Genomic DNA, 144179 nt, shown 5'->3' on the forward strand with positions numbered 1-144179 from the left:
CTCGCGCAGTGTCTAGTTTTCTGCTAAACAACCTGTAAGTTGAGTTATGCTTACCATGCTTTAAGTATAACTTATATTTATATTTATCATCGTTATTATGAACTTATAAATAAGATTTATCAATAATACCGGTCGTTTTACTGATCGATCTACTTACGGAAATGATAACAAGATAAAATCAATGAGGTGTTTAATGTGGATTTTCGAAATAGTATATCTTTATATGTCAAACGGATCCTACATCCGATACGATATTACCTGGTTGTTTTTTATTAGTATAAGTCGGTATTTCATCTAGGATTATTGACAAATATAAGAAACTATAATTATAATTGCGAATAATATAAATAATGACTTAACGTAGTAATATTTATAACTAGGATCTTTTAAATGAAAAAGTTGAAACACATTTGGAACCACCCATAATTAACTAAGAGTCTTCACGTTTAACCCGATTAGTGCGTGGTTATTTTCAAATGCATAAATATAATAAAAACATTTAACGCTCGAATGCTAATTCTATATTAATCGTTTATTATGCGTGTTTTTGTTTTGATCTTATGTAATAAAGTATAATAGTAACGTATAATTAGAAAACTTTACTCGAAGTAAATTTCTTTTATTATAGTCTCGTATAATTATAAATTAGGACTTATAAAGGATGTGTTAGTTTGAAGTAAATTGAATATCTGAGTACTCTCATAGTTGGGTAATGTGTGTGATTTAAAGCGGAGTGTAGTAGTCCTCCTTTTTTTGGATAGTCAGTATTGACAGGTCTAGATTAGACAACCGGAGGGTATGTTTCGATCATCTTCTAGAGTAATATGACAACACTTAATTATTCAAATACTTTGAACCTTGGTTGCCTTTAAATGACTTACACTTGCCAAAGACTCTCCTAGCTGTTTAGTCAAATAAGTACTCAAACGATCCATCAGGTTAGACGATTCTTCCCAATAGTTTTTGGATTAGGATTTGTCAGATCCGGTTGGACTAGGTAGGACTGTGTAGAATATCTTATAGATATTTACGTTAGATTTTATATCTATATTATTTGTAATTGTTTATTTTTGTAGGATTATTAATATGATATATTATCATTGAAATATTATGGGATTGGAAACCCTATGTATCTCATCAGGTTTTTCCAAACCTGAGCCACTTAGTTTCTATGCATCATAGGTAGCAGTATTAAGGTTGCTGGAATCTAAGTTAGGATGTCAAGTGAATAAGAGAGAAACTTGTAATAGTATTCAATACCTTATGTCTTTATGCTGTAACCTATGTTGGATATTTAATTTTGACATCCTTAATGTTTTGTAATTTTTAAATAATATTTGATATCTCAAAATAATTTATTTAACCAGGATATTCTGTAACAAAGACAAATGATATTTTAAAGTGTAAAGAAAAAGTTTAAAGTATTTCTGAAAAATGGGGAATGTCACAGTTGATATCATAGCATCAGTTTAAGCAAACTATGAATTTTTGATAAATTCTGGACTTAAACTTTGAAGCTAAGTATAAATGGCGAGGTGTGTGATATCATACTTTAGAATAGATACCTAAGTTGCTATAAAATAGAGACAACCACTAGCATATTATAGGAAGATGCATCAATTAATATTATTTGCTGAATATATATATATATATATATATATATATATATATATATATATATATATATATATATATATATATATATATATAGCAAATTACTACTATTCTAAAACTACTTATATCTATGAGCATATAACAAAAATGATGATCACAAGGAATGGTAGAGTTGTGAATAACGATGGAGGTCCATCACCGGAGAACACTAGAGCTACCACTGTTTCATTCTCTATGGAAGTGTTGGGTCATTTAATGTGTTGTGTTAAATTTACTATTTATGTATTTAGTCATCATTTACGGATTGGGTCTGTCCATCCATCATTATGATGCTAGGGTTAGACTATATATAGTGCATGCATGTATCATTCTAGGGTTAATCGTTTTGTATTTCCCTACATTGCTTTTACAGAAAAGTTCTTGTCGAATTCTTCTAAGGCATTGATTATAAAGTATTCGAAACTCATTCGATCATTGTGCATACTGTTTGATTCAGTGTTCTGTTTGGAATCTATCAATATTTAAGTTATTATTTCATCAGTTGGTATCAGAGCAGGAGATTGTGTAACACATACGCAAATCTTCTGTCGACTATTATTAGGGTTTTTGAGTTTTTGGTGGATCTGTTCTTGTTGTCTTCGTCGTTTTCATCAATTTTAGAAGTTAGATCTAGGTCCTTGTTTTGCCTTAAACTCGATTATTGTTTTACACATCTGACTCTATACAGACTTTTGTGAATCAGCATAATTCAACATGAAGACCCCCATACTCTTTCTTTCAATTTGTCCATGCAACAACATCGAATCTACTACCAGGATCCTAATCCTCTTCCCACAATATTATGAGGTTTGGGCCTTACACTTTGAAGACTATGTTCTAGGTCTTGAAGAACATGGCTAAACCATATGGGAGGCTATGATGCAACATAATTTCTCTCACACTACTATGTGGAAGATCGTCAAGACTCAAGCCGACTACAACGTAATTCTATTTGATCATAAAGATAATCCTCAAGATTAAAAAGAGTAGCTTTTAAGCAATGTCAAGGCAAAGAGAATAATCAGATTCGCTCTTCCTCTAGACACGTTTCATTTGGTGAGTGCATATGATACGACCAAGGAAATATGGAATAGGTTAAAGGAACTCTATGTAAGCAACACAGATCTGGAGCATTCTGTATAAAATTTTATTTTATCAGAGTTTGGTACCTTTGTTCAAAAGCTAGAAGAGAAACTTGATCAAACATTTAATCATTTTAATCAGCTTTTCAACAGGATGTTAAAACAGAAGATCAAGCGTGAAACGATAGAGCAAAAAGTCACCTTTATGAATGGTTTGAGAGCTAAATGGAAATCAGTTGTATCCACAGTAAAAGCTCATGAACAGTTCAAGAGCTACACTTTGGTAAAGCCTATGGGAATTTTAAGATCCCAAGAAGATGAAGTGACAAAGGATGTAAAGCTTGTATCTAGCATGGGATCGTTAGCGCTTGTTGCGAAGGGTAAAAAGGTTGCTGAAGAAGACTCCGAGTCCGACCTCTCAGATTGTGATTTTACGAAAGAGGAATATGCTCTGTTGGCATCTAATCCAAAGAAGTTTGCTAAAAAGAACTTTGGACGTTACCAGAATAGGAGCATACTGGGAAATTACTACTCAAACAGGCAAAAGGATGAGAGCTTTAAAAACTCTCAAAAGGATGAAGAAAAACAAGAGAATAAGTTGTTGGGAGATTCTGGCTATGATTGCAACTACTGCCATGGAAAGAATCATTTTTCGAAAGAATGTATGATGAGAAGATTAAGTGAAAAGAAGGAAGTAGAGAAGGATGAAGCTTCCTATCTCCAAAAGATAGAAGAGCTTAGGAACAAAAAGAGTACCGATAATGCAAAGCCTGCTTTGATTTTCCAGGAAGGTGGTGATGAATTTGGTAGTGTGAAGTTTTGTCCACTGATTTCGAAGATGATGTGGTTCGGAAGCCAACACATTCTGGATGTTTTCTAGTAAAGTCTAGAGTGCCTATGTACAAAGGTAGATGTTTGATCGTTCAAAGCAGAGTATCAGAACAAAGGGGATGTGCAACTGATGGCAGTTGTCCTACTGAAATTTGTTTCTCAGCAAGGCTTGTTTTAGAACAGGTGAGTGAATGTGAGAAGGTCATCAATAAGGTACACTCCATACTCCAATATCACAATATTCCTGTTACTCGTTATGAATCTGAATTAGATGATTTAAATTATACTTTCACTAATTTTAGCGATAGTTTAAAGAGAACACGTCTAAGTAATTCTAACCTAAGTGATCAAATCAACAGGGTAAAGAATAAAGTGAAGAGAGAAGGATGTGGATAGAGAAGTTGGAGTTAGAGTTAACTAGGTCAAAAGATGATGTCATTTACCTTAAGAAAGACAGTTTAGCACTTTTGAAACAAAGAAACATTTTCTATTTAATTGCAAAACGTTTATATTTCAACATCACTCAACTGCATCTAGATTGTGAAATAGGAAAAAATATACACAAAATGATTTTACCCTTTCTTGAATTGAAAAAGGATGAAATCGATGCAGAGTGATATAAGTATGAATCCATTGTGTCCTCTGATGATGTTTTCGAATCTTACAAAATTGGACTTGACAAAATTGAAGCATATATTCAGTCCAAAGAACATAAAAGCATGTTAAAACAAATGTTGGATGAAAATGATAAAGAACATATTAAATCTGATACTGTACAAAAATTTGACTCGATATGCACAAAAATGAGTTCGGAAAACACTTTCGACGCTGAAAATGTTTCTGAATTTGAAGAAAGTGAAATGAGTGAGATTTCTATAGAGGATGAGATCGCTTGTTCAACATTTGTACATAATGAATCTGAACCAAAGAAAAAGTTGATTTCCGAAAATTCAATTGAATATATTCATGTTGTTGAAAATAAGGGTTTAGATGTTTTAAAAGAAAAAGTTACTGTATTTCCGAAAGTTCAAAAAATCCCTAATCAAGTTTTCGTAAAAATCAGACTGAACAAAAACGAAACATCAGGACTAACGTCCATTGTTAATGATGATAATGTTGATGGTTGTGACGAATTTTCATGGTCTGGACCAATAGATAATTCGGAAGAAACAAAAGGTCTTTCGAAATGACCTCATGGAAAACGAAAAGAAAATACGTTTCGGAACCTCTGAATCGTGTTGACTTTGTTATGATCAGGCAAGACCAAGTGGCACGAAAGATGTCCCGAGTGAAACGTCCTTTGAACAAACATATAAGCCAATCCTAAAATAGAAATCTAGAGCTAACATTCATAAGTCAGCTGAGGAACTAATTGCTAAGAAACGATAATTGAATGCTAGATATCAGAAAAACTTAAAAGAAAGAAAGCCTTTCTGTAAATCTAAACATTCCAATCCTATTAACTCAGAATGATTTGCAAATCAAAATTTGAAATCCTCTCCAAATCCAAAACCTAAATCGTTTTCAAAGCCTACATGTTTCAAAACTAAAAGTTTTTCCGAAACCATCATTTTCAAACAAACAAAACCTTTGGAAAAGTCAAAACCCAATTTTCTCCAAAAACAAATGTTTCAAAATCTATCAACACATCAAAAGATGTTAAGGGCAAAAAGAAAGTAGTTTTGGAACCAAAGATTTCCCTTGAGGAATTCGAAGCAAACTTGAAAAAGGAGTAAATGGATTTTGAAAAGAAAATGGCTGAAAAACACAAGGATTTTATTCAAAGTAAAACAATTCTTGTTGAGGTTAATCTTTGAGATTATAAAATGAAGGTTTTTAAAGTATTTAGATGAGAGAATAGTGTTTTTCTCAAAAGAACCTTTTGGGTAAATACAAATATAACTTTTCCTGTTTATAAGTAAACCTCACAAGGACCCAATAAAGTTTGGGTTCTTAAATCTCTTTGAACTTTGTAGGTAATCAGTGATGAACAATACGACTCTAAATGGTACATCGACAGTGGTTGTTCGCATCATATGATAGGAAGGAGAGGAGAGCTGAGGAAATACCGATCACTGAAGGATGGTGGCAAAGTGAAATTCGGAAATAATGCCACAGGAGAAATAAAAGGCTAAATGATGATTATGAATGGTGAATTCTCCATACGGAAGACAGCTTATGTACATAACCTAATAAGCGTTTCTCAATTGGTTGTAGGTATAGGGCTGAAAGTGTCATTCGACGGCGAGGGATCAGAAATCATTGAGAAGAAAACAAAGGTAGTGCTGCTGAAATCCAAAATAAAGGGAGAGATGTTTCATTTGAACATAAAACCGATCACCGGAAAGCCTTCAATTTGCCTAATTACGAAAGCATCTTCGGATGACAGTTGGTTATTGTACCGAAGGCTCTCGCATCTGAATTTCAAGGACATCAACAAACTTGTACTTGGCGATCTAGTACGAGGACTTCCTCTTCTAAAGTTTGAGAATTAACATAAGTGTGAAACATGTGAACTAGGAAAGTAACGTCGTAAATTCACTCGACTATTATAAACACCAAAGTAATCGAGCTGCTAGAATTGTTACACATTGATCTCTGTGGTCCACCTGCCATCAAGAGCATTGGTGGTAATAAGTATATTCTAGTGATAGTTGATGATTTTTGTAGATTTACTTAGGTTTATTTTCTTAGACAAAAATCATATGCTACTTTGAAACTAAAGGACTTCATCAAGCAGATAGAGCTAAAATTGTGAAACTCAGTTTGGAACGTACGTAGTGATAACGATTCAGAATTCAAAAACCAAGTGTTTGAAGAATTCTTGACTAAAAGAGGAGTCTCTCACAACTTCTCTGATCCTTACACTCCTTAGCAGAATGGTGTCGTTGAAAGATGAATCTGATCTCTTTGTGAAGTTGCAAGGACTATGCTATCTTTTGTGAATCTTTCACTATATTTTTGGGCTGATGCCATTAGAACTGTCTGTTTCACTCAGAATCGCTCTCTAATTAATAAGAGATTTCTTATCACTCCTTATGAGATTCCAAATAAACAAAAACCTAACATTAAGTTGTTTCATGTATTTGGTTCCAGGTGTTTCATATTTAATTCAAAAGAACAACGAAACAAATTTGATGTAAAGGATAACGAAGGAATCTTTCTGGGGTACTCTCTTACTTCTAAGGCATATAGGGTTTTGAAAAAGAGATCCAAAAGGATTGAAGAAACTTATTATGTCACGTTTAACGATAACTATCTCAAGATGTAACAGAAGGCTGATTGTCAACCCGAGGAAATCTTTCCTTCAACAAATTTGATGACGATTCCTCTTTCAAATCTTTATGAGGAATTCATGAACTTTTTTGATGAGCCTGAAAAAGCCATTTCTTCATATGTGCAAGGAAGTGATTTCAGGTTAACGATTCTTTGGTCATTTGGCAAAAGAAAAGTTTCTTACAGCCATTAACCGTCTTGTTCATCCATCCATCAAGATCTTTACTCCATCCATGACAGACATCCTTTATGCGTTCTACCAGATAGGATATCAGAAGAAAATCAAAGGCATTGGGGAATTCAAGAAAAACCAACTTCCCACGGTCTAGAAATTCGTTTGTCATTTTGTTATTCGTAGTGTATCCAGCAGAACCGGAGGCACGAACAACATGGGACTCAAGCTCCTAGAACTCGTATGGAGCATCTTCACATGCCATGACGTCAACTACGGTCAAATACTATGGGATGATTTTCTGCAATACATCCCAAAAGAAAGCCCAAGAGAGAACCCTATCGAACTCACATTTGCAAGGTTCTGGTCACTATGCATCTCAGACCTCCATGCGGATGGATGAATTAGCATGGGCAACGGCATCAACCTTTTTGTCACCAAGGATCTCAAAAGGTACAATCCCTCATCTAATCGGTCTGTTTTTGGACCAATTAGAAGACTACCAACCCACATTCTTTCTACTCTCGGTCTTGAGACTGCTGATGTCTCGGATCATATTGAGGCTACAGAAGGTATTGCCCCATACCTTCCTACCCCACCTCTTCAAACTACATCCGCAATCATTGCCCCCAGGTAGTACCGCAGTCCCATATTCCACAACTCTTTCCAACCTATCATTATCCCAAAGACGCAAACAGCTAGTCTCTACTCGTCAAGGCCCCCGCAACACCAGGAAACAAGGAACTCTAAAAAAGGATGCTTCGAAACAAACCAATCCCTCCAATAAAAGTAAAATCCCCCCACGTGTGATAACACACATTGAACCAAGCAAGCATATTTCTCCCTCTAGTAGTGATTCTGATGAGGATGATCAACCCATAACAATCCTGAAGAAAAGAAAAACTGATCACACAAGCCAAATGCATGACCAGACTGATACCTCAGCCTCTCAAAAGGCTCCGGTAGTCCTTGGGATGGCCGCACATCCATTCGAAACAACTATCCTATACCACTCAGGAGCAAGTGGTGCGTCTGATTCACCACAACGTGGAGAGTGCCTCCTAGGTCAATCCTAGAGGCGTTGCGCTCCATTCTTTTGTCTGTTACCCAAACACTTCAAACACCATCCCAACCGCAAGGCGACTCTTCAGCCTTTTCAAGAACTGAGCCGAGGCCAGACTTGACTTTAGGTCAAGGAGACCAAGGAAGCTCAGGAAATCCTACTCTGCTTATATCAGTAACAAGTGGTTTAGGCACGGTGAGCACAAATGTGCAAGGATTCGTGAACCCGAGGGACACCTTGGTGCGATACCAAGGAATTGACGTTATAGATCTAATTGACTCATGGAGTAAGTATCAACCATCCAATGAAGCCAAAGCCAAGAAATATGCCGCTTTCCGTAGGGCATTCCAAGTAAGAAAGGCAAGGCAAACAAAGCAGCTTCAGCAGAAACAACAAGAGATCCAATCTGTAGCTAAGTATTGGGCAGACACAATTAACAATGCCAATACCGTAGCCACTTTCTGCAAGGTCCATGCTCTAATGGACAACATGGCTGATAGCATCCACAAGGCTCAAGAAGTGATTGCTGATCAGACTCCTTCACAACCCCCTCCATCTCTAACTGCCAAAGACTCTCAAGATGCAGGCACCGAAATCGAAGTCAGCTCTGCTCCCACCTTCGGTTTTGATGATGTTGATCTACAGGAGGTCAATCAGCCCAGTACTTCAGATGATGACCTCATGATGTTCGTTGAAGAAGAGGAATCGAGTGGTTCTCAACACTTAACCTCTAAGCCTAAGGAGAAAAAGAAGAAGAAAACAATGGCCGTTTCAAGAAAAGAATTCCTCAGTCTTCAATCTAATGTTGACCAAATACTGGCCATAGTCAAGTTAACTCAACCACAATCCAAAGACCATCCTGTACCGTAGTCCTTGATCAAAAGGATTGAAAGGTTAGAAACAAGGGAACGCCTGGCTGCTAAGAGAATTTCTCTCAAGGTAGAAATGGGAAGTAGGTCCCTTGATAACAATCGTCAAGCGGATCACAAGGAATTTATGGTTGCTGCGGAGCACCTCATATCCGACGTATCCACAATCGAAGACAACCTGCAAACAACCATTACGGACCAATCTTCTCTACCTCAGAAACTGATAGCTGTGACTCACACTGCTTATGAGTCCATTATTTCAGTCCTCCAAGCAACCATCAATAGACTCCAACGTTCCTTATCCTCAAGCTTCCATGGTCCTGAAATCCTCCAACTAACAAAGGAGATTCATTGGCTACTCTTTAACACCACCATTCCTGACAATCAGCGACTGGCTGATGTTCTCAAAGCCCATTTCCAGTAGGTGTGTGCCAAAGTCGATGGTCTCAAACAATGGCTTGAGGAGGCTCCGAGTCTGAACTCCTCAATAAGGGGAAGTGAAGAAGAAGACCATCGAGAAAAAGAACACTATGAAGAAGATCATCAATCCAACAGTGCTTCTCAAAAAATCCCTTCACCGCAACCCTCACTGCAACATCAATCTCCTCCACTGCAACAAAAAATCGTTCCTTCCCCTGAACGACCTGAGACACCCCCTCACTTCAAGAATCTGGTGGATCACATGTCTTCTCCAAGCTCAAATGAGTCCCCTGTCACTAAACAGAAGAAATCTGACTGGAAAGCAGCTAAACTTGCAGAGCTCATATGGAGAGAATGCGGTTTCGACAATGTGATGGATTCCTAGATCAATCCCCACCGCAGACTGCTGGATGACGATTACAAACCATACCTCACGTATGCTGAACCCCCTTCAGATGGCTACTCGGATGTTCCTATCTCTCCAAATGCTAAATACTTCACAGTATTTGAGTAGTTTGATCGTAGCCTTCCTGATCACAAAAGACTGCCAATGGAATTCAGGAGACTTAATCGATTCTATGCAAAGCATGCCTCTCCCATTGAGAGGATATGGTCTAACGATAAACCATCAGCAGTTAAAAACTTCAAGCCCCACAAATCTATGAAGGATGACTTCGTTCAATATACACTCACTAGAAGGAATCAGGACTATGTCCGCACCCAAGTTGACTTCCCCTGTATGAACCCAGAAGAAGTTTTCCTTATAGCAAAGACGTTCCAGAACAAGTGTGAAAAGCATCTGAAGATGACGATAACACTTGAAAGGGAAAGTACTTATCTAAAGGAAATTGTCTGTGACTTCGCAAAGATCGATACGAATATCCACCCAACCATTGCCAAGAAGTTTGATCTACCTCCTCTATATCCTGCACCGATGCCAACCAAAGGCTATCAAGAATGATCCATTGGTGCAACAAACTTCCCTGAACTTGGAGTCATCTTCAAAAGAAAGACCGATCAAGTCACGTACTTCATTTCCATGGCCTCCATGAACTGAATCACAAAGAAACAACATGAAATCTGTCGAACTGTAGTAGAAAAATCGAAAGATACAACTGCTGAAGTCAAGTTCAAGATTTTAAGGAGGATCACTTGGTTGGAAAATATCCGGAAGTTTTGGTGGATCCTGATCAAGTTCCTTAAACTTGATAAGTGAAGATAAATTAGAGGTCACTTAGGGGGAAATTGTTGATACATGAATTGTCCCTCATAATTTAGCCTACCGCAGCCTACAAGCATTCGCAGTTAAGCTCCATCAGCAGTTTCATCCGAAGTCATCTAGGCAACCGAAGTCTTCTTACTTTGTTTATTTTATCTATGTTTCTGTAATACTCTCTATTGTCCAGTATGCCTTGCATGACTACTCTTACAGAGTAAATCAATTATATTTCTTGAGTCTCTATAAATAGAGCTCACTCTTTCTCATTCAATATAGATAGATCTCTCTACACTCATCTATCTATCTGAATTAACTTCAATTTGATAGGATGGGCTTTTGAATAATCTTATTATTCTGGATGTCAAAACATGAAAAAGTGAAACAATAGTAAATAATTGACACAAGACAGTAACTTTACTTATAAATAAAACCCCTTTTTCTTAATCATCAAATGTTAGTTACAGTTTAGCTATTACAAGTTTCAAATATTTATCTAATCACTAAAACTAATCTCGTCCGTTAGCCCAATGCCCCTTACGTGTGGCAAGTTCCTAACCCTACTCAGTCCCTTTGTGAGGAGATCTACTGAGTTGTCCTTTGATGATATCCTCTTCAAAACAAGGTGTCCTTCTTCTACTTGATGTTTTATGAAGTGGTAATTTCTGTCGATATTCCTGGATCTACCATGATCTCTCGGTTCCTTGGTTAAGGGAACTGCCCATTCCTTGTTGTAGAAAATCTCCATAGGTTCCTTTATGGATGGCACAACTCCAAGGTCTCCGATGAAATTCTTCAACCATATCGCCTCCTTCGTTGCTTTGCTCACTACAATTTACTTTGATTGACACGTTGGATCATTTACAGTCTCATGCTTGGAACTTTAACATGTTACTGCTCCTCTATTTAGGGTAAACACCCAGCCTGATTGAGATCACAAATTATCTCTGTCGGTCTGAAAACCGGCGTCACAATACACTATCACTCTTAAGTCATCACTCCCACCGAGGGTAAGAACCTAGTCCTTAGTCCTCCACAGGTACTTAAGAATGTTCTTAACTATAGTCCAGTGAGCTCTACCAGGATTCCCTCGATATCTACTAACCATGCTCAAAGTAAAGGCCACGTTAGGGCGAGTACAAGTCATAACATACATGATTGAGCCAACTGCAAAAGTATATGGAACTTGACTCATCTCCTCTATCTCAGACTCTGTACTTGGACTATGAGTCTTAATCATTTTGCCATTGCTTTGGATAGGTAAGTCACCTTTCTTGGAGTTCTCCATGCTGAAACATTTCAACACCTTGTCCAAGTAGGTACTTTGACTAAGTCCTATTAGTCTTTTACTCCTGTTTCTCAATATCCTGATCCCTAGAATAGAGGGAGCTTCTCCAAGGTCCGTCATAGCGGAACACTTCCCAAGCCAGGACTTAATTTCCTGCAAGGTTGGAACGTCGTTTCCTATGGAAAGTATGTCATCTACACACATCACCAGAAAGCTAATTATACTCTCACTGGCTTTGACATATATGCATGACTAATCCTCGTTTCTCGAAAATCCAAACTCTGTGACTTTCTCATCGAAATGAAGATTCCATCTTCGAGATGCTTGTTTCAATCCATAAATGGATTTCTCAAGCTTACACACTCTATTAGGGTACTTTGCATTGACAAAACCCTCTGGCCGACTCATGTAAACATCTTCAGCCAACTTTCTATTAAGGAAAGCTGTTTTGACATCCATATGCCATATTTCATAGTCATGAAATGAAAATATGGCAAGCATAACCCTTATAGATTTAATCTTCGCTACTGGCGAGAAGGTCTCATCATAGTCAACTCCTTGAGTTTGAGTAAAGCCTTTCGCAACCACTTACGCCTTACATGTGTGTACTTTCCCATTCATATTGGTCTTCTTCTTGAAGATCCATTTGCACCCGACTGTCTTACAACTCAGTATATTGTCAACCAAGTTCCAAACTTGATTTTCATACATGGACTGAATCTCGCTGTCCATTTCATCTTTCCGTTTAGCATACTCAGGGCTTAACATGGTTTCCTTGTAGTTGTTAGGTTCATCCAAATTTATCAATGTACTATCACTGATAAATATATCACCTTCAGCTGTTCTATGAAAACCATATAACACAGGTGGAACACTAACTCTACCGGAACGTCTCAGAGGTACGGAATGGTCAATCGGTTCAATAGGTGTTTCCTCCTCGGGTTGAGCACCAGTGTTTGAAGTTCCTTCATCACTTAATTCTTGAATCTCTTCAAGGTCAATTTGCCTCCCGCTGTCCTCTTGACATATGGCCTCTCTATCTCAAAAGACTCCTCTCCTCGTAAGGAAGACAACATTGTCACTCGGTTTATAGAATAGATATCCAAAGGATTTCTGTAGGTAGCCGATGAAAATACATCGCTCACTACGAGGTTCGAGCTTGTCGTGAGTGTGTTTTCTCACAAAAGCCTTGCAACCCCAAACTTTGATGTGATCCTATGACGGAACCTTCCCTGTCCACATCTCGTGAGGTGTTTTAGCAACGTTCTTAGTAGGGATTAGATTAAGGATATGGGCGGCATTCTCTAAGGCATACCCCCAGAAAGAGATAGGTAATGAAGCTCGACTCATCATGGAACGGACCATGTCCAAAAAGGTTCGTTTGCACCTCTCACCCACACCATTCAACTACGGTGTCCTAGGTGGTGTCAGCTGTGAAACAATTCCACATTCCTTAAGATAGTCTAAGAACAAGATACTAAGATACTCTCCTCCTCGATCGGATCACAACATCTTTATCTTCCTGCCCAATTGATTCTCCATTTCTTGCTTAAACTCTTTGAGCTTTTTAAAGGTTTCTGACTTATGCTTGATTAAGTAGATATAACCATAGCTGTTGTAGCATCAGTAGAAGTCACATAGAAGCAGTTAGCATCCCTTGTGGTGGTTCTAAAGGGTCCACACACATCAGTGTGTATGAGATCCAACATACCTTCACCCCTTTCACATGTACCAGTGAAGGGTGACTTGGTCATCTTTCCAAGCAAACAAGATTCACAAGTGTCATCTGACTTCAAGTTGAATGACTCCATGACTCCAGCCTTTTGGAGTTGGCCTATGCTCTTCTTGTTGACAGGTCCAGGTCGAGAATGCCATAAGCATGCCTTGCCCAAAACATTGGACAAATCAATATTCAACACATTATTTCCTAGGTTATCTACAACCATCACAGTTTCATATATACCATTACATGTTAACGCTTCAAAATAAAATGGACCATTATAATAAGAATTAATACTAACAATTTCATTATTGAAAGAAAAGGTAAAACCTTGTTTATACAAACTGTTAAAGGAAATAATATTTCTCGCCATTTCCAAAGAGTAACAACAATTATTCATTTCTAATTCTAACCCACTACTAAGAAATAAAGAATAAACTCCAATCTTTGTGATAGGATGCATTTTTCTATTTCCCATGATTAAGTTTATATTCCCATGCTCCACATCCCTACTTCCTTTAGCCCTATCAAATCAGAAAAAATGTGAAATCCACAACCTGTATCAAGGACCCAAGAATTAGCATGTGATGAGTTATTAGAAAGAATATTGTAAATACCTACAAAGGTGGGCTTTATCTTCCCAATCCCTAATGTCCTGCAAGTATTTGGGACAAATTTGTTTCCAATTCCCTTTTTCATGACAATGGAAGCAGTCTACATCCTTTGGATTGGTAAAGGGATTAGCAGAACCAACTTTGGTCCCACTGGAAGAGGATCCATCAAGAGACTTTCCCTTATGTCTCTTAGAAGGAGCCATCCTCTTCTTCCCTTTCCCATGTCCGATTGCCAAAACATGGGCAGTAGCAGTAGTAGGAGTAGGTACAATCGACTTGCCTTTCAAGTTGCTTTCTGCAGTTCTTAGAATGCCTTGAAGCTTGCTAAGAGTGACATCCTCATTGTTCATATGATAGGTCATATAGAACTAATCATAACAAGAAGGTATTGAATGTAGGATGATGTCAATGACCAACTCTTCATCGAACTTCACATTTAACTTTAGCAAGCGGTCCACATATCTCTGCATCTTTTGCGAGTGGGCCGTGATGGACTATCCATCCTTCATTTTGGTTGTGATCATGGAGGCAATGATCTTATAGCTCTCCCGTCAAGCACTTTGATGGTACCTTTTCATCAAATCTTGGTGCATTTCGAAGGGCCTGAAGTTCTCATAGGATGTTTGAAGCTCAGCAGTCATGGTAGCAATCATAATACACAACACCTTTGTTCTTCTTTATCTAGGACATATTCTTTTTCCTCATAGCGAAGGGCCATACGAATGTTTTATTATCCAATCGTTAATGTTTGAACCATCGAAGATAGTTCTCCTAACCAAATTCATGAGGGAGAATGAGCTAGAAGGTTTTGAGCCTGTAGTATGGTTTTGGATAGACATCTGAAAAGAAAGAAGAACAAAGTTTATATTAGATGAGAATCCTTAATATTACACCCAAATGAAATATTAAGGCTAGGACCCAACACAATATTTTATGATTTGGAAGAGGGATGTCGTAATCCAGTCGCAAAATATTTGAAGGTAGTTAAATGAGGATTTACCAATTTCCAACATGAAAAACGAAATTGAATAATAATTTTTAATTGGATTAAAATTCCTAATTCTTTTGAGATTCATTGAACTTTTCAATGGCATGTTTAAATCTCGATTGTGCCCTTCAAGTTTGTGACTGGGATGCCAAGGATCACAAAGAAGGTGTGAATAACCATGCAAATGTTCTTGGTACTCATGATGTTACAAATCACCTAATCAATGTGCCGGTTAGCCATACACACTCCATTGATCTATGATTAACATCAAACTACCCTTTTCCACACTTGTTAGTCCCATATCAGTGTGCTGGTTAACCACACATGCTCCATTAACGACTTAGCAAGGTGCAAAGTGTAATTTCATGGAATAGCACCATTTCACATTTTTCCTAAAGTAACTAAGATTGGGAATTTAATAAAATTTTAGTTACTTTATAATTATCATTATAATTTTAATGAGAATTAATGTCCTATCCTACCAGTTCGACTAAAGACCCTCCACCAATCAAGGAAGCGGTGGGTGAGTGTGGACACGGATTAAACCACCATTTTATAGACAATAATCTTATACCACCTTATAGGCTAACTTCGTGAATGAGGCTTACTAACGGTAAGACTGACTTGTCTTATACATACATACATACATACATACATACACACATACATATATATATATATATATATATACATATATATATATATATATATATATATATATATATATATATATATATAAGTATTAACTTTTAATATTATAATAGTATAAGGGTTGAATTATAAACTTTTAAAATTCTAAGGTTTAGAATTAAATGTTTCATTAGTGAGACTTTACAAATTCCAAAACTTGAGGGCAAGTTTTGTAACTCTTCAGAACATTGGTTTCCATAACTTATGAAATCTTATGAGTTTTAATGTTCATGAACATGACTCTTCACATAACTTGAGGACAAGTTACAAAACTCATTTCATGAACAACTTAGATCAATTTTAACCAACATTATCATATAATTTCACTATTGATCTAATCTAACTCATAGCAAGGCAATTCATATCAAATAATACAAATAATATTTTATTATATTAAAATTTGACAATTGTCCTTTAATTGGATGAGGATCGTCATTACCAAATTAGAAAATACATTTTTTATGATACAATAGTAATGATCCTAAACCAATTCTGGCCAAAAACTCAAAATTCTGCAACCAGAAGCAACTACTCGACGAGTGGATGAACTGGACTCGTCGAGTTTCCCTTTTACTGAGTGGACTTGTCGAGTCAGCCATTGGACTCGGCGAGTTCATCATTCAGAGGCCAGAAAATCAATTTTTTCATCTTTGAAAAATAGCAAGCATCAAATATAATAGAAAACAATCCTACGCTCTGATACCACTGTTGGGTTTTAAGCACTATAACACTCCTATGGTGCACATGCAACCCTAAATGCTTTGAATCTATGTTTTCTCTAATTATACATGCATTTTCAATTTTACAAAGCATACATCCTAACTAGCATACAATAGAGGATATATAATATAAAACTAATAGTTTGATGAATACCTCTTAGGGGTGTTAATTTATGACACGACACGACAAAAATACATGACACAAAACGAAATCGGGACGAAATGAACATTCGAATTCGTTTTCATTTCGTGTTCGTGTCAAGTATAAAAAACACGATGTCGTGTCGTGTCATTTTCGTGTTTACAAATCCACACAGAATTGACACGATTAAGCATGTGTTTGTCGTGTTTTTCATGTTTGTCGTTTTTATGTTGTTATATATATGACTAAATATGAAGTAAATAAAATAATAGTTATATAATATTATCTTTGTTGTGTCGTGTCGTGTTGTCGGTTTTTAATTGGTTCGTTTTCGTGTTAGTTAAAAAAACACGACATCATGTCGTGTCGTTTTCGTGTTACAAAACACCTTGTCGTGTCGTGTCGTGTCAGACAAAAACATGAAAAAACAACCGGACTTGACATGCCTAATACCTCTTATGTAGTTTGAAGTTGTTGGTCTTTGAAAACTTTAGCACCTCAATTGTGATGCTTCTAATGTGTCACAAACACCAAATGCAAGAGGAGGCTTGAGAGAATAGGCTAGTTAGCTCAAAATCGATTATCACTCTATTAGAATGATGGGGCAACCAATTTTGGCTCTAGGGGTATGCTTTTATAGTGTTACAAATGCTAGGCTTACATCCATGCAAACCCTAATGCACCATGAATTTTCATATTACTTAGGCTCCATGGGTTAAACCTCTAAGGGTTATCCATGTTGGTTTAGCCCATCCTAATTAACCATGGATCTTTGGCCTACACTATAAGAATCATTGATTTACTTAATCAGTCCCCATATATTTAATCAGTCTCTTTTGATTAATTAATTAATTCCAAATTAATTCATGATCAATACTAATTAAATAATATGATTTCTCAATTAATATATTATACTTATAGTATATTAATAAATCACAAATAGCCTTATTTTCAAAAGTCCATCCTATCAAATTTCACTGGTGAAGGCAACCCAAAAGGACCATGCTACTATCGGGTCAAGTACATCCCAATTATAGTTATGGGCTTAGACACCTAATCCAACTATTCCAATCCAGGGGGAGAATCTAATTCCAAACATTGAGTTACATGCAAAGTTCCATGGGGAGAATGTGAATGAAAATACTGATTCAGACATTCAATCGGAATTTGAAGACGTGAATGCATAATTAGATCCAACCTATGATCCGAACTACCCTCCATTGGCGAAATGGACCAAGGATCATCCTAAATCTCAAGTAACCGGAGCAGCAACTTCAGGAGTTCTCACAAGAGGTCAATAAAAAGCAAATCAAACTACATTATTTTTAAAAATTGAATTTTTCATGTTAAATTCGTTCATCTCCAAAATTGAGCCAAAAACTGTAAAGATTGCTCTTGATCATTCCGATTGGTTGCAAGGAATACATGAAGAACTTAATGAGTTTGAGTGTAACAAGGTATGGAGATTGATTCCAACTCCGAAGGATTCATCTTTGGTCGGATTAAAATGGGTATTTTGGAATAAGCTTTACAAGGAAGGCAACGTAATTCGGAACAAAGCTCGGTTGGTTGTGAAAGGATATTGCCAATAGGAAGGTATAGACTATGAAGAAACATTCGCACTAGTTGCAAGGCTGGAATCTGTTCGGATTTTACTTGCCTATGCAGCGCACAAAAATTTTGAAGTCTATCAAATGGACATCAAATGTGCGTTTTTGAATGGTGAATTAGAAGAGACAGTGTACGTGGAACAACCACCAGGTTTCATGAATGATAAATATCCAAATCATTGCTACATTTTGGATAAAGCTGTGTATGGTTTAAAACAAGCACCTTGTGCATGGTATGAAACCCTAACTCTCTTCTTTAAACAATCCAAGTTTAAACATGGTTCGATCGACCCAACCTTCTTTCTCAAGAAATATGGTGACCATCTGATGATCGTCCAAATTTATGTTGATGATATCGTTTTCGGATCCACTAATCCTAGATTAACAGTTGAATTCCAAAAACTGATGGAAACTAAATTTGAGACGAGCTCAATGGGTCCTGTTAACTTTTTGCTTGGTTTAAATATTAGAGAGACTTCGTAGGGTATTTTCATCAACCAGGAAGCCTACATGAAGTCCTTGCTTGCGAAATTTGGAATGGTGGGAGATTCAAAGGTCAAAGTTCTCATGGGATTCGGAATGAAGCTTACGCCATCTTTAGACAAACCAGCATCAGATATTAATCTTATCAACAAATGATCGGGTCTTTAATGTACCTAACAGCTAGTCATCTAGATATCATGTTTTCTATTTTCTATTGTGCCAGGTTTCAGACGAATCCATGAGAACCACATATGGCTGTTGTAAAGAACATTTTCCGATACCTAAAACGGACATCCTCTCTCAGATTATGGTATCCTTCCAACTACTGATTCTTTGTTCAGGTGTTCTCTGATGCTGATCTTGGTGCTTTGGGTTTCGATCGTAAAAGCACTTCTAGGGGATGTTAGTTTCTAGAAGGAAAACTTGTCAGTTGGTAATCAAAGAAGCAGACCTGTGTATCCCAATCTACTGCAAAACCTGAATACATGGCAGCTGCATCATGCATTTCTGAACTTGTATTGATTCAGAATCAACTTCAAGATTATGGGATAAATATGAAGAGGATTCCTCTCTACTATTATTCTGAAAGTGCAATTCGGATTTGTCATAACCTAGTGCAACACTAAAAACGAAACATATTGTGCTATGATATCATTTCATTAAGGATCACGTAGAATATGGAAATGTTGAAGTACACTTTGTATGATCCTTTTATCAGCTGGCATATATCTTTACAAAAGCCTTACCTAAACCAACCTTTAATCGAATTCTACAAGGCTTAGGAATGATAGAAGCAGACTCTGTACCGAAAACAACATAGTAAAGAAAAACAAAGATCTTATTACGAACTACTTCGAGCCTTCAAAATGCCTTGTAATTTATTGTTCATGTTTCGAACTGCTCTGAACCCTCGGAACGCCTTGGAATCCATTGTTCATCTGGCGATTGAACAGTGGATTCCAAGGCGTTTCGAGGGTTCGGAGCAGTTCGAAACATGAACCAAAATCACAAAAATATTTTATTTATTTATTTTTTTTTGGAAAAACCAAAATCACAAAAGTATTTTCGTTATTTCTGTTTTATCTCTTTCAAAAAAATCCAAAATTACAAAAATATTTTTCTTTATTTTAGTATTACTCTGAGAATACGTGTTGGAACCTGAAAGTGAACCTCTAGCAATCCTAAGTATGTATTCCGAAGGCTGTTGATTCAGAAGTTAGATGTGATCCGAAACATGTCCGGAGCTGGAGAAAAGGAGTGAAGTAACTTGAAGAGGAACACATTCCAGAACTGATCTTGAAGTCCGGAATGCGTAACGACCCGGAACCAAACCTTCATCCCCGGAACATCACTTGTCTGGAATGAAGTTATTTTGTCTCTTATGCATTTATTACGTTTGTCTTGTATTTTGATGTAATGTTTCATAGGACTTAGTCTAATGTTGATTTAGGACAATCAAAATGTCAGAATTGTATCTTTTATCCGGTCCTATGTAAACACCTGGGTTAATTCGCTATAATATTCTCTCCTTTAAATAGGAGCATTCAATACAAGTCAACCACAAATTTTTCTCACACTTTTGGCATTTATCTTTATCACATCAAAAACATTCTTCTTGTTCATTTATTGATTTTTCCTTGATCATTATCTACTTATTATTACTTAATGTCTTGATCATTTGTTGAACTAATTATCTAAGACTTGAATGGTCTTTCCAGCCTTGACTTGAACATCTATTTGCAAGCAGAAATTGATCTCAAGCATTCACTCCAGGTTTGAGTTCTCAAACCTTGTCCCTGCGCAAAGATCTTGTTCTCAAAATTGGTGTCAGAGCTTGAGTGGTCGTCCTTTGAATCCATAAGATCAGATTATAGTTGGTTTGAACTTACCTTGGTATTTCAACCATTTATGTGTTAAGGATAAGTGTTCTTCTGTATACCACTTAAGCTTGAAGATATCTTGACTTCAATGGCTGCTTCAAATCCTCAACAAATGATTTCAATGCAAATCGCAAATAGCATGGGTAACCCTACACGTGCCCCATTGCTAGTTGTGGAAGAATATGATCATTGGAAAGTTAGAATGGAAAGATTCCTTTTGGCCAAAGATAAAGGTGAAGAGATCTGGAGATCTATGAAAGAAGGTCCACATGTTCCTGTTAGAACCGTTGTAAGAGATGCTACTGCTCAGCTTATAGGTCAAGATGAAGCTCGTCCAGCGCTTCTAACTGTAGATGATGTTGAAAAGCTACATGTTGATCAAGTTGCCTTCTCGGAAATGGTGTTTGGTGTTCCTCCATCACTCTTTGAGCACATCAAGCTATGCAAATCAGCCAAATAAATTTGGGACACTCTTCAGGATCTGATTGAAGGTTCAGAAAATATGAAGGACAAACGTCTCACCTCCATTGTAAATGACTTTGACACCTTCATTACCACTCCAGGTGAATCTGTAGCCTCAGCCTCCAACCGATATCGAATCGTTGTCAACAACATGACTGCACATGGGATTATTCGAACTCCTCTCGAGTATAATCTCTAGTTTATTAATAGTCTTGGTAAAGGATGGGGAAATGTAAAGTCTTGTCTTCAAAGCAATGGTTCCTTAGAAAAATTGAAACTCCATCAACTTTTTGATGAGCTTCAGGGACATGAATCCAACGTTGCTGAAACCATAAGAGAACTCTCCAGAGGACCACTTGCTCTAGTTAGTTCTTTTGAATCAACCATTCCGAACCCACCTGCTCCGAAACCTTACAAACCCGCTGTTCCTTTGACTCAGTCATCCTTAACTTCCTTATCCACGCATATCTATCCTGACGATGATTCCAAAACTTCGGATTCTGAACTCTCTTTTCCAACAAGAGTTTGCCTTACTTTCAAAGAAATACAAACGCCCTTTCAATTCCTCTTACAAACCATACAAAAAGAGGTTCAGTGCTCCTCACCAAAACCATCCTCAACCATATTCTGCTCAGGAACCAAAACATACCTCCGAAAACCGTCCTGCATACAAGCCTAACCTCACTAAACCAAACTCAGCCCCGAATCTTCTCAAAATTCAAACTCAAAAAAACCAAAGATTCTGTGTCACAAATGTGTTCATGCAAACCGTTTTGCCAAAGATTTTCTAGCTGATGCTACACAAAAACCAAAAGTCAAGGACTCAGCTTATTATGTCCGAAAAGCACAAGAAATGGCAGAAAGTGAGAAGGCATTTCTCACTACAATTTCAAGAGATATTGAAGGATACTGGTCATCCGGAGATGATGAAGATTTGGTGTCTGGAAGGAATGTATGTTTGATGGCAAGACAAACCGTTGAATGTGATGAAGGCTGTTGGTCTTTTGGGTCCAAAGATGAAGATGATGTTGTTGAACCTCACTACTGCCACATGGCCACTAATGATCCACCTTGTCGAAGCATTGTTCAGCAGGTAAAACCCATGATCTCCGATAATAATTTTGATTTGACTTTCTATGAACCTTATCTAACTCTGATCCAAACATATATGAACACTATCTATAAAGCCTATGAGTCTGCCATAGAAGCCAGTGAGAGGAAAGATTGTTAACTAAGTCGTCTTAGATTACGTTTTGAGGATAAGAAATTGAAAATTGAGTCTCTAGAACATGAACTTGTAATGTCAAAAGATGAATGTATCATTTTGAAGGATAAATGTGAAATCACTTATTCTGAACGAAACATTTTGATTTCTGATAACAAACATCTCAATGCCAAAATAGATGCTTTGCATAACTCTGTAGATTTGCTTGAAGGTGACATTTGAATGACTCAAAATTTTCGTCATCCATGGTCAAAAGCTCCTGGTCTCGGAAGCGAGTTTCCAAAACCAATTAATAGTCCCCCGAAGGAATTGCAAAATTTGTCACGTGGGAGAGGTTCCGAACATCAAAAATTCGGACACTCCTGTTTCTCCATTATCACCCCTTCAGGAGGATAAAAGATCTTTTGAGTCCCTAATTCCTGAGTTCCAACCAATAGTTGTGAAGTGTCCTGATTCCACGCCTCTTTCGCTTCTGCTAAACCTGGACCTGAATCGGACCACAGAATATCATTATAGTCTTCCAAATTGTATAGACTATGTTCCTAAAAGCAATCACGTAAACAACTGTGTGATTGAGGAAATTATTCCGGAAACAACTGAAGTCAATGCCTCGGAATTTGTATGGGCATCTTTAGATGATAAAGTTAAAGTCTCAAGCAATGTTTCCTCTGATTCTTGTGAATCGGACTCCATAGTTCCTTTAAAGACTAAATTGGTTCCCATTACTCCTTAATATACAAATCCATCCAAAGGACAAACTTCTGGATCCTCTCCTCATCTTAAGGGAAAACCAAATTCATTCCAAAATCCTCATGTCTTCACTCATAGTCAAAACTCCTTTGTTCCTACAAGAATCCTGAAAAGACCTTCAGAACCTTTTGCTCATTCGGAATCTAAGGATGTCCTTAGCCCAATCCCACCTCAAGCTCATGTCAATGTCAATGTCGATGTCAATGTCAAAACCATCCAAAATAATTCACCACCACCTCAAAATGTTTCATCTCTCTTTATTGCAAAATCAGATGGCACAATTTTTAAACCAAGAACTTTAAAGAACAATGTGTTATCAAAGTAATTCACAAGTACAAAAATCACTGTTTCAAAATCTTCAAACAAAAATCTTGTGTGGAAAATCAAAACATCCGTTAACAAAGCAACTGTCTCGGAGATAACAAAAAGTGTGCATCCTTCGGATACCAAAGTTCAGAAGAAGTTAGTTCCTAACCCACAAATAGTAGAATATGACTACTAGATAGATGAAAAAACTTTAGCATTCTGTCTTTTTCCAAAACACTCAAGAAATCTCACCAAAAAACAAGTAGTTGTTCCAAAGTCACAGTTAAAGTCCAAAGTCCATGCCTATGTCCCAAAATTTAACTCGGAGCCTAAAAGCTCCATTTTTCAATAAATTTGTAGGCACTTTGTGCTTCGGAGCAAGAAACAATATGGTATATTGATAGTGCTTGCTCCATGCACATGACGGGGCAGAAGGACTTTCTGCGTGATTTAAAGCTTTCTCCAAATGCTGGCTATGTGACATATGGCAACAACTCCAATTCTCAAATTCATGGTTATGGAACACTCACTAATGGAAACTTCTGTATTTCACATGTTTCTTATGTAGCTAACTTGAAACATAACTTGATAAGTGTTGCTCGGCTCACTGACTCAAGCCGACGTGTGGAATTTTGCAAAAAATACAGCTATCTGATGACTGAAGACCGAAAAGAATGTTTGATAAAGTCTCTTCGCAACAAAACATGTAACCACTTGACATCAATATGATCATTGGCAAACCGCAACTATGGCTTCTCTCTAAAGCTGATCCTGACGTTAGTTGGTTATGGCACCGAAGGCTTGCACATCTAAACTTTCGGTACATGAATGATCTTGTCTCAGGTGAAATGATAAGAGGTTTACCTCTTCTCAATTTGAAAATGATCATTTATGTGCTGAATGCGAGTGTCGTAAGCAATCAAAGAAGGGTCATCCTATTATCATCGAAAAATCCATCTTCGATCCCTTAGAACTCCTACACATTGATCTTTGTGGACCATCCACTGTAGAAAGTCTTCATCATAAGAAATACATTCTTGTGGTTGTTGACGACTTTACAAGGTTCCTGTGGGTCTTCTTCCTAAGGCTGAAATCCGAAAGAGCCTCTGAGCTCATCAATTTTATCAAAGGAATAGAAGTTCTCATCAAGCTCCCAGTTAGAAGAATCCGAAGTGATAATGGTTCAGAATTTGTTAACTCCACCATTGAGAAGTTTCCCACAGAAAAAGGAATCAATCACAACCTCTCAACTCCCTATACTCCACAACAAAATGATGTAGTTGAAAGACGCAATATAACACGAAGCTACTCGATCAATGCTAAACTATGCAAACCTGCCACTCTATCTTTGGGTTGAAGCTGTATCCACTGCCTGTTTCACTCAAAATAGACACATCATCAATCGATGTCTCAACATGACACCATATGAAGCAATGAATGGGCGAAAGCCAACAATCTCGTTCCTACATGTGTTCGGATGTAGATGCTTCATCAAAAACAACCGTGATCAGCTTACAAAGTTCCAACCCAAAGCTGATGAAGCTATCTTTCTTGGGTACTCTTCTAAATCCAAGGCTTACAGAGTTCTCAACCGAAGAACTCGTGTTCTGGAAGAAAGCTTCGATATTACCTTTGATGACAACTTTGTTCGGAATTCTGGTCCCACTCACATCACAACTCATATTATGGAGTCTGATGCTCCTCCGCCAGGATGTCCGAACCCTCAAACCATTCTCGAGGTTGAATTTGAAACCCTCTTTGGTCCTTCCGAAACAGCGCTTGATTCTGAGTCTCGATCTCGACCATCTTTGATTCCAATTCCTCCTTCGGAAGCCCCAGTTTCCCACAACCTCTCCGGTCCTATTCTGAGCCTACCTCCATTTGATTCCGAACCATTTCAACCTTCACAGGTTGAGGGGGAGAATAATATAAATCCCTCTCTTGAATCAAATGTGGATGGATTCCAAGACACAGCTGCTGATTTCGATGACTCAAATCCTCTCAGCATTGATGAAAACGAAAATTTCTTTGAGTTTCCTTCTGATGATGATGTAAACCTCTCTTGTTCAGAAGTTCAGGGAGAGAATCATCCCAATATTTAAATCATTCAGGGGGAGCAAATCAATTCTACTATTGATGTAGGATCCTCCGCTGCACAAGAACTCCCTCGATTGCATGTTTGGACGAAAGATCATCCTCCAAACCAAGTGATTGACAACCCGAATGTTGGTGTTCAAACTCGCTCAGCTACCAACATTCAAAATGAATCCCAAATCCATCAAGGAAGCATTAGAGCATGCTGATTGGATTACCGACATGCAAGATGAACTGGCAGAATTTGATCGAAATGAAGTCTGGACTCTCATACCTCCCCCTCAACATCACCCTATTGTTGGTACAAGATGCGTATTTCGCAACAAGCTAGATGGTGCAGGAGTTATCATCCGAAATAAGGCAAGATTGGTAGCTAAAGGTTTCACTCAAATTGAAGGTCTTGACTACGACGAAACATTTTCTCCTATTGCACGACTTGAAGCTATTAAAATCTTTCTTGCATATGCATCCCACCAAGGTTTCAAAGTTTATCAAATAGATATTAAGAGTGCTTTTCTTAATGATGAGCTTGACAGCGAAGTATACCTTCAACAGCCCCCAGATTTATTAATCTTTCCTTTCCAAACTACTGTTACAAACTCCGAAAGGCTGTCTATGGACTGAAGCAAGTCCCTCGGGCTTGGTACGAGACTCTCACTAATTTTCTCAAGCGCTCAGGTTTTCAAAGAGGTATACTTGATCCTAGTTTATTTCGAAGATCAAATTGAAAACATCTCATGCTGGTACAAATTTATGTGGACGATATCATTTTTGGATCTACAGATTCATCCATGGTTGCTGATTTTGCCAAACTGATGGTTAGTCGTTTTCAAATGAGCATGAATCGAGAATTAAGCTTCTTTCTTGGTCTTCAAGTCAAACAGACTAACAAAGGTATTTTTATTCACCAAGAGAAGTACATTTCGGAGCTTCTTAAGAAATACTCTATGGACACCTGTGCCTCAGCAAAGGTACCTATGGGCTTCGGTCACAAAATCTTTACCGACCCTTCGGGTTTTTCTGTAGATGATAAGAAGTATCGTGGAATGATTGGATCCTTACTTTATCTCACTCCAAGTCGACTGGACATAATGTTCTCAACATGCTTATGAGCCAGATTTCAAGTCAATCCGAAGATGTCTCATCTTTTGGCTGTGAAGCAAATTTTCCGGTACCTCAAAGGTACAAAGAACCTTTAAATATGGTATCCAGCAAATGAAAGTTTCCTTCTGCAAGCTTACTCTGATTCGAACTATGGTGGTCTTCAACTCGATTGGAAAAGTACGCCAGGAGAATGTCAATTCATAGGTGGTGGTTTAGTCAGCTGTTCATCCAAGAAACATAACTGCATTGCTCTCTCTACAGCCGAAGCTGAATACATTGCTGCTGCTAGCTGTACCTCTCAAGTTCTTTGGATGAAATCTCAACTCTTGGATTATGGTTACCGATTTCAATGCATTCCCATCTACTGTGATTCTCAAAGTGCCATTGCCATCTCTTACAATCCAGTCCAACACTCCATGACGAAGCACATTGACATTCGGTACCACTTTATTAAAGATCATGTTCTAAATGGTAACATCAAACTTATTTTTGTTCCATCTGACGATGAAATTGCTGATGTCTTTACTAAGGCATTTGACAAAACCAATTTTAATGGTTTTCTGAACAAAATGGGTATGATGATGCCTGATCCTCAATTCTTTCAGGAGACATGTTCTCTTTGATAGAAGTATTCAGAAGAAAAATATGCTCCGAACTCATTTATTTTGCTTTAGAACTATTTTTCCACTAAATACATAGGATCCTTTTACTTGTCTCTTTTACTAATTATCCCTTGAGTTTCTTAAGCCGAACAGTTTATTCTCTTCTTCATGACGATCTGGATCGACCATCATCAGAATCACCTTTCCGGAATTTTCAAATTTAGTCCGGAATTTTAAACTTGCTCCGGAATTTTCAAAACTTGCTCTAGAATCTTAACTTGCTCTGGAATTTTCAAATCTGCTTCGGAATTTCAAAAATGCTCTGGAATTTTCAAATTTAGTCCGAAATTTTAAACTTGCTCCGGAATCTTAATATGCTCCGGAATTTCGTTGTGCTTCGGAATTTTCATAATTACTTAGGAACATTTCTCTTGTCTTCCGGATCGTGCACTGGCTGGAACAATTCATCCGGAATTCCGAGAGGCAATAAGGCGAAACGGTTTTTCTCAAACGGCTACTTTTTAGGAAGATCCTTATCCAAGCTTCCTCGATTTGTGCGACACGATTGCATGCCCTCTTAAGTGTAAAACAAATTGACAGTTACATTCCCCTCTTTTAGACCAATTGCTGTGCCCTTTCACTTCGCTTGTCTAATCTCATTTTCCCCACATTAAATGCAACCCGATGGGTCTCGGATCCTCAACATTACCTTTTCGACCCGACCCAAATTTTCCTACCTATAAATACCTTTTCACAATTACCTTTACCACTTTACAATCTCTCAATTCTCAAACCTCTCTAAAACCCTCATAGTTCTTCGTGTTCTTCAAGCTATCATCATCTTCAACAATGGAGTCCTCCAAGAATCAAGCCTCTATTGCTCAAACCTCAATGAAATCCATTGCTAGGAAGAAATCATCGAAAGGATCAAAGGGTTCATCGTCGTCGGCTGATCAAGAACCTTTTCTTCGTGACACCACCCAACTATTTTCACTAAATCCCCTTGACTACGATGAATCAATCATGATTAACATTTAGTTCCTTGCTCATCATCCTCTCTACATTCCACTTACCGAAATCCCAGATCCTCCACTCCCTCTTTCTCATCTTCATCGTGTTTTCACAAGCATCAAACTTTAAGATGATGTTCTAATGGCTTCCATCATCGATGGTCACACCAGTCCTGTTTACAAAGCGACCTTCCTCATGGCCATTGGAATTTCTCCCAACCCTGTTGGTTTCAAAGTTATGGAACCAACTGCCGAAGAGTTTCAGACATTTCTTAATTTCATTGGGTATAATCAAGACTATCGAGCAAAAGATTTTAAGAAGACTGTAGTTTCAGGGCTCTGGACTGTTCTCATGCACTTAATCATCCGTGGACTATCAGGCAAGCATGGCAGCACTGATACGCTTAGCGAGGACTGGCTGAACGTTGTATTCAACATCTATTCGGGACGCAACAATGCAGTCGATCTTCTGGAAGTGTTATGGCAAGACTTTTGCAAATTTGCCATCAAGAGGAAGCCGAATGAAATTTTTGTTGGATTAGTGTCTAAGGCTATAACTATATTTGGTAAGTACTTGACCCGGTTGAGCATGGTCCTTTTGGGTTGCCTTCACCATAGCAACATGACAGGATGATTTATAATGAGAGAAGAAATATTATTAATATATTATGAGAATAATATAAGGAATAATAATATTGTTATCAGTCATAAATTAATTAGGAATTAATTTGGTGACATAAAGAGATTAATTAAATAAAGGGGGATAAACTGTCAATTGTATGCTAGTTGTATATTGGGTTGTGATTCCTTATGAATAAGAGGGTGGACGATTTTAGGGTTTGGAAGAGCCTAGAAATCATCCAAGGGCTTATCAATAAGGATATTGGATTGCTTAGGGCCTAAGTTATCCAATTAGGGTTTTAAGGGTGAAACCCTAGGAGGCTCACTAGTATATATAGACCCCTGGGGTCAAGGAAATCGACACCCTTGTTATTGGAGTAACCCTGGCCGATTTCTTACCCTCCTCTCTCTCTCTCTCTATTATCATCCTCTTGCTAGTTGGTGTTTGTAAGCCATTAGAGGAGTGACAATTGTGACTCTAAGCTCCAAAGACAAGAGGATTCAAGCAAGCAACTCAAGGTATTTCTTTAGATCTGATTTCTTATGTTATGATTTGAATGTTTATACTAGATCTATCAATAGAAGTCTTGGATACATTGCATGTTCAATTAGAGAAGCCTAGATCCAAGCATTAGGGTTTGTATGTGCACATAGGAAAGTTCTTATGGCTCAAACCCATCAGTGGTATCAGAGCCTTGATTGGTTTCTATTGAATTGATGCATTGGTTGATTGCTTGTTAATTGCAAAATTCGATTTTTGTCCTTCTGCCTGATGAACTCGGCGAGTTCCATAGTGGAATCGGCGAGTAGGCCTAAACTTGGTGAGTCCATTGTGGTACTCGGCGAGTTCGAGCGTCAGAAGGAGCTAGTTTTGGGATTTCTTAATGTTTTTCTTATGGAAACTTGCCTTAATCTATACGGGTCAATAAAATTCGGATTTTAACGTATATGTGAGTATATTCTTGACCTAACAAAAGATATTTACCAATTAGTTGAATAATAATTTCCTTATATGATATAAATTGATTATGTTAATTAAATTGGTAAATTGTTTTGCAAGAAACATTTAAATAAATCAAATATGGATAATTATGAGATTAAATGGTTAATTTAAATTATTTGTTATTTGATTCTTCATGTTTTGAAAAGTTTAAAACTTGTCCTCAAGTTTTGAAATTTATGTTTTGTGATTAAAAGTTTAATTTAGACAATTTAAATTTCAAACCCTAGAATTTTACAAGTTTAAAATTCAACCCTATACTACTATATGATTACAAGCTTAGTATATATATATATATATATATATATATATATATATATATATATATATATATATATATATATATATATATATATATATATATATATATATATATATATATGTATGTATAATTAAAATGCTAGTCTTACCGTTAGTAGGCCTCATTCACGAAGCCGGTCTATATGGTGGGTATAAGGTTGTTGCCTATAAAATGGCGCTTAATGGGTGTACACTCACACCCACCGCTTGCTTGATCGGTGGAGGGTCATTAGCCGAACGGGTAGGATAGGGCAACCATATCTCCTCATTAAAGGTATAATATTGAAATACAAAGTAACTACATATTTTTCAAATTCCCAATCCTAGTTACTTTAGGAAATGTGAATTGATGCAAACCCATGAAATTACACTTTGCACCCTTGCTAAGAAGTTAGTGGAGCGTGTGTGGTTTACCGGCACACTAATTGGTTCTAAGCAAAGGTGGCAAAGGGTGATTCATTGTTTATCATAGTTCGGTGGAGTGTGTGTGGTTTACCGGCACATCGAATAGGTGATTGTAACAATTAAGGCACCGTGTAGATTTGCATGGTTATTCACACCTACTTTGTGATCCTCGGCATCCCAGTCAAAAACAAGAGGGGCATATCGAGATTTAAACATGCCATTGAAAAGATCAATGAATCTCATCGAAATCTAGGAATTCTAAATGCATTTAAAACTTAAGGCTATGTTTTGTGATGGAGAATTAGTGAATCGTCATTCACTTACCTTCAAATTGTTTGCATGTTGGATTACGACATCCCTTTTCTAATATGTGATAATGTTGTTGGATCCTAGCCCTAATTTTTCATTTTGTGTGATAATTAGGGACTCAATTCTAATCAAACTTTGTCTTTTCTATTTGTAGATGTCGAACGCAAACAACGCTGCTGGTAGCTCGTTCACATTGATGAGCCTTTGCCAAAAGGTGACTTTCGATGGAACGAACTTTAGCGAATGGATAAGATACATTCGCACGATTGCTCGCTACGAGGACAAGGAGTATGTCCTTGACGAGAAGCTTGAAAAGATCAATCCAGAAATTGCTACTCCGGCTGAAATGACTGCTTTTGAAACTCATGAGCATGATGCAACGAAGGTTCATTGCATCATGATAGCCACAATGAACGCCGAATTCCAAAAGTCCTATGAGGACATGTATCCGTACGAGATGCATCAAGACTTATTGGAGAGATACCATCAAAACGCGAGGCAGGAACGTTACGAGATCTTCACTAACAAGATCACTACTAAAATGGGAAATGGAGAGTCTCTAACCGTTCACTTGCAAAAGATGCAAAGGTTTTTCGATCGTCTTCGCAAGTTGAATGTCGACTTTGGGGAAGACTTGGCTATCAAGATGGTCCTTCACTCCTTGCCTCCGTGTTACAACCAATTTAGGATGACTTACCACATGAACAAGGAAGAGGTCACCCTAAGCAAGCTCCAAGGGCTCCAAAGGGTTGCTGAGAGCAACCTTAAGGACAAGTCTGTTGCACAAACTCCCAATCCGTCCACTGCTCCTGTTTTGGCTATAGGGCAGGGAAGGGGAAAAAAGAGGAAGGCTCCATCAAAGATCCACCGCAAGGGAAAGTCCTGAGATGGTTCCTCTTCTAGTGGGACCAAGGTTGATCCTGCTAAACCCAACCCTAACCCGAAGGAGGCAGAGTGCCATCATTTCCACAAAATAGGGCATTGGAAGAGAAGCTGCCCAGAATATCTGCAGGCCATCAAGGATGGAAAGATCAAGCCATCTTTTGCAGGTATATACACAATTAAATCTAGTAATTCATCCCACACTATTTCTTTGGTTCTTGAGACAGGATGTGGTTACCACATTTGTTCTGATTTGCAGGGACTAGGAAGAAGTAGAGATGTGGAGCTCGGAAGAATAAATCTAATCATGGGGAACAGAAGATCATCGCCTGTTACCAAGATTGGAGTGTATTCTTTAGGGCTTAGTAATGGATTGAATTTAGATTTAAATAATTGTTGCTACTCGCCAGATATGACACGAAACATCATTTCTTTTCATGGGTTGTTTAAACAAGGATTTAGATACTCATTTAATAATACGAATGGTTCTATTTATGCTTATCTAAATGGTGTTTTCTACTTTGAAGCAATGCCTTGTAATGGAATTTATGAAACTGTTATGGTTGTAGATAACCTAGGAAATGATGTGTTGTGTATGGATTCTTCCAATAGTATGGATAGAACATCCTTATGGCATTGTCGTCTTGGACATGTCAACAAGAAGCGCATAGCCCAACTCCAAAATGATGAAGTGTTGGAGTCATTCGACCTTAGGGAAGATGACACATGCGAATCTTTTTTACTTGGAAAGATGACCAAGTCACCCTTCACTAGCACATGTGAAAGGGGTGAGGGTTTATTGGACCTCATACATACCGATGTATGTGGACCCTTTAGATCTACCACAAAGGATGGGAACCACTTCTATGTGACTTTTACCGATGATTATAGTAGATATGGGTATATTTACTTAATCAAACAGAAGTCAGAAACGTTTGAAAAGTTCAAAGAATTCAAAAATGAAGTGGAGAATCAATTGGGCAGGAAAATCATGATGCTTCGATCCGACCGAGGAGGAGAGTACCTCAGTCTTGAATTCCATGACTATCTCAAAGAATATGGAATAGTTTCGCAATTCACGCCACCTAGGACACCGCAGTTGAATGGTGTGGCAGAAAGGCGTAATCGAACCTTGTAAGACATGGTTCGTTCTATGATGAGTCGTGCCTCACTACCTATCTCATTCTGGGGGTATGCCTTAGAGACTGCTGCCCATATCCTTAACCGAGTCCTAACTAAGAAGGTTGCCAAAACTCCTCACGAAATGTGGACAGGGAAAGCTCCCTCGTTGGCATATATCAAGGTTTGGGGTTGCGAGGCTTTCGTAAGACAAGATACTCATGACAACCTCGAACCTCGTAGTGAGCGATGTATTTTCATCGGCTACCCGCATAAATCCTTTGGATATCTCTTCTATAGACCAAATGACAATGATGTCTTCGTTGCGAGGAGAGGGGTTTTCCGAGAGCAAGAACTCATAAGCCAAGGAGACAGTGGGAGGCAAATCGAGCTTGAAGAGATTCAAAAATCGATTGATGAAGGAACCTCTACCGCTGACATTCAACCCGTGGAGGAAACTCCGGTTGAACCTATTGACCAGTCATTACCTCTTAGACGTTCCAAAAGAGTTAGAGTTCAACCCCAGTTTTATGGTTTTCATATTACTACCGAAGGGGACACATATATTAGTGATGGTACACTAATAAATCTAGATGAACCTAACAGCTATAAGGAAGCCATGGCAGGCCCGAAGTCTGCTAAATGGAAAAAGGCAATGGACAGCGAGATCCAATCCATGTATGACAACCAAGTTTTGAATTTGGTTGATAATGTGCCCGGACGTAAGACCGTTGGGTACAAATGGATCTTCAAGAAGAAGACCGACGTGGATGGGAATGTACACACATATAAGGTGCAATTGGTTGCGAAGGGATTTACTCAAACTCCCGGAGTTGACTATGATGAGACCTTCTCACCAGTTGCGAAGATAAAGTCTATTAGGGTGATGCTAGCTATTTCCGCATTTCATGATTATGAGATTTGGCAAATGGATGTCAAGACCGCTTTCCTTAATGGGAAGTTGGCTGAGGATGTTTACATGGCTCAGCTAGAGAGTTTTGTTAATCCAAAGCATCCAAATAGAGTGTGTAAGCTTGAGAAGTCCATTTATGGACTTAAGCAAGCGTCTCGCAGATGGAATCTTTGCTTCGATGAGAAAGTCAAAGAGTCTGGATTTGTACGAAGCGAAGATGAATCATGTGTATATGTCAAAACCAGTGGGAGCATAGTAAGCTTTCTCGTTTTGTATGTCGATGACATACTACTCATAGGAAACGACGTCCCGACACTGCAAGAGGTTAAGTCCTGGCTCGGGAAGTGCTTCGCTATGAAGGACCTCGGAGAGGCTTCCTATATTTTGGGAATAAGGATAGTGAGAGAACGAAGTAAGAGACTAATAGGACTTAGTCAGAACACTTACTTAGATAAGTACTAAAACGTCTTAGTATGGAGAATTCGAAGAAGGGAGAATTACCGATACAAAGTAATGCCAAGTTGAGTAAGACTCAAAGTCCAAGTACCGAAACCGAGATAGCAGAAATGAGCCGAGTACCTTACGCTTCCGCAGTTGGCTCAATCATGTATGCTATGACTTGTACTCGCCCTGATGTAGCCTTTGCATTGAGCATGATCAGTAGATATCAAGGGAACCCTGGCAGAGCCCATTGGATTGTGGTCAAGAATATTCTTCAGTACCTTCGGAGGACCAAGGAATGGTTTTTAGTCCTCGGAGGGAGTGATGACTTAAAGGTGCGAGGGTATAGTGATGCCAGCTTTCAGACCGACAGGGACAACTACCGTTCGCAGTCGGGCTGGGTCTTTACCCTGAATGGAGGACCAGTAACTTGGAAAAGTTCCAAGCAGGAAACCGTAGCTGATTCAACGTGAAAATTAGAGTACATTGCAGCAAGCGAAGCGTCGAAGGAGGCAATATGGTTGAAGAACTTCATTGGTGATCTTGGAGTTGTACCTGCCATAAAGGAGCCTATGGAAATTTTCTGTGATAATGAAGGAGCAGTTGCCTTGACGAAGGAATCGAGGGATCATGGTAGATCTCGTCATATCGACAGAAAAGATCACTTTGTTAGATATTGAGTAGAAGAAGGACATCTCGTGGTTAAGAGGATATCATCAGAAGATAACCCAGCAGATCCGCTTACGAAGGGACTGAGTAGGGTTAAGCACATGCAGCATGCTAGGAGTATTGGGTTGAAGGATGATATTAGTTTAGATTAGATAGTTTTAGAAACTTATAATAGATAAATGTAATTGACATTTGATGATTAAATAAAGGAGTATTATTTATGAGTAAAGTTACTGTCTTATGTTAATTGTTTAACTATTGTTTCACTTTGCATGTTTTGACTTCCTAAATAATTAAGTTATTAAGAATAATCGAATTATTCAAATGATCCACAATCGTTCATATGTTGGAAGTAGATATGAAAGAAGATTGTCATGAATTGGTATGTAGATTGTCTAAATGGTATTAGACATAGCAAATGTTTGCTGTAACGTTCATGAGTGCTTATGAACTAGTTTTGAGCATTGGAACAAACCCGTGTTTGCTGGAATCAGTTTAAGGTATATATATATATATATATATATATATATATATATATTGTAAGTGATTGCAAGATGATAATATCATATGGTCTTAAAACCTAGATATATGGTTTGTTATTTGTTAATTGGTTGTACATTGATGATGCGAAACCGCATCAGTAAATTGATGTTATAAAACGCATTGTTGTGTATGATTGATTAGCGAATAAGTAAATGCATATAAGTCAAAGTTTATATGTTACTTTTATCCTAAGAGGGTAAAAGCAATATCTCGGCGGCTCGATGATTTGATTTGACTTATGTGCCGGGCCCGGTCAGAACTGAATTGATGTGTTCGATTAAGTTCTATGTCGAATAAATCTGAGATCGAGAAACTAAACGATGGACTAAGATTGTGTCCGCATGATATCTGAACAGAGGACTGTACGATCCCTTATCTAAAGGACATAACTGATAAAGATCATAGTTGACAGCGTCTTTGAGAGCTACAATTGCTAATCGGTTTGTGTTTGCATATATATAGTTACTAGACTTATCCAAGTGAGAGACTGTTGGATTAGTATCTAAGGCTATAACTATAATTGGTAAGTAATTGACCCGGTTGAGCATGGTCATTTTGGGTTGCCTTCACCATAGCAACTTGACAGGATGATTTATAAAGAGAGAAGAAATAGTATTAATATATTATGAGAATAATATAAGGAATAATAATATTGTTATAAGTCATAAATAATTAGGAATTAATTTAGTGACTTAAAGAGATTAATTAAATAAAGGGGCATAAACTGTCAATTGTATGATAGTTGTATTTTGGGCTGTGATTCCTTATAAATAAGAGGGTGGACGATTTTAGGGTTTGGAAGAGCCTAGAAATCGTCCAAAGGCTTATCAATAAGGATATTGGATTGCTTAGGGTCTAAGTTATCCAATTAGGGTTTTAAGGGTGAAACCCTAGGAGGCTCACTAGTATATATAGACCCATGGGGTCAAGGAAATCGGCACCCTTGTTATTGGAGTAACCCTGGCCGATTTCTTACCCCCCCTCTCTCTCTCTCTCTCACTCTATATTATCATCCTCTTGCTAGTTGGTGTTTGTAAGCCATTAGAGGAGTGACAATTGTGACTCTAAGCTCCAAAGACAAGAAGATTCAAGCAAGCAACTCAAGGTATTTCTTTAGATCCGATTTCTTATGTTATGATTTGAATGCTTTTACAAGATCTATCAATAGAAGTCTTGGATACATTGCATTTTGAATTAGAGAAACCTAGATCCAAGCATTAGGGTTTGTATGTGCACATAGGAAAGTTCTTATGGCTCAAACCCATCAATTTCGAGCCCTAAATTTTGGACCCTGACGATTGAACAAATCTTCAAAGAACTTAGCATTCCTATTCTGGTGAGCACCATTCCTCCGGAGGTATGTGCATCCTTTAAACTCATTAAATCTTACACAATTCCGACCAATCATCTTTTGGTGCGGTCTGACAACTTCCGGACAATATGTTGGCCCTCATTCCTTCTGGATCCCCTTATTTCAAACACCATCTTAAGACTTCAGTTGTGTTCGAAACAACACAACCTGCCCCAGTCTCAGTTGAGCCTATTCTGGAAGAGGCCACTCACACTAAGTCCGAACCAAAGGTTAAACAACCGGCCAAACGCAAGGCCTCTCCCACCAAACCCATGGCCAAAAAGAAAACCAATGTTGGTGCCTCCTCTCAACAGGAGGGCACTCATGACATTCCAGCTGATTTTGGCCGTCCACACACCCCTCCCGTCCACTCATCTGAGGTACCGTCGATGTTTCATCATCACAAGCACGCACTCACGGGGAGTCTACACATATTCCACCCTCACCCTCCCAAAAGGGTGTTATCGGTGTTGAACAAAGTACCTTTCAGCCCCCTGGAACACACCCACGTGTCACTTTTGATAATCCTATTATTTCTTCCACACGCACACACCCCGGAACCATTGTTCCGGAACCCAAGCATCCGGAAGAAGGAGTGGTCCCTCCAACTTCCGATGCCCCAACTGGTCTAATACCCGGAAGGCGTACATGACGACTAGGTTCTAATGACCTCTTGTGGGAAGATTATGTGAACAGGGCTGCATCAAGGCGTCTGGATCTGAATCAAGCTCAAGTTGAATCAACTCTCATCTCCATGAGGAACGGGGCTATTCAAAGCAACATGCCCTATGCTCTTCCCTCAGACAATGACGCCATCAAGAAACTCACTTCGGAACTACCCCCAATAGTCGTTCACCAAATTATCTTCCGTACAAATCCAGAAGAAGAGATTTCCGAAGAGGTTATGTTGGATGACGATGCTACAACAATTTCGGATGCTCATCTCATGACATCTATTCATTACCAGTCTAAAGCTTTTGTATCCAAGTCTGCTTTTGACTTCAGAACCTCCTCTTCATCTACTCCAGACGATGGCTCCAATTCTCACCTTGAAGAAGACGATGATCCGGTCAAACCGGGTCCTTCCCCCATTCCGGATACTCACCAGCCCCCTCCGCAACACTCAGACTCAGATTCCGAATCCTCTGATGGTGATCATGTTGACCCATTCGCCCTACTGGAGATCCGCACCAATGTCTCTGACACTATGGCTAAAGTGTCCTCTGTAGTGACCTTTGTAACCGAGCTAAATTCAAAATTGGATTAAAAAGTCTCCGGACTTGATTCAAAACTTAATGCCATCCTTCAGTCTCTTTCACAACAATCCAGACCATCCACAGCCGAGAGAGAAGCCCATCTTGACCAACTCATATCTATCCGGCTGAAACACAAAGTTGAGCAGATTGATTCCGAATATGATGCTCTTGTCGAAAACTACCTCAACACCATCTCTTCTATGCTCAAGGTTCATGACGGCCTTGTGCCTGCTACCAATGATCTAATCAAGCAGACTCATGTTCGTCATGAGAAACAAATTCAACGTTTAGAGAAAGAGATATGGAAGAAGGATGAGATGAATCTGATCATCCAACAAGTCCTCATCAAAATCCTGCGCTCAACTTAGAACATTGTTGATGTTCCGATCAGGAAATTTAATGAGAAGATCGAATTCCTTAGCAGCACCTTCAAGCATCTATCCACACAAGCTCCCACCTCTAAAGCCTATGATACCTTGACTCTTCAACTCTCCACTGGTCTTCAGAAAGTGTTCTCCAAACTTGATGAAATCAAGAAGGATCTATTGCTTACACCGGTATCCAGGGTCACCAATGCAAGAGGGGGAGAAGGCCCAAGCAGGCATTGGAAGCCAGCCTCATAATTCACACTCCGGGACAAGGACCTTCATTCATAAGAAGATGTCCAACTTGTCTCCGGAATCCTGGGCATTACTGATGGAAATGAAGAAGATGAAGACTACGATGTCTATATCTCGGATGAAACTCCCAAATGGATTCTTGGTCTTCAAGCCCCAAAGCAGACTACTCCGAAAATCTTTTCAGAAGAACAGAAGAGGATATGGTCCGCCGTCTCATGGCCATCCTCTCTTCCGGATGCTTTCGAAATGGCTGTTAAAATGGCTAAGACAAAATCCTTCCTTATTGCTCAAGCCTTCCGAGCCACTCCCTCCACGATGCCTTCTGCTTCCATTCCAGAAACAAAAATAGCCCCAATTGATCAAGGCTCTCCTCTTCGCACTCCAGATGACATTCCGGAAGAACCACTTCCAACTCCTACTCCGAAATTAGTCATTGACGAAAACATGAAGATGGCTATTGATGCCCTTCAGAGAGACAAGGGGAAGAAACCGATGACTTCGGAACAACAAGCCCTTCATTCTGTACCTCCCCCTAAACAAAAATTTGGATGGTATGAGGAACAAATTCAAAAGGCACTGGAGGATAGCATCTTGATTCAAGCATTGAAATATCATCCCGATCCGATGCGTGGCATTTCTCCTCTGTGTCGTGAAGGCATTCTTCAAGCCAAGGATATCATCCTAACTCTCTACTATGACCTTACCTCACACGACAATGATCAACTAGATCTTCCTCTCTCTCCCTTCAGCAAGTTCTACAAAAAGTTTGCTCCACTCCACCCAAACGACAATCTGGAAGTGATCATCCAGACCGAACGTGAAAGGCTCAAAACCTTTTACGCCAAGAATGCTCTGCCCGTCAAGGAAGTATGGATGAGAAAGAGGATCACTAAGGTTCATGGCTTCGGGAGAAAAATCTTAGTAAAATTTGAGCTGAACTGTCCTCTATTCCATTTCCATCTTTTCCGGAACAAACCAACTCCAAAGACTGTTACTGATGCGGATTTCCCTTTTATGAATCCGAACGACATCCTCACTCTTGCTGCATACTTCAGAGAAAACCAAAAGGATGACATCAGTATGGGTGCCTATCACTCTGCTCTCATCGTTCTCAAAGACAATGTTGTTGAGTTTTGCAGATGTGATTACGAACTTGCTCACCTCTACGGAACCGATCAATTTGTAGCAAAAATTGACTTTGTTCTTCCGGAAGCTGAAATTCTTGCAGATGGTCCGATCGAAGAACCAGTTCTAGGGTTTGTCTACACCACCAGAAGAACAAAAAAGATGGACTTCTTCCGAGTCCTTAATAAACACCTGGTTCCTACCAAAGCTCTGCAAAAGTTCATTTCCCGGGCGTCTAAGTCTTATGCTTCGGAACAGGTTAAAGCGAAGTTTGTAAGTCAACTGACATGGTACATTGCAGTGCGAGATGGTTGTTTCGAGTATACACCTTCATCAAGGAAGAAATGAACTAAACATGATGAATTGCTAAGTTCACTTAGGGGGAGATTGTTGGAACATGAAAGTAAACCTCTAGCAATCCTAAGTATGTATTATGAAGGCAGTTGATTCAGAAGTTAGATGTGATCCGGAACATGTCCAGAGCTGGAGAAAAGGAGTGAAGTAACTTGAAGAGGAACACATTCCGGAACTGATCCTGAAGTCCGGAATGCTTAACGATCCGGAACAAAACCTTCATCTCCAGAACATCACTTGTCCGGAATGAAGTTATTTTGTCTATTATGCATTTATAACGTTTATCTTGTATTTTGATGTAACATTTCATAGGACTTAGTCTAATGTTGATTTAGGACAATCAGCATGTCAAAATTGTATCTTTTGTCCGGTCCTATGTAAACACCTGGGTTAATTCGTTGTAACATTCTCTCCTTTAAATAGGAGCATTCAATACAAGTCAACTACATATCTTTCTCTTACTTTTGTCATTTATCTTTATCACATCAAAAACATTCTTCTTGTTCATTTATTGATTTTTCCTTGATCATTATCTACTTATTCTTACTTAATGTCTTGATCATTTGTTGAACTAATTATCTAAGACTTGACTGGTCTTTCCAACCTTGACTTGAACATCTATTCGCAAGCAGACATTGATCTCAAGCATTCACTCAAGCTTTGAGTTCTCAAACCTTGTCACTGCGCAATGATCTTGTTCTCACAATACGTTTTTGATTCAGGTACAATTTCTTTTTTTCTCAATTAAGAACGACGGGGAAGGTATGAAATTCCAAATCTTTGTACTAGCTAAGTGTCTCTAGAAGCATGTTGCTGCATGTTGTCCCTAGCCTCTTAGACTCCATGTTGAAACGTTAATGAAACTCTCATTCCGATCGTTTCTTCCCAATCAGGCTAATCATTCACATAAGTCATTGAACTACCTTATTCTTCTTCAGAACCATCTTAATATTTATTTTTCACACCCCAAAATCGTGAATGGCGGAAACGTTCCGGGGTGGAGGACGTCATGTACAGTATCAGAAACAATGTAAAGTAGTAAACAAGCAACAACATCATCCATTGCACTAATAGTAAAGTTTTAATACATGTGTGTTCTTTCAATGTAATAAGACACCAAAAATACAATCAAAATAAAAGACGAGTCTTGTCTGTGCTCCGTCTTCTCAAAACCTGGCCATCGTACCTGTCTACTGGTGACCTGAGAATACAGGTTATTTTGAAAGCGAGTATCAGCTTAAAACTGGTGAATTCATAAGTAATTAAGTGTCATTGTCTTGTTTTGGAAAACAATTATGAATGCCCTGTAAATCTTTAAATGAAACAGTTGATGTAAGTAATGAAAGACCTGGAAAATCCCTTATTTCCTACTGGTATGAAATGTAGTCTTCTACCAAGACCCGGATGTTTTATAAGTAAAATGATAGTTTTTCCTTTCTATTGACTAGTACCAAAAGTACTTAGTCTAACTCCTCGTTTATGTGAATGTATCACAAAATAAAGTAATAGGAAAATATACTAATGTAATTGTTATCCTTTGGTACTAGGACTAACACGACATCGCGATTAGTGAAATGTATAACCTTTGAACATCCGTAGATTGTTTAATTGTCCTCTGTAGCTACAACAGGGGGAAGGAAGGGTTAGTCCCGTAATCGATTTCCTAATATAAGTATTAACCGTAGGCATCCGTAGATGTTCATCAACCTCTATAGCGAATAGTAGGCTCGAGGAATGGTTAGTCCTGTAAAAGTATTCTAATATAAGAAATTAACCGTAGGCATCTTTAGATGTTCATCAACCACTGGTGCTAACAGCTGGACTTCGGAATGGTTAGTCCCGTCTAGATATCCCGTTGAACTGGGATAGGTAGGATAATTTACACAAAAGGTACTAATAAATCATCCTAATGAATCGAGGTACAAGTATCCATGTAAATGTATACATGAAAATGTATCTACATAAAGGTACTCATGTAATGTATTCATGTAAGGTACTAATGTAATGTATTCATTTAAGGTACTCATGTAATGTATTCATGTAAGGTACTCATGTAATGTATTCAGGTAAGGTACTGATGTAATGTATTCATGTAAGTTACTCATGTAATGTATTGTATAGACTTATGAATGAACTGACTCTGATGTAATTCCTTGTAATAGGATTAATGTTATGTATCTTCTAACTATCCCTATAATAGTAAACTGGAAGGTAATTGGTTGTTCAAGTAGGTTAAAACTAGTTTTGTAAAACATCTAAGAGTTTTGAACAATAATTAACAATGAGTTGATGTCATTTTAATAAACATTTCAAAAGTAATACATTTGGTAACAAGTTATTTTTAAGATAGAAAATCATTTCGCGCATCACATTTTGAAGAATGTGAAATCTGTTGGATGAAAACACAGTTATAAATACATATGAAAGATTTGATAACATGTTTTCTACATGTATTACCCCCCCATTAAACCATTTAAAATCATTTAAACATTCATTTAGGGGTATGGACTCACCTGTAGATGGTGGTTTGGATGTATTGAATGATGTAGGATGGCTAGGTGACAAGTGAAGACTTGTTCACACTCAATGATTCTAGTTAACATATAATCACACATATATGTACCCAATTAGACTTTAAACCACTAATTGACAAAATTAAGACATCCTAAGGCATGTAAAACACCTTATATAAGTGCTACAAGCCATAAGGATTGCATCTAAGTGCTAAAGGACTTTGCTATTGTGTTTGGGGTTCAAGGGTAAACTCCCTTGCAGTCTACGGTTTTCATGACCTTGAACTAATGAGTTTACGGTCGTAAACTCCTCTTCTTTTAACCATATGTTGTTTTGAGGATCTGCAAGTCCTTTGAAGCATTTCTACTTGGTGGTTTGGACTTTGGAAGGGATTAGGGAAACAAAACACCCCTTGCTAGGTGTTTACGGCCTTATGGTCATTTTTCTTTGGGTTTACTACCATAAACCCATACGGAAATTGGTATTGTTATGTTTTCAAGTCCCTAACTCATCAAGGTAATTGTCTATGTTAGATTTTAGGCCTAAGGAAGGAATATGGCCCAAATAAACACACTAAAGGGTGTTTACGATTTTGGGAGCTACCTAAACCGTAAACACTTGATCATGGAATTATTTGGTGTTTTTCATGGTTTAAACTCATCAAGGGAAGGTTCAAACATGTTAAGGAAGGCTAAAACATCCAACTAAGGCTTAGATTTGTGACTTAGGCACACTTTGGTGCCTAATATGGTGTTTACGGTCCAAGAACCTTCTTGGACCATGAACACCTTGTACCATGTGTTCTTGGCATATTTTCTTGATGCTAACTTGTAATACTAACTCAATAAGACTCAAGGAGTGAAGTACTTACTATAAGGAAGCTTGAAATATGCTAAAAGTCCAAGAACACTTAGTGTGTGTTCTTGGTGTTTTTGGAAATCTAATAAAAAACACAAAAGTGAATGGATGAATAGATGCACAAACACTAGATTAAGTGTTTAATCAACTTGAAATGGATAGAACACTTACAACTTAGAAGATCTTGAATTGTTTCTAGTTTGCTACTTGAGAGGTTTTCTTGAGTTTACTCTTTTGGGAGTTTAATATTTTGGATAAATGGGGAGTAAACTCATATTGACTAGACTTAGGGAGTAAACTCATGGATAAGCATGAGTTTACAGATTTTGGGATGATTTTTCGACCCAAACGAAATAGTTTGGCCGGGAACTTCTAAGACGCGAGGTGTTTGTGGTTTTTAAATTTCAAAACCCGAGACGACACTTTCTTACACCCGTTCGTTTAAAGAATAATATTAAAGTAATCAAACAAACTCCAAATTTGTTAAAATAAGCAATAATTACATTAACTTATAATAAGAAGTGATTGACTTCTAGGGTTTGACCGAATGAAAATTCCGGGTTGTCACATCATCCCCCCCGTTAAAGGGAATTTTGTCCCGAAATTAAAGTCTAAGGAAATAACGTATTTAAAGGTAACTAAGGAAAAAGATGAGGATATTTCCGTTTCATCTGATCCTCTCATTCCCAAGTGAATTCAGGTCCCCGTTTTCCGTTCCAACGAACCTTCACTATCGGGATACGACTTTGTTTCGTTTGCTTGACCTCTTGGTCCATGATTTGTACTGGTTCCTCCACGAAGTTGAGGCTCTCGTTGATCTCGATCTCGTCGAGTGGAATAACAAGAGTCTCGTCGGACAGAGACTTTTTCAAGTTTGATACGTGGAAGGTAGAATGTACATTACTGAGTTCACACGGTAGATTGAGTTTGTAAGCTACAGGGCTGATTCTCACGAGAATCTCGAAAGGCCCAATGTATCTTGGGTTGAGCTTCCCATACTTTTTGAAACGTATCAAGCCCTTCGAAGGTGAGACCTTCAGTAGAACTCGGGCGCCCACCTGGAATTCCAACGGTTTCCTTCGCTTGTCTGCGTAGCTTTTCTGTCGGTCTCTAGAGGCTTTCAATCGTTCACGAATTTGAACGATCTTCTCTGTCGTTTCCCAAATGATTTCCGGACCCGTGAGATTGCTTTTGGGAACTCTTCTCTTAGCTAATTGGGTATCACCCACCTCAGCCCAGCACAGAGGGGATCTGCACTTTCGGCCATAGAGGGCCTCGAATGGCGCTGCCTTTATGCTCGTGTGATAACTGTTGTTGTAGGAAAATTCGATAAGGGGTAAATGGATATCCCAAGCTTTCCCAAAGTCAATCAAACAGGCTCGCAACATATCTTCTAAGGTTTGGATAGTTCTCTCACTTTGCCCGTCGGTCTGTGGATGGTAGGCTGTACTCATGTCCTGCCTAGTTCCTAGGGAACTTTGTAACGACTGCCAGAACCTCGAAGTGAATCTACTATCTCTGTCGGAGATAATAGATAAGGGAACACCGTGCAGTCTTACAATCTCCCTAATGTATGTTCGTGTAAGTTTCTCCATCTTGTTTGTCTCTTTGATTGACACGAAGTGTGCAGACTTGGTCAGTCTATCGACGATGACCCATATGGAATCAAGTCCACCCGTCGTCATGGGCAACTTGGTTATGAAGTCCATAGTGATCCGCTCCCACTTCCATTCTGGTATCTATGGTTGCTGTAGGAGACCGGAGGGTTTCTGGTATTCGAACTTCACCTTCGCGTAAGTAAGGCACTTACTTACGAAGGTAGCAATATCTACTTTCATGTTAGGCCACAAGTATAACTTTTTAAGATCCAGATACATCTTATCTGAACCCGGGTGGATGGAATAACGAGTGTTGTGAGCTTTGGTCATGAACAAGTCTCTGAAGCCACCGTGTTTCGGTGTCCAGATCCGATCCATGAGGTATAAGGCCCCGCCACCCTTGACTTCCAAGTTCTTATCCATCCCTCTAAGGGATTCACCTACCACGTTTTCAGGTTTCAAAGCGTCGAGCTGAGCCTCCTTAATTTGCATGGACAAGTGTGAATGGATAGTTAGAGTCAAAGATTTGACTCTACGACCAATATATTCTTTCCGACTCAGGGCGTCGGCTACTACATTGGCTTTTCCCGGATGATAACGAATTTCGCACTCGAAATCACTGAGTAGCTCGACCCATCGTCGTTGTCTCATGTTGAGCTCCTTCTGGTCGAAAATGTGTTGTAGACTCTTATGGTCTGTAAAGATCGTGCTTTTTGTACCATACAGGTGGTGTCTCCAGATCTTCAGAGCAAATACGACTGCTCCTAGCTCAAGATCATGGGTGGTGTAGTTAACCTCATGTGTCTTCAGCTGTTTCGAGGCATAGGCTATGACTTTACCTCGTTGCATCAGAACACATCCGAGTCCTTGATTGGATGCATCGCAATAGACAACGAAGTCTTCTATCCCTTCGGGGAGGGATAGTATTGGTGCAGTGCACAAGGCTCGTTTGAGCGTTTGGAACGCTCTTTCCTGTTTCTCTTCCCAGTCAAAGGTTACGCCCTTCTGGGTCAGTGTTGTAAGAGGTTTCTCTATGCGGGAGAAGTTTTGAATGAAGCTGCGATAGTAGCCAGCGAGACCTAGAAATTGACGAATTTCTGTAGGTGTCTTCGGTGCTGACCAGTTCTCAATGGCCTTGATTTTGGAAGGGTCCACGTGTATTCCCTCTTCGCTAACAACATGGCCCAAAAATTAGACTCGTCGGATCCAAAATTTGCACTTGGAGAACTTCGCATAGAGATTCTCCGCTCGCAATGTTTCTAAGACTCTTTGGAGATGTTGACTATGTTCCTCCTTACTTCGAGAGTAGATAAGTATGTCATCAATGAAAACAATGACGACCTGATCCAAGTAAGGATGAAACACCCTATTCATCAGATCCATGAATACTATGGGCGCATTAGTTAATCTGAACGGCATCACCACAAACTCGTAGTGTCCATAGTGAGTTCGGAAGGCTGTGTTGGAAACATCCTCCTCTAACACTCGCATTTGGTGATATCCGGATCGTAGATCTATCTTCGAGAAGTAGTTGGCTCCTTGAAGTTTACCAAATAAATCATCAATGCGGGGCAAAGGATAACGATTTTTAATGGTAAGTGTGTTGAGTTCTCTATAGTCGATGCACATGCGAAATGATCCATCATTCTTCTTGACGAACAAGACCGGTGCTCCCCATGGTGAGAAGCTTGGTCTAATGAATCCCTTCTTGAGAAGTTCGTTAAGCTGACTGGAAATTCCTGCATCTCGGCTGGTGCCAGACGATAAGGAGATTTGGCTACTGGAGTAGCTCCTGGCACTAAGTCGATTCTGAACTCGACTTGGCGTTGTGGTGTTAAACCGGGAAGTTCTTCTGGGAAGATGCCGGGAAAATCGCGTACTTCTGGGATGTTCTGAATGTCTTTCATTTCTTGACTTGTATCGATGACGTGTGCGAGGAAAGCATGATATTCCTTTCGCAAGCATTTCTGGGCTTGAATGCACGAAATGATGCGAAGGCTCATACTAGGTTCGTCGCCATAGATAACTAAGGTTTAGTTGTTAGGAAGGTTAAGACGAACTGCTTTTTCAAAGCACATGATGTCGACGTGAAGAAGACTCAACCAATCTATGCCGATGATAATTTGGAAACATTTAATTGGGACCGACATGAGGTTTATCTTGAACGTATGGCCATCTAAAGTTAAAGTACAACCTACGTATATGCAGTTAGTACTCTCCGTTTTCCCGTTATCCATTTCTACCGTGAATGAATTATCTAATGCGCATGGTTTTTGGTTAAGCAGGTGTGCAAATTTGTGAATTACGAAACTTTTCTCTACTCCACTGTCGAAAAGTATGCAAGCATATGAGTTATCGAGGAGAAATGTACCAGTAACTATCGTAGGATCAGCTACCGCTTCCTTGTGGCCTAGGGCCATAACTCTTCCTACTCCTCCAGCCATCCTTGCTTTAGGGCAGTTCCTCTTGTAGTGGCCCACTTCGCCACAACCATAGCAAGCTTGGCCCATACCTGTGTTAGGAACCTGGGCGGCCTGAGCTGTTGGATTCTTGCAGAAACGGACTGTATGCCCCTTCATGTTGCAGTTAGAGCACTACATCTACCTGCAAGGTCTGTGGTGGTGCAAACTGCACTTGGTGCACTTCGGGAGAGTTCCAACATAAGTTTTTGCTGGTAAGGGGTTCGCAGGGACAACGACAGTTACCGTGGCAGCATTGATTGCCACAAGTTGTTGTCTCTTGGAGGATTCTTGCGAAGCCCCTCTTTTCGTCTTGTTCCACCCCTTCTTGTTGTTGTTGTTGACCTTTTGTGGTACTGGTCCATGGATTGTTGGGTTCTGAGGTTTCCTGTGATCGATGAGAGATTGTGCCAGCTCCTTGGCACTATCAAAAGTGACAGGCTTGGAAGCTAACACACTTGACTGGATTTGGGGCGACAGTCCCCAGATGTATCTCTCTATTTTCTTGCTATCGAGAGCAACCATGTCAGGGCATAGGATTGCCAGATCACAGAACCTATTTGTGTACGTTGATATGTCGGATCCAACCATTTGTAGACCCCAGAGTTCCTGCTCGAGTTTTTGAGTTTCACCTCGAGGACAGTACTCCCTCATCAACATGTCCTTCAAGTGTTCCCAGCTGATGGAATATGCCACCACTAATGTAAGATACTTAACATGGCCGTTCCACCATGTTAATGCTCTGTCAGAGAAGGTACAAGCTGGGAACTTGACCTTGTTGCCCTCCTGGCAAGCACAGATTTCAAAGACAGATTCCATCTTTTCAATCCATTGCCTTAACACCATAAGCCCACCAGTACCATTGAAGTTGCGGGGCTTGGCGTTCGTGAAGTCCTTATAGGTGCATTCCCGAGGGTATCCATGACTTTCGTCGTGGTTCGAGGGAGTTGCACCTGTTCCCGATCCACTAGGGACAGGGGCATTGATGGATGACCCAGCAACTGCAACTGCTGCTGTGAAAGCTGCCTGGAACATAGTGGCATTGAAGGGAGGAGGTCGTTGAGGAGGTTGTGGTGGTGCTGGAGGTGGTGGTATCGGTGTTTCGTTGATTGGGTTACGTCTGGGATTTCTGCGTGGCGGCATCTTTAACTATACGTTTAAAAGATGACGACATGGATAAGTATAACTGAATGATAAATGTGTCTCATGGACTAATTCCCCATAGTCCAACAACATAATGAATAGCATAACTAAATGAAGATGATGACATTTTGATATTAATTTCCATATGATTAGATATCTATCAATAATACGGGGATTACAGATGTAACAAGTTTGGGAAAAATGCCCTAGAAGTAGGCCTTACATCAACCAAGATAGGAAAATTTTGACAGAACTCTAAATAGATCAAGAGCTAACATGCCTAAGATTTACAAAGATAGGAAATTATACCAAAGTTTTTACATAAACTACGTTATATCCAAAAGATGATTCGTCGAGATTCTATTGGAGATGAGAACTGCTAGCATGAGTTCTTGATCCCGATAGTAGACGTTCCATGTCCCTCATACGCCTGTCAGCTCTCACTTGTTGAGCTCGAAGTTCCCTAACTTCAGCTTGAGTTTTAGCAAGTTCTCTCTGCAGAGCTGCATTGTGGACCAGAGTCCTTTCATGAGCAGACTCTAGTTGGTGAATACAGATGGTGTTGACGCCAGAGTTGGCATCAATCTCCAAGACTCGATTGATAGTTGTTTGACCCAATATCGTGTTCCTAGAAATCCTACGAACCATGATGGGTAGGACCCTGTCAACAGAACCTCCTTCGGTGAGGTTGTAGAAACTTCTGTCTCCGTTGTAGGGAATGGGTTGACCCTGTTCCTGACTCCATCTATTCAAGTTAGTGGCCCACAGAGGTGTGGGTCCTTGAAATGTGGGACGGGGGTTCAGGTTTGGGTCTTGAGCAGCTGGGGGTAGGTTGTTGACTTCAAGATCCGAGTCAGAACTATCGGAAAAACCCTCAGCATGGTGATCATCCAAAGGGATTGGGTGATCATCGTCTGGTTCTTCCTCTAGCCATCCAGCGTTGCCTTGGTTTGGAAAGTACATATCGCCATGGTGAAATCCAGCCATTAAAATCTATGCGAAAAAGGGATATAAGAAATAGCTAAAATAGACGAACTGGCTAAGATAATTACAGTAAGACTAAATACCCCTATGGTATTACTTTATGGTTGTGTTGGTAAGTTTTTAGACTTGTTGCCACATCACAACCATTCTTGGGCATATGCTAATCTCTCCTTCGACCAACATAGTTGATCAGGCTATGCCATTCCCAAGACTGACCATATATCCCCAAGCTTACTTGTGATATTCAACAATCGTAATACTTTTGTTCTTGTCATTGTGACACGGATTTTAGTATGAATGCAGGCACGTATACTTACTTAAATATTTTATTATTTAAAAGTATAACTCTTAGACAGAGTATTTTAATCCCAATGTATTTATAGTTAGTATATCTTTTATGGGTTGATATACTATATTCACTATAAACAAAGCTCTGATACCAATCTGTCACACCCCAAAACCGTGAACGGCGGAAACGTTCCGGGGTGGAGGACGTCATGTACAGTATCACAAACAATGTAAAGTAGTAAACAAGCAACAACATCATCCATTGCATTAAAAGTAAAGTTTTAATACATGTGTGTTCTTTCAATGTAATAAGACACCAAAAATACAATCAAAATAAAAGACGAGTCTTGTCTGTGCTCCGTCTTCTCAAAACCTGGCCATCGTACCTGTCTACTGGTGACCTGAGAATACAAGTTATTTTGAAAGCGAGTATCAACTTAAAACTGGTGAATTCATAAGTAATTAAGTGTCATTGTCTTGTTTTGGAAAACAATTATGAATGCCATGTAAATCTTTAAATGAAACAGTTGATGTAAGTAATGAAAAACCTAGAAAATCGCTTATTTCCTACTGGTATGAAATGTAGTCTTCTACCAAGACCCGGATGTTTTATAAGTAAAATGATAGTTTTTCCTTTCTATTGACTAGTACTAAAAGTACTTAGTCTAACTCCTCGTTTATGTGAATGTATCACAAAATAAAGTAATAGGAAAATATACTAATGTAATTGTTATCCTTTGGTACTAGGACTAACACGACATCGCGATTAGTGAAATGTATAACCTTTGAACATCCGTAGATTGTTCAATTGTCCTCTGTAGCTACAGCAGGGGGAACGAAGGGTTAGTCCCGTAATTGATTTCCTAATATAAGTATTAACCGTAGGCATCCGTAGATGTTCATCAACCTCTGCAACGAACAGTAGGCTCAAGGAATGGTTAGTCCCGTAAAAGTATTATAATATAAGAAATTAACCGTAGGCATCTGTAGATGTTCATCAACCACTGGTGCTAACAGCTGGGCTTCGGATTGGTTAGTCCCGTCTAGATATCCCGTTGAACTGGGATAGGCAAGATAATTTACACAGAAGGTACTAATAAATCATCCTAATGAATTGAGGTACAAGTATCCATGTAAATGTATACAGGAAAATGTATCTACGTAAAGGTACTCATGTAATGTATTCATGTAAGGTACTCATGTAATGTATTCATGTAAGGTACTCATGTAATGTATTCATGTAAGGTACTCATGTAATGTATTCATGTAAGGTATTCATATAATGTATTCATGTAAGGTACTCATGTAATGTATTGTATAGACTCATGAATGAACCGACTCTGATGTAATTCCTTGTAATAGGAATAATGTTATGTATCTTCTAACTATCCCTATAATATTTAACTGGAAGGTAATTGTGTAACGTCCAAAATTTCAAAACAATTAAAACTTTTCAAAATCACCCATTTTATTAACGTCGTTACAAAAAGGTTTTCAATACATTATTAAACAGAGTAATTTCCCAGGTTCATATCATAAAACACCAACGCGAGGAACGGTACGATCACGCCTTTGCCTTGCCACAGACTCCTGAGAACCTGAAACATAAAACCACAACTGTAAGCCCGAAAGCTTAGTGAGATACCCCCAAAATACCAACCACATATACGCCTTTCCAGGCCACGACCTTCCGGTCCCAAAACATATCGCCTTCCGGCCCATAATGCAATGCCTTCCTGCCCATAACATATTGCCTTCCGGCCCATAACATATTAGCATACATATCATAACAGAACATAGAACGACCCTGCATACCGGGTCACATCAGGTCTAGCAATCATACGCATAACACATAATCATATAACAGTTCACAATCAGCAATCTATCGACAGACCACATAACATAACCTTACTCTATTCAAGATACCGGTCTAACCGGTCACTAGCATAACATCACTCTACGAATCAGTCGACATACTAAATGCACACATACGCCTTTCCAGGTCATGACCTTCCGGTCCACATAGCAATGCCTTCCGGCCCACAACATATAATAACTAACAATTACCCGGATTTCCATCCGATAAAAAGGTTGGCCTTGGTGCCATAAACTCTAGCGATATAGTGAGGATAACTCACCTCGAAACTGCCGACTGAACAGATAGCTCAAGCTGCTCTGATCACTGATAAATCTCCACCTATGGACAGTCACCAATGCACTGAACTCAAACAATAAACAACAATTACCAAAATACCCCTGGAACCACTGGTCAACCTTTGGTCAAAGACAAGGTCAAAGTCGACCCCTAACTGACCCTACTCGCCGAGTCAACCCTATGACTCGCTGAGTCCCCATACTCAGAACTTCACTCAACCCGCGACCTAACTCGCCGAGTCACCCTAAGACTCGCCGAGTTCAACCACTCTGAGTCCACTCGCCCTTAGCTCACCGATTCCTTTAGATTCCCTTTCTACACGTCGAGTATCCCCTTTTTGACTCGACGAGTTCCTCCTGGAAGAATCGTGGGGCCACCCCGACTCAACTCGCCGAGTCTGAAGAACGACTCGACGAGTCCTAGTTAATCTTCAAGCTACTCGCCGAGTCTGTTCATCGGACTCGGCGAGTCCATGCCATGCAACCGCTCCAACTGCCTTCTAAGGTCAGAACTGCTCCGACCATTCATAGGTCTGGCCTTCCTAAACTGATTCATCACGTAAGGTCCTCATTTCGGTGCTCATAATACACCCCATGACTCATAATTTACATTTTGACCTAAGGCATAAGGATTCCAATCCAAAACCTCCATCAATTCCCGAAATGCTCAGGCATGGGACATTCTGGACCTCCAAAGGTCCCAATACAGGGTTCCAATCGTTTGGGGGACTAGGGTAACATTCAATCTAGTCACAAAAGGGTTCCATAAACCCTAAATCCATATACACATCAACATAGCAGAGTATAACTCGATTCTTACCTCGATGAGGTGCTCTCTGTGTCCCTAATCCTCAGAACGTGACTCCCCTTGTTGTTCCCTTCACCAAGCCTTCTCTTCCTTGCACAACAACTCTTCCAAAATCAACAATGGTCTTCAACCTTGCTCCAGATGCACACAATCGAATTAGGGTTTCTCTCAGGAGGCTAAAGTGAACAATGACGGCCAATAAGTCCCTTTTATACGTCCCAAACCTGAACGGTTAGGGTTTTCGCTAAACAGCGCAGACTCGCTGAGTCCATATCTGGACTCGTCGAGTCCAGTCGTGAACTCGCGACCAGGTCTGCGATCCTACTCGGCGAGTCTAGGCTCCAACTCGCCGAGTCCCCTCTTAAAACACCCCAAAAACAATATTTTAACAAAAACCTGGGATTCCGGGCTGTTACAATTCTCCCCCACTAGGACTAGACTTCGCCCTCGAAGTCTCACTCTGAAATTAGTTCCGGATGCTGCTCCCACATCTCACATTCCGGCTCCCAAGTCATTTCCGATCCCTTCCGGTGTTGCCACTGAACCAACACCAGAGGTACCTCCTTGTTCCTCAGAACCTTGATCTTCCGATCCCTGATGGCCACTGGTCTCTCAGCATAATTCAGGCTCGCATCCACCTGAATATCCTCTAATGGAACCACTGCCGACTCATCGGCTATGCACTTCCTCAATTGCGACACATGAAAATGTCGTGGATTTGCCCCAACTCCGCTAGCAACTCCAAACGATAGGCTACCCGGCCTATCCTTGCAATCACACGAAATGACCCAATATACCGGGGCCCCAACTTGCTCCTCTTCCTAAATCGAATCACTCCTTTCCAAGGAGAGACCTTCAGGAGAACGAAGTCGCCGACTTGAAACTCAAGCTCGGATCGGCGCCTGTCTGCATAACTCTTATGTCGGCTCTGGGCGGTCAATAACTTCTGTCTCATCTGCTGAATCTGCTTTGTCGACTGAAGCACGATCTCTGTACTACCCATCACTTTCTGTAACCGAGAATTACCCAAGATGCAACTCTGCTCTAAATCTCAACAATCACTCGACCCACAAGGGTTAGGAAACCAGAAACCACCGGATCCCCGATCCAAAGCCCACTTTGTCCATACCGGACCGACTGAGAGACCCATTCTCACTCTCAGAGCAACTCTCACGAGTTCTCCTCTTGCAATCACATACCCATGCTGAACTAGCCCCAACACCCGCAGGTTGGAAGACCCGATACACTGATGATATCCTCGAACATCTCCCAGGATGAACCACTAATATCCACCCTATACCCTGATCAGACTCACACTGAGAATTCAAGATTCTCTCCCCCCTGCATCCCTTCTGAGCCTCAACAGACATCCCAAACCGGATGGGTTCCTACTTCACTGCCGCGCACACGATGCTCAAAACCATACTCGAATACTCTAACCATAACTCTGCTCTGCAGCTTTCACTTTCGTGAACTTGCACTCCCCTTCGGAGTTACACACCTTTCTCTTTTCCTTTTCCAAGGAACCCTCTTAGCCATAATGCTACTCCAACCAGTGCCACGGTGCTCGCCCCAAGCGACACCACCCTTTTTGCGTAACCGCTATCCACATACTCCAGCTCTCATTGCAGGGGCTCTCAAGCCCATGCACTCTCTCCACTCCACAGAATCACTACCTCAACTAAACAAAATCACTAACCCGGGGCCAGACCTTCCAATGTAATCACACCGCAACATACAAAATTCGGAATCTCAACCGGATCCAATAATACCATCAGAGTCCCCAGCATGACTGGACCGACTCTCATAACACACACTAGCCACTCGAGGCTATATCTCTGTGGGTCCGTACACCCAAACTCTGTGAACCCTCAGGTTCTAACTCTGGGAACCTTCCGGTTCCAACTCTAGAAACATGCACAACATAAATCTCGGTTACTTACTCAAACTTGATCCCGGCCTGCTCCCAGGCCTCCACAATCAAATGCCCTAGGTCTGTATCCTGCCCCGCATACCCGACACTCGCTCTTGTCAGCCTATACTCTGAGCTGATAGAACACTGCTGAATCCCAACAGCTAAGCACTCTCACATACTCATCGATCTCCCGGAGAATTCTCCAATTCTCCCCCACTTAAAAGCACTGACTAACCGCCACCGATCGCCATTAACGACCTTTCAGAACAATCCTGCACAAAGAGAACATTTACACACCGGCTGCTTCCCACAATCATAAGCAACCCTCAGCAAAACACATCTCTTCCCTGATCAATCCGCTCAAAAGAATCCAGTCTTTCTATCTACTCCACGACTGCAGATGCTACCCGACATTCAACCCAGTGCCGCATCTCCACTATCAACCCTCACGAACGATAACCAACGGAATTCCCAAACAATAACCCATAACCAAACCCACGACCTGCAAAAGGATGAATACCGCATCGAAAACCGCACAAGGCTACCGGCACCAAAACACCAAACTGTAACCATACCAAACCATCAGGGAACAACGAATGCCAAAGCGAAAACCTGAAACACCAATCCATAACCATGCCAAACCCGCGAAATAACGAATACCGCATCGAAATCCACACAAGATACCAGCACAAACAATACGCCACAATCAACGCAAGACAATCAAGACATCAAGGAAGCATCATACCCGCAGCTGCCTTCGGCACCGCTCCGTCTCCCTCTGCCGCAAACCGATAAGCACGACCCTGAGCCCTTGGGGCTCCGCTCCATCATGTCCTCCTCCTGAACTCCTCAAGGTGGCCGGTGCTAGAGCCTGCACCGGTCCTGCAGAAAGCTGTGGACAGTTGACCCTCAAATGTCCAACCTGCCGACAATGATAATAAATCCTCAAATCCCGAATCGGCACTGACTGCCAACAATCCCGCGCATAGTGCTCCTCCTTTCCGCACTTGCGGTATGCACCACCAGACCAGCAAACTCCGGTGTAACCCCTCCCACACTTCTCACAAGTGTGGCCGCTCCGATCCCCCATTCTAACATCAACGGTACTGGACCGTTTCGGCGCTGGCTGCGACTGCATCAGAGCCCGCCTCAGCCCACGCAACTGCAACTCAACCTCTAACTCACGCCGCATGGCGGCCTCCTGCAACACCAACAAGGTCTCGCTCCTCTGTGCAGACACGAACTGTCTGATATCCCCCTTGAGCATTCTCAGATATCGGGACATCTGAGCCTGCTCCGAAGCGAACTCAGGGCAAAACATCGCCCTCTCAATAAACATCTTGGTGATCTCAGTCACCGACTCCGAATCCTGCTTCAGCTCAAGGAACTCCCGAGCCAATCTCTCCCTCTCATCTCGCGGAACATAGCGAGTACTGAACATCTCTCGGAACTGATCCCCTGAAACCGCAGCCCTCTGCGCGTCGGAAAATGACCTCGCAGTCAATCTCCACCAATCCTTCGCTCCGAGCCTCAATAGGTTCAGAGCACCCCTCACCCTCTGATCACTAGGGCATAAACTCGTGGAGAAACACCCCTCCACATCTGATAACCATCTCATAGCAACAATCAGGTCCTGAAATCCATTGAACGTGGGAGGCTTCGTATAATAGAAGTCCCGATACTGAAAACTCCGACTAACTCCTTCCCTTGCCGCTGCTACAGCCGCTGTAGCCACCGCGGCAGCCGTCTCTGCAAGAGCCGCATATCGCTCATCAAAATACCCCATCATGGCGGTCTTGATCGACCCTAAACAATTCCGGCAACTCAGCCCGAAACAATGCAGCAACCCCATTACGCAGGATCTTGCGAATCCTCGCATTCAACTCACTCGTGCTCGTCTGGTTGATAACCTCCGACAGCACCGATCCACCCGGGACTCACTCTCCAGCTCCCGATCCTGATCTGGATCCACTATCATCATGCCCCGAAATCTCCATACCGAAGACACCATACCAATCTCAGACACTTCCCACAATCCTGGGATCCAACTCTCGCAACTCTACCCTAGAGATCGTGGTTTCCTTGATACGCGTATGGGTCCTGTGCTTTCAGTAGTACGGGCCCATACTACCTTCCGCACCTACCCATATTTGTATGAAGTACTACCACAATATCCTAGAGGACATGCATAACAACTATCAACCCTCACCACTAGAGGAACACTAAGAATATCCCATAAGGGACCCTAGGCTACAGGCATCACAAATCAGGCAACATTATCATGAATTCCTGAAGATCCCTAGCCTAACTCTAGCATGCTGTTCTATCAAGCTCAAATAAAACAAATATCATGTATGGTATCTTGGGGTTACTTGTTGGCTCCGGCTGATCGTACATCCGCGTCCTCCCTTTACTTAATTTGAAAACCATTTTAAACTTTCTCTTTTTAAAATCCTCCTCGATTTGAGACTGGAGTCACACGAATGTTCCCCCAATTCACTCAAACCAAGGCTCTGATACCAACTTGTAACGTCCAAAATTTCAAAACAATTAAAACTTTTCAAAATCACCCATTTTATTAACGTCGTTACAAAAAGGTTTTCAATACATTATTAAACAGAGTAATTTCCCAGGTTCATATCATAAAACACCAACGCAAGGAACGGTACGATCACGCCTTTGCCTTGCCACAGACTCCTGAGAACCTGAAACATAAAACCACAACTGTAAGCCTGAAAGCTTAGTGAGATACCCCCAAAATACCAACCACATATACGCCTTTCCAAGCCACGACCTTCCGGTCCCAAAACATATCGCCTTCCGGCCCATAATGCAATGCCTTCCTGCCCATAACATATTGCCTTCCGGCCCATAACATATTAGCATACATATCATAACAGAACATAGAACGACCCTGCATACCGGGTCACATCAGGTCTAGCAATCATACGCATAACACATAATCATATAACAGTTCACAATCAACAATCTATCGACAGACCACATAACATAACCTTACTCTATTCAAGATACCGGTCTAACCGGTCACTAGCATAACATCACCCTACGAATCAGTCGACATACTAAATGCACACATACGCCTTTCCAGGTCATGACCTTCTGGTCCACATAGCAATGCCTTCCGGCCCACAACATATAATAACTGACAATTACCCGGATTTCCATCCGATAAAAAGGTTGGCCTTGGTGCCATAAACTCTAGCGATATAGTGAGGATAACTCACCTCGAAACTGCCGACTGAACAGATAGCTCAAGCTGCTCTGATCACTGATACGATCTCCACCTCTGGACAGTCACCAATGCACTGAACTCAAACAATAAACAACAATTACCAAAATACCCCTGGAATCACTGGTCAACCTTTGGTCAAAGACAAGGTCAAAGTCGACCCCTGACTGACCCTACTCGCCGAGGCAACCCTATGACTCGCCGAGTCCCCATACTCAGAACTTCACTCAACCCGCGACCTAACTCGCCGAGTCACCCCAAGACTCGCCGAGTTCAACCACTCTGAGTCCACTCGCCCATAGCTTACCGATTCCTTTAGATTCCCTTTCTACACGTCGAGTATCCCCTTTTTGACTCGACGAGTTCCTCTTGGAAGAATCGCGAGGCCACCCCGACTCAACTCGCCGAGTCTGAAGAACGACTCGACGAGTCCCAGTTAATCTTCAAGCTACTCGCCGAGTTTGTTCATCGGACTCGGCGAGTCCATGCCATGCAACCGCTCCAACTGCCTTCTAAGGTCAGAACTGCTCCGACCATTCATAGGTCTGGCCTTCCTAAACTGATTCATCACGTAAGGTCCTCATTTCGGTGCTCATAATACACCCCATGAATCATAATTTACATTTTGACCTAAGGCATAAGGATTCCAATCCAAAACCTCCATCAATTCCCGAAATGCTCAGGCATGGGACATTCTGGACCTCCAAAGGTCCCAATACAGGGTTCCAATCGTTTGGGGGACTAGGGTAACATTCAATCTAGTCACAAAAGGGTTCCATAAACCCTAAATCCATATACACATCAACATAGCAGAGTATAACTCGAATTCTTACCTGGATGAGGTGCTCTCTGTGTCCCCAATCCTCAGAACGTGACTCCCCTTATTGTTCCCTTCACCAAGCCTTCTCTTCCTTGCACAACAACTCTTCCAAAATCAACAATGGTCTTCAACCTTGCTCCAGATGCACACAATCGGATTAGGGTTTCTCTCAGGAGGCTAAAGTGAACAATGACGGCCAATAAGTCCCTTTTATACGTCCCAAACCTGAACGGTTAGGGTTTTCGCTAAACAGCGCAGACTCGCCGAGTCCATATCTGGACTCGTCGAGTCCAGTCGCGAACTCGCGACCAGGTCTGCGATCCTACTCGGCGAGTCTAGGCTCCAACTCGCCGAGTCCCCTCTTAAAACACCCCAAAAACAATATTTTAACAAAAACCTGGGATTCCGGGCTTTTACAAATTGGTTGTTCAAGTAGGTTAAAAATGGTTTTGTAAAACATCTAAGAGTTTTGAACAATAATTAACAATGAGTTGATGTCATTTTAATAAACATTTCAAAAGTAATACATTTGGTAACAAAGTATTTTTAAGATAAAAAACCATTTCGCGCATCACATTTTGAAGTATGTGAAATCTGCTGGATGAAAATACAGTTATAAATACATATGAAAGATTTGATAACATGTTGTTTTCTACATGTATTCCCCCCATTAAAGCATTTAAAATCATTTAAACATTGATTAAGGGGTATGAACTCACCTATAGATGGTGGTTTGGATGTACTGAATGATGTAGGATGGCTAGGTGACAAGTGAAGACTTGTTCACACTCAATGATCCTAGTTAACATATAATCACACATATATGTACCCAATCAGACTTTAAACCACTAACTGACAAAGTTAAGACATCCTAAGGCATGTAAACACCTTATATAAGTGCTACAAGCCATAAGGATTGCATCTACGTGCTAAAGGACTTTCCTATTGTGGTTGGGGTTCAAGGGTAAACTCCCTTGGAGTTTACGGTTTTCATGACCTTGACCTAATGAGTTTATGGTCGAAAACTCAGAGTTTACGGTCTTAAACTCCTCTTCTTTTTACCATATGTTGTTTTGAGGATTTGCAAGTCCTTTGAAGCATTTCTACTTGGTGGTTTGGACTTCGGAAGGGACTAGGGCAACAAAACACCCCTTGCTAGGTGTTTACGGCCTTGTGGTCATTTTTCTTTGGGTTTACTACCATAAACCCATATGGAAATTGGTATTGTTATGTTTTCAAGTCCTTATCTCATCAAGGTAATTGTCTATGTTAGATTTTAGTCCTAAGGAAGGAATATGGCCCAAATAAACACACTAAAGGGTGTTTACGGTTTCGGGAGCTCCCCAAGCCGTAAACACTTGATCGTGGCATTATTTGGTGTTCTTCATGGTTTAAACCCATCAAGGGAAGGTTCAAACATGTTAAGGAAGGCTTAAACATCCAACTAGGGCTTAGATTTGTGACTTAGGCACACTTTGGTGCTTAATATGGTGTTTACGGTCCAAGAACCTTCTTGGACCGTGAACACCTTGTTCCATGTGTTCTTGGCATATTTTATAGATGCTAACTTGTAATACTAACTCAATAAGACTCAAGGAGTGAAGTACTTACTATAAGGAAGCTTGAAATATGCTAAAAGTCCAAGAACACTTAGTGTGTGTTCTTTGTGTTCTTGGTGTTTTTGGAAATCTAATAAAAAACACAAAAGTGAATGGATGAATAGATGCACATACACTAGATTAAGTGTTTAATCAACTTGAAATGGATAGAACACTTACAACTTGGAAGATCTTGAATTGTTTCAAGTTTGCTACTTGAGAGGTTTTAATGAGTTTACTCTTTTAGGAGTTTACTCTTTTGGATAAATGGGAATAAACTCATATTGACTAGACTTAGGGAGTAAACTCATGGATAAGCATGAGTTTACGGATTTTGGGATGATTTTTCGACCCAAACGAAATAGTTTGGCCGGGAACTTCTAAGACGTGAGGTGTTTGCGGTTTTTAAATTTCAAAACCTGAGACGTCACTTTCTTACACCCGTTCGTTTAAAGAATAATATTAAAGTAATCAAACGAACTCCAAATTTGTTAAAATAAGCAATAATGACATTTACTTATAATAAGAAGTGATTGACTTATAGGGTTTGACCGAATGAAAATTCCGGGTTGTCACATTATTCATCACATTCACCTTCACATTTGTAACCCTAGAGACTCTCATCAATTACCACTGAGGTTTATGGTTACACAACTTTTGTATTTATGATCTTAAAATTGTTATCACCATGATTTTAGTGAAACCCAAAATCCGAAACCTCTTTCTGAATTGATGGTGAACAATTAAACAGTTCTAGATTTTCACCATGGTATTAAAGATAATAACCTTTTTTTTGGTACCTTATGCGGAATAAAATCTCATTCTTTTTATTTTTGTGTGGTCTTTCTGAAAATCTCTCAATCCAATACTTTTCTTCCCAAAAGATCTAGTTTTATATATTTTTTTTTGAGATTTTCAAAATTTAACTGGTTACTCTGAATATATCCAAAGCTTACTTGTTTTTATGGCTACACCGGTCAAACAAGTACTTCATTTAGACTTTCAGACATATGTTAAGTTTCGGAATTTGGTTGAAGCTAAAGCCACCCTTTAAATCCTAATGAAAAGAATCCTTTCACTATTTCTCAACAAGCAGACAATCATAATTCAATGGGATTCCACAAAGACACTTCTGAGTCTCTCTTGACTCCGAAGGAAGAGATCGTTGTTCGGGATCCAACTGTTTTATGTCGATTTATAATTGACATCATAGATTCATACATATAATTTGCTTTATTTCTTTATCTTTGGCACACTCTTGCACGAAAATCCATGTGATTTTTCTAAAAGTCTAGTTTCACACTTCCAAATGGTTAATTTCAATTTCGAGAACAAGTTATGGTGATTGATTCTTTATTACGAATGAGCTGAATTAAAACGGCGGTTTTATAGGGATATGATTTTAATCAGGTACGATTATTTTTGAAAGGCCCTGACATCACGCATGGTATCCCAAGCACCTTTTTCAAGATATGGAAATGTCAATCACAAGATTTATCTCACCACTTCTGACGTATAAAAGGGTAATAGACGATTGATTTCTTTCACCACTTTCAAAGAATTCAAAATCTCTTAAGGCGAAAAACCCTCTTCTCTCTTTGCACTGTTCATCATCGTCTCCAACTGCTTCCGTGGCTGCTTCATCTGAAACTCCTTTTGTTGCTGAACAAACCGCTTCCACGGTCATGCTAAACATCAAACCAAACAAGAATCTGACTCTCGATCTCGATTCATCAATGTATGTTAATTCTCTCAAACCAATGATCGAATGCATGCATTACTCTCGACTGGTTCGAGCCCTAACAATGGTTGAAAGTGTACCTTTGTTTCACCTGTCTATGGCATTCTCTACTGCAGACTACAAATAGAGTGAAGCTATGATTACTTTTGAGGTCAATTCTCAGAAAACTTGCATCTCCAAATCCCGATTTTGCAGGCTGCTAGGGTTTACTGCTACAAATGATCTCGTCGGCCTTGAATCGATTTCTTCATCTTTGATCATTGAAATGTTTTACCAAATGGGGTATCTTGAGAATATCACTTTATTGTCCAAGTTTCGGAAGCCCAATCTTCCTCGTATTTGGAATGGGCTTTTTACTCTATTATTTAAAAGCTTTTCTGAACGTGTTACCGGGTTTGATAGTGACGACAAGCTCTTCTACACGATTATCTATGGCCTTTACAAGGGTGTTAACCAAGATTATGGTTTTGTTCTTTGGGTGCAACTTGTTCAGAGCACACTCGCTACATCAAGGCATTCAGAGATTTCATGTGCTCAATTTTGGTCCATCATTATCAAGCGTGCTATTACTTGTCACACCCCAAAACCAAGAACGGCGGAAACATTCTGAGGCGGAGGACGTCATGTATAGTATCACAACATAGAAATATAGTAAACAAGCAAACAACATCATCCATTGCATTAATAATGTATTTTAATACAAGTGTGTTCTGTACAGTTATAGACACCAAAAAAATATGAATCAAAATAAAAGATGAGTCTTGCAAATGCTCCATCTTATCAAAAGCTGGCATCGGTACCTGACTACTGATGACTTGAGAATACAAGTTATTTTGAAATAGTTTATCAGCATTAAAGCTAGTGAGTCCATAAGTATTTAGTGTCATGTTTTGTATGAATAAAAATATTTGTAAGTATTCGAGTGTAATAGTACGTAAAATGTTTGTAAGTGTTTGTTTGTATTTCCTAGAAAACCCTATGTTTTCCATTAAAAGCAGCCTTCTACCGAGGCATCGAGTGTAATGTATGTTTGTTCATTGTAGGAGTGCATACCTTTCCCAAATGTGACTATTATTAGAAAATATAGTTTTTACATTACTCTTTATGTGAGGAGATCACAAAGTGGATGTAAAGGGGAAATAATGAAATATTGTAGTGTAATAACATTATGATTATTATTGTACTAACTACCTTAATCCAATTGTTAATTAAGGTATAATGTGATATAGTTGTAACCGTACTAATTGACTAGGGGAAATCATGATGCTGTAATTCGTCGAAGAATAATGACATTTGTCACCCGAAGATCTGCAAATCCCACTGTAGCTATCAGTAAGGTGTAGAATTGTTAATCCAGTATATATCTATAAACCAATTCACGTTCTCCCTCTAGGAGACTCTGGACACATACCGAGTCAAGGCAGGTGGTGCCACGTCACGAAGCAGTGGTTTACAATTATGTTATGTACTGAATGTATTAGTGTAGTCAGTGTCCTCCCTGATTCTCATCATAGTATGTTCTCTAGTATAGTATTTAGTGTGTATGAATAGTGTGTAATAGTGTATGTTCTCTCTTCCTAGTGTGTATTCTGTCCAATTGTATGCTTTAGAGTATGTATTGTTTACAATATGTATTGACTCATGTATGAGCCGGATCTTCATATGATTCATAGTACTAAAAGTAGTATGTAGTATATCACCAAACTATACCTATTATAGTTTACTAGTAAGATCATTCGTATAGCTGAGTGTATTGAAATAAGACAGGAAGCTTTTACGTCTATACGTATACACATGATATATATAACTAAGGATCAAACGACACTCAGACAAACAATAGGGGACTCTAAGTCCACAACCAAACAAGGAACAAGAAATAGAGCGTATTATCAGTCCTAAGTCCTTCAAACCTTACTTATATAACCATATATGTATTGGACATGAATTTACAGAATATAAGTTTAAAGATTTTTGAAAGTAATGAATTGGAAACTGAAACTAAGTTTTATAAAGATTTTAACATGTAGAAGTGTTTGAAAATCGTTTCGTAGCAGTGTTGTTGAGAAGACAGTTTAAAGCATAGTAAATCCATTGGCATACAAGTCATTAATCACATGTGATTGATATAATATCTAGTATGATTCAAATTGTATTCTCCCCCCATAAAAGCATCTAAAACATATAAAATGTTAATTGAGGGAGTATGAACTCACCTGTTAGCGAGTGATGCGATGGTAGGATCAGTTTAGGAGGTTGAGTGTCAATTGTGGACTTGAGCACAAACGAATCCTATTAACCATATTATGACATATGTATGTATACAATTAGTGTCTGTAATAGCTAATTATTGAATTTGGAGCTCCTTAGGGACTAGTAAACACTTATATTGTAGTGTTACAATCATATATGATTGCATATAAGGGGTGTATGGCTATACAAGAGAGTGTATGGTCAAATACACCATATTGGTGTGTGTGCAGCCAGGGTGTGTGGCCAGGATGTGTGTGCGGCCGCACACTCCCCATGAAGTGTGTCAAAACGTATTTTAAGGCCTTATAACTCATCTAGGAAGGTTTGTTACTGCATGCTCTAGCCTTATATGGAGTTTATTGCCTTTTCGAGACCTAAAAAGGGTGTGTGCGGCCACCATGAAGGTGTGCGGCTGCACACCTTTTATGAAGATGGTAAACTCGAGTTTTTTAAGCATACCATCAAGTGTTCTTAACATATAACTAGGTATAGCAAGTATATGCACGTTATAAAGGCTTGAAATAGGTGATTAGGGTCCAAAACTTAGTGTGTGTTCTTGGTGTTCTTGGTGTTTTTGAAGATCTTCACCAAAAATCTGTTTTCATGGATCTAAGTGGGGCAGAAGGCTAGTTAAGGTCATGTTATAGTCAATCAAGGGATGAATCACTTACTTGTTTGAAGATTGGAGTGAAAATTTGGATGATACTTGAGAGGATTTCGAGTTCTTGCTTTGAAGAAGTGAGAAAAGTGTTCAAAATGACTAAGTGTGGTATATATAGGTGAGAGTGTGTGGCTGGGATGGGTGTGTGGCCATACACTCAAGTGTGCAGCAGCACACTCCATGTTTTGGAGTGTTTGGCCCGATTTTGCTTGATATGCATCATGTCATCCCATTTCTAGGTTCCTACCTTAATTGTACTAGGTTTAGAACACTCAATTAGACCCCAAACAGTGTTAAAACCTAGAAAAACGAGTTTAACTTGGATTCAATTGGTCTCTTGTACAAGATAGAAATTTTGGGTTATCATATTACTCGTCTTCAGGTTCAAGTGCACGAAGACTCTGTGCTTTCTGCTATTCCAATTTTGCATACCTCGAACTTCAATGTCTCTGATCCCACTAAGTTTAGCTTCATTGGTTCAATTCATGAAGCCATGCTCTTGAATGTTCCTGCTAATAATGTTGTCGTGAATGAATACCGAAAGAAGCCTGTTTATGGTGTTCGTCCTATGCCTAAAGATTTGCAAAAGGAACTTGAGGAGGGAAATAAGCCCAAAATGGGAGGAAAGTGAAAATCAAAAGCTGGACCTTCCGAGGATGTTCAAACTCCGAAAAAGACGGTTAAGAAGGCTGCTTGCAAGCCAAGATCTCCTTCTCCTGTCACTCAAGAGGATTCACAATCCCAGACTATTTCTGAATTACGAGGGAATGCTAACATTCAACATGAAACCAACGATATGACAGCGACTTCGCAACCTTTGGTCTCGGAACCAGTTCCTACTCAATCCACTCCGAAGGTATCGTCTCCAATCTCAGCTTCTGTTCCTTTAACATGTGATTTCTTTCGCGTGCCTTCTCCTTAACCTGCTCCGATCACTACTTCTACACCAATTACCATTGATCCATTCCCTAATGTGTCTTTTGTTTTTCTCAACCACATCTTTCAGTGATCCAAACCACTATACTTTATACATATTCCATGAAAACAGCAACCGCCACCATGAGTTCACCTCCAGTGACTGTCAACGTATCTGATACGGGGGCAGGTACTTTCGGTGTTACAGTTGGTCCTAAAGCGTCTCCAATTTCACCTTCGAGAGAAGATGATCCAGATGTCTTATATGGAGATTATCAAGACGATATTAAGAATTTTGTCTTTGGTCCATTTACTGTCCGTCCAGCAAGCGATGATGATGAAACCCCTATGACGCAAGGGCAGTTCAAAAAACCCAATTCTAAATTAGATTAACTTTTGGAGTCCTCTCTTGCCTCTTCTAATTATGAGTTTATGCTCAAATCTCATCCAGCCACAGTTGAAACACTCACAAAAGAGAATGCAAAAGTCCTTGAAGACTTAACCAAGGAAATCAAGGCATCTTAGAAGACAATTGCTGTTACGACTGAAAAAGACGAAAAACTACGATCTGAAGTTACACAGTTCATGGCAGATTTCTGAGCCTCTGCTGATAAGAACACCGAAGCAGCGAACAAGGTCATTACGAACCAATTCTGCTTAAATGGTTGCTTCTATTGTCTCCATGATTGAGCAGCTTTAGAAAGATCTTGCTACTGAAATTACATTCATGGATACACTGGCTTAGAAAACTAAAAAAGTTTAGGTACTCTCTGTTAAGCTCAGTTATGCAACCAAGCATTTGGATCACATGGAATCCGAGAAAGCAGTATTCCGAAGCTATGTCTCCGACATAAATTAGTACTTACGCAATCTTATTGAAACTTGTGACTCAATGCTTACGGTTTTTATTCACCAACACCTCATGGAAAAACTCAAACCTATCTTTGCCATGCAAAATCAACTACAAGGTGCTTTGGAAAGTCGTGTTGTTTTGAAACAAGGGGGAGAAGTTGTTAAGGAAAAAGAACAACCTAAGCCTCAAGTTAAGAAGCCCACTGATGAACAACATTAGGATAAACCGAAGATAGATCTGAAGGTTAATGAAGCTTCAGGATCTAAAGGAAAAAAACTAGTAGATGATGATGATGAAATTGAAGAAGAATTGTATGAAGGAGAAAAGTTGACAAGAATGACTCATGACAAGGTGCTTGATGACCTTCTGACTCTTTGCTAAGAATTAGAAGTTAAAGAAGCTGAAGAAGAAGTTGCAAAAGTCACTCTTGAAACTCGGAAAACCCTTTTTCCTCTATGGACCTTAGAGCAAATTTAGAAAGAAGCAATGGATGATCTGAGCGCTCATTGGTTAGAGCCGTCAGTATATTTTGAGCCGGATAATACCGCTGACTCTCAGCTTGACTTCCCACTCACTTCGAGAGCTTTCTTATTCCGAGGATTTGCTCATATTGAGAAGTCTCGTCTTTCGGATTACGATGTTAAAAACATGCTTTTCAATTTTTATCTCAAGTATGCTTAATCTCAGTACAAGATTTGGAACTTGAAGAAGCTTGTTTCTGTGAAAGTTTATCCTCCTTTTCCCACTGAACACTTCACTAACATCATGTTTAAAGGTTTTCATGGAGTAGCTCGCATCGAGGAGGATTTCATACTTGCTGCTCCGCCCTGTATGAATCCGAATGATTGGATTTCATTATTTCTAATTTTGTCATAAGATGAAGTGAAATTTGAGCCGATTGTTTGTCACTTGAAAAGAATGCTCATTTGCTACATTCACGAAGTTGCAAAACTGGATGTGGAAATTGCTTCAGTATTGAAGAAAATGTCTGTTGTGGATCTAAAAGAAGAAACAATGGATTTTCAGAAGAGAAGGTTGGGTAATTTAAAGAAAAAGGATTGGGGTGTGGTCTATCATATAAGAGATGGTGATAAAGTAATGAAGAGTTTTTCTTCTTATTAGACAAACATTTATACTCCACTACCGCATTGAACCATATCATGGACCTAACCATAGCATGCAAATTGAACAATGAAGGAGATTTGAAATGCTTCGGAGACATGATCATGTGGTATATCGTCATGCAGAACAAACTTCTGAATTTGATGACCAGGCTGTTTAATATGTTGTGTCAAATTTACTATGTATATATTTAGTCTTTATTTACGGATTGGACCTGTCCATCCTTCATTATGATGCTAGGGTTAGACCATATATAGTGCATGCATGTATCTTTCTAGGGTCAATCGTTTTGTATTACCCTATATTGCTTTAAAAGAAAACTTCTCGTCGAACTCTTCTAAGGAATTGATTATAAAGCATTCGATCATTGTTCTTACTATTTTACTCAATTTTCTGTTTGGAATCTATCGATCTTTAAATTATTGTTTCATCAGGAAGAAGGTCAACTGATGATGCAGACTCTTTTGGATCAACAAGGACGTGAGTTCAGGGAGATTTTGACTCAAGAGCTAGCAATTTCTAGAGGTGGAATTCTAGTGATCAACGAACATTGATCAACAAGACAATTCTTATTAAGTGAGTAAATGATGAACTGATTCATACTCATGGAACAAATGTTTAGGAAAGAAACATTGACTCTAAAAGTAATCAAGGGCCACCTCATTGACATAGACCTAAAGTCAGGAGGAATGATGAATTTCGAAGACTGTGCTAGTATAACGACTTTATGACTTTCATAACAGCATCGTTTAATGGGAAAGAGAATCTAATTAGGGTTATAGACTAGAATTGTAAAATGGTGCTAGCCTTCATAACTTGTGGTTGCACGGGAAAAATATTGACAACTTATGTTGTGCGTCAATTCAAAGGTGAAATAGTACATTGGTGGAACACATTGGGAAAGACAATCAGCCTTAATAGTTAGTACAACTAGCATGGGAAGACTTTAAAGTACACTTCAAGCACGAGTTTTTCTTAGCTCAAAACATGTTGGATTTACAGAACCAATTCCTGATACTCAAGAAGTGTATAATTTCCATTGATGAGTATACCATTGCTCTTACAGACAAGATTTTGCCTTGTTTATTTTTCCCAATGAACTAGAGAACATCGATAGGTATGCGAACAAACTAACATGGGAGTACTCTATGCCAATACATCATACACCTACTCTTAAGGTAGCCATTTGGGTTTCAAAGTTTGTTAAAAACATAATCAAAGGAAGGACCACTGACAGAGCTAAAGTTGGCTAGAAAAGGAAGGCTAAGGTTCCTCGGGAAACAACAATCACAAATACAAATTCGGAAATACAAACACCAACAAAAAATCTAGGAACAACTAAGAAGGAAAGTGGTGCGACCAGTGCAAGAGGAAGCATTTTAGAAACTTTGTTGTTTGCTTTAGATGCAATAAGCCAGGGCGTGTTTCTACAAATTCATCAAAAAAAGGAAAGTTTGCTACAACTATGGGGAAGAGGGGCACATGAAAGTTGAGTACCCTAAGGCTAAGAAAACAATCCCAAAGATCCTACCTGCAAAACCAAAGGGTCAAAGCTACCAAATCAACCTCAATGAAGCCAAAGATGAGACTGATGTTGCTTTAGGTACATTCCTAGTAAATAAAATTTCTGTCCGGATTTTATTTGATTTTGAAGCAGATTACTCTTTTATTTCACATGAACTTGGTAGAAAAACTTTTTTTTATCACCAGATAGATTAGATTCTACAATAATGGTAGAAGTAGTTGGTGGTAGGAATGTATTTGTTAGTAATAAGTTAGAAAACATAAGCATCAACTTAAATGGGAAATAATTGCATTAAAAGTTATTACCATTTCTATTAAATGAGTTCAATGTCATTTTGGGCATCGACTAGTTGGGAGAAAATCTTGTGAACATATTATGTGGAAGAAGGATCGTGTACATGAATCCACCTGGAAGAGAATCATTCATCATGTACGGTGATAAGAATAGAGTGAATTCTGGAATCATTACAATGATGAAAGCTATTTAATGTAGTAACAAAGGATGTATAATATTCTTACCCTATGTGATTGACGTAAAGAAAGAAATGAAGCCAATAACTGAAGTACTAGTGGTGTGTGATTTTCGAAAGGTCTTTCAAAATGAGCTACCAGGATTACCACCAGAGAGACAAGTAGAGTTCAGAATTCACTTAATTCCAGGCATGACACCGATTGCAAAAGCACCATGCTGTTTAGTGCCTACATAGATGAAAGAGTTAATGACAAAACTCGAGGAATTAATAGAAAAAGGTTTCATCCAACCTAGTTCATCACCATGGGGAGCTCTAGTATTGTATGTAAAGAAGAAAGGCGATGTGATGAGATTGTTTATTGACTATCGCTAGCTAAAAAAAGCTATGATAAATAACTAATATCCACTAACCAAAATATGTGACATGTTCGATCAATTGCAGGGAGCAAATTTCTTTTCCAAAATTGATCCCAGGCCAGGCTATCATTAATTGAAAGTAAGAGAATAAGATGTTGACAAGACACATTTTAGAACTAGGTATGGACACTACAAATTACTTGTTATGTTGTTGGGACTAACAAATGCTTCAGCCACATTCATGCATCTGATGCATCGAGCTTGTAAACCTTTTCTCGATTAATCAATAATAGTGTTCATTGATGACATTTTGATTTACTCAACGAATAGTTAATATCATGATATAAAAGCCTTTGAGAGGTATTAAAATTCGTGATGAAGGATAAACTTTATGTAAAGTTGTCCAAGTGTGATTTGTAGATTCGAGAAATTCAAATATTGGGTCAGGTGGTTAGTCAGGATGGCATAATGGTCGATCCAACAAAGATTGAAGCTGTCATGAAATGGGAATTAAAACGCCAACGAGTCCCACGGAAGTATGTATATTTCTGCGATTGGTAGGATACTATCGAATGTTGGTCAAAGACTTCTCTTTTATTGCTTCATTACTTACAACCTTGACTCAGAAACGGATTACATAAACATGGAACAAGAATCAAGAAGTAGCTTTTAGAGAACTGAAAAAGCGATTATGCGAAGCACCAAACCTCGTCCTACCGGAAGGAACTAATGACTTTCTAGTATTCAGTGATGCTTCAGTAGTTGGATTAGGATGTGTCCTTACCAAAAGAGACAAATTGGTTTCTTATGCCTCAAGACAATTGAAGGTTCACGAACAAAACTATCCAAAACAACATCTAGAAGAGAGACTATCTTTACAAAACCAAATGCAAACTGTTTACGAATTATAAAAGCCATCAATATCTATTTACTCAGATGGAATTGAGCATGAGAAAGGGACGGTGGTTGGAACTACCAAAGGACTATGATTATGAAGTACTTAGCCACCCTGGTAAAGCAAATATTTTATATGATGCCTTGAGTAGAAAAGTAAATTTAGAATGGAAAAGAGTCAGACAATGGTTCAACGATTCTAGAAAAGATCAAGGAAGCTTAGACAATAGCTCTAGCAGAAGATGCAAAGAAAGAATAATGTTTGAGAATGATGTTAGTGTTTGAGGAAGACAATGAAGGGTTGAAGGTATTCAAGAGTCTTATTTGGGTGCCAAAAATGGGCAGAATACGAGACCTTCTGATGGAAGAGTCTCATAAATTGAAGTATTCAATACAAGCATGCCTCACCAAAATGTATTTGGACCTTAAACCTTATTACTACTGGCTAACAATGAATATCGATGTGGAAACATACGTAGCTGAATGTGTGACTTATTTGAGACTAAAAGCACAACACCAGAAGCCATATAGAGACTTGGAACCGTTACTGGTACCTATAGGTAAGTGGAATGACATTACCATGGATTTGATAACCATATTGCCAAAGACAAGAAAAGGCCATTACATGATTTAAGTTATCGTGGACTGGTTGACAGAAGGTGCGCACTTCATAGCCACATGAGAGACCTGCTCTATGCCCGCTCTATGGACAAGTTGGCAGAAACCTATGTGAAGGATTCATAGTGTACTCTTATTGATTGTATAAGATAGAAATAGTCAATTCACATCTAGATTTGGAGGTGTATGCAAGAAGAAATGGGTACAAAACTATGTTTAAGTACTACTTACCATCCACAAACGGACGAACATAGTCAAAGAACTATCCATACATTGGAAGAAAAATTGTAGAAATGCACTTTAAAATTTGCTGGTAACTGGCATGGCCATCTACTGCTAGTAGAATTCGCTTACGAAAATAGTTATAACTCATGCAACAAGATGTGTCCTTATGAAGTATTATACAAAAGAAAGTTCCATACACAATCTTCATGGTTAGAAGCTGGAGAGAAGCAGTTTAAGGGACCTGAGTGTTGGGATTTGAGCATTCTAACACTCCTATGGTGTACATGCAACCCTATAAACCTTGGATCTATGTTTTCTCTATTATACATGCAAATAAGAACTTTCCAAGGCTTTAATCCTAACTAGCACACTATGAGGCAACTATACTACAAAGACTAGTTAGAGGACATACCTTTTGTTGTAGCTTGATGTCTTCAAGCTTTAAGAGCTTAGCCCTAATAATGTGGAAGCCTCAAGTGGAAACACAAATCACCAAAACACCTTGGAAGACTTTGAGAATAAGAATACTTTGGTTCTCTCTAGTGAAATCGGCTAGCCCTCTTAGTGTACCCACACTAGTGCCAATTTCACCAACCAAGGACATCTTTATATAGTGTGGAGACTAGGCTTAAACCCATGACCTTTCATTTGATATGATCCATGGGTTTTGGTCATAAGAGCATCATATGTGCTCATACAAACCCTAATGCTTGGATCTAGGTTTCTCTATTGTACATGCAAGTTTTCCAAGAGTATAAACCCTAATTCTAGCATTCAAGTAATCATATTAACATGAGAATAGGTTTAAGATGTTACCTTGATTGTTATGTAGCAATAACAATCCGAATTCCTTCTTGTATTGACTTTAGAAACTTAGAGTCACAAATGTCACTCCTCTAATGGTTCAAAAACAAAATAAGCAAGAGCACAAAGAGGAGAGAGGATGGAGGCTGCCCAAAAACGTGTGAAACCCTAGAACAAAGCTTAGCCACGTTTTTGGTCCTTAAGGGGTCTATATATAGTGAGGCTATTAGGGTTATTTAACAAGGAAACCCTAATTTGGATGCTTAAGCCCTAAGCAACCCATGGACTCCTTTAATTAAGGCCTTGGACGATTTCCCCATGGGTTTCTCCATAGAATTCGTCCATTCCTTAATATAAGGCAATCCATGGCCCAAATTGCAATTATCTTATAATTACAATTCCAGTCCCTTAAGTTTAATTAATCTCTTTTAGTCACAAAACTAATTACCAATTAATTATTGACTAATATTAATTAAACAATATGATTTCTCCTTTAATATATTATTCTCATAATATATTAATAAATCATATTTAATCCTTTCTCTCCATAATTCATCCTATCAAGTTGCTTTGGTGAAGGCAACCCAAAAGGACCATGCACCATCGGGTTAAGTACATACCAAAATAGTTATGGACTTAGACACTAATCCAACAAAACACTCCATGGACTATCCATGAAAGCTTAGCCCAACCTAAATGAACTTGGCCCATCACACACATATATCTAAGAGTCCATATTTAATTAGTTCATTTTGATCACTTAATTAATTCTAAATTAATTCTTGATCAATACTAATTAAATAATATGATTCCATATTAATATATTAGAACTTATAATATATTAACGTAATCATAAATAAACTATTCTCAAATGATTATGCATATAAATTGTGCTGGCGAAGTGCAACCCAAATGGACCATGTCGAGTCGGGTCAAGTACATACCAAATATAGTTATGGACTTATACTTTAATCCAACAGTCTCCCACCTGGATAAGTCTAAAAGTATTATTGAGTATGACTTCAAAACCTAACTGGAAATCGTAGCTCTTAAAGCCGCTGTCGAACTCTGATCTTGTCAACTAACTTGTCCATTAGATAAGGGATTATATATTCCTCCATTCTAGATATTATATGCACTGCGACATGGATTATAATCATTCTCTCTGTCCATTTCTTGTTTCCCGATTTCCGATTTATGACGACCGACTAATTGAACAAATCACATTAGTCCTGGCTTGGCCAAGCACTTCGGGGTGTCATCACTAAATCATCGAGGGGCCCACACATATCGCTTTTATCTCGAAGGTAAAAGGAATGGATAAACTTCTGCTCATATGGCTTGTTCTACTACTTGTTGAATCATACACAATGGCATGTTTTATAACATCGAGTTACAAATGCGTTTTCTTGCAATCAATGTACAACTAACTCATAGTAACAACTCATATCTCTAGGTTTGAAGAATATAAGATATTATCGTCTCATGATCACTCGTGATAAAATCCATGAAGTGATTTAAATGAGTGTGGGTTGAATCCAATACTCAGAACTTATGAGCACTCATGAGTGTTGTAGCACCACTTTGTCTAACATCTTAGACCTCTACAAGCCAACCCATGATAGTCTTGATTCATATCTCCTTCCAACATGTGACCGACTGTGGATGGTTTGAATAACTTAGTCATTCCGGAAGAAGAACCTAGTTATTATGGAAGTCAAAACTTGCAAAGTGAAACACAATAATAAATGAATATAATATGGTATCAAAATGTATGAATATAAATAAAACACTTTCTATTTATCAGCATACTGATTCCTCATTATTCATTGTTTCGGTTTTATCAACTTTATACTTGAATTAAAACACTAGTTATCCCATGCTCCAAGCATGTACACTATGTTTTTCTAAACAATAGTTTTGCCATAAACCAAGTACGCACTCTATGTTTGTCTATGATCCTTACTTTTGTGAAATAAACCAATTGACCAAACTTTCAATAATTCTAATTTCACACTCCCAAATCGAAATCTGTTAGATTTTAAACTTAAATGCACCACCCTTTTTGGAATGAATGTGTACAAAGTCACAAAGACTTGTCAACAACCATTACAGGGTATTCCAATGAATACCTACTCCATGGACACAAAGCCTTATGTTCAAAGTATGCATTGCTTTGAACATGCTTCTTGCACTAAGTTTTTTCTAATCTTACATAGATTACTTCCATCTATGGAGATAACTCTATATTCCCATTTTGACTACCACTTCTGAACAACTCTTTTCAGACTATGTCAATATGGTCCTTCCAATATTAACAGTATACTTCCAATTGTCCTTGAGCAACCAATCTTAGGTAAACCTTAGATTTTCCTCGACAATTGCTAAATCACTTTAGTCATATTCAATTCTACACATTTTCCTCCTTAATGCCCCAAGGCATTTGGAAAATTCAGAAAGAATAAATATTATAGCACATGTAATCGATCTTGTACCCAAAGTAAATGGGACACGATTCATGATGTTTCACATAAAGACATGGTTCTAGACCAGTCTTTTTCCATAATAATTTTTTGTTTGACATATTCTCAAAATTTGACTATGAAAAGGGATGTCGTAATCATAATCGAATTTTGAGAACACAATATATAGAATTTCCTTAAGTTGAACCAATCCAACATGAAATTCATATATATACATTCTTGACTAAAGATGATTAAAATCTCGATCTAAGCTTAAAATCTCACTCTAAGCCTTTTAGAATTGACATGAAGTATAATTTCTTCTCCCTTAATTATAACAAAACAACTTTTTCAACCCATGTAGCCTCACGAATTGAAACTTTTTTTTTCTATAATTAACATTGCTAACTTGCAATACATACCATAATTATCATGCTCCCACTAACATGATGATTATTAACATAACACTTATGCTCCCACTAGCTTTGACATGTACCCAGAAATTAACTGGACTTCTAGAAATCAATACTTTATTGACTTTCTTACCAAAGTTCAGATTTCTGATACTAGATTGCCTTGATAAGACTTTATCAAAATCATACACCTCTCTTAGATAGCTCACAGGTGTGGCTAAACAATTATGAAATGGGATGCCGTAATCATAATGTTTAGACCTTTTGTCATTCCTCATAAGTCAATGTTAGTGTGCCGGTTAACCACGCATGATCCACTAACGACTTTGAGAACTGAAAATATCACAATTACTATCTACTTAAAATCTACTTAGTGAAAGAATTTCCTCACCGACATTTTCATGAATTGGAGAGAAACCTTATGAAACATAGATTTTATGGTGTATGTGCTCTTATCCACGTGAATTTTTCAAAACCATAATCACAAGACTAGGTTAGTGACAAATCCTAACTCATATGGATTGAACTTGTGTAATCTTAACTTCTTGTCACCTGGCAGCTCAAGGGCCTACCATTGCTTTCGAGTAGCTATGCAAACAATTGAGAACATGTAGAACTCAAATGTATATCCAACTTAACTGGAATAGGCAAAGAAATGTCAACACGATAGGTTATAAACCTCTAGTTGTGTGCTAGTGATGAAATACATGTTTTTTTTTGTTGATTACTTCTTGAAACCCTTTTTGGATCTTTTAGACTCCCACTGTCTCCTTAACCTATAACACTTTCTTGCGAAATATTCAAGAGATAGTGTGGATTCTAATCAAGACAGACACTTAACACAATTGGCCTTATTTGGTCTTTGTTTTATCCAAAACATCACAACTTACCAATTTCAAATGTACAAGAGAAGAAAACTTTTACTCTTACATTTGACAAGTGTTTTAAACCTTATTTAAGACATATCACTCAATTAAAATCTTAGAGTATAACTCTAAGAATTGTTTTTGGAACAAAGTATGAATCATCTTCTTGATTTAACCACTTCAACAATTCATAACTCCTCTTCTGAACTATAGAATGCACTTAGAGGATGAATTGTGATAAGGTCTCAAAATAATTGAGATGATCTTACAACATGATACTAATGTACTCTCCCATCTTTTCAGATTTGAGAAACTTTTTATCCTTCTGCTTAATTTGATTCTTCTTATTCGTTCTGTCATACATTGAAACTTTTCCAATGTTTCAGAATTATACTTAAGCTTGTAAGTATAACCATATTTACTAAACTATAGTAAATCATGACGAATAGTCTTATCGTTCTTTTGTGGTGGACTTGACCAGTGCACAACAATGTGTACTCGATCCCTTAGTCCTTCTCATAAGTCACATATACATGTGAATAAGGAACTAGTCTTAATTTTCCAAATTTGCAAATTCTCACACATCACACTCAATACCTTGTATGATTCCAAGTTTCGGTCCAATTGAAACTTGGGTGATGAGAATATTTCCTTATTTGGTAAATTTAGACACTACCACAAATGAAAGAATCAAATTCATATTTCTAATATTGCTATAAACATACAAACATCAAGTTTTCATGAATGCCATTGTTAGGAGATAAAAATAAAGTAAAACAAATTTCTATTTATTTGAAAATGCGGAAAACACCTTTTCCTTACAATGTAACTTGAAATGAAAACTATGATATTACATGTTTCCTAGCAATCTATCATAACTCCAAAGAAGTAGCTTAAGAATCTGATCTTCAATCAAGCGATAGAAATCCGTCTTCGCGGTCAGATTCAGCATACTCTTTCTTTAAGTTTCCTTCATTTTTCCTTTGATACTTAAAACATCAACATGTGACCCAGTCACTTCATGTAATAAGAATCTCAGAATAGAACTTAATACAGTTTGATAGTGGACTTTACCTAAAGTAGAGTCAAACTTATTGAATTTACCAGCCTTATGATCTTTCAGGTAAATTTGGCATCTTCGCAACCAATGCCCTTTCCTTTTTGGCAATAGAACCATATGGATCCTTTGGGAATGGTACATGGGATAATCTCAGACTTAGCCTTTCTCTTTACCATTTGGTCAACCGAGTTGACTATGGCTGATCCCTTTCCATTGGGAAGACAATGTTTTTTCTGGATTTCCGGTGTCACCATTTTTAATGTCTATAAAGTTCTGGGAAGTAGATCTTCTAATCAAATTTGCATTACTAGCCTTCCAAATCATTGCTGATTCAACAACACCAAGCAAATAGATAAGATCATTAAGGGTCTTTTCATAGTCTGTTTCATAGGAGTCCCAAAGGAAGTCACTATGTGACTTAGAAAGTGATTGAACCACTAACTTTCTCAAAACTTTGACACCCAAATCTCCCGGCTTGTCAGTATGTGACTTCATCTCTAAGATGTGATCACACATAGACCTCGCTTGCTAATAGGCTTAAGTGACCTTGAACTTTTTGGTTAGGGACAATAATTGGAGTAGGTGGAGGAAGTGAAGTTCCAAGAGATTTGGGAAGATCATAGATGTCTGAACTAGACATCTACAATGGGAGATATTCAAGTAAAGTTGATTTAAGTCCTTAATATAACACCCAATATGAAATATTAAGGCTAGGATCCAACAAACTATTTTATAACTTGGAAAAGGGATGTCGTAGTCCAAGCTATAAAATATTTGAAGGTAGGTGAATGACGATTCTCCAATTTCCACCAAGATAAACGAAATGTATTATTAAGCTTTAATTGGTTTTTGAAACTCCTAGTTCTTTTGAGATTCATTGAACTTTTCAATGGCATGTTTCAATCTCGAGTTTGGCCTTCAGGTTGTGTGACTGGGATGCCGAGGATCACAAAATGAGGTGTGAAGTAACCATGGAAATTACTTGGTACCCTTAAGTGTTTACTCCTCAATCGACGTGCCGGTTAACCACACACGCTCCATCGATACTATGATAAACATTAAGTTACCCTTTTCCTACCTTGTTAAATACGACTTAGTGTATCGGTTAACCACACATGCTCCACTAACCGACTTAAACAAATTGCAAAGTGTAATTTCATGGATTAGCACCTTATTCACATTTTCCTAAGTAACTAAGATTTGGTATTTATAAAATGTTTAGTTAGTATTTATCATTAATACTTTTAATGAAGGGAGAATTTATAGTCTTTGTACTACCCATTAGGCTAACGACCCTCCACTAGTCAGGAAGTGGTGGGTGAGAGTGGACACTCATTAAACTGCCAATTTATAGGCAATAACCTTATACCCCCTTTATAGACCGGCTTCGTGAATGAGGCCTACTAACGTTAAGACTGAATTGCTCTTAAACATATATATTATTAACTTATAATATTATAAAGTATAAGGGTTAAATTTTATCTTTTAAAATTCTAAGGGCTAAACTTGGAATTAAAGTATTCATAAGAGAAAACTTTTAAATTTCCAAAACATGAGGGCAAGTTTTGAAACTATTCAAAACTAATTAACTCCATAACTTATGTGTTAAAAGTAGTTTTAATTAAAAGACTCTTCAAGTTCTATAACTTGAGGACAAGTTATGGAAGACTTTTAAACCAACAAAAGAATGTAACTTTTCTTTATTTTGTAACTTATGGAACTAATTAAGGTTACACATTATATTAGTTAATGAAGTGACTCTTGAACCTTCATAACTTGAGGACAAGACTCTTCATTTGTTGTAACCATTACCAACTTTTATGAGTTTTATGAAACTTAAATGTGACCTTTCATGTAACTTGAGGACAAGTTACACAAGCACATTTTAGAATCATCTCTTATATTAAAATGGATTGAAAACACATAATCAATTAACTTTTCTATTAATCTAAGCAACTCATAAGAACAAGATAATTCAAATCAAATTTTTCCATGTAATTAGCTTAATCAGAAAACTAATACAAAACATGAATCTCTTCACAATTATCTTTGAAATTGGATTAGGATGAATATTACCACATCAAAAACAATTTTATATGTCCAAAAACATCTTAGGGTAATGTTCCTAGTACATTTTTAGCCAAAACGATCGAATATATGATGTCTGGGGTTCCAACTTGTCGACTACATGAACAAACTCGGCGAGTTGGATGCATCTTGCCTTGGACTCGTCGAGTCCCTTTATGGGCTTGACGATTTTGTTGTCCAGACAACACCAAAATTCGATTTTTAAGCAGTTTAAGCAAGTATAACAAGAAAACAAGTCTAGGCTCTGATACACTGTTGGGATTTAAGCATACTAACACTCCTATGGTGTACATGCAACCCTATAAACCTTGGATCTATGTTTTCTCTATTATACATGCAAATAAGAACCTTCCAAGGCTTTAATCCTAATTAGCATACTATAAGGCAACTATACTACAAAGACTAGTTAGATGACATACCTTTTGGTGTAGCTTGATGTCTTCAAGATTTAAGAGCTTAGCCCCAATAGTGTGGAAGCCTCAAGTGGAATCACAAATCACCAAAACACCTTGGAATACTTTGAGAATAAGAATACTTTGGTTCTCTCTAGTGAAATCGGCTAGCCCTCTTAGTGTACCCACACTAGTGCCAATTTCACCAACCATGGACATCTTTATATAGTGTTAAACCCATGACCTTTCATTTCATATGATCCATGGGTTAAACACTCCATGGACTATCAATTAAAGATTAGCCCAACCTAAATGAACTTGGCCCATCACACACATATATCTAAGAGTCCATATTTAATTAGTTCATTTTGATCACTTAATTAATTCTAAATTAATTCTTGATCAATACTAATTAAATATTATGATTCCATATTAATATATTAGAACTTATAATATATTAATATAATCATAAATATACTATTCTCAAGAGATTATCCATATAAATTGTGTTGGGGAAGTGCAACCCAAATGGACCATGTCGGTTCGGGTCAAGTACATACCAAATATAGTTATGGACTTAGACATTAATCCAACACTGAGATCGTTGAACATACCGATTATAAAGTGAAAATCATCTGAGAAAGAATGTTAGTTGCTCAAAGTTGTCAAAAGAGCTACGCTGATAAGAAGCGACGACCTATAACATTTGAGGTCGGTGATTATGTATCACTTAAAGTCTCTCCATGGAAAAGAGTTATAAGATGCAAAAAACATGTGAACTTAAGTCCTTTGTAACGTCCTAAAAATAAGACCCACAAATTTTCGTTTTTAAATTAATAAACCAATATCCCAAAAACATCATCATGAAAATCCAAATAAAACAAATGTATCAATCATCATATCACATCAGAGTAAATTAAGAAAATGTGAAACGAGGTGGTGTGTTCTCTGTAATCGTCCCGAGCTCTTCTCTTTAGAAACAGAAGTACCTAAAACATAAACTGAAAACCGTAAGCACAAAGCTTAGTGAGTTCCCCAAAATACCACACACCATACATACATTTGCAATGGCCTACCCACATGGTCTTTTCCCTGAAATGCCATGGGCAACCCCCATGGTTTGACATCCAAGTGCCATAAGCTACCACCATGGTATTTCCATTAAATGCCATGGGCTGCCACTATGGTCTGACATCCAAGTGCCATGGGCTACCCCCATGGTCTTCCATACAAATGCCATGGGCTACCCCCAGTGTCTTCCAAACATGTATCACAAAGACAACTAGCATTTCCACATAACAAGTAATGGGCCGAAGTTGGTTCTTTTAACCTATTGATATGGTGAGAAGAATCACCTCAGACAACTAAAACCTACATATAAATTTCTGATTGCAAATCCGTTAAAATCTACATGCTGTCAATTACCATAATAACATCAAATGAATAGTTGGGTCTAAAATCACACTAAGAGTCCAAATTAGGGTAAAAGACCTTTTTACCATTCCTCCAACTTGGCCCAAGGCGAAGGCCCAATCCGGTTGTACATAAAGCCCAAAATCCGAAATAATCACCCATAGTCCAAATTGATGGGTTTTGAGCATTCTAACACTTCCTAAGTGTACATGCAACCCTAATAACCTTGGATCTATGTTTATCTAATTAGCATGACTTTACTTGTTCCAAAACATGAGGGCAAGTTTTGTAAACTTTCAAAACTTTTCATTTCTTGTAACTTATGAGTTTATTAGAGTAATAAAAATGAAGACTCTTCATTTTTCTAACTCTTGTGTTCTTTTAATGGTTTTAATTCAAGTGACTTTTGGTTTTCCAAAACTTTAGGGCAAGTTATGGACTCCATTAAAACACGTTATGATCAAGAATTAAACTACCACATAGGTTAAAAATAATTCCTATGATCATCTAAACATCATAAGATCAAGAACATGAACATGAACACTATCTTGAATCAAAATTACACTTAAAACTTTGTAATTTTGATAACTAGTTGTTGTAAATGGATTAGCAAAGACATTACACCATCTAAAACAAGTTTTCAAGTACCAAAACTGTTTAGGGTAATGTTTCTAGTCCATTTCCAGCAACTAAAGTCGAAAATCTGCACTCTGTGGCTCCTACTCGCCGAGTACATGAACCTACTCGGCGAGTAGGTTGAAGATACAAGTGAACTCGGCGAGTCTCCCCGTGGACTTGGCGAGTTCATCAGGCAGACAACAAGTTTTTCGACTTTTTTCAACTTTTAAGCACAAATAACAAACAAACAAGCCTAGGCTCTGATACCACTGATGAGTTTTGAGCATTCTAACACTTCTTAAGTGTACATGCAACCCTAATAACCTTGGATCTATGTTTGTCTAATTATCATGCAAAGTTGAATTCCAAGGTTATATTCCTATCTAGCATACATGGGGAACAATTTTTAACTTGAATGAAAGCTAGAATAACTTACCTTGTTGTTGCTTATGATCCTTGAAACCTTGTGAGCCTAGCACCCCAAGTGTGATGCCTCAAATGCTTCACACAACACCAAATGCTCTTGGAAGGACTTTTGAGAGAATACACACTTCTTGAAATCGGCCTAGCCCTCTTGTTTCATATGTGTAGCCCATTTTGGTGGAGAATGGGATTCTTATATAGTGTTGACATATCTAGGGTTACACCATGTAAACCCTAATGTGTCATGACTCTTCATTTCCATGACCCATGGGTTTGTAACTCCCATGGAGCATCCTATGGGTGGAACCCAACTTGATAATCAATGGAGCCTCTTAGCCCATTATACAATATATGAATGATTTACATAATCAACCCATATATTTAATTAGTTATCTTTTGATCACTTAATTAATTCTAAATTAATTCTTTATCAAACTAATTAAATAATATTATTAATATATTAGAACTTATAATATATTAATAATCTACAAGTGTTACTTCTCTCATTTAGTTTATCCAATTGCGTGGTGCCATGCAACCCAAATGGACCATGCCGGGTCGGGTCAAGTACTGACCAGAAATAGTTATGGACTTAGACACCTTATCCAACAGTCTCCCACTTGGATAAGTCTAATAACTCTAACTCCAGTACTTCAGGAACCGACCGGCAATCGTAGCTCTTTCAAGGTCTCTCAGAACTGAGAAGATGTTGATATGCCATTTAAGATAAGTGATCATATAATCCTCTGTTCTAGATATCAGCCGGACAAATACATGGAACAATGTATTACTTATTGTTCAGCAGTTTGTTTCCCGATTTCCGATTTGTTTGACAAAGAACTTAATTGAACACATCAACTTAGTTATGACCGGGCCCGGTACATAGGCCAAAACAAAATCATCGAGGGGCCCAAATATCAGCTTCTAATCCAAGAAGGAACAAATAAACTTCGACTCATATGTTTGTTCTACCACTCATTGAATTATACACAAAAGCACGTTTTATAACATCGAGTTACCAATGTGTTTTCATACAATCAATGCATAACCAACTTGTAAGTAACAAATCATATCTCTAGGTTTGAAGACTTATATGATATTACCGTCTCACGATCACTCGAGATAAATTCCATGAAGTGATTCCAGTGAGCATGGGTTGAGTCCAATGCCAGAACTTATGAGCACTCATGATTGTTGTAGCCTTGTCCAACACCGTAGACCTCTGCAACCAATCATGACAGTCTTGATTCATACCTACTTCCGACATATAACCGACTGTGGAGGTTTGAATAATATGTTATACCAAAAAAAATTAATCTGGAAGTCAAAACATGCAAAAGAAATATAGTAAACGATCGACAAGAGATAGCAACACTTTACTCATAAATAAAACACCTTTTATTCATCATCTAATGTCAATTACACATTACAAATTTAGAGGTTATCTAACTACTAAATCTAATATCATCCTTCAGCCCTATGCTCTGAGCATGCTGGAGATGCTTAACCCTAGTCAGTCCCTTCGTGAGGGGATCTGCTGGGTTCTCATCCGATGATACCCTCTTTGCCACGAGGAGTCCTTCTTCTATTCGATGTCTGATAAAATGGTATTTTTCTGTTGATGTGTCTGGATCTCCCGTGATCCCTTGGTTCCTTGGCTAAGGCAACAACACTTTCACTATCACAGAAAATTTCCATTGGCTCTTTAATAGCTGGAACAACTCCAAGGTCTCCAATGAAGTTCTTCAGCCATATTGCCTCCTTTGCCGCCTCGCTAGCTGCAATATACTCTGATTCACAGGTTGAATCAGCCACTGTCTCTTGCTTGGAACTCTTCCAAGAAATTGCTCCACCGTTTAGGGTAAAGACCCAGCCCGACTGAGAGCGGAAATTATCCCTATCAGTCTGGAAGCTAGCATCACTATTCCCTACAACACTCAAGTCATCACTCCCACCGAGGGTAAGGACCTAGTCCTTTGTCCACCGTAGGTACTTGAGGATATTCTTTACCGCCGTCCAGTGTGCCTTGCCAGGGTTTCCCTGATACCTGCTAACCATGCTCAGGGCAAAGGCTACATCAAATCGAGTACACGTCATAGCATACATGATTGATCCTACAGCCGAAGCATAAGGTATTCGACTCATTTCTGCTATCTCAGCCTCAGTGCTAGGGCTTTGTGTCTTACTCAATCTGGCGTTACTCTAGATGGGTAACTCTCCTTTTTTGGAGTCCTGCATGCTAAATCTCTTCAGCACCTTATCCAAGTAGGTACTCTGATTAAGTCCAATTAGTCTTTTACTCCGATCTCTCAAGATCCTTATCCCTAGAATATAGGCAGCTTCTCCTAGGTCCTGTTGGATTAGTGTCTAAGTCCATAACTATTTTGGTATGTACTTGACCCGATGGTGCATGGTCCTTTTGGGTTGCCTTCACCAAAGCAACTTGATAGGATGAATTATGGAGAGAAAGGATTAAATATTATTTTTTAATATATTATGAGAATAATATATTAAAGGAGAAATCATATTGTTTAATTAATATTAGTCAATAATTAATTGGTAATTAGTCTTGTGACTAAAAGAGATTAATTAAACTTAAGGGACTGGAATTTTAATTATAAGATAATTGCAATTGGGCCAAGGATTGCCTTATATTATAAGGTGGACGAATTCTATGGGGAAACCCATGAGAAGTCGTCCAAGGCCTTAAGGATAGGGGTCCATGGGTTGCTATGGGCTTAAGCATCCAAATTAGGGTTTCCTTGTTAGATAACCTTAATAGCCTCCTATATATATAGATCCCTTATGACCCAAAAATGTGGACAAGCATCCTTCTAGGGTTTCACACGTTTTAGGACAGCCTCCATCCTCTCTCCTCTTCGTCCTCTTGCTCTTGGTGTTTGTGAACCATTAGAGGAGTGACATTTGTGACTCTAAGCTTTCTAAAGTCAATACAAGGAGGAATTGGGATTGTTATTGCTACATAACAATCAAGGTAATATCTTAAACCCATTCTCATTTTAATATGATTACTTGTATGCTAGAATTAGGGTTTATAGTCTTGGGTAACTTGCATGTACAATAGAGAAACCTAGATCCAAGCATTAGGGTTTGTATGAGCACATAGGATGTTCTTATGACCAAAACCCATCAGTGGTATCAAAGACTTGATTGGTTTCTATTGTATTGATGCTTTATATGTTGCAAAAATCGAATTTTGGCCTCCCCGCCTGATGAACTTGGCGAGTACCACAGTGTACTCGGCGAGTAGGCCTCAACTCGGCGAGTACAGTGTGGCACTCGGCGAGTTCGAGCGTCAGATGGAGCTATTTTCGGGATTTCTTGTTGTTTATCTTTGAGATACTTGCGTTTATCATATTAGATCAATATAAATCCAATTTTGTGATATATATGAGTATATTCTGGATCTAATTGAAGATATTTATCAATTAATAAAATATTTGTTTCCTTATGTGATAATTGATTAATTATTTTGATTAAATTGGTAAATTGTTTTGCAAGAAATCATTAAATAAATCAAATATTGATAATTATGTGATTAAATGTTAATTTAGATTATTTGTTATTTGATCCCCTAGTGTTTTGAAAGGTTTCAAAACTTGCCCTCAAGTTTTGGAATTTAAATTTTGATTAAAAGTTTAATTTTGATGTATATTTAAATTCTAATCCTAAATGTTTTGAAATGTTTCAAAACATGCCCTCAAGTTTTGGAATTTAAAAGTTGATTAAAAGTTTAATTTAGGAATGTTAAATTCTAAAACCCTAGTCATGTTTTGAAAAGATTCAAATCACACCCTTATGGTTTTATTAATTAATTAAGGTGTATAATTAAAAGAGGTTTAATAAATCCATAAAAGTTTAGGTTTACAATTTAATTGAATTAAAAGTATAATCGTTAAATTTGACCACCAAGTATTTTGAAAGTGTAAAATACACCCTATACTATATATAACATTAAAATTCTAACATTATATATATGTATGAGTAAAAGTCAGTCTTACCGATAGTAGGCCTCATTCACGAAGCTGGTCTATAAGGGGTGTTTAAGGAAATTGCCTATAAAATGGCGATTGAATGGGTATCCACCCTTACCCACCACACTCTTGACTAGTGGAGGGTCGTTAGTCGAACGGGTAGGATAGGACAAAAACCTTTCATTATAAGTATAATAAAGTACAAAAGTAACTAACTGTTTTACAAATTCCCAATCTTAGTTACTTAGGCAAAAGTAAATTGATGCAATTCCATGAAATTACACTTTGTGCCCTTGCAAACACGTTAATGGAGCGTGTGTGGTTTACCGGCACACTAAATGGTTCTAAGCAAAGGTAGCAAGGGGCGACTCAATGTTTTGTCATAGTTCGGTGGAGTGTGTGTGGTTTATCGGCACATCGAATAGGTGACCGTAACATGTGAGGGCACCATGTAAGTTTGCATGGTTATTCACACCCGCTTTGTGATCCTCGGCATCCCAGTCACAAACAAAAGGGGCATATCGAGATTTAAACATGCCATTGAAATGTTCAATGAATCTCAAAGGATCTAGGAGTTTTCATAAATATAAAACTTAAATTTCTTTTTTGTTTTTCATGGTGGAAATTAGTGAATCGTCGTTCACTTACCTTCAAATATTCTGCAATTAGAGTTACGGCATCCCTCTCCCGAGTTGTGAAATATTGTGTTGGGTCCTAGCCTTAGTATCTCATTTGGGTGATTTACTAAGGACTTAATCAATCAACTAACTTGAATTCATTTTCTCCCATTTTGTAGATGTCAAAGTTCGACAACTATGGTATTCCCAAATCCCGTGGAACAAGCTTTCCACATGAAGATGATATTCCACGATTCGATCGAGGAACAAGAGATCATACTTCTCTTCCTCCACCTCCTCCAATCATTCTCCCTAACCCACAAGTTTGAATGCTTGAAAAGTTCAAACTCACTCAAGCCCTTTTGGCAAGTAAACATGAAGAAGGAAAGTCAGTGTGTGCACACGTGCTAAGGATTAAGTCACATATTGATAGGTTAAGAATGTTAGGATCCGTTGTCTGTGAGGAGATGGCTGTTGATTGGGTTCTTCAGTCACTTCCTCACTCATATAGTGAGTTCGTAAGAGAGTACTATATGATGAACTACGACGTGAGCCTTAGAGATCTAACCTATATGCTTATTGCTGCTGAATCAGCAATGGTTTGGCGCAATAGAAAAACAAAGTTGATTGGTGAATCTGCGTTCAAGGCCTCTATGGATATAGACAATGGCAACGAAAGACATGCTATGATCGAAAAGTTTGATCATAAGAGAAAGGCAATGTTTGAAGTAGTTCCATGTTCCGTTCCAAAAGAGTCAATTTGCTTTTATTGCCAAGAGAAGGGGCATTGGAGACGAAGCTGCCCTGTTTACCTAAGAGATCTAAGAGATGGGAGAGTCAAAACGTATGACTTTGCTTTAGGTAAAATCCATTGACTAACTCTTTTAAGCTTCTATTCTAGATTCTTAATACATAATAAGATTGATGTTTTGTAGGATCGAAGAAAGGAAAGGAAGCTTGAGGGAAGAAGTGAGCAGAATCTAAACGTGAAGGAATGGATTTCGATCGCATTACTTGAAGATTAGATTCTCGAGCTACTACTTAGAGTTAGAATTAGATTGGTAAGAAATATGTACTAGCATAGTTTTTCAATGAATTGCGTTGTAAGGACAAAATTTTTCCGCAATAAAATAAATTTTGATTTTATTTATTTATTTATCCTTGCAATGGCGTGTATGAAAAAAATTTATGTCAGAATGCTTCTATTATTAGCAATAATGGATTTGATTCTTAATTATGGAAATGTCCGAATAGAAAAAGTTTCTCATCGCCCAAGTTTCAATTGGACAGAAACTTGGAATCATGCAACTTGGTTGCACGATGAATGAGAAATTTCATATTTGGAAATTAGACTAATTCATTGACAAAGTGTCAAGTGAAGAACTAGAAGATCGAGTACACAAAGTTGCGTATTGATCAAGTCCACCATAAGAGTAACAAAGATATTCGTCATGATTTACTAAAAGTTTAGTAAATATGATTATACTTATAAGATTAAGTGTAATTCTGAATTGATTGAAAAGGTTTAAATCAATAGCAGAACGAATAAGAAGAATCAAGTAGACAGAAAGATAAAAGTTTCTCCATTCTAAGAAGAAGGGAGAGTACCTTTTATGCTTTATGATAGGTCTTAATGATTAAGAACCATATCTCAATTGATCCTCTAAGTGAGTCTTAGTACAACTGTATGTCTAAGAAGAGGAATCAAGAATTGAAGAAATGGGTAAATCAAGAAGTCAATCATACTTCGCTCCAATACAAGTCTTAGAGCTAAGATTGTGAAATTGAGTGATAAGTATTATGAAGGTTTATAACATTCATCAAATGTGGAAAGTTGTGATGTCTTGGATAATACAAAAACCAACTAAAACCAATTTATGAAGTGTTTTTTGATAAAAGCTACACTAACTCTTGAATATTTGTTTGTTAAGAAATGGTTATTAACAAGAGAATCGTATATGTCAAGGAGTCAGTGGGAGTCTTAATGGTCTTGAAAGGATTCAAGAACAAATCAAATAAACCTTATCGATCATCACTAGCACACGAGTTAAGGTTTACAACCTATCGTGTTGACATTATTTTGTTTTTGTGCTGTTCCAATTAAGTTAATTATGCATGTGAGTTCTATGAGTTCTCATTTTGAACGCACAAAAGGCAAGGCACCTTAATCAATGAAAGGTACATTGATAGGAAAGGGTGAGCTGCTTAACTACTTGGAAGACATGGTGGGCAGCTGTGCTACCATAAGGCAAGAAATCAAGATTAAGAAAGTTCGGTCCATATGAGGTTGAATTTTTCGTAAACTTTGGTTTTAACAAATTCACATGGATAGGAACACATACACCATTTATATCTAAGTGTCATAAGATTTCCTCCTTCATGAAAAGGATTGTGAGGAAATGTTTTCACTAAGAAGTATTTTAAGAAGATAGTGATTGTAAAATTGCATTCTCGAATTCGATAATGGTTACGGTATCCCTTTCTATAATTTGAATTGTGAGGTTTGGCAATTAATCTTAATTGTTTAGACACACATATGAACTATCTAAGGAAAAAGTGTATAAGAAGCCTTGATAAAAGATTATCAAAGCACTAAGTATTAGAAACATGAACTTAAGAAATTCAATAAGTATTGTTTTTCTGAAAGTTAAGATGTTTATGAATACATGTCGAAGCTAGTGGGAGCATAAGTGTTCTGTTTTATAATAATCATCATGATAGTGGGAGCATAAATGTTATGATTGTATGATTATTAAGGCACGTATTACAAGTTGGCAATATTAATTATAGAAAACAAGAGTTATACCTTGCAAAGTCGTAAGGGTTGTAAAGTTGTTTTGCTATAATTAAGGGAGAGAATATTATGCTTCATTTCAAATCTAAAGGCTTAGGTTGAGAAATGTTAATAAATTTAGTCAAAGGTACATAGTGTGTTCTTAAAATTTCGATTATGATTACGGCATTCCTCTTCACAATTCGAATTTTGAGAACATAGAAAATAAAACATTATGCGTCATGTCCCATACGCTTTGGGTATAGGATCGATTGCTAATGCTTTAATATTTGACCATTCTAAAATTTTCGAAATGTCTAGCACATTTAGAGGGAAAAGGGACAAGAATTGGTTTTGACTAAAATAATTAAACAACTATCAAAGGATAATCCAAAGTTCGACGAGTATTGGTTGCTTGTGAGTAGTTGGAAGTATAGTATTGGAAAATATGGAAATGTTTATCGACATTATTACAAATAGATAGGATTCTATTAAGAATGAGTTGTCATATGGAAAATATGGAAACGTGTCCATATTGGGAATTGAATATGGAAAATCTATGTCTAGATAAGAAACTTTTATGCAAAAGGATGTTCAAAGGAATGTACTTTGAGTGAGAGACATCATATCTAAGGAATTGTCTTGTAAACAATCTCCGATAGAGGACTTTATAATATGATTGACAATAGTCTTTGTGACTTTGGTGCAGTGACATTACGAAAGTATCATTGCATAAAAATGTTAGAATCTAGCGTATTCTATATGTAGCAAGAATTTGATATTCTTTCACTTATGAAAATGATTTGGAGTTGTGAAATGAGAATGATTGGAAATGTGTTCAATTTGATCTATTTCACAAAGTAAGAACCATAGGTAAACATTGTGTGCATGCTAGGAGCATGGGACAAGTGTAATAATTCAAGTAAGAAGTTGATTACCCGAAACGACAAATAATGAGTAATCGATATGGTGATAAATAAAAGGTGTTTTATTTATACTCAAAGGTTTGAGGCCATATTGGATTAGTATTACTCTTGTGTTTCACATTTGCATGTTTTGACTTCCTGAATAATTTAATTGGTTAAGAATAGTCAAATTATTTGAATGGGCCACAGTCGTTCATATGTTGGAAGTAGGTATGAATGAAGACTGTCGTGAATTGGTGTGTGGATTGTCTAAAGAGCATTAGACATAAGGAAATGTTTGCTGCAACATTCATGAGTGCTTATGAATATGAATTTGAGCATTGGATTAAACCCAAGCTCACTTGGATGACTCCATGAATTGTATCACGAGTGATTGGTGAGACGATAACATCTTATATTCTTGAAACCGAGATGTGTGAGTTCTATCTTGCAAATCGAGTGCACATTGATAATATGTAAACGCACCAGTAACTTGGTGTTATAAAACATATTATTGTGTGTAATTCGGTGAGTGAGTGTAAGCAAGCATTGTACCAAAGTTTATCCGTTCCTTTTATCCAAAGTAGGATGAAAGCGATATCTTTGGGTCCCTCGATGATTTAGTGATGACAAACGTAAATGCTCGGCCGGGCTAGGGCTAATTGATTTGTTCAATTAGCCAGTCGTCATAAATCGGGAATCGAGATATAGTACAAAGAGAATGATTAGAAATAATTTCTCATACGATATCTAGAATGGAGGAATATATGATCCCTTATCTTAAGGACACGCATATCTGATAAGATTAGATTTGACAGCGGCTTTGGAAAGCTACGATTGCAGATCAGGATCTAAAGTCATACGCATAATAGTTATTAGACTTATCCAAGTGGGAGACTGTTGGATTAGTGTCTAAGTCCATAACTATTTTGGTATGTACTTGACCCGATGGTGCATGGTCCTTTTGGGTTGCCTTCGCCAAAGCAACTTGATAGGATGAATTATGGAGAGAAAGGATTAAATATGATTTATAAATATATTATGAGAATAATATATTAAAGAGAAATCATATTGTTTAATCAATATTAGTCAATAATTAATTGGTAATTAGTTTTGTGACTAAAAGAGATTAATTAAACTAAAGGGACTGGAATTGTAATTATAAGATAATTGCAATTGGGCCATGGATTGCCTTATATTATAAGGTGCACGAATTCTATGGGGAAACCCATGAGAATTCGTCCAAGGCCTTAAGGAAAGGGGTCCATGGGTTGCTTAGGGCTTAAGCATCCAAATTAGGGTTTCCTTGTTAGATAACCCTAATAGCCTCCTATATATATAGATCCCTTATTACCCAAAAAAGTGGACAAGCATCCTTCTAGGGTTTCACACATTTTAGGGCAGCCTCCATCCTCTCTCCTCTTCATCCTCTTGGTCTTGGTGTTTGTGAACCATTAGAGGAGTGACATTTGTGACTCTAAGCTTTCTAAAGTCAATACAAGGAGGAATTGGGATTGTCATTGCTACATAACAATCAAGGTAATATCTTAAACCCATTCTCATGTTAATATGATTACTTGTATGCTAGAATTAGGGTTTATAGTCTTGGATAACTTGCATGTACAGTAGAGAAACCTAGATCCAAGGATTAGGGTTTGTATGAGCACATAGGATGTTGTTATGACCAAAACCCATCAGGTCCTTCATAGAGGAACACTTCCTAAGCCAGGACTTAACTTCCTGTAGAGTTGGGATGTCATTTCCTATGAGTAGTATGTCACGTACAATACCAAAAAGCTAACTATACTCCCACTAGCCTTGAAATACACGCAAGATTCATCTTCACTCCTAGAAAAGCCAAATTCCTTGACCTTTTCATCAAAGCAAAGAATCCATCTGGAGGTGCTTGCTTTAATCCATAAATGGATTTCTCAAGCTTACACACTCTATTAGGGTACTCGTTGCTGACAAAACCTTCTGGCTGACTCATGTAAACATCTTCAGCCAACTTTCCATTAAGGAATGCGGTTTTGGCATCCATTTGCCATATTTCATAGTCATGAAATGCAGCTATGGCTAACAGAACCCTAATAGACTTAATCTTGGCTATTGGAGAAAAGGTCTCATCATAGTCCACTCCAGGAATTTGAGAGAAGCCCTTTGCAACCAGTCGAGCCTTATAAGGGTGTACTTTACCATCCATGTCGGTCTTCTTCTTGAAGATCCATTTGCACCCTACTGTCTTACGACCTGGTACATTCTCAACCAAGTTCCAAACTTGGTTGTCATACATGGACTGTATCTCGCTGTCCATTGCCTCATTCCACTTGGCTGAATCAGGGCCTGCCATGGCTTCCGCGTAACTGTTAGGTTCATCCAGACCTATCAGTGTCTCATCACTGATAAGTGTATCACCTTCTACAGTAATATGGAATCCATAGTAATGCTCAGGAGCATTCCTAACCCTTGTGGACCGCCTCAGAGGTACAGACTTGTCAATTGGCTCAACAGGAGTTTCCTCCTCAAGTTGAGTGCTAGGGTTTGAAGTTCCTTCACCGCTTGACTCTTGAATTTCTTCAAGATCAACTTGCCTCCCACTGTTTCCTTGGCTTATGAACTCTCTCTCTCTCTCTCTCTCTCTCTCTCTCTAAAGAAAGCCCTCCTAGCAACAAAGACCACATTTTCACTAGGTCTGTAGAAGAGGTAACCGAAGGATTACTGTGGGTAGCCGATGAAAATACACCTCTCGCTTCGAAGTTCGAGCTTATCATGAGTCTCACATCTCACGAAAGCCTCAGAACCCCAAATCTTGATATGGTCTAGTTTAGGTAAAGGAACCATTAAGATTAGAGCCAGAAGCAGCATTGTTTGAAGACATCTGAAGGAAGAGGAGAAGATTAGTTTAGATATTAAGAGAGTCCTTAATAAAACACCCAAATGTAATATTAAGGCTAGGATCCAATCACAATATATTATAACTTAGAAGAGGTATGTCGTAATCTAAGCTATAACATATTTGAAAGGTAGGTGAATGATGATTCACCAATTTCCACCATGAAAACCGAAATATTAAATATTAGGTTTTTGATTGGTTCTTAGAAATTCCTAGATTCTTTGAGATTCAATGAACTTTTCAAAGGCATCTTTCAATCTCGAGTGTGCCCTCCAAGTTTTGTGACTGGGATACCGAGGATCACAAAACGAGGTGTGAAGTAACCATGCAAATCACTTGGTACCCTTAAAGTTTATCACTCAATCGATGTGCCGGTAAACCACACATGCTCCACCGATACTATAATAAACCTTAAGTCACCCTTTACCTACCTTGTTAAGTCCAAGTTAGTGTGCCGGTTAACCACACACGCTCCACCAACGACTTAAACAAAGTGTAAAGTGTAATTTCACGGATTAGCACCTTATTCACATTTTTCCTAAAGTAAATAAGATCGGGATATTAATAAAACATTTAGTTACTTTATAATATTCATCATAATTTTAATGAGAATTTATAAGTACTTGTCATACCCGTTCGGCTAACGACCATCCACCAGTCAAGCAAGCGGTGGGTGAGAGTAGACACCCATTAAGTTGCCATTTTATAGGCAACAACCTTATACCCACCTTATAGACCGACTTCGTGAATGAGGCGTACTAGCGGTAAGACGACTTTAATCTTATACATACATATATATATATATATATATATATATATATATATATATATATATAATTATATATATTATTAACTTATAATATTATAAGTATAAGGGTAGAATTTTAACTTTTAAAAATCTAAGGGTCGGAACTAAAGTTTTAGCATGACTTTACTTGTTCTGAAACTTGAGGGCAACTTTTGTAAACTTTCAAAACTTTTCATTTCTTGTAACTTATGAGTTTATTAGAGTAATAAAAATGAAGACTCTTCATTTTTCTAACTCTTGTGTTCTTTTAATGGTTTTAATTCAAGTGACTTTTGGTTTTCCATAACTTGAGGACAAGTTATGGACTCCATTAAAACACATTATGATCAAGAATTAAACTACCACATAGGTTACAAATAATTCCTATGATCATCTAAACATCATAAGATCAAGAACATGAACATGAACACTATCATGAATCAAAATTACACTTAAAACTTTGTAATTTTGATAACTAGTTGTTGTAAATGGATTAGCAAAGACATTACACCATCTAAAACAAGTTTTCAAGTACCAAAACAGTTTAGGGTAATGTTTCTAGTCCATTTCTAGCAACTAAAGTCGAAAATCTGCACTTTGTGGCTCCTACTCGCCGAGTGCATGAACCTAATCGGCGAGTAGGTTGAAGATACAAGTGAACTCGGCGAGTCTCCCCATGGACTTGGCGAGTTCATCAGGCAGACAACAAGTTTTTCGACTTTTTTCAACTTTTAAGCACACATAAGAAACAAACAAGCCTAGGCTCTGATACCACTGATGGGTTTTGAGCATTCTAACACTTCCTAAGTGTACATGCAACCCTAATAACATTGGATCTATGTTTGTCTAATTATCATGCAAAGTTGAATTCCAAGGTTATATTCCTATCTAGCATACATGGGGAACAATTTTTAACTTCAATGAAAGATAGAATAACTTACCTTGTTTTTGCTTATGATCCTTGAAACCTTGTGAGCCTAGCACCCCAAGTGTGATGCCTCAAATGCTTCACACAACACCAAATGCTCTTGGATAGACTTTTGAGAGAATACACACTTCTTGAAATCGGCCTAGCCCTCTTGTTTCATCTATGTAGCCCATTTTGGTGGAGAATGGGATTCTTATATAGTGTTGACATATCTAGGGTTACACCATGTAAACCCTAATGTGTCATGACTCTTCATTTCCATGACCCATGGGTTTGTAAGTCCCATGGATCATCCATGGAGCATCCTATGGGTGTTACCCAACGTTGATAATCCATGGAGCCTCTTAGCCCACTATACAAGATATGAATGATTTACAGAATCAACCCATATATTTAATTAGTTATCTTTTGATCACTTAATTAATTCTAAATTAATTCTTGATAAAAATAATTAAATAATATTATTAATATATTAGAACTTATAATATATTAATAATCTCCAAGTGTTATTTCTCTCGTTTAGTTTATCCAATTGCATGGTGCCATGCAACCCAAATGGACCACGCCGGGTCGGGTCAAGTACTGACCAGAAATAGTTATGGACTTAGACACCTTATCCAACACAAATATGGCCCAATTTTCCAAATTGGGCTCAATCCCTTTCATGCGCTTTCTCCCACGAGAGTCCAACAAAATCCTAACAACCCAACCAAAGAATTCTGATGAACCAACATGGCCCAAGACAACCAAGCCTACCGAAGTCCAAAACAAAGATATCCAATCCTGCTGAGTATGTGGGGGATACTAAGCTTGTACGCTTAACGTACTTCTTAAAGGGCTTGTACGCCCTGTGTACTCACCAACTTGGCCAACTTTCCCATTTTATCCTTAGTCGATTAAGGCCAGGACCCAAACTCATATTTGACTTCCTTAAGGTGGTTAATCACATTGTTAGAAGCCATTTTATGCATATTTTAAGGTAGTTTTCAATAGCATTTAGGATCATATTTTGTATATTTTCATGTCATTTAGTTAAATAATGTTCAAGTCATTTGTTTTATTAGAATTCTTGTACTGCTAGCATTTTATGTCAATTTTAGATAGTTCGATTGGAGTAGTGCTTTAGGAGCAGTTGGATGAGCGTTTGGAGTTTAGAATGGAGTTATAACATAAGGTGGATGTTGAGGAATGTTTGGAATATGTTTTGGTCATGAAACATTAGATCAAATTGATCACACGAAGATAGAATCGACAATCTGAAGTTAAAGGATGTTGATGGTAGCTTTGATCCCATTTCAGTATTTTGACCATATCTCATGAACCGAACTCTGATTAACGAGATTCAAAATGTTCCAAAAATGTGATCGCAGGTGTGATCACATGTTTTTCTTGCGATGGCATGTTTTCCACGAAGCTTCCCATGGTCAAATTAAGTCGTATGGAAGTCATCTGAAGTGAAAAGACCAAACCTGCGATCGCATACGCATGTACCAATGATCACATGTTGTCCAAAAAAGACCAGAACATTAATGTATGTCATTAAATCGGCCTGATACACATTTTTAAGAAAACCTACAATTGCATAGGGAAACAATCATTATGTCGCCATTGTGACAACATAATGAAATCCGTTGTAGATGGAATTACGTCGTGTATTCCGTAGTAGGTTTCCATCACAAATTTCGTGGTAGTTCTTCCGTCACAAATTCCGTTGTAGTTAATCCCTAGAAAAATCCATGGTGATAATTCCCTAGCAAATTCTGTGGTGGTGAATCCCTAGTAAATTCTGTGGTAGTGATTCCCTAGTAAATTCGTGGTGGTGTCTCCCTAGTAAATTCCGTGGTGGTAATTCCCTCGCAAATTCCATGATGATGAATCCCTAGCAAATACCGCGGTGGTGATTCCCTAGCAAATTCCATTGTACTGAATCTCTAGCAAATTCCATGGTTGTTGATCCCTAGTAGATTTGGTGGTGATGAATCCCTAGCAACTTCCGTTTGATGACCTCCTAGCAAGTTCTGTGGTGGCGAATCTCTAGCAATTTTTGTGGTGTATATTTTATAGCTTATTCCGCATCAAAGATTCCATATGGACGATTGGATATTTAATTTATAGTCTAAGTCCATATTATTTTGTAGTAATATTTGAAAAACAAAAATAACAAAAAAATCAAATAACATTAAATCATAAAATAATACAATACTTATTTATTACATGGAAAATGGATAGTGACTAATCTAAAATAAATACTTTGCAATAAACATATCAACACTTTATGGCCTACTATTGTTGTTTTTTTGTAACAACATTAATAAGATCGATTGCCATTTTAAGTTGTTTTTCAAGTTGCCCGACTCTTGTGTTATTTTGTTCTTCTTGGGCATTCATTGTTTTTCTAAGCTCTTTGGTTTGCGCTTTTTGTTTAGCAACAAGCTCCCTCAATTCATCCATTTCATCATTTTATTTCTTGAATTTAAGATACATCCGTTTTACCATTAATATTGGGAACCGCCTTTGCAAAAGAGCCTAATCCATAAAGTGTTTTTTTTTGTCATGACCACCACCAACATCATAAAATAGTTTGTCTTCCTCAAATTCAACACCTTCAACATCCAACTCTTCCTGTTTTTCTGTATAGGCTGCCTAAAAAATAAAAATAATATAAGTTAAAAGATATCAAAGTTTTGAATGACATTATGACTAGCTACAATATAAAAGTTTAATTGCATTGAAATGAATATTACATGGATTTGTCTATATTTTTCATTGGTGATGTGACTCCATCGTGATTCTTCGTGTGTGCATACAAGAATAATTCACTATGTGGTGGATCACGTCCTAATTTCATCTTCTTCATGAATACCATAAAATGTCAAATATACACATAAACATATATATATATATATATATATATATATATATATATATATATATATTGATGGACCATTAAAAAAATACCAAATCAGAAGCTATCTTCAAATGATTTGCAGATCCAGTGTTATGGGTAGGTTGTGCTACTCCATCACCCACATTGTTACACCAATGTTTCTTGTTCTTCTTGGATTTTAGCTTGTATTCATATGTATTCAATTTTACTTTCCAGGAGTTCTAGACTTCATGTGTAATATGAGCTAGTTTAAAGGCATGTGGGTTTCTTTGTAGGCTCGGCATGTTGTAGAGATATTGTCCATAACTTTGTGCCGCTTTACTTGCCCAAGCTTGCCTTACCAGCGAGTCTATTGTTTCATCCCAACAACAATTTTTCTACACATTAACAATATAAACATAAGTTTAAATGTAAATGTTTACCAAACAAAAATTTATCATATATAGTTAACTACCTGGAACTCTTACCAATATAATTTGTGCATTTCTTTGCTTACTTTCCCCCAAGTGTAGCCTTGTGGATCTACTCTTTGTAAAAAGGACCAACTAATAATCTGTGCACAAGGGTCTGGTGCCATGAGCCTACTAATAATCATGTTATCGTTTTGGTTTTGAATTAATATGTACGTGTACAACAAAAGGTTATACATACAAAAAAGTTGTAATATATGATTAGTAACTCACTTTTTTTTCCAAACATGAATAGTTAAACGTCCATCTAGTCCACAATCCTCAGATGAATTTTTTTCACCTTCTACATTTTCCACAATAGATCCACTCACAGTTTTGTTGTGTTGGTGATGGGGTAGGTTCTGGGATAGGTATTGGTGATGGGTTATATTCTGGGGTAGGTTTTGGAATAGATGTATATGTTGAGGATGTGGTAGTTCTTTTGGTAAGGAGGATTAGTAGTTATTGTAGTTGTTGAGGATGGTAGTGTCGATGAAGGTTTTGAGGTTCTGTTAGTAGATATAGGTGTTGATGATGTGGTAGTGGATGTCGTTGTTGAGGATGGTTTCGATGATGTAGGTGCTGAAGTTTTGGTTGTAGATGTAGGTGTTAAGGATTGTATTGTTCCAGTTGCTGAAGTTTTATATGTATTTGCTAGGGATGGTGTGGATGTTGTAAGTAATGTTGTGGAAGTGGTAGACATGGTTGGTGTTAAGAATTTAGATTTAGGGGTTTTGGTGTAAGATATTATAGGTGCATTGGATATGGTTGCTGATTTTGGGAAGTCGATTTCTTCATCTTGTAATTGTCTGCTTATGAATTTTGTAGTTCAAGTCTTGTTAAGGTTCAAAACCTATGGTGCAATGAATTTAGTTGCCTTGACACCTGATGCTCCTTTTGGTTTCAAGTTCGACATCTTTCTTGCTTAAAAATAAACAAAAAAATATAGTCAATACTAATGTATTAAAGATGATAAACTATCTATGAGAAGAGAACAATCCTACACTAAATATAAATTATAGATGATGGCATTACTACAAATGCAAACTATTGAATACAAATGTAGTTGTAATTTAAGATGATAATATATATGAAGATGATCAGAGAACAAGAAACGGTGATCACCTCAACAGTAAATTGATTAAAAATAAATTTTAGATGATTGACAACCAATATCGCCAAAGTCAGTGCACACACGTAATGAAGAAATATTTGGATCAATTAGCCGCCCAAGACGATTATAGAAAATGCAAATTCTATTTCTAATAAGTTAATTTACCCTAATCTGTTGCCTTAACGTGTGTAGGTTGGAGGGATAAATATTTAGTAATTCAAATGTTTAAAGGATTTCCAACTTGCTACAAAGGGTATATAACGTCAAGAAAGAACAAAGAGTAGCATAGTGTTCATACCATAATTTTAATTAAATATTTTAAACGAGAATTAAACAATAAGAAATTATACATATTTATGTTGTTATGTTAGAAAAAAAAATTATATATAAAAGACGTATGGTGACACCCATGGATGATATAGGGGTCATGGTTGTGATGGTAACACCTATGGATGACGTATGGGTCATGGTAACACCTATTGATGACATATGGATCACGGTTGTGATGGTAAAACCCGTGGATGACATATGGGTGCTGGTAACAACCATGGATGCCTTATATGTCATGGTTGTGATGTTAGCCCCCATGGATATCATATGGGTCATGGTAACACCCATGGATACCATATGGTGATGGTTGTAATGGTAACAACCATGGATGACATATGGGTCATGGTAACACCCATGGATGCCATATGTGTCATGGTTGTGATGGTAACACCCATGGAAGACATATGGGTCATGGTAATATCCATGGATGCCATATAGGTCATGGTAACGCCCATGGATGCCATATGTTTCTTGGTTGGGATGGTAACACCCATGGATGACATATGGGTCATGGTAACACCCATGGAAGCCATATGTGTCATGGTTTTGATGGTAAAACCCATGGATGACAAATGGGTCATAGTAACACCCATGGATGCAATATAGATCATTATTGTGACGGTAAGACCCATGGATGACATATGGGTCATGGTAACATCCATGGACGCCATATGGGTCATGGTAACACCTATGGATGCCATATGTGTCATGGTTGTGATAGTAACACCCATGGATGACATATGGGTCATGGTAACACCCATATATGCCATATATGTCATGGTTGTGACGGTAACACCAATGGATGACATATGTGTCATGGTAAAACCTATGGATGCCATATAGGTCATGGTAACGCCCATGGTTACTATATGGGTCATGGTAACACCCATGGATACTATATGTGTCATGGTTGTGATGGTAACACCCATGGATGACATATGGGTCATGGTAACATGCATGGATGCCATATGGGTCATGGTTGTGATGGTAACACCGATGGATGGCATATGGTTCATGGTAACACCCATGGATACTATATGGGTCATGGTTGTGATGGTAACACCCATGGATACCATATGGTTCATGGTTGTGATGGTAACACCCATGGATGACATATGCATCATGGAAACACCCATGGATGCCATATGGGTCATTGTTGAGATGGTAACACCCATGGATGACATATGGATCATGGTAAAACCCATGGATGCCATATGGGTCATGGTAGTGATGGTAACACCCATGGATGCCATATGGGTAATGGTTATTATGATAACACCCATGGATGACATATGAGTCCTGGTAACACCCATGAATGTCATATGGGTCATGGTTGTGATAGTAATACCCATGGATGACATATGGGTCATGGTAACACCGATGGGTGTTATATAGGTCATGGTTGTGTTGGTAACACCTATGGATGACATATGGGTCATGGTAACTTCCATGGATGCCATATGTGTCATGGTTGTGATGGTAACACCCATGGATGACATATATGTCATGGTTGTGATGGTAACACCCATGGATGGCATATGTGTCATGGTTGTGATTGTAACACCTATCTATGACATATGGTTGATGGTAACACCCATGGATGACATATGGGTCATGGTAACACCGGTGTATGCCGTATGCGTCATGGTTGTGATGGTAACTCCGATGGATGACATAATTGTCATGATAACACCCATGGATCCATATGTGTCATGGTTGTGATGGTAACACCTATGGATGACATATGGGTCTTGGTAACACCCATAAGTCGTCATGAATGACAAAAGATTACTATTCCTTACTTGGTCAAGCTTATATATATATATATATATATATATATATATATATACATACATACATATAATAATGTTTATATTATGTTAGTAAAATTAAATGTTTGTGTTATAATTATCTATTATGATATATATGTTATTTTAGCATATGTTAATCTAATGACACTGGTGAATCCTACTACCTCCAATCTTTTTATTTAACTTAGTCTTTTTCATTTGAAAAGTCTAAGTTCCAATTTGACCCATAAATGGTTATAATGTTTCAATAATGTGTTTTGACACAACTACCCTTTGTAATCACGTGTGGAATGATTTCAAGGGCACTTTGGTATTTTTGCGCTCTATATCGTTTAGATGCCATGATGTTTCTGATGTCATGCCGGCGTTTCAGTTCTTCAACCATTCAAAACGTCTCAAATCTTCCCGACGATAAAACTACAAACGAACACTTAAACCCCCAAATCGTCGAAGGGTAAGTGTTCTTAAAATAGATTTTCTCCGATAATAGTGACTCCGGTATATAGTCCTCGCGACCACAACATCATAAAGTAAGTTTTTTTTTCTTACCAGGTTACACCGTTTTTTACAATTACGCCTATTTTTTTTATAAAAAATTGAAATCAACTACTCCGGTGTGTCTTTTGTAAGTAACATTTCGAATACAAGAATTTTCCATTTGTTAGATGATCTTCCAATAGAGATTTTCAGTCGGATTATTGTAATAGCAGGGTTAGAATCTGCGAAAGACAGCATCTCTAGAAGACTTTGGTAATTCTCAATATAGATCAACTAATGAATGTATATTTGATGAAATACAACTTGATTTATTAGTTATTTCCAGTGTATATAAAATTTTGAAGTTCAAAGAAGATGTATGCAGTGGGGGTGATCCTCAAGTGTTCAGAACAACATCCCTACACATGATTGAAGTAATGGGTCCCAAACATCCAAATGTTGATTTATTTATACGTACATGTGCATTTCATAATAACATAGAAGCCATGTTTAGACAAGGAATGGTATGTGTAATTTTAGTAATTATATTTAATTTATTCCATTTATTAATTTTTAGCGTCGTTGATGTTAATGATATTGTTGTTCTATTAACAGGTCGAGTGTTTTTCTAATGGAAATTTTGAAGTTGGAGTACCTTTGTTGAAAGAGGCAGCTGTCACACCCCGAAAACCGGAGGCGGAAACATTTCCGGGGTTGACTCCACGTTGAGTATCAAATCCAATGTACATAGTAAGTAAAGTGAAACAAACATTACATTACATATTAAAAGTTTTACAATTTGTTTCAAAAGACACAGTTTATACAGTTGTGATACATAATATAGATATAAACAAAATGAACGAGCCTTGCACGCACACGATCCTGAACCAAGAAAATTTTCGGGTACCTGTACTATCGATGACCTGAGAACACAAGCAGTTTGAAAATCAGCATAACGCTGGTGAGTTCATAAGTAGTTTTGTAAAAAGAATGTTTATGTTTCCTTTATGATTCTAAAAATGTAACACACGCCAAGAAAATCCCATATTTTCTTAAAGTTGGTTGTTGTTTCATAAAAGTAAGGTATGGTTTAGTTATCCAATTCATTGTTTTATGTCTTTAATGTATCAGTGTATTCCCAGGAAAGTCCCATACTTTCCTGAAGGGTGGTTATTGTAAAAGATGTAATGTTATTCAGTTGGTTACTCTTTTTTGATTATGTGAATGTTACCCAGGAATGCCCCATGCTTTCCTGTATGTTGGTTTTCAATGTAAAAGATGTATTTTGTTAGAACTGGTTATGTACAAGACTTCCCAGGAAGGTCCCATACCGTCCTGAATGTTGGTTATCATTTTTAAAAGATGTAAAAGATGTAAAAATGTAAACTGAATCCTAGTTATCTGTAAAATGTAGTGTGTGGTTCATTATTACTATAAGTAAATCTCTGTTATCCTAGTTGCGAGTTCCATAACCATACTAAAGACTGAACCTGTGGCAATAAGTAGTCCACAGCCTTGTGGCAATAAGTAGTCCACAATCCTTATGACTTTCGTCACCCTTGAACCATTTTGGTTCGGCTGTAGCTAGCAGCCAGGTGTGGGGTAGTCAGCCCCGTATAGATCTATACACTCAAGTCACGCTCTCTAAATTCCAGAGATTCTGGTTACGGGTGTAGTCCTCCACTCGCGTATCTCTGTGGAGTGTTTGCCGAGGACGTGTTTCCAATCATACGGAATAACAAATTTACTAGTAATAATAGGATAATCCTCCATTCACGTATTTCTGTGGAATGTTACCGAGGACAAGACAGTGTACGAAATATATTATTCATGTGTTATAAGTCATGCTTTTAACTGATAAAATGTGGAAACCATTTGTGAAATATATAAAACATAACAGTTTATAAAACTCATTTCACAAATAAATGTTTAAGTAATCTGTGTATTCAACTCGTTATCAGTTGTGTAATCAATATTAAAAGCATATGAAATGTGAAGTACACACATGAAAATAAGTTTTGAGTACAAGAAAACCCTTGTACTTTGCTTGTGTTCCCCCCCTGAAAACAGTGAAAAACAGTGAAAAAGGGTAGGGGTATGAACTCACCGGACTCGGGAATGTGTCGGTTTTGGATACTAGACGTTGATTCGGGGATTGTTTACTTGCGATGACCCTATGTAAAATGAAATAATGTCCATATATATACTATTAGGGATACATTCACTAATCATATGGAACATTACACTCCAACGAGGTTAAACACCTCAAAATGAGCGTTTGGAGTGACCCGGGTGACATCTTCGGACGTGTAAAGGCACTAGGGACTTGGGACTTGAGTTTACTCTCCATAAGTAAAAATTTAAATGAGTTTACAACCACAAAACACACCCACACATGAGTTTACGGCCGTAAACTCATGTTGGTGTGATTTTGATGGTTTAAGGGCTTAAATGGACATGGGGATTGCTAGAATGGATTATCTAAAATGCCTTGGAACACTTGGAATGAAATTTTAACATTTAATTGGGAGTTTACAGCCACCCCATAAGAGTTTACGGCCGTAAACTCACATATGGCCAAGGAAAAATTGATTTGAGCTTTATAGGACAATCACATGTGATTCTAACTAATTTTCTAAGCATTGATATGAATTTAGGTTACCATTTAACACACTTATTGGAGTTTACGGCCTAGAGGTATGTTCTAAGGCCGTAAACTCTCCTTTACCCATGAAAAAGATAGTTTTTGATGCTTAAAACAATCACATGTGATTCTAGAAATTTATACAAGCCAATTGAGTGTATTTGATGCATCATTAACATGGTTTTAGGAGTTTACGGAACTATAAACACTAAAGGGCCTAAGTGCTCTGAAATAAAAGTATCTCCAGACTACAAGTATTTTCAAAGATATACAAGTATACCGAACCGTCGAGATTCGTATCTATAAGTAGAAAAAAATATAAGTAAATGGGTGTTGTGTATTGCAGTTAAACCTGGGCAGTTATGTAGTCGTGTCTAGGGTCAATATAGCCTGGCCAACTATATTCATTCGAGACACGGCCAACATGTGCTTGGGAGTGATTGTGGTATGCGACATGCCTAAAACTTACCCTAATACCACAAACATCGAGCCAGTATTGTAACAAACCATGAAATACTATAGGAGTATTTCTCGAACAATCGTACATGTATAGACCCCCGATCATTCCATTAGCAATAGTATACTTGCTTCAGTAACTCTTTCCTGCTTTACCGCTTAATTGGAATAAATACCTGTCATATCTCTCGATTTTGTAACAACGCAAATTTTCAAACAAATTTTTAATTTTAAAAAAATTAAAGTACTTTCATTCAAAACAAGGCGTAAATAATTTAAGTGTCATGTCAAATACAAATTGTCTAAATCCCAAGATCATAAAAACATCCTTCAGTGTGTACAGATCACGTCGGCGCCTTCCCACGGTCCTCGCTAGTACCTGAAACACATACATAACAACTGTAAGCATAAATGCTTAGTGAGTTCCCCAATATACAACTTACGCACATACGCCTTTCCAGGCCCTGACCTTCCGGTCCATGTGTCTCAGGGGACTTCCGTCCCTGCTGGGTAAACCTTCCGGCCCTACCCACGCCGACCTTCCGGTCCATCACACGACATATTTCCTTCCGGCCCATAACATATTGCCTTCCGGCCCATAATATAATCGCCTTACGGCCCATGGCATACATAGCACATATAACAAATAACTTACCACATATAGCATACATATCACATATCATATCTGACCTTCCGGTCACACGGTCAACCCTTCCGGGTACAGTATAATGAGAAGACTCACCTCGTAAATGTCGAAAGCTAACAAATCCCGAAGTCACTCGTACTCGATCCGCCGAGCTACAACCTCCCTATAACATCATATATCTCTTATTAACACTTTTATCTTCCAAGTTAACTGGCCCTAAGAAGTCACACATATAGGTCAACTCTGGTCAACGGTCAGCGGTCAACTTGACCGGACTCGGCGAGTGCCATGGTGACTCGGCGAGTCTAGACGTCCTCCAATTCTCTAAGATTCCCCTTCTACTCGTCGAGTATCCTCCTTGACCCGACGAGTTACTCCTGGAAGAATCGCGGGGCCACCCCGACTTAACTCGCCGAGTCTGAAGAACAACTCGACGAGTTCCAGTTAATCTTCAAGCTACTCGCCGAGTCTGTTCATCGGACTCGGCGAGTCCATGCCATGCAACCGCTCAAACTGCTTTCTAAAGTCAGAACTGCTCCGACCATTCATAGGTCTGGCCTTCCTAGACTGATCCATCACGTAAGGTCCTCATTTCGGTGCTCATGATACACCCCAAGACTTATAATTTACATATTGACCTAAGGCATAAGGATTCCAATCCAAAACCTTCATCAATTCCCGAAATGCACAGGCATGGGACATTCTGGACCTCCAAAGGTCCCAATACAGGGTTACAATCGTTTGGGGGACTAGGATAACATTCAATCTAGTCACAAAAGGGTTCCATAAACCCTAATTCCATAAACACATCAACATAGCAGAGTATACTCGAATTCTTACCTGGATGATGTACTCTCTGTGTCCCCAATCCTCAGAACGTGACTCCCTTGCTGTTCCTTTAGCCAAGCCCTTCTCTTCCTTGCACAACAACTCCTTCAAAATCACCAATGGCCTTTAACCTTGCTCCAGATACACACAATCGATTTAGGGTTCCTCTCAGAAGGCTAAAATGAACAATGACGGCCAATAAGTCCCTTTTATACGTCCCAAACCTGAACGGTTAGGGTTTTCGCTAAACAGCGCAGACTCGCCGAGTCCATATCTGGACTCGTCGAGTCTAGTCGCGAACCCTCGACCAGGTCTGCGATCCTACTCGGCGAGTCTAGGCTCCAACTCGCCGAGTCCCCTCTTAAAACACCACAAAAACATAATTTTAACCATACCTGAGATTCCGGGCTGTTACAATTCTCCCCCACTAGGATTAGACTTCGCCCTCGAAGTCTCACTCTGAAAATAGTTCCGGATGCTGCTCCCGCATCTCACGTTCCGGCTCCCAAGTCATTTCCGATCCTTTCCGGTGTTGCCACTGAACCAACACCAGAGGTACCTCCTTGTTCCTCAGAACCTTGATCTTCCGATCCCTGATGGCCACTGGTCTCTCAGCATAATTCAGGCTCGCATCCAGATGAATATCCTCTAATGGAACCACTGCCGACTCGTCGGCTATGCACTTCCTCAATTGCGACACATGAAAAGTGTCGTGGATTTGCCCCAACTCCGCTGGCAACTCCAAACGATAGGCTACCCGGCCTATCCTTGCAATCACACGAAATGGCCCAATATACCGGGGCCCCAACTTGCCCCTCTTCCTGAATCGAATCACCCCTTTCCAAGGAGAGACCTTCAGGAGAACGAAGTCGCCGACTTGAAACTCAAGCTCGGATTGGCGCCTGTCTGCATAACTCTTCTGTCGGCTCTGGGCGGTCAATAACCTCTGTCTAACTTGCTGAATCTGCTCTGTCGTCTGGAGCACAATCTCTGTGCTGCCCATCACTCTCTGTCCCACTTCTCCCCAGCAAATGGGGGTCCGACACCTCCTACCATACAACAGCTCAAAAGGTGGCATACCAATGCTCGAATGATGGCTGTTGTTGTAGGAAAACTCTGCCAAGGGTAAATACGCATCCCAGCTACCCCCGAAGTCTAATACACACGCTCGAAGCATGTCCTCCAGCGTCTGAATCGTCCGCTCGCTCTGACCGTCTGTCTGGGGATGGTATGCGGTACTAAAATGCAATTTAGTACCCAGCTCCTCATGGAATTTCTTCCAGAACCTGGAAGTGAAGCGCACATCACGGTCTGAAACAATCGAGATCGGCACCCCATGCCGAGATACCACTTCTCTCACATATATCTCCGCCAACTTCTCCGCTGAAGAACCCTCACTGATGGCAAGGAAGTGTGCACTCTTTGTCAACCTATCCACAATCACCTAAATGGCATCGACTCCTCTGACAGTCCTCGGTAATTTGGTGATGAAATCCATAGTGATCTGTTCCCACTTCCACTCGGGAACCTCCAATGGCTGCAACTTACCATGCGGTCTCTGGTGCTCGGCCTTAACCCTACGGCAGGTCAAACACCTTTCAACGAACCATGCGACGTCCCTCTTCATACAGGGCCACCAATACTCTTTCCTCAAATCCAAATACATCTTCGTAGCACCGGGATGGATCGAGAATTTCGATCTATGAGCCTCTTCCATCAAAGTAATACGTGTACCGCCCACGAACGGTACCCAAATCCGGCCCTGAAACGTCAGAAGCCCTCGTCCATCCTTAACGAACTCTGAAATTAACCCAACGACCCGCTCTTTCTTCTGCATCTCTGGTCTCACAGCCTCGGCCTGTGCCCCACGAATAGCATCCAATACTGGAGTCATCACAGTCAGTCTCAAACATACATCTCGCAATGGAGTGCTCTCTGCCCTGCGGCTCAATGCATCGGCTACCACATTAGCCTTGCCTGGGTGGTACAGGATCTCACAATCATAATCCTTGACCACATCCAACCACCTCCTCTGACGCATATTTTGGTTGGGCTGATCCATCAAGTACTTCAAGCTCTTATGGTCCGTGTATATCGTACATCGAACCCCATACAGGTAGTGACGCCAAATCTTGAGAGCGAACACTACTGCCCCCAACTCTAAATCATGCGTGGGATATCTCGCCTCATGAGGCTTCAGCTGCCTCGATGCATAAGCTATCACATGACCCCTCTGCATCAACACTGCACCCAGTCCCGAAATCGATGCGTCGCAATATACTACAAAATCTTCCATCCTTTCCGGGAGAGCTAATACCGGGGCTTCGCACAACCTTTGGCGAAGTGTCTCAAAGGAGGTCTGCTGCTCGGGTCCCCATGAGAATGCAACACCCTTCCGGGTCAATCTGGTGAGCGGCACTGCGATCTTGGAGAAATCCTTAATAAATCTCCGATAGTACCCTGCCAACCCAAGGAAACTCCTGATCTCAGAGGGTGACTTCGGCACCTCCCAACTCATCACAGCCTCAACCTTGGCCGGATCGACCAATATCCCTTCCTGATTAACAACATGTCCTAGAAATTGGACCTCCCGCAACCAGAAGTCACATTTGGAGAACTTTGCATAAAGCTTCTCCGACCTCAATACCTCAAGGACCTCCCTCAAATGCTCCTCATGCTGCTCTCTAGATCTCGAATACACTAGAATGTCGACGATAAATACAATCACTGACCGATCCAACATCGGCCTGCAAACCCTGTTCATGAGATCCATGAACACAGCCGGGGCATTGGTGAGCCCGAAAGGCATCACCACAAACTCATAATGCCCATATCGCGTCCTAAACGCTGTCTTCTGGACGTCCTCATCCCGCACTCTCACCTGATGGTACCCTGACCTCAGATCGATCTTGGAAAACCAAGATGCTCCCTGCAGCTGATCGAATAAATCATCGATCCTCGGTAACGGGTAACGGTTCTTGACCGTCAACTTGTTCAACTCCCGGTAATCAATGCACATCCGGTGTGAACCATCCTTCTTCTTGACGAACAGAATAGGTGCTCCCCACGGCGAGCTGCTCGGCCGAATGAATCCCTTCCCCAGCAACTCCTGGAGCTGCGAGGACAACTCTTGCATCTCAGGAGGTGCAAGATGATAAGGCACCTTAGCAATAGGCGCGGCCCCCTGAACCAGGTCGATACCAAACTCTACTTTCCTCACAGGAGGTACTCCCGGCAGCTCCTCGGGGAAAACATCTGGAAACTCACGCACCACTGGGACCTCCTCAACTGACCTCGGTCTCTCGGAAACCTCCCGCGTATCCATCACATAAGCATAACGTCTCGACATTAAAATAATTACATGAATTACAGCATACCTGCCACAACATCGGGCGCAGCGCGGACCTCCTCCGCAGTCAGCTGAAAGGCTCTTCCCCGAGCCCTCGGGGCCTCGGCCTTCACCGGTCGAGTCGCAGTAGCTCTGGCAGCAGGTGCAGATCCCTGAAGAAGCTGAGGGCACTCGGCCTTCCGATGGCCTGTCTGGTTGCAATGAAAGCAAACCGTAAACCCCTTGGGGCACTCCCTAGCAATGTGCCCCTCCTTGCCACACTTGTAGCAAGCACCAGATCGACATGCCCCATCATGACCCTTGCCGCACTTTCCGCAAGTGTGGCCCTTCGAACCTCCTGTCCTCGAATCGGCGGACTTTATCCGCTTGGCTGCCGGCTGGGACTGAGTCGGTCGCCGGTCCACCCACTGAGACTCGGCCTCCTCCCTGGCCTGGGTCTCCAACTCGATCTCACGCTTCCTGGCATTCGCCTGAAGCTCAGCAAAAGTATGGTAGGTGGAGTTTGACACAAACTCCCGGATATCCCTCCTCAACACACCCAAGTACCGGCTCATCCGAGCCTGATCAGTGGACACCAGCTCGGGGCAGAACATCGCCCTCTCATGAAACTTCCGCGTGATCACCGCAACAGAATCAGTACCCTGCTTAAGGGTTAAGAACTCCTGAACCAATCGTTCCCTCTTCACCGGGGGAACGTACTCGTCCCTAAACATAGCAGTAAAGCCCTCCCATGTCACTGCTGTAATCTCTGCCAAAGTGAAGTTTGCCGTCACGAACTTCCACCAATCCTTCGCTCCCAGACGGAGCTGGTTCAAAGCGAACCGTACCCTCAGGTGCTCCGGGCATGAACAAGTGTAGAAGCACCCCTCTATATCCGCGATCCACCTCATCGCAGCAATCGGATCCTGCGTCCCATCGAACTCAGGTGGCTTTGTGTTGCTGAACTCCCGGAACAGCAACGAGTCACCCCCCTGTGGCCTGGCAGCGGCCACAGCTGCGGTAGCTGCAGCGGCTGCAGCTTCAGTCAATGCGGCGTACCGCTCCTCAAACGTCTCCATCAGGGTGGTCTTAATAGACCCAAACATCTCCGGGATCTCAGCCCGGATCGCCGCAGCTACCTCCTCGTGAATCATCTGACGAATCTCCTCGTCACTCACACCGCTCGAACTCGCTCCGTGGCGTGGTCTAACCATGATGTCTCTGAAATACAACATAGAACTATCAGAGACTCCATCGAGTATAATCGCACTCGATAACGCAGCCCTACTCAGTCTCTGATATTCAGGGATTCTTACTTGGGTCAACCACTGATCTGGTGTCTTCGGTAGTACGGGCCCAATACTACCGACCACACCGCATCAGCATTCATCCCAAGTCTTCCTCCCCAAACCCCGGATAGTGAGTACTCTACTTCTGTTATGCGCTATCTACTCGTACACTAGCAAAGCATCTCATATCGGCAAACTTCCCTAGACTAAGGTATCACAATTCAGGCCACTCTAGTCCTATCATGAATACCTAGTCTTCTAGCATGCATAACAATTCATATCATATAATATTGTAAGGTATTTTGGGGATCGTTACCGTTCGGGCGCTGACTGATCGTACACACTGCTTCTTTCTTGTTTACCACAAAATCATTCATAAAAGTTCATGCCTATATTTGTAAAAGTTTTCCTCAAATCCTCGGTTTGAGTTCAGTTACGCCCGAAGGTGCACCCGAATCCCTCAAACCAAGGCTCTGATACCAATTGTAACAACGCAAATTTTCAAACAAATTTTTCATTTAAAAAAAATTAAAGTACTTTCATTCAAAACAAGGCATAAATAATTTAAGTGTCATGTCAAATACAAACTGTCTAAATCCCAAGATCATAAAAACATCCTTCAGTGTGTACAGATCATACCGGCGCCTTCCCACGGTCCTCGCTAGTACCTGAAACACATACATAACAACTGTAAGCATAAATGCTTAGTGAGTTCCCCAATATACAACTTACACACATACGCCTTTCTAGGCCCTGACCTTCCGGTCCATGTGTCTCAGGGGACTTCCGTCCCTGCTGGGTAAACCTTCCGGCCTTACCCACGCCGACCTTCCGGTCCATCACACGACATATTGCCTTCCGGCCCATAACATATTGCCTTCCGGCCCATAATATAATCGCCTTCCGGCCCATGGCATACATAGCACATATAACAAATAACTTACCACATATAGCATACATATCACATATCATATCTGACCTTCCGGTCACACGGTCAATCCTTTCGGGTACAATATAGTGAGAAGACTCACCTCGTAAATGTCGAAAGCTAACAAATCCCAAAGTCACTCGTACTCGATCCGCCGAGCTACAACCTCCCTATAACATCATATATCTCTTATTAACACTTTTATCTTCTAAGTTAACTGGCCCTAAGAAGTCACACATATAGGTCAACTCTGGTCAAAGGTCAACGGTCAACTTGACCGGACTCGGCGAGTGCCATGGCGACTCGGCGAGTCTAGACGTTCTCCAATTCTCTAAGATCCCCCTTCTACTCGTCGAGTATCCTCCTTGACCCGACGAGTTACTCCTGGAAGAATCGCGGGGCCACCCCGACTCAACTCGCCGAGTCTGAAGAACAACTCGACGAGTTCCAGTTAATCTTCAAGCTACTCGCCGAGTCTGTTCATTGGACTCGGCGAGTCCATGCCATGCAACCGCTCAAACTGCTTTCTAAAGTTAGAACTGCTCCGACCATTCATAGGTCTGGCCTTCCTAGACTGATCCATCACGTAAGGTCCTCATTTCGGTGCTCATGATACACCCCAAGACTTATAATTTACATATTGACCTAAGGCATAAGGATTCCAATCCAAAACTTTCATCAATTCCCGAAATGCACAGGCATGGACATTCTGGACCTCCAAAGGTCCCAATACAGGGTTACAATCGTTTGGGGGACTAGGATAACATTCAATCTTGTCACAAAAGGGTTCCATAAACCCTAATTCCATAAACACATCAACATAGCAGAGTATACTCGAATTCTTACCTGGATGATGTACTCTCTGTGTCCCCAATCCTCAGAACGTGACTCCCTTGCTGTTCCTTTAGCCAAGCCCTTCTCTTCCTTGCACAACAACTCCTTCAAAATCACCAATGGCCTTTAACCTTGCTCCAGATACACACAATCGATTTAGGGTTCCTCTCAGAAGGCTAAAATGAACAATGATGGCCAATAAGTCCCTTTTATACGTCCCAAACCTGAACGGTTAGGGTTTTCGCTAAACAGCGCAGACTCGCCGAGTCCATATCTGGACTCGTCGAATCCAGTCGCGAACCCTCGACCAGGTCTGCGATCCTACTCGGCGAGTCTAGGCTCCAACTCGCCGAGTCCCCTCTTAAAACACCCCGAAAACATAATTTTAACCATACCTGAGATTCCGGGCTGTTACAGATTTAGAGGACTTATCATCCTCTCTCTCTTTATTGATCTTATTAGATCAAGATGCCTCCCAGGAAGAGACCCAGCTCCAACAATCCTCCGCCACCTCCTCCTGAAATCGATCCCGTGTTATTTCAAACAGCTGTTACCGCCGCGGTGGCAGCTGCCATGTCTCAGCTAAATACCGGTGGTTCAGGAGGTAGTAATCAAAGTCAAGATGGTAATCAGGAACGCCGTAAGGAGGGTTCCTATAAGGACTTCATGAATGCGAAGCCTTCTTTCTTCAATGGCACTGGTGGTGTCATTTCCTTATCCCGATGGTTCGAGAGAATTGAATCCATCTTCAAAATTTGTGCCTGTGATGAGTCCGATAAGGTCAAGTTCGCAACTTGTACATTCCTTGATAAAGCATTGACTTGGTGGAATGGCCGAGTCAAATCCTTAACTCTCCCAGTAGCCAATGCCATGGGCTGGGAGACTATGAAAGAACTCCTCCTTGCTGAATATTGTCCCAGAGGCGAAATGCAGAAGCTAGAGCACGAGCTCTGGAACCTGAAGATGAAAGGTTCCGACATTGCTGCCTACACTTCCCGATTTGATGATCTTGCCCTTCTCTGCCCTGGACTAGTCACCCCTGAAAGCAAAAAGATCGAGAGGTTTATTTGGGGGTTAACCAATCCGACCAAAGGTCATGTCTTAGCTGCTCGCCCAGATACTTATGATAGTGCTAAGACTTTAGCCCAAGCTATAATTCACCACAGTGATGATGTTGAGGAAGCCACCACTGCTACCCCTGAGTCGACCAAAAGCAGTGGTGAGAAAAGAAAATTCTGGAAGAAAAAGAAGGGTCAATCTTCCCAAGGCTCCTCCAAAAGACAACAAACAGTAGCAGTTCATGCTGCTATTACCCCCGTAGCTGCTGCTTCTGTTGTGGGATCCACAGCACCAACTCCTACCAATCGATATGTTGGTAACCTCCCTCTTTTTGAAAAATGCAAGTATCACCACAACCCTGGTCCCTGTCGAGAACTATCCTGTACCAATTATGGTAAGAAGGGGCACACTGTTCGATACTGCAAAGCTTCGACTCAATCAACAAATCAATCTTCTGGAACAGGCGTTGGTCAAGCCTGTTATAACTGTGGTGAGACCGGGCACTTTAAAAGGAACTGCCCCAAGAAGACTACTGCTGGCAACACCGGAAGGGTCATTGCTATGGGACGGGAAGAAGCAGTCGCCGATCCCAATGTTGTCTCGGGTACGTTTCTTCTCGACAACTCGTATGCTAATATTCTTTTCGATTCGGGTGCTGAAAGAAGTTTTATTAGTCATGCATTCAAACATAACCTAAAACATAATTCCCAACCCCTAACCGAAATATTTACCGTCGAAATGGCAAACGGAGAGAAAGAAAGTGCGAGTGAGGTATTCGTAGATTGCACTCTTACCTTAAACAACCATTCATTCCCTATCGATCTTATGCCCGTATCAATAAAGAGCTTTAATGTCATTATTGGCATGGATTGGTTGAGTCCCAATCATGCAGATATCCTTTGCTTCGAAAAAGCCATCCGTCTTAACCTTCCTTCAGGTCAAACTCTAGTAATCTATGGCGATAAACTCGGTTCCAACCTTCGTATCATTTCCTACATCAAAGCTCAGAAACTCCTGCGAAAGGAGTATATTGCATTCTTAGCCCATGTAATCAATGAGAAACAAGAAGTTAAAGACCTCGCGAGCATCCCCGAGGTCTGTAATTTTCCTGATGTGTTTCCCGAAGAGCTTCCAGGAATTCCTCCCGAACGTCAGGTCGAGTTCCGTATTGACCTAATTCCTGGGGCTACTCCTGTAGCGAAGTCTCCGTATCGCTTAGCTCCAGCAGAAATGCAGGAGCTATCCAGTCAACTTAACAAGCTGCTTAGCAAAGGATTCATTAGACCGAGTTCCTCACCCTGGGGAGCCCCAGTTTTGTTTGTCAAGAAAAAGGATGGATCCTTTCGTATGTGTATTGATTATCGCGAGCTAAACAAGTTGACTGTCAAAAACCGATATCCTCTTCCTTGAATAGATGACCTTTTCGATCAACTCTAGGGAGCCAGTTACTTCTCTAAGATATACCTTCGATCAGGGTACCATCAGTTGCGAGTTCATGAAAGTGATGTGCCCAAAACAGCTTTCAGGACTCGATATGGACACTACGAGTTCGTAGTGATGCCCTTTGGTTTAACCAACGCACCGGCAGTGTTCATGGATCTGATGAACCGGGTGTGTCGTCCTTATTTGGATAAGTTTGTCATAGTATTCATCGATGACATACTCGTCTATTCCCGAAGTGAAGAAGACCACAAACAACATTTGAGGCTAGTGTTGGAGGCCCTGCAATCCGAGAGGTTATACGCGAAATTTTCAAAATGTGAGTTCTGGATACGGAAGGTAACTTTCCTTGGTCACGTAGTAAGTGAGGAGGGTATTCATGTCGATCCCTCCAAGATTAAAGTAATAAAGAATTGGTCAGCACCGAAGACACCCACAGAAATCCGACAATTCTTGGGTCTCACTGGCTATTATCGAAGGTTCATCCAAAACTTTTCTAGAATCGCCAAACCTTTAACCACTCTAACATAGAAAGGTGTACCCTTTTGTTGGGGTGATAAACAAGAAACCGCATTTCAGACGTTGAAGAAAGCTTTATGCAGCGCACCTGTCCTGTCCCTACCCGAAGGGACAGAGGACTTTGTGGTCTACTGCGATGCGTCTACTCAAGGTTTAGGCTGTGTGCTTATGCAGAGAGGAAAAGTAATTGCTTATGCTTCTAGGCAGTTGAAAGCCCACAAGGTCAACTATACCACACACGACTTGGAGCTAGGAGCCGTAGTTTTTGCATTGAAGATTTGGAGGCATTACCTTTACGGAACCAAGTGCACGATCTTCACCGACCATAAGAGCCTACAACATATCTTCGACCAAAAAGACTTGAATATGAGACAAAGGCGATGGGTAGAATTACTCAATGATTATGAGTGTGAAATCCGTTACCATCCCGGCAAGGCCAATGTGGTAGCAGATGCCCTTAGCCGAAAGGAGAGTACCAGCAACAAGGTGAGGAGCCAGTCGATAATCATCCATTCCAACCTACCCATGCAAATCCGAGAAGCTCAGTTAGAAGCCCTGAAACCCGAGAACATGACAACTGAAGCTTTGAGATGGATGGAAAAGAAACTTGAGATCAGAAGTGACGGAGTCCATTGTTTTATGGATCGAAGCTGGATTCCCAAGTCCGGAGGATTTAGAGAATTAGTCATGGAGGAAGCACATAGAACCAGATACTCTGTTCACCCGGGCTCTGACAAGATGTACTTAGATCTCAAGAAACAATATTGGTGGCCAAATATGAAGGCTGAGATAGCTTCATTTGTGGGCAAGTGTCTGACTTGCGCCAAAGTAAAAGTTGAACATCAGAAACCCTCGGGTCTACTCCAACAACCTGAGATACCTGAATGGAAATAGGAGATGATCACCATGGATTTCATCACCAAACTACCCAAGTTCTCGAGTGGGTATGATACCATTTGGGTGATTGTCGATCGTTTGACAAAATCAGCTCACTTCGTTCCAATCAAAGAATCATACAAGATGGAAAGACTCGCACGGATATATATATTCAAGAGGTAGTCCGACTACACGGTGTACCTGCATCCATTATCTCTGATCGAGATAGCAGGTTTACTTCCTGATTTTGGCAATCTCTCCAGAAAGCCCTTGGAACCCAAATAGACATGAGCACAGCATACCATCCTCAGACCGACGGTCAAAGCGAGAGAACAATCCAAACCCTGGAGGACATGCTTAGGGCATGTGTCATTGACTTTGGAAAGTCGTGGGACGCACATCTACCTTTGATCGAATTCTCGTACAACAACAGTTACCACATCAGCATTAGGGCTGCCCCATTCGAAGCCCTATACGGTCGCAAGTGCAGATCCCCTCTGTGCTGAGCAGAGGTAGGAGATACACAGTTAGCCAAGAGTCGAGTCCCCGACAGCGCACTTACTGGTCCTGAGATCATCCGTGAAACCACTGAGAAAATTATCCAAATCCGTGAACGACTAAAGGCCTCGCGCGATCGTCAGAAGAGTTATGCTGATAATCGTCGGAAACCACTAGAATTCCAGGTTGGGGACCGTGTTCTGTTGAAAGTCTCGCCCTGGAAAGGCACTGTACGTTTCAGTAAACGTGGGAAACTTAATCCGAGGTACATTGGACCTTTTGAAATCATCGCCAGAGTTGGTCCTGTAGCCTATAAGCTTCATTTACCTCACGAACTTAGTAACATCCATCCCGTCTTTCATGTTTCAAACCTCAAGAAGTGCCAATCCGATGAAACTCTAGTGATTCCATTAGACGAGATTGAGATCGATGAAAACCTTAACTTTGTGGAGGAACCAATCGAAATCATGGATCGAGAAGTCAAACGTACGAAACAGAGTCGCATCCCGTTGGTGAAGGTTCGCTGGAATGCCAAGCGGGGACCGGAGTTCACTTGGGAGCGAGAAGACTCGATGAAACAAAAATATCCGCAACTCTTTCTAGGTCCATGATTTGTATTTTCTCTTATCTCTTGTCTTGAATTTCGGGACGAAATTCCCTCTAACGGGGGGATAATGTAACAATCCGATCAATCAGACGTCATTTTCAATTTCGTTTCCAATTTCGCCATTTTTAAGTCATTAATTTATATTGACCTAAAATGACTTAATGGGTGTCTTAATACGTTTAGAAATCATTTTAACACCCCACTTTAGTGATCGGAATAATTATAGAATCGGCCATATCGAGTCACGACAATTTAGTCGGGTATGACCAAAAGCCTCACTTAACGTTATCGGGTAGAATTCCATCGTGTCCAATTCCCGAACACTATATAAAGTGTTTTATTGAAGCCTTAAAACACTTTATATAGTGTTCGGGAATTGGACACGACGAAATTCTACCCGATACTGACGTTAAGTGAGGCTTTTGGTCATACCCGACTAAATTGTCGTGACTCGATATGGCCGATTCTATAATTATTCCGATCACTAAAGTGGGGTGTTAAAATGATTTCTAAACATATTAAGACACCCATTAAGTCATTTTAGGTCAATATAAATTAATGACTTAAAAATGGCGAAATTGGAAACGAAATTGAAAATGACGTCTGATTGATCGGATTGGATTACAAGTTGTGGTACAAGAAGTGACATGAAATTTCGGGTTGTTACAGCAGCAAATGGGGATCATTTTTAGGCAGTGTGATAAAGGTATGTATGGTCTATAGGTACATTAAATTTTGTATATAGTTAATTAATGCATGTTTGTAGTTTGGGGTTAGTATTTAGTTGTGTTGTGTTGTATAATATTTACTGTTGTGTTGAAACGACTACATTGGATTAATTGATAGTTATTTTAATGTGTAGGTTTACAACTACTTGATGCGAATTTTGGTTGGGAAGTTCCAGATAATGGGGAGTACACGGGTGTTGTTGATAGCGCCAAATAGTTGTCAATAACTGTCGATGTTGTTCATATACATACAACGAATAACATCACATTCTAATGTGAAGAGCCACATCAGTCTGTTAAAGGGGCATTTGCGGTAGGTCATGAAGATGATGAGGATCCAGAAAGATATTGCATCGTTTGTCATTGGTATGTGGAGTACAGTAGTTTTTGTATGTTTCTTAAAAATATAAATGGTTGCTAATGTTGGACTTTCAATACTAGTATTTATATTGTATTGTATATGTAGTTGCATATAATTTTATTTTGTTTTTTGTTGTTATTTTTTGGTAAAAGCGCATTTTAGTCATTTTTGCTTGCTATGGTGTTTGAGTAGGTTTAAATATTTTTTGGTAATCAAGTATAGTGCATGATAAAGTGTATGTCGTAAACAATTGAAAATAAAATAAATTTAATTTTCAAGTAACATTTGGTTAATGGAATTAAAAATAAGTTGGTAATCAAGTCATTATTAATAAAGATATAGAATATATAATTTAATTATCTCTATATCTATATTTATTATGCATTTTATTTAAATTTTAAATTTCGTGTACTACATGGGGTTTAACCTAGTATTGAATAATATCGACCAAATAATTTGACCTAGTATCCATCCAACACATCGAAATCAAGGGTTGTCGAAGGTTCCCTTAGACACCCTTTCTTTATATATTTTTTATGCAATTCTGAAACTCAATTAAACCATTCTACGAATATTCTAAGCTATTATCAAATTATCAAAGTGATTCAACCATTCAAATTAGAAAACTTTGAAGATTGATTCAACATTCGGTCATTAACTTTCTGAAACGAGTTGTTGTTAAGGTACCTTTACAATATTTATATTCTACATATATATTTACTTCAAATCTCATCTATTTAGTCGAAGCGACATTAATGAACATAATATTGTGTTATTTAAATGTATGCTTTACAGATTTAACACCATGAAAATACAAATAGAAAGTGGATGTATGAAAAAAAAAAAAAGATAATCGTGGTTGTGTATCGCATGTTTTCATTCAAGGAGTGACAAATTCATAGATTTTCCTGCCAGTCAACATAGGTTCATGGACGAAGATATAATCAAATGCCAATGCATCAAATGTCGGAATATAGCATATAGAGACGTTGATACGGTTAAGCATCAATTATACAAGTCAGGTTTTGTTAAGGAATATTGGTTTTGGGATAAACGTGGCGAAACATCCATTGATGATGACAATATGTTTTCAGGGGTGGATGATTCAAACACAAATTTGAATGAAAGTGAATGTACTTATAGAGAAATGGTCATAGATGCAATGGCTCTTGATTTTAATACTAGTACTCCTAAGGAGGAGCCAAATGCTCTAGATAAAAAAAACTCTTTGATATGCTAGAAGCAGCCAATAAAGAATTATGGCCTGGATCTAAAAAAGTCACACAACTATCTGCTGTAGCTAGACTATTGAATATAAAATCAGAGTATTGTAGACCTGAACAAAGTTAAGATGTTATCTACCAATTGATAAATGATGTGCTACTAGAGGAGAATAATATGGTAGGTGGTTTATACGATAGCGAAAAGTTAATACAAGCACTGGGTTTGCCTATGGAGATGAGTGACTACTGCAGGTATGGATGTATGATATATTGGAGGGGAGATAAAGATCTTTATCGATGAAAATTCCGCAATGCAGATAGGTACAAACGGTCAAAAATTTTGACCAGATCTTCTCGCGTATCCTTTAAGAAAAAGCATTACTTTCTTTTGACACGAAGGTTGAGGAGACTATACACTTCACAAGCCATAGCCACAACCATGAGATGACACTCCAAGAATCATGGACATGATGTAGGAGTAATATGTCAACCATCCGATTCAGAAGGTTGGAAGCACTTTGACAAAATTCATCCTTCATTTGCAGCAGAAATACATAATGTTAGATTAGGCCTAAGTACAGATGAGTTTTCACCACATGGAGCATTTGGAAAACAGTATTCATCTTGGCCAATTACTATAACACCTTATAATTTTCCACCTTCTACGTGCATGAAAGAGCCTTACATGTTTTTGAACGCACTTGTGTCAGGACCGTCAAACCCTTAGCATAATATAGATGTATTTTTGCAACCAGTTCTTGCAGAATTTGAGCTGTTTTTGGAAGAAGGCATAGTAACATTTAATGTATCTTTAAAACAAAATTTCCTTTTACGAGAAGCTTTGATGTAGACAATAAGTGATTTTTCAGCATATGAAATGTTGTCTGGATGGTGTACAACAGGTAAGCTAACATGTTCACATTGTGGGAAACATACCCAAGCATTCAGACTAAGGAATGGTAATAAGATGTGTGACAACCCGAAATTTCTATCTTGTAGAACCATTCAATTCAATCAAAGTTAGACTTGTTTCTGCTATCATTTAGCACTGTTTAGAGTCTGTTTGAGTGTTCTAAGCTTAGTTCATTCAAGGATCGGGTGTTAGAAAGTATCTTCTTGAGGCCATTATTCCTTAATCAAGCTTTAAACCCCATCATATGGAGTTTACGGCCACACCACCATGAGTATACATGTGGGTTGTAAACTCATGCTATAAGCATGTGATTTCATCACTTTTCCTCATTTCTCTTCCATTCCAAGTCTAAGAACCCGATTTCTCTCTCAAGTATCATACGATCTTCATCTTGATCTTCCAAAAATGTAAGAATTCTTTCCATTTGATTAGTTGATACAATGCTTTAACTAGTACAACCCTTTGATTTCATCCATGAAATCATCTATTTTGCTTAGATCTTCAAGAAACACCAAGAACACTCACTAGTGTTTTTGGACCTTAAACACCCTTTCAAGCTTCTATATCGTAAGTACCATCTCCTTAACTTGTTGTATACATGAAATACTTGAAGAACACTTAGAAAACATCCATTTGACAAGAACAATGGGCATTTACGGCCAAGATCATCTCCGTTGGCCGTAAACCTTAAAATGGTGCCATATTGTCCTTAAACTCTTCTCGGAGCTATGCTTGTGAACTAGAACACTTCTTGGAAGACCATTAGACCTTAACACACACTTTGGTACAAAATACAATGAGTTTACGACCATAAACTCATAGGGCCGTAAACCCATGGGCCGTGAACTCATGGGAGTCTTACCATTTGGTCCGTAAACTCCAAAGTGAGGCCCTACACCTCTTATATGCAACCCTATGTGGTGTAACACTTCATTACAAGTGTTTCCTAGTCCCTAAGGTTGTTCCATTTCATGATTAGAAATTATAAACACTAATTATATACACATATGTGTCATTATATGCTAAATAGGATCCGTGTGTGCTCAAGCCTTCACTTGACACTTAACATCCTTATCGATCTTACATTCGAGTTACTCACTACAGGTGAGTTCATACCCCCTTAACTTATCTTTTAAATGATTTTATGGGGGGGGGGGATACAAGTAGAAAACCCTATTCGTTGTATAATCAATCACATGTGATTTATAATTGTGATTCAAACAAAGGATTTCATATACTTCAAATTGTGTTTCAAACAAAGGATTTTGTATAATTCAAATTGTGTTTCAAAAAAAGGATTTCTTATACTTTAAACTGTATTATCAAACAAACTGTTTTTAAATCGTTTTATAAACTGACATCAAGTCATTAATATTTATTGTTAAACTCTTCAAATGTATTAACAAACCTTCTTTTAAACTCAAATATTGTCAAAAGCATGCCTATATGTGTATAGTTATATAAGTAATGTTTAAAGGACTTAGGACAAATAACTTGCTTTATTTCCTTTTCCTTATTTGGATGTGGCCTTAGGGTTTCGGTTATTTGTCCGAATGTTGTCTAAATATTAGTTATATGTTACGTATACATATGTAGATATAAAAGTACTATCAATCAGTTCAGTCTCTTTGGTAGCAAAGGTATACAATCACTCATTCAACTACAAAAATCACTAGTAAACTATAATAAGTATAGTTTAGGAGAGCACTATTATTATAACAGAGAATACTAGACAGAGAATACTATAACAGAGAATACTATAACAGAGAATACTATAACAGAGAATACTATAACAGATAATACTAGACAGATAACACTATACAAAGAGTACTATACATAGAATACTATATATTACTATATCAAGTATACTATAACAAGATTCAAGATAACATAATGTGAGATACTACTGCATGACACAACAACCATTTAGTTGTGTCACATTTTGTAACTAGAATATCCTTGACGGAGAGCGTGAGTTTGCGTATAGATCAATACTGGATTGACTGTCATACACCTTGTTGTTCACTATAGTGGGACTTGCAAGTCTACGAGTGCCAAATGTCATTTCTTCCGACGTCTTCCATCGTCGTGTTATAGTCGGTTTAGTATGGTAACAACCTCATCACATTTTACCTTATATAAGCCTTTTTGGTTTAAGGTAGTTATTACTAGAGTGATTACTACATATAATATAGTACTACACACACACAGTTTCCCATTGCATTCAAATTGTGATCTTCTCACATAAAGGGTAATGTAAAACTATATTTTGATAGGTCTCAGATCGACAGGCATCCAACTCCACCTGTAAGGCGTCAATACGAGACCTTTCAAAGTCCTGGTCCTCGGTCAGATGACAAAGATGAATTGTGTTGACTATAGAGTTAGCACAGATCTCCCTGACTTCAGTTTGAGTTGTAGTTACCTCTCTCTGCGAAGCTTCATTTTGATTTACGGCTCTACCATGAGCTAATCCTAACTGTCGGATGTGAACTGTATTGACTCCTGTGTTCGCATCATTCTCCTCGGTTCGTTGGATAGTTTCCCTTCCTTGCTCATCATTGCAAGCAATTCGACGAACCAATATAGGAAAGACTCTTTCTGCTGAGCCTCCCTCGCTCAGATTGTAGAAGCTCCGGTCTCCATGGTACGGAGGGGATTCACCTTTTTCGTTGCTCCACCTATTCAGTTTCACCGCCCACAGAGGTGTTGGGCCCTAAAATCCTGATCGAGGATTGGGATTTTGGATCGGAGTCACTAAGGGTAAGTTATTGGTTTCGGGGTCATAGTCTTTGTGAATTTCTTACTTGAATTCTTCTTCCAGATCATTCTCTATCCCTCCTCTACTGTCTTGGTTCGGGTAGTAGGGATCCCCTGGTAGATGGAATTTGGCCATTTCGTCTGTACGACAATAGGGATATAAGAATTGTCTAGAACTAAGGCACATAAGGTTGAACATCAATGTTAAACTATTGTATGCATAAAATACTCCTATAGTATTCTAAATGTTATGTTTGATTCTAAGGTTTATATGTTTGGTAAGTTTTAGACTTGTTGTCCATTGTAGCTATCCCCTAGCATATGCTGGTCGGCTCTCGGTCAAATATAGTTGATCAAGCTATATTCATCCCAGTCCCGATTAAATATTCCAAGGCATACCTGTATTTCACAAATCATCTATAATACTTCTATATTGTTTTTGTTATGATACTGACCCTGTTATATAATGGATGCACATATACTTTTGTAAAATATTTATTTTAAAAAGTATAACTCTTAGTTAGAGTGTTCTTTGCCCATTTGTGTTTATAGTTGTATATCAAAAATGGTTTTGATATACTTAGTTCACTATAAACAAGGCTTTGATACCAAGCTGTCACACCCCCAAACTTGAACGGCAGAAATGTTGGGGGCCGAGGACGTCATGTACAAAATGAAAACAATTTAATAGTAAAGAAAGTACACACAACCATCATATACATAATTGAAAAGTTTACATAATTTTAGTATTAGATGTTTGCAAAAGTCAATTACAATATGATGTCCAAAAGATTAAACTAATGCCTAAGTGTAAGTCTTCAAAAGCAGTTGCTAACCTGATATAGTGATGGCCTGAGAATACAAGTTATTTCAAAGAAAAAGTGTCAACATTTAAGTTGGGGAGTTCATAAGTTGTTATTTGTGTAAATGAATGTCATTTGAAAAGTTCGCGTTTGTTTCCAAAAAATCCGATATTTTCTTAAGAATGATGTTTGAAATCGTTATTGTACAAAATGAATGTATTTGAACTAGGAAAATCCTATATTTTCCTAATAGTGAGGTGTAGTCTTATATGAACGAAGACCATGAATGTAAGTAAATATGCCATACTTATAATGAATGTGTATAGTTTTATCCTTTAATAAAACTATAAGAAGCTTGAAATGATACGTAAAAGCAATTGTAATATTACTTTTCCCGTAAAGATGAATACCATAATAGTTGTCTATCCTGTGAGTTTTCATAACCATATTGAGATAAATTTTCCTGTAACGACGTTCTTCAGGCGTCGAAATCTTATGATAATTGTCACCTCTTGGACTGTTGCTAACAATGAAATTGCGGGATCATCTATCCCGTATAGATCTATACACGCTTATCACGTTCTCCGGGAGGAGATTTTGGTTATAAAACAGGGCTTGTTGTATACCTTGATAGGTACGATGAAGAGGAATGACTCACATATTCCCAACTAAGTAACGTATTTTGAAACGAACAATGTTATGATGAAATGGGCACCCGTGTTTATGATATGTTATATGAACATATAAATGAAACATAGTTTGTTATATAAATATAAGCATGTTTTATTCCACAAGGACAAAATGGTATCGTAAGATGTTTTGCATGCTAATGTTTTCGTATGATAGTTATAAATCACATATGCTTGATTATATAATGAAAAGAATAGCAGAAGATTGATGTTTTTCACACGATTATGACTGTGTGTTTACTTGTATTCTCCCCCTAAAAGTATTTAAAAACAGGTAAAAACGCATTTAAAGTGTGTTTGTAGGGGTGTGAACTCACTTGGTAGAAGTGGTAGCTTGAAGAAGGCGAGACTAAACTCGAGCAGTACTTCGACTGGAGAAAGACGATTTCTCGGGAATCTCGGGGGCGTCGGGACTTGCGTCGTGAGCTAGTAGTGATTCCGGGCCTTTAAGGTAGCTTAGACGGGCTAGAGAGGCATTTAAGGGTGAAGGTGTTGAGAGAGAAGCAATTAAAGTTATTCTTGACATAAAAACTAAAGTTTTTTCTATTTAAAAATTTGGAAGATTACCATTAATTTTTGTGCATGTAGACGTGATCAGTTGAAGACATAGCAATTAATATATGATCCTAACAATAATGTAACCAACTTAAAATGGAAAAAATACAGAAAATTAGTTAGAGTAGACAAAGAAAACTGGACCTACCAACTTGAAAACGATGTTTCTATACACAATAACTATTGAAATGCTATAGTCCAAAATTTATGATAATAGAAGCTATAATGTTTGAAGTGGAGAAAGCATGTTGATAAACAATCACATAAAGCAATCTTAAATCAGATTAATTTCTTATCTTTGTTAAAACTGGTCCCAAGACAGTTAAGTTAGTTCCGGCAAACCTAACATTAGACTTGAGATTAGAGGGCGGGTCCTATATTAATCAAACGGGAAAAATGGGAATGATTAAGACATTTCAAACTCAAAGAGATGCTTTCACTGTAATGGTCGGGTGTTTTTAGCTGTTTTGTGTTTGGGAGAAAATAGACTAAAATTAAAAGACAAGAACTAAGTTTATGTCTTTTCTAATATTTTTGTTCATTTTACATACAATTCAATACCAATACAAATGGTGCCATCTATCCACATTAACACACCAAGCGAACACATGTGGTTTTAGTGCCATGGTTCATTCTAGTCATTGTCATGAGATCACATTTATAATACTAAACCTAAAACTAAGCCGTATAGTACAATATTTGATCAAATTTCCTAGAATTGAAAACGACCAATAAACCTCCTCTTCTCAATTCGTGGCTCAGTTTTAATTTCACGATTATTTTGAACAAACCCTAATAATATTTAATAAATGGCCCTAACAAAACTTAAAATGGATATAATTATATAAAAGAAAGAAGTTAAAAGTTGTGAACCAAAATAGGCAATGCCACAAAAGCATATCGATCGACTTATCATCACCAAATTATGGATCATTGTAGGGTCATTTACACCCTGTGATTCCCTACTTCCAGGTTGGAGATTGAAAAATTAGGTATAGACTTCAAATCTTTTATATATTAAGACATAATAATTTTATTATCATTTTTAAGTCAACGATCCTTCTAGTGTTATTCATTTAATGTCATTTATATGATGTCGTTACTCTTCAGCTTTCGATCTACAAAAATTAGCTTTGCAATGTCTAAATAAATACGTAGTGCTTGCAAAACTAGTTGGGAACTTTTTTTTTTCTTCAAACAATTAAAAGATTTTATTAAAAAAGAGACTAACATGAAGTTATTAAAATTTACACAAAAGAAAGAGATTTTGAAGCCAATTTGTAACATCCCCTTCTGGTACGTATCACAATATTGTCTGCTTTGGGCTCCCGAGACGAAAACTTTTCAGGGGGTCACCCATCCCTGAATTGCTCTCGCTCGTGAACACTTAACTGCAGTGTTCTTATGAGATCTATTGCTCATACAGCTTTAAAACGCGTTGTGACAAGGAAGATATCCACACCCCTTATAAAGAAATGTTTCGTTCTCCTTCCAAGCCAATGTAGGATCATGTGCAACCCACCTTCAACCCCCCATTATAGGGTTCGACGTCCTTGTCGAACACATAGACCCGTGCCACATCTCTGATACCATTTGTAACGTCTCCTTTCTGGCACGTACCACAATATTGTCCGCTTTCGGCTCCCAAGATGAAAACTTCCCAGGGGTCACCCATACCTGGATTGCTCTCGCCCGGAAACACTTAACTACAGAGTAATTGTACCATTCCATTTAAATAAAATAAATAATTAAATATATAAGTAGCCCTAGACCCCGAGATGTAATTATATCATTTTCTTATGATTGTAGCCCTAAATTCATAGTAATTCAGCAAGGCATTGGTTTTGGGAGCTAAATCAACATTTTTGGAATATTGGGGGTTAAATGTAATTTAGGACTGATTTTGTAAAGATTTCTGAAGGTAGGGGGAGTTTGGTAATTTATGGACTTAAAAAGAAAGGATTTTGGAATGTTGAGGGTTGAATGGTAACTTATGGGCTTGTGTTGAAAAGATTATGTGTGGGAGGGACCAGCTGTGTTAATTTTCGTATAAAGTTTGGGAGCATGGAGACGGGATTTAATCTCCATACCCTCCCTACCCGTTTGAAGGATGCATCTCAAGGAAACCCTAACCCTATTTCAATTCTCTCCAGCCGCCACCCTCCAGCCGGCGCCGCCACTCCTACTGTTAAGGTCACAAACCACGAGTAGAATGCCACCGCCTTAGCTCCTGCCGCCGATGAAGTCAATAACTATTGTGGTTGCTGTTGTTGCTTTTGTGGAATCGCATAACCTCCCTTCTCCAACTCACCGCCTGTCACGCCACCCGGTGTTGCCAACTGATATAAGTTGTCACACCCCCGAACCAAACGGCGGAAACGTCTGAGGGCTCGTGTGACTTAAATTGAAATATCAACACAATGAATATACATGAAACATAACATAAACATCACCATGCATTAATACATTACAACTGACCTTGTTCACATCAAGTACATTGTTTACATTACAACATCACAGAACATAAATTGTTTAACGATTCACATTGCACAAAAGAAATTTCAGAAACACACTTGATGATTCTTCATTCTAACGGTTACCTGAGAATACAAGTTATTTTGAAAACGGTCAACATATATAATGTTGGTGAGTTCATAAGCATGTTTGATATATAAAAAAAATAGTTTGTATTGTTTGTAAAACCCAGAAAATCTGATATTTTCCGTAACAAAAACTGTTTACGATAAAGATGTGATGATCTTATAAGTGTGTATGTATGTGATTTTAAAACATGTAAAAGTGAATGCCTTTCATAATTGTTCATTTTATTGTAGTTGTTGTATGTAGAAGTAAATAATGTCATTTCCCCGGAAAACCCGATGTTTTCCAATTTAAATAGCATGATAGTTTTGTATTATCATATAAATCACTTTTCATCGTCACGATGTGTGAATATGATTTCCCAGGAGTACCTAGATGGTAAAGGATCTCTTTGTGAGTCGTTATAACCATGCATAATAGTGACTAATTCGCCTGTCTTGGCATTTTTCCTAACGTCGGTTTTGATCAAGATTTTGTCACCCTAAACTGGCTGAGTTTAACTGTAGCGAATAGCTCAGGTGTGGGGGAGTCACCCCCATATAGATCTATACACAAACTCTCGCTCTCCCTCCAGGAGACTTTGATTATAACTACAGGCTAGGGCCGACACTTATTGGTGCCACCCTTTATTTCTCACTAAATCCCAATGAAATTGAATAACTTTGTTTTACAACCCAATTGATATTTACGTGAATATGAAGTAAGCCTAACGGACATGAACGAGGATAATGATGGCCCACTAATCATATATGTTATTATAGGCTATCGAGTATACTACGGACATGTTATAGCCCATTGAGCATATGATAAAAGTTTAGGGCCATATTAGCAAAGCAAATGGGCGACTAAGGCTAAATAGCATGTTTTAGCTGATGAAGGCCCATTGGGCATGTAATTGGGTCACCAAGGCCCAATAAACTTGTTTTGATTATATGGGGCCCTACAATCGTATAATTGGATCACTAAGGCCCAATAAGCACGAGTAGGAAATATTGGGCCAACCATTGTATCGTATATATGTTTGTAGATATAAGTTGTAGTATGGAATCTGGTTTACACTTAGTGCTTACTTTCAATGTTAAAATAATCGATTATAACAATATTCTTAGTTTTTATAAAAATACCATTTTTAAACCTTTAAGTTGTAAAAATTTATATCTTTGATCCAATTGTTTAGAAATTTACATATTTGGCCCAAAATCTTTATTTGGCCATTTGACTCCATTTTTCATACAAAATTTACATTTTCTGCCCTTAATGGTGCAAAATGACACTTTTAGTCCTTTTTGATGAAAAATGGAATTTTAGTCCATTAGATTATTTAACTTGGCATTTTCGGACGAAATAAAATCTTAAATTATAATTTTAGACCAAAATACAACTTCTGCATTTTCAGCCCTTATTTGCTAAAAATTTACATTTTTGGCCCATTTGCCGTAAGTTTGACAATTTTGGCCCGAAATCTAAAAACTTTGCATTATTAGTCCAATTTAGCGAAAAGTGTCATTTCCATCCCCTGAAATAGTTTAATTATGTTTTTGACTCGTACTTTTATGAATTTATAATTTCAATCCGTAAAACTCTTCATTTTCGCATGTTTGGGCCCACAAACCCGTGAGACCCAAATATAAGCCCATTAAGTAAAATTTTATATTTTTTGTCCTTTGAAAAGTATTATTTTCATAAAAATCATATCTTATATAAATAAATACTTTATAACCCTCATAAAACCGAAAATTATCAACTTTCAACCTAATCTCTGTTATTTTCGCAAAAATGACACTTGTAAAGATCTTTGGCTTTGTTTTTCACTTATTAAACTTAAGGATTCTTAGATCTATGATGTATGTTGTTTATTATGTTTTTTTTATGAATCTTCCACATTTTAGCTATAGATCTCGAAATAAATATTAAGTATTAACACATTATCACAACATAAACCAAAGAAATCACATATAACATGCAAACACACATAGATCAACACATAACACTTGTATTCTGCCCCCAAAAACAAGTAAAAACTGAAAACAAGGGGGTATGAACTCACCTTGAGGTTTGTTGGTTCGGTTTTGAGAGGATGTGGATAGACTTTTGGTCCTAGAAAGAACTTGGAGGTACTTTCGAACTCAGAGGAGTTCTAGTAAATTAGATCTTGAAACAAATCTATGATAGGAGTTTGAGTATTAAGATGGAAGTAGATGTTTGTGTTTGATAACAACTTACCAAAGGTTGAAAAAAAGTTGATGAATATCCTTAAAAACTCAAGCAAAATTCGAGATATCTTGATGGAAGATGGAGGATGATCTTGAAGGTGGCTTGGAGAGGATTTGAAAATGTGTGTGTTATCTTCGGCCGGGAGGAAGAAAAGGGGGAGGGGAAGAGAGAAGTGACCTTACATGGAAGTATGAGAGTGTATGGATGCAAGTTGTATAAAAGCCTCATTATCCCTTAAACAACAATGAGGTGTCACTTCCCTTAATCCTCCATAAACCTTTTTTTAACTTGGGTCGAAATGGGCCAAAGGAAAAAGGGATGAATTAATTTGGCCCACTTGTATCCTTGGTTCGAGATTATGAGGTTTATAGAAATTTTTTTTGGCCCATTAGACCTATAGGAGGGTTCACGGCCCTATATGTGTAGAGGAAATTGATTTTTATGGCCCATTACCGTCAATTAAATCAATTATGCCTCAATAAGGCCCATTAGGGTAAACAATTTCATTTTGAGGCCCATAATGGCCCAAAAGGTTAGGTTTTATGAATGTGGGTCCATTTAGAGGCCACTTAAGAGTTCTGAGCCCAAAATACTCCATTAAGAAAATTTTATATTTTTGGTCCTTTGAAAAGTATTTTTTTCATAAAAATCATCTTTTATATAAATAAATACTTTATAACCCTCATAAAACCGAAAATTATCAACTTTCAACCTAATCTTTGTTATTTTTGCAAAAATGACACTTGTAAAGATCTGTGTCTTTGTTTTTCACTTATTAAACTTAAGGATTCTTAGATTTATGATGTATGTTGTTTATTATGTTTTTGTTTATGAATCCTTCACAATTTAGCTATAGATCTCGAAATATATTAAGTATTAACATATTATCACAACGTTAACCAAAGAAATCACATATAACATGAAAACACACATAGATCAACACATAACACTTGTATTCTCCCCCAAAAACAAGTAAAAACCAAAAACGAGGGGGTATGAACACACCTTGAGGTTTGTTGGTTCGGTTTTAAGGAAGATATGGAGAGATTTTTTCTCCTAGCAACAACTTGGAGGTAGTTTCGAACTTAGAGGAGTTCTAGTAAATTAGACCATGAAACAAAGCTATGTAAGGAGTTTGAGTATTAAGATGGAAGTATATGTTTGTGTTTGATACCAACTTACCCTAGGTTTAAAAATAAAACTTGATTAACATCCTTAAAAACTCAAGCAAAATTCGAGATATCTTGATGGAAGATGGAGGATGATCTTGAAGGTGGTTTGGAGCGGATTTGAAAATGTGTGTATGTTATCTTCGGCCGGGAGGAAGAAAAGGGGGAGGGGAAGAGAGAAGTGACCTTACATGGAAGTATGAGAGTGTACGGATACATGTTGTATAAAAGCCTCATTATCCCTTAAACAACAATGAGGTGTCACTTCCCTTAATCCTCCACAAACCTTTTTTTTAACTTGGGCCGAAATGGGCCAAAGGAAAAAGTAATGAATTAATTTGGCCCACTTGTATCCTTGGTTCGAGATTATGAGGTTTATTGAAAAAAAAATTCGGCCTATTAGACCTATAGGAGGGTTCACGGCCCTAAATGTGTAGAGGAAATTGATTTTTATGGCCCATTAACGTCAATTAAATTAATTATGCCTCAATAACGCCCATTAGGGTAATCCATTTCATTTTGAGGCCCATAACGGCCGAAAAGGTTAGGTTTTATGAATGTGGGTCCATTTAGAGGCCACTTAAGAGCTCTGAGCCCAAAATAGTCCATTAAGTAAAATTTTATATTTTTGGTCCTTTGAAAAGTATTTTTTTCATAAAAATCATCTTTTATATAAATAAATACTTTATAACCCTCATAAAACCGAAAATTATCAACTTTCAATCTAATCTTTGTTATTTTTGCAAAAATGACACTTGTAAAGATCTTTGTCTTTGTTTTTCACTTATTAAACTTAAGGATTCTTAGATCTATGATGTACGTTGTTTATTATGTTTTTGTTTATGAATCATTCACATTTTAGCTATAGATCTCGAAATATATTAAGTATTAACACATTATCACAACGTTAACCAAAGAAATCACATATAACATTAAAACACACATAGATCAACACATAACACTTGTATTCTCCCCCTAAAACAAGTAAAAACCAAAAACAAGTAAAAACCAAAAAGAAGGGGGTATGAACTCACCTTGAAGTTTTGTTGGTTCGGTTTTAAGGAAGATATGGAGAGATTTTTGCTCTTAGGAACAAATTGGAGGTACTTTTCAACTTAGAGGAGTTGTAGTAAATTAGACCATGAAACAAAGCTATGTAAGGAGTTTGAGTATTAAGATGGAAGTATATGTTTGTGTTTGATACCAACTTACCCTAGGTTGAAAAAAAAACTTGATGAAGATCCTTAAAAACTCAAGCAAAATTCGAGATATCTTGATGGAAGATGGAGGATGATCTAGAAGATGGTTTGGAGAGGATTTGAAAATGTGTGTGTGTTATCTTCGACCGAGAGGAAGAAAAGGGGCAGGGGAAGAGAGAAGTGACCTTGCGTGGAATTATGAGATTGTATGGATACATGTTGTATAAAAGCCTCATTACCCCTTAAACAACAATGAGGTGTCACTTCCCTTAATCCTCCATAAACCTTTTTTTTAACTTGGGCCGAAATGGGCCATAGGAAAAAGGAATGAATTAATTTGGCCCACTTCTATCCTTGGTTCGAGATTATGAGGTTTATAGACAAAATTTTCGGCCCATTAGACCTATAGGAGGGTTCACAGCCCTAAATCAATTAGACAAAATCATCTTTAATATAAATAAATACTTTATAACCCATATAAAACCGAAAATTATCAACTTTCAACCTAATCTTTGTTATTTTTGCAAAAATGACACTTGTAAGGATCTTTGGCTTTGTTTTTCACTTATTAAACATAAGGATTCTTAGATCTACGATGTATGTTGTTTATTATGTTTTTGTTTATGAATCTTTCACATTTTAGCTATAGATCTTGAAATATATTAACTACTAACACATTATCACAACATAAAGCAAATAAATCACATATAACATGGAAACACACATAGATCAACACATAACACTTGGATTCTCCCCCAAAAACAAGTAAAAACCGAAAACAAGGGGGTATGAACTCACCTTGAGGTTTGTTGGTTCGGTTTTGTGGAAGTTGTGGAGAGATTTTTGGTCCTAGCAACAACTTGGAGGTACTTTCGAACTTAGAGGAGTTCTAGTAAATTAGATCATGAAACAAAGATATGTACGGAGTTTTAGTATTAAGATGGTAGTAGATGTTTTTGTTTGATACCAACTTACCTAAGGTTGAAAAAAAACTTGATGAAGATCCTTTAAAACTCAAGCAAATTTCGAGATATCTTGATGGAAGATGGAGGATGATCTTGAAGGTGGTTTGGAGAGGATTTGAAAATGTGTGTGTGTTATCTTCGGCCGGGAGGAAGAAAAGGGGGAGGGGAAGAGAGAAGTGACCTTACATGGAAGTATGGGAGTGTATGGATACATGTTGTATAAAAGCCTCATTATCCCTTAAACAACAATGAGGTGTCACTTCTCTTAATCCTCCATAAACCCTTTTTTTTTAACTTGAGCCAAAATGGGCCAAAGGAAAAAGGAATGAATTAATTTGGCCCACTTCTATCCTTGGTTCGAGATTATGAGGTTTATAGACAAAATTTTCGGCCCATTAGACCTATAGGAGGGTTCACGTGAGACATCCCCAAAATCTCGGCCAGAAAAGACCGGTTTTATTTATGCTTTTTAAACATTTTCAGAGTATATCCTTTTGATTTTTTAAAAGAGATGCGGAATTTGTTCCCAAAAACAAAATATGATAAAATAATATTTATCAATGCATTTCATCAAGAAATGCATTTTCATTATATAATCAAAACTCGGGATGTCATGTTCCAATACAGACCATAAAGCATAAACGATAACATTACAAGTCATTCAACAAATATATACATATACAGACTTGTAAACCAAACAACTTGATGATTCATCAATCTTATGCCCTCGTGCCACTACCTGTGATACAAATAAACTGAGTGGGTCAGGCTTGGGAGCCTGGTGAGCATATAGGGTTTTCAACCCACAATAAATAATTATATTTAATTTCAACAATCAACAATAACTCGATTACCCATTCCCGTTATCTCACTTTACGTCCCTAAAACAACATCTATTATAAGGAACCTAATTTAGGATTTTTCATCGGGACGGACATTACTGTAGAGGGGCTTCCTCAACAATAAGTGTCCGAAAGGAAACCATGTGGGGGATAGAGTACACCGGTAAATACATCGTTCACAACACCTACAGGTTATGAGCCTGCTAGCGTTCCACAGGACTATCTAGAATAGTCTGTGGTCGTCATCCATGCTCTGCTGAATGACTAGAATAACACCAACAACATGGCCTCTCATCAATTTATTTCATTTTGCACCAACTGTCTACCCATGTTGTACCCAACATATTAGTAGATAAAAATATACATGTTTTATACATAATTTAAAAAAAACTGTATAGCATGCTTTTTCAATACTCCATCCAAATAGCAAGTAACACGTAAAAACATAACAAGAAATTTCAAGGAGAGTCATATAAGTCTATGTGTTAGAAGGTAATAATAATACCCTCACACAACCCGTATTCTTAAATACATTCAACTATTACTTGTATAATATCGTGTACTGAAAGGGACTATACACTCACTTGATCAGAAGACGATCGGACAGCACAACGACTTGTAGAAGTAGTATTCTTCGGTAGATCTGGAAGATCTTCACAAAAACCGGGCTCCTCGTGGGCAGGGCTTCGGCTCGGAAATCTCACTTCTCGGGATCCTCAGGGCTTCGGAACTTGCTTCGGGGCTCAGGAATGATATCAGGGCTTCAGGATATGATTGGCACGCAAAATGATGCAAAACTTAGAGAGAGAGGAAGAAAAAGCGCAAGGAAAATGGCTGATCTCGAGTTCTATTTATAGGTTGTTGTGTCTGGGATTACGCTGGGCGTAATTTCCAAGTACGTTCGGCGTAATTTGGTTACGCTGGGCATACTTTGACGTCACTGCATGCATCATTTGGTGGCACTCGAGTATTGGTCAGACAACTTGCACTCCTCTGAGTACGCTGGGCGTACGCAAATTACGCTCGGCGTAATTTGACTCGTCAAACTTCTAAATTGCGTAACTTTTGCATACAAGCTCTGTTTTCGACGTTCTTTATATCCACGTGTAGGTCAGACCATATTCTACAACTTTCATTTAGACTTCGTCGGCTAGTTTTGAATTTATTTTATTATTTATTTTTAGTAGGCCGGGACAGAAAAACTTCGTTAGAAATTCATAACTTCTTCGTCTGACGTCCGTTTTCGTCTGTCTTTTCACCAACGCACTACTATCAACAAGATCTTCGATTCTCGTTTAGATTGTTTTGGCTAAAACTCGCTCGATCTCAATTCGAACTTTTGGGATGTCTAGAGCTAAGCTGAAACTTTGAAAAATCATAACTTCATCATACAAAGTCAGATTTAGGCGTTCTTTTTATGCATCCTCTCGGTTTAACGAACTCTACGACTTTCGTGTTGATCACTAAGGCTAAATATCACTCCTTTGTAAATTAACTATTTACGTCACGCTGTGCCACACCGGTTTTGTCGCGAAACTTCGAAAGGTGATAACTTCTTCATTATAACTCGGATTTCAGCATTCTTTATATATTCGGAAACCTCGTTTCAAATACTACAACATTATCCATAGATATCGATTTTATCTAACATTTCATTTTGACGCTTATGTTTATTCTTAATTCAATTAAGACACACAATTGAGGACAAAACACATAATAATCAATTAATACATTCTTATTATTTCAAATTGGGTTACAAAGCTTAACCTAGACTATTACATTGCTAAAAAATGGCAAGCCCAGAAACACGGGCGTTACATCACGCCCCTAAAGGTGTAGAGGAAATTAATTTTCATGGCCCATTAAGGTTAATTAAATCAATTAAGGCTCAATAAGGCCCATTTGGGTAAACCATTTCATTTTGAGTCCCATGATGGCCCAAAAGGTTAGGTTTTATGAATGTGGGTCCATTTAGAGCTCATTTAAGAGTTCTGAGCCCAAAATAGTCCATTAAGTAAAATTTTATTTTTTGGTCCTTTGAAAAGTATTATTTTCATAAAAATCATATTTTATATAAATAAATACTTTATAACCCTCATAAAACCGAAAACTATCAACTTTCAACCTAATCTTTGTTATTTTTGCAAAAATGACACTTGTAAAGATCTTTGGCTTTGTTTTTCACTTATTAAACTTAAGGATTCTTAGATCTATGATGTATGTTGTTTATTATGCTTTTGTTTATGAGTCTTTCACATTTTAGCTATACATCTCGAAATATATTAAGTATTAACATATTATCAGAACATAAACCAAAGAAATCACATATAACATGCAAACACGCATAGATCAACACATAACACTTGTATTCTCCCCCCAAAACAAGTAAAAACCAACAACAAGGGGGTATGAACTCACCTTGAGGTTTGTTGGTTCGGTTTTGAGGAAGACGTGGAGAGATTTTTGGTCCTAGCAACAACTTGGAGGTACTTTCGAACTTAGAGGAGTTCTAGTAAATTATATCATGAAACAAAGCTATGTAAGGAGTTTGAGTATTAAGATGGAAGTAGATGTTTGTGTTTGATACCAACTTACCAAAGGTTGAAAAAAAAAACTTGTTGAAGATCCTTAAAAACTCAGGCAAAATTCGAGATATCTTGATGGAATATGGATGATGATCTTGAAGGTGGTTTGGAGAGGATTTGAAAATGTGTGTTTGTTATCTTCGGCCGAGAGGAAGAAAAGGGGGAGAGGAAGAGAGAAATGACCTAGCATGGAAGTATGAGAGTGTATGGATACATGTTGTACAAAAGCGTCATTATCCCTTAAACGACAATGAGGTGTCACTTCCCTAAATCCTCCATAAACCTTTTTTAAAACTTGGGCCGAAATTGACCAAAGGAAGAAGGAATGAGTTTATTTGGCCCACCTCAATCCTTGGTTCGAGATTATGAGGTTTATAGACAAAATTTCCGGCCCATTAGACCTATAAGAGGGTTCACGGCCATAAATGTGTAGAGGAAATTGATTTTTATGGCCGATTAAGGTTAATTAAATCAATTATGGCTCAATAAGGCCCATTAGGGTAAACCATTTCATTTTGAGGACCATGATGGCCCAAAAGGTTTGGTTTTATGAATGTGGGTCCATTTAGAGCCCATTTAAGAGTCCTAAGCCCAAAATAGTCCATTAAGTAAAATTTTATATTTTTGGTCCTTTGAATAGTATTATTTTCATAAAAATCATCTTTTATATAAATAAATACTTTATAACCCTCATAAAACCGAAAATTATCAACTTTCAACCTAATCTTTGTTATTTTTGCAAAAATGACACTTGTAAAGATCTTTGGCTTTGTTTTTACTTTATTAAACTTAAGGTTTCTTAGATCTATAATGTATGTTGTTTATTCTGTTTTTCTTTATGAATCTTTCACATTTTAGCTATAGATCTCGAAATATATTAAGTATTAACACATTATCACAACATAAACCAAAGAAATCACATATAACATGCAAACACACATAGATCAACACATAAAACTTGTATTCTCCCCACAAAAACAAGTAAAAACCAAAAACAAGGGGGTATCAACTCACCTTGAGGTTTGTTGGTTCGGTTTTGAGGAAGATGTGGAGAGATTTTTGGTCCTTGCAACAACTTGGAGGTACTTTCGAACTTAGAGGAGTTCTAGTAAATTAGATCATGAAACAAAGCTATGTAAGGAGTTCTATTATTAAGATGGAAGTAGATGTTTGTGATTGATACCAACTTACAAAAGGTTGAAAAAAAACTTGATGAAGATCCTAAAAAACTCAAGCAAAATTCGAGATATCTTGATGGAAGATGGAGGATGATCTCGAAGGTGGTTTGGAGAGGATTTGAAATTGTGTATGTTATCTTCGGCCGAGAAGAAGAAAATGGGAGGGGAAGAGAGAAGTGACCTTTCGTGGAAGTATGAGAGTGTATGGATAGATGTTGTATAAAAGCCTCATTATTCCTTAAACAACAATGAGGTGTCACTTCCCTTAATCCTCCATAAACCCTTTTTTTTAACTTGGGCCGAAATGGGCCAAAGGAAGAAGGAATGAATTTATTTGGCCTACTTCCATCCCTGGTTCGAGATTATGAGGTTTATAGACAAAATTTTCAGCCCATTAGACCGATAGGAGGGTTCACGGCCCTAAATGTGTAGAGGAAATTGATTTTATGGCCCATTAAGGTTAATTAAATCAATTATGGCTCAATAAGGCCCATTGGGGTAAACCATTTCATTTTGAGGCCCATGATGGCCCAAAAGGTTAGGTTGTATTAATGTGGGTCCATTTAGAGCCCATTTAGGAGTTCTGAGCCCAAAAAAGTCAAATTGGAAGCTTGTTGGCCCATTAGGCCTAATAAGGAAATCCTAGTGCATAATGGACTTAAACCGGAATATTTAGACTTTTAAACTCTTTGTTGGTCATGATAGGTGTATCTGAATGGACATTGAGTAATTTTACTTAGAGTACATGCTTTACAATAGTTGAATGATTACATGAGAATAGAATTTCCTAGCTAAATTACTAGTTGTGACAGTCGTGGCCGCCGGTACTGTTGTCAACGAAGGCGACGGACGCCATATATGCGTACAGTCGAAAGATCATGGCGAAGGGACATATACTTCCCTCTCATGAACCCTGTATTCCTCGATTTGTTTAGGAGTAGCTGTTTGTTCATCAATTTCCTTCAGCTCTTTGTCTAAGATATATTCTTTATCCTCACAACGAAGGGCCATACGAATGTTTTATTTCAAATCGTAATGTTTGACCCGTTGAAGATAGTGATGGGTTTTGGTATACTACAACATCCTATGGTGCACATACAACCCTAAATAATTTGGATCTATGTGTTCTCTAATTATACATGTAATATTGTTTCCAGAGCATTAATCCTACAACTAGCATGGAAATGACATGATCAACATAAAAGAGAGTTATAGAAATACCTCTTTGTTGTAGCTTGTAGAATTTGTTGAGTTTGGCCTTCAAGAATTTAGTGCCCCAAGTGTTGCACCTCAAATGGAATCACAAAACACCACAAACAATGGAGGACTTGAGAGAGAATACATGTACTCTAAAATCGGCTATAGCTATTCCAAGAACACTAGGGTGCCCATTTTAGGAGCTAATGGGTTTCTTATATAGTGTAGCAAAACTAGGGTTACACCATGTAAACCCGAATGTGCATGACCTTCCATATTCCTTAGGCTCCATGGGTTTAAACCTCTATTGATCATCCATGGGTTGTCACATGGGTTTAGCCCAACCTAAGGAATCATGGATCATTAGCCCACACCATAAGAATGAATGATTTTACCAAATCAACCCCTTATATTTAATTAGTCTCTTTTGATCACAAAATTAATTCCAAATTTATTCTTGATAAATCTTAATTAAATATTAAGACTTCAAATTAATATATTAGAACTTACAATATATTAATAAATAATGAATATCCTCTTCTCAAAAGTACATCCTTGCAAATTGTTCTGGTGCCATGCAAACCAAATGGACCATGCTACTCTCGGGTCAAGTACATACTAATTATAGTTATGGGCTTAGACACCTAATCCAACAGTCTCCCACTTGGATAAGTCTAACAATTATTATTGCAAGTATGACTCCACAACCCGACTAGCAATCGTAGCTCTTAAAAGCTGCTGTCGAACTCTGGCCTAGTCAATGACGCTTCCATTAGATAAGGGATCATATATTCCTCTATTCTAGATATCATATAGATTGAGATATGGATCTCATTGTCTTTGACCATCTGTTGTTTCCCGATTTCCGATTCATGACGACCGACTAATTCTACAAATCAAATCAGTCCAGGCTTGGCCAAGAAATTAGGGGTGTCATCACTAAATCGTCGACGGGCCCACATATATCTCTTTTATCAACATGGGGTAAAAGGAACGGATAAACTTTGACCCAAATGCTTGCTTGTACCTACTCTTCAAATTACACACAACAATATGTTTTATAACACCAAGTTACTGGTGCGTTTACATACGTCAGATGAGTGTGGGTTGATCCAGTACTCAAATCTTACCATCTCAAGAATATAAGATATTATCATCTCACAATCACTCGTGATAAAATCCATAAAGTGATTCAGATGAGTGTGGGTTGAATCCAGTACTCGAATCTTATTCCAGGAGTACTCATGAACACTGTAGCAAACTTGTGATATGACTAAAACTCCTCTAAAGACCCATTCATGACAATCTTCCCTCAATACCTACTTCCAAAGTATGATCGACTGTGGATGGTTTGAATAACCTAGTTATTCGGGAAGTCAAAGCATGCAAAGTGAAACACAAGAATAATACTAATCCTATATGGCCCCAAAACTTTTGAGTGGCATATTGATTACTCATTATGCATTGTATAATGTTTCGATTTATCAAATTAATAATTGAATTAAAACAATAGTGATGCCATGTTCCAAGCATGCACACTATGTTTGTCTATGGTCCTGACATTGTGAAATAGATCAATCGAAAGCATGCACACTATTTTTGTCGCTGCTATCATGCAATGCAGCCTTTGTAATGTCATGGTACCAAAAGTCACAAAGACTTGACCAACGATATTACAAAACTTTCCACTAGAGATTGATAACAAAACAATTCCAAGGAAGCAAAGTCTCAAATTCAATGTACATTCCTTTGAACATCGTTCTTGCATAAAAGTTTCTAACTTTCTCATATATTCTTAATCTCCAACTCCCAATATGGAAACATTCCATGTCTTGTCGTAGGACAACTCATTATTAATATACTCTTGTATATTCTTAATAATGTCAATATGGTTGAAACGACCCAAAAATTTCAATTTTTATTATAACAAAACCATGAAACTAAGTAACACATAATAAAACCATACGTTGCGTGTTTCAAAAACCATGATAAAATACTGTGAGAAAAACTGTATCACAACTGTATCCAAACATATCAAGAAACTGAATCGACTTCCAAGACAAAAACTGAAGCTGTGGTGTGTGCGATGCCATCATCCCGAGCTCTTCCCTTTGCTTGCAGAAGTACCTAAAACCAAAACTGAAACTGTAAGCACGAAGTTTAGTGAGCTCCCCCGAACTACCACATACCACACAATAACAAATAAAGCACATACTGGGCCTTTCCCACTGCATCAGACCGAAGTCCGGAACTAGCTGCATCGGACCGAAGTCCGAAACTGACTGCATCGGACCGAAGTCCGGAACTAACTGCATCGGACCGAAGTCCGGAACTGACTGGGACCTTGTCCCCTGCATCGGACCGAAGTCCGGAACTGACTGATCATAGCATAGCATAACACATATCAACTAATATAGACACATATACTGCATACTGCATCGGACTGAAGTCCGAAACATATAACACATAAACATGCTTGAATCACTTAGACATCAAGCATACTGAACTACTACTTCGGACTGAAGTTCGGAACTACTGATAACCAAACGGGCCGGCATTGTGGTCGTAGACCCGTTCCTACTAGAAGGAAAACTCACCTCGTGAACTGGCTGCTGTGTGTATGGCTCTGGAAGCTAACTGCTGCTACTCCGGTATCTCCCCGACTACAAATCCATAAACACTCAATCAGATGCTAAACACTGCATTGGGTAAAATGACTCTTTTACCCCTGGTCAAAGTCAACTCTCCCGGTTAAAGTCAACCTACAGTTGACCTGACTCGCCGAGTTGGGCCGCCAACTCACTGAGTCTCTAGTATCACTTCTCAACCCTACTCGTGGCTACTCGTCGAGTATGGCATCGACTCGACGGGTACCCTCTTGATTCAAAAACTCAGACAATCTGCATCCGACTCGCCGAGTCATATGAACAACTCGACGAGTTGTTCTTCGAGCTAAGAAGATTGTCTTGGACTCGTCGAGTTGTATGAACAACTCGTTGAGTCCCTCCATTACTGAGTCTAACCTCCGACTCACTGAGTCCATCCTACTGCTCACTGGCCTCCACTCGGAATCACTCAAAGGGTAAAGATCGGGGACCCGCGACCTGACTCGCCGAGTCCGAAGAACGACTCGCCGAGTCACATGCATGCAGATTCTAGAAACTCGATTTTGCTCAAAACCACCACATACAATTTATAGATCTGAGTTTCTAAGGCTGATTTACCACGTAAAGTTTCCAACTTTACGTGTACATACGCATGAAAAGGGATATAAAGGCTAAAAAGGCACTTCGAAGAGTAGATCTAGGGCTATCATGCAAAATGGCTCTATAAAGGTGATAGATCTACGATTTTGGAACTGAAACATGACTAGATCCGAAGGCTAATCAATCTAATGTTATCCCTCTACTAAGAACAAGCTAAGAAATGGCTAAAAGAGGCTAAATATGCTTGTTAAAGGGAAATCAATCATAGAAACAGAAGGAATTCGGTTAATACCTCAATAAACTCTGAAATGGGTGAAAGACCTTGGATCTTCTTCT

Source organism: Lactuca serriola, chromosome 3 (genome assembly GCF_051521515.1).
Source record: "Lactuca serriola cultivar US96UC23 chromosome 3, Lser_US96UC23_V15, whole genome shotgun sequence".
Lineage (NCBI taxonomy): Eukaryota > Viridiplantae > Streptophyta > Magnoliopsida > Asterales > Asteraceae > Lactuca > Lactuca serriola.